The following is a 135,338-nucleotide window of genomic DNA, read 5'->3' as shown; positions in this document are numbered from 1 at the left end:
GATGTTAATTGAAACGGATGTGTCGAATTTCGATCTGAAAACCAAACAACAGTTCCACAATCGGATAGTGAATGGGATGAATGTCTTAGTCTTGTGAACAGAACGCTGATGTTTTCAGTCTTAGAATATATACTGAGTCAAAAAAGAAACTTCACATTCTTTCTTCAGGGCACTGTAAAAGAACAAGAGATGGTAAGATGGTTAAATTGTTATTATTTCATTGCTGAGATCTGTGTGATATACTCGATACACTGACAGTGCCATAATCAGTTCCATTAGGCTACACCGCCGTTCCAAAACATGGGTATACAGAATGTCAAGTCACAAGAATAAAAATGCGAAATTTCTCAGTTCAATATCGTGTATGGCCGCCCCGTCTCCTCATCAAACACCGTCTCCTCATCGACTGCCTGATGCTTGTGAACACGTGGTTGGGGATTCTGCGCCATTGCTCTTGCAAGGCAGCGCCAAGTTCCTGCAAATTCTGAGGTTGGTTCCTAAGACCACGAAGCTTTCTCCCAAGTGCATCCCAAACGTGCTCTATTGGATTAAGGTCAGGGGACCTCGATGGCCAGTCCATGACGTTGATTCCAGCGTTTTGAAAGAAATTTCGTGTCAACATCGCGGTATGCGGCCGAGCATTATCATGCTGGAACTGTAGACCTGGGCCATGAGCCGCCATGAAAGGAACGAGTTCAGGGGTGAGCACCTGGTCGCGGTAAGCAGCAGCTGTGAGGTTTCCACGGATGACCAGAAGTCGGGAACAGTTGATCCCACAGAAAGCAGCCCTCACCATGCAACTTCCGCCCCCGAATCTGTCGACTTCCTGTACACAACATTTGGGAATACCGTTCACGACGTCGTCTCCAGACTCTATGCCTGCCGTCCGCGAATCTGAGGGTAAACCTGGATTCATCGCTAAAGACGACTCTATTCCAGTCTCTCTGGGTCCATCGGAGGTGACGTTGGGCCCACAGCAGACGTTGACGTTGATGAAACGGCGTCAATATTGGCCCACGATATGGACGTCGAGAATTGAGATTGGCAGCCCGCAACCGATTTCGAATGGTCTGTGAGGACAGTCGACCTCTAAACATCTCAGCCCTGGTTCGTGTAGCCGGCAGAAAACTGTCACGTAGGTGACGCAGGACGATTTGACGGTCTTCTGCTCGTGACGTCACATGTGGACGACCCGACCTTGGGCGATCAGAAGTGGTGCCAGTTTGTTGTAGACGACCTCGCAAGTCATACACAGTACGACGGCTGCATACCATTGCTCTTGCGACGTCAATAACTGATCTTCCCGCTTGCAGCATGCCAACGGCACGTTCACGTTGCACATTTGACAATCGTGGCATTTCAAGTACCGTTAGAACTGTGGTTTGAAAGTGTTTTTTTCAATTCTTGAGGCCAATGCAAACACGTGCATATGAAGAAAACTTCGATGCGAAGATCACGTGATCGACTGCACGTGCAAAACCTGATAGATGTATCATCAGAAAAAAATTATTCATTATTTTTCAAATTACATTTTGTGAAGTTTCTTTTTGACTCAGTATATGTGTATATTTTACAACAACGTCTTCTGGTAGTTATCTGTCAGATATAATATATAATATATAATGATGATAAGAATTCTTCCCAAACATTTTCGTGTTATTATGAGTGAGTGAGGTTAGTTTTTACGCCGCACTCAGCAATATTCCAGCCATAAACCATGGAGTCTGGACCAGACAATGCAGTGATCAACAGCATGAGCATTGATCTTCGCAACTGGAATACAATGACATGTGTCAACCAGGTCAGCGATCCCGTTAGTCGCCTTTTACGACAAGCATTGGTTACTGAAGACCAATTCTAACCCGGATCATGACAGGTCAAGTCATGATTGTATACATGAGCGTTTGAGTTTTAGAAACCCTATTATTTCTCATTCTGTTCTCATTTCTCTCGCCAGTAACGTGCGTTCAATACATACTGAATAATCAGGTTAATAAAGAATAATCGGGAAGTGTTTTTTAAAACATATATTTTGGAGCGAGTATCTTCACGGGTTTGCACTATTATGAATGCTTATGAATGACTCTTTCCAGCATACATGTACAGTAATGCCGCGTTATGAGATGTGAGGTCGCACTTAAGGACCTAAAACGGTTTACATTGTGTCGCGATTGTCACTACAGTACACAGATCACCATGATCACCTCGTGTTAGTTCGTTGAACATTGTTGTCCAGGTCTCTGCACATGGTGTTGTCTGCCGTGCATGCTGTGTCGCCTTGCCGAGAGAATGGATGAATGCTGCATGATGCCTTTCTGTGTTCTCGGATCTCTTGTTGCCATGAGAACCAAAGTCAGAACCATGGGTGGGATTTCGGTAAGTAGCAACGCCTTAGGTTAATCCCAATGGTACACTGGCAACTTATGTCCCTTGGTCGTGCTAGGATTTGCTGAACTTGTGGGCTTGGCACGATTGTGAATATTTGCGCGTAAATTTCTTCAGTGCGGTCAAATGGTGACCTGGGAATCGAACCCCAGTCCTTCTGCTCTGGGGTCTTCTACATCTCGGAGGCGACTGGCGGATCCCTTCATCAGACGACCGACATGTTAACACTTTGAGGTCTCACTTTGAGACTTAAGATTCATATGCACTCCAGTATTCCAAAACCAGCGACATGCCGTTGGGGTTATGAATGAATGAATGAATGAATGACCTAAGTCTCATTTCACCTGTTCCTTTTCCAGGGTACAATCTGTAAAGATTCTCTTGCCGTCTGTTTCTGTGGAGCATGCGTAGTGTGCCAGATGTCTCGTGAGATGGACAACATGGGCTTGTAGAGTTACCTCCCTTGAACAAGAAGTCGGATCTGTAACCCAGTTGCCTTAAACACGTTGCTGTTGTAGAAAACGGAACCGTAGTCACTCAATGTTAACGCTTCATGAGATGATCTGATTTTGTTAAAGAGAGAATAATCAATTTTAACAGTCAAGCTGTAAAATATTTTTTATTATTAGTTTAAATTTTGTTTATTGTAATGAAATAGTGCTAACATAAAACGTGTCAACGTAATAAAGCAAACAATGCTATTTATTCAGCATTCGAAAAGGGTAAAAATATGTTCGACTAAACAGCTGTAAACATTCATCCATGTTAGCAATTGAATTTGTTTTACCCATATTTTTCAAAACATTTTTCAAAATATGTTTTGACATACTAGATTTTTCAAAACACAAATGTTTACGACGACAACGTTTTTTGATATTTTCCACATCACAGACCACGAATTCTCTATATATTGCTACAATGTTTAGTGCTTGGCATAATATGTTTTTCTTCAAACAACAATCGGTAGACCATTTGTTCGATAATTTACAGGCACTTTACAAACAATTCACAAACCATATACTGATGCAAGACCCACCTTCGTATACGTTCCATTGTTACTATCAGTACAACGTATTACATTCACGTATGATCATAAAATTAAGATTTCTTCCCAGTGTGAGAAATAGCTACTGGCCCTCTAGTCCGTGGCTAGTAAAAATCAAGTCGGGACAGTAAATCTCCAAGTCACTAGCCCGGCTGGCTAGTGAGTTTTCAGGGGGTCATTTTTTTTAATGTATCACTCTCTCCCAATTGTGAAGTTATAATGTACTTTTAAATCATGCACGATTATGGTCTGATAAATGATGGTATTTTAACTTTTTGTAATCTGTTGCTTAGTTTCTACATTCAAATTTTGGACAAGTGAATTATTGTGTGGGCTAGTAACTTTCAGGCAAAGCTAGCCCGACTGACAAGCAAAATTTAGAAACTATTTCGCACACTGTTACACAAACTTTGTTTCAAACGAGAACGTAGCCTTATAGAAACCCCATTTGCTAAGACAGCGTGGGTTTTCCAATTATTAATATATATACTAGTAGGTATCCCGCCTTTCACCTTGCTCTTCTGAAATCAGAAACCTCACTAGATCACGCGTATAAGTTGTGCTTATCACCATTTTATCCGTGTACTTAGAGATCTGAGAATTATGTTTTAATGGCGTCTTACAATTAACAAGATGGTTTCGACATTAAAATATGTAAAATACTTTTGCCACTGTTTCACTGTGCTCTTTAGTATTGTTCCATTAAGGTGTGTTTTAACCTACTGTGTCATGCTGAAGCCTATCAACGCCAAAGTTGCCATGCTCATGACAGGGTATATGTACACAGTACACTAAGTAATTGTATTACTGGGATTTTAAACGTATTTCTCTTTTATCAAAATAAAAAAATGACAGTAACCCGTCCATGTGTTATTTCTTCGACCTGTGTATCTTAATTGTCAGCGTAGATGGGTCGTCCATTCACTATTGCCTTGCACTCCTGACAAGGATCAGTAGATAATAGGGGTTACCATTCATAAAATATTTATGTTGGAAAGAATCCACAGAGAGATGGGAGATTCCTGAACCTAAGGAAAATCTGGACTTGCTTCATTTAGAACTTCTGCAGAACAGGTAGGGCTGGACTGATATGGATCAGGGTCTGTGAGCCTGAATGAAGCTGATTCTAAACGAGTAGGAGTGGCTGTGGTAACCGGAGCTCGGTATGGTTGGTTGTTTAACGCCGCCACTTATATCGCGTCTGTGTGTAAATAATCGAGTCTGGACAAGACAATTCACTGATCAACAGCATCAGCATCGATCTACAATTGGGATACAATGACATTTGTCAACCAAGTCTGACCACCGATCCCGTTAGTCACCTTTCACGCACGGGTTACTGAAGACCAATTCTAATCCGGATCTTCGCGGGTTAAAGCTGGGTGTGACCCACAAATGCCATAATTTTGACATTATTTCCCGGCTGCATAAAATCATAGAGTAAACTTCAGTTATAACGGAGTCAAAGTGGTCACTATTGTCAGTTCCTCACAAGACTGAGCGGTGGGGTAGCCTTGTGGTTAAAGCGGCCACAGGTCCCGCTGAAGACCCGGGTTCGATTCCCCACATGGGTACATTGTGTGAAGCCGAAATCTGGCGTTACCCGCCGTGATATTGGTGGAAATGCGGCGTAAAACCATGCTCACTCACTCACTCTTTACAACCGTAGTTCTTTACGCGCAGTTCGGGGTCAGAATAATAAGTGGAATATCTATCTATGTTAATCCGCGACATGGTATCTCGGTGGCTGGCCCTAAAAGTGATTGAGTAAGGCTTTGCGCCATTTAAGCAATATTCCAACAGGAACACCAAGAGAAACCACAAATGGGCTTCACACATTGGGAAGCCGCCTCCGTGGTGTAGTGGTTAGAACGTCCGCCGGAGAGTGGAAGGTCGCTGGTTCGATCCCCGGCCGCGTCATACCATAAGACGTTAACATATGGTACTTGTTGGTCCCTGCCTGGCGCTCGACATTAATGGGTACAACAAGGACTGGTCGGCTCGGAGTCAGTATGATGTGTCTAAGTGGGGTATTCATGCTTCACTGCGGCATGGTATCTCAGTGGGCTAGCACTATAAAACCAGCTTAAGTCTGGGCTAGTACAAGCAGCCGCACATGCACATACACACGCATGCACGTTGTCATAGGAGCGAAATATTCTCCAGCACGACGTTAAACCCAATTCCACCTCACCTCACCTCACTTACCTGCGGCATGGTATCTCAGTGAGCTGGCACTATGAAACCAGCTGAAGTCTGGGCTAGTACAAGCAGGCACGCATACACACGCATGCACGTCGTCATGTAGGAGAAATATGCTCATGTACGACGTTAAACCCCATTTCACCTCACCTAACACACTGGGAATCAAACTGACTTTTCAGTGTGACGAGCGAACACTTTACCACTTGGTTGTAGCACTATAAACGCCCATTCAACAAACAGCTACACATGCGCGTGCATGCACGTCGCCATATAAGAGCAATACCACCTACTTTATAACTTGCTATATGAATTATACAGTATGAATTACACATAAACGTGTGAGATTTATGTTCGTTCATGTTTGTTTCATTTTCTTTACACGATTGATGACATTCCGTTGCATAATTCACAAACACTTCACAAACCATATTTTGATGAAAAGTCCACCTTTGTACAATTAATCGTTGCTATCAATTAAAATTATCAGATGTATATTCAGATCATACTGTTTTGACATCCATTGTTTTCCCACACTGAAAGAATAAACTATGCACACAAGTGTCTATGCATGTTAGCTAATGGTAATCCCAAGCATTAGAACATGTATGTCTGTAAAAGTGAACACCAACACACATCCTGTAGTTTGCACGTGCCGCATGTATACACACGTGCATGGGGTGTCGTTCCTGATTTTGACTTTTACAAGGAAGGTCGATCAATATCTGTGGATCGACGGACGCTCAGGAACCCGTATCACAAAGCGATCGTAGCGCTACGATTGTCGTAAGTCTGTGTTAAGGTATGGGAGTTACGATCACCTTAACACTACGACTGTCGTAAGTCTATGTGAAGGTATGGGAGTTACGATCACCTTAACACTACGACTGTCGTAAGTCTATGTGAAGGTATGGGAGTTACGATCACATTAGCGCTACGACAGTCGTAGGACTATGTTACGGTATGGAAATTACGATCACCTTAGCGCAACGACAGTTGTAAGTCTATGTTAAGATATGGGAGTTACGATCACCTTAGCGCTACGATCGCTCTGTGAAATGGGCCCCAGAAAGGTCATTGACAACAGTACAGGTTCGTTGATCCAAAACCAGACGTACGAGGCCTACTTCAAACGACGAATCAAATTGCTTCACGAGCTACGGGTAAGACGATGTCAATCGAATATCACCTTATACATCAGCTTGGGCGGTGGGTCGGGTACTGGCTTGGTGGTGTGGATCGTCTGATCCAGATCTGCTTATCTGCAGATCGCTGTGGTATATACCTGGAATATTACTTACAGCAGCTTAAAACAGCGTCGTGTGACATATCACCTTCTTTCAAACAACACTGCAGAATTGACATAATTTGATAGGGGTATACTTATTTACCATGCCGACGTGTGTACGAGGCCTAAATGTATTGTGTTGTGGACTGGTAGACTACTATAATAGATGTCGTGCGTTAAACATCACATACACACATGCATGCACACATACAAATGAAATCAAATTAATACAGAACAAAAATCAAGCATTAAATTGGCAATTTATGTTTTGACAAATTCCATCAGTGAAAGGTGGTTTTGCACATAATTGTGCAATTGATAATGCAGTGGTGATCTCACTTACACAGTGTATTATGTACTGTGATGTTAAACTGATCATGGTTCGAAATCCCGTTCAAATAGCAGTCGTTGGGTCAGGTTTCTTTACAAATACTGCAAATGGGATTTAGAAGCATTGAACATGATCAACTCCTCAAATCTGGTTTGTGATGTCACCCAGGGTGTTGTTGAAGAGTTGGGGAAAGGCAGGGTCAATAACATCCTGCAGAGACACCAGAACACAACAGACCACCCCAAGGAAAACAACTGTCGAACTAGAGAGACAACACGAGAAGGACCTCCATGAGAACGGACTGATCAACGACGCCGTGTTCAACTAACTGGGCCCTATCAGCTGACTAGACCCACAGGTACGGTCAAAATCTGCAAGAATCCACCCGAAGCCAGAATCCTAGTCTGCTCCAACGGGTCATTCTTCTGCAGCAACGCCAGCATCTCTAACCTCTGCTAGCTCCACAAGGCAAGGAGGTCTCATTTAATCGATTCCACCTACTTCGTAAGCCAACTGAGAGAATCCAACTTGACAAGCACCATGGTCAGCCCAAGATTCAAGGCCAAGCAGTTTCCAAGTAAAGTACAGATTCTAGTACTTTTTGTGTTCAGTCCCACCCGAGCTTCGATACTACACCTTAACAGCATCATCTACAGACAGATTCATGGTCACCCGTTCACCCCACCACTGAAATTGTAATGACTATTTCGAAAAACAAACCCTGTCTACAGCACTGTTCCAATACACTCTGCCGGTATCGCAAAGTTGATGACACCTCCACCACCATCCGTCTAGACCAAGACTCAGCTCAACTCTTCTACTGTCCGAACTCCCAGGATGAACGAATGGCTGTCACCACAGAGACTGAAACCAACCAGCAACTGATCTTCCTTGATGTATCCCACCACTAACCCTTTTATCTTCTCTGCATCTCGGTCTACAGAAACATTACCCACACCATTCATTAACTCCTGCCATCATTCCCCGATGAAACAAGCCCTCACTGACACCTGACAGTGAATTATTTTGAGGGCTAGTAATTTGCCCGTACAGCTGGCCCTAGTTGCTAGCAAAATTTGGAAACTATTTCGTACACTGCAGGCTGTATCGGAATGACTCTTAGACTGTCAAGCATCAGACTTAAATGACATCATACTTCCAAACAAATGCATCATCTTCGAACACATAATTGTGGCAGACAGAACTTTGTGCATAGGGATTTATGCCTCTATATATTTATATTATTGCATTTATATGTTGCAGTACATTACACCTGTTAGGAAAACTAAGTGTTTGATAATATCTAAATTGCATCCATTATCTATTTACATAAATGTGTTAAACTAGGCTTATAAATCGTAAGCTTTTGTAATTGCTACCAAACAGCTTTTCTACATCTTTACTCTTGTGTGCATGAGATAAGAGTGTGAATGTTAGGTATATGTATACAATAAACGACATTAACATTTCAAGTAGTATGTAAATTGTACAGGTGTGTTACTCTTTGTTATGAGAGTATATATTTTATTCAGATATATTCTGGCATGGTTGCTGTACTGGTCGACACACCAGTCTCATCCACAGGGTAGGCTCAATGCTTTAGATTTGTATAATTATCAAATGTGTCATACTGTTTTGAACAATTAACTATTTTCAGTTCTTAAAAGTGTAATATAGACCATCTAACTTCCTACCCATTTCCTCTACGAGTACAATTTGTAACAAGTTCCCAATCTTATTGCAATTACAATACTTATATCGTGCTATGTATACTATCCAAAAAGAATCGCATAAGCATTTTGCATTTTCAAAAATCTATTAATTACCCATTGTGTTCACACAATCGTCAAAATATGTAACAAAAGTGTTGACAACATGATTTTACAGAATTGTACAAGTCAAAAATCGACTTTACCTGAAATTGTTGATTTTGATGAGATTTCTTACAAGGGTTAAAAAGGCATCGTCACAACGCAACAGAAATCACCTTCTAGTTGAAATTGTGCAGCAAAGAGCATGCACTGTCTGGCTATAACAATACAGATTACCTTCGGAAACTGACATTCGTTTTGAAGAAGTTTCAAGGTCAAATCACTACGCCACGTCTTGACGCAGCGACACGGAACATCGCCGTTGAAAGAACAGACGCCCGATTGTGTAAGGTTGGGCACCAAGAACATTTCAGTAGTACGGTATAGCACGGTTTTTTGTTCAAGTACCACGGTATTTACCATGGTATACCGTGGTGCAGTAACTACCAAGTAATGAATCCGATTGTCTTGTTTAATGATTTTGAATAGTTTAGACCATGAAGCAATGTCATAACTATAATAAACAAGTATTAAACATACAAAGTGTTTTAGACAGGAAACTTCCACAGAAGACGAAATCTGAAAATTTCAGCAACTCAAACATTATGAAGAAAATAAACAATCTTGTTAATTCCAATAAGGCAACAACATTAAGCTAACATCACTTGACAATATCACAAAATGACCTCACAAAAATCACAAAGGCTAGAAATATTACAAGATTCACAGCTGTGCAATGAGATTCTTGAATTCAGCATTATTCAGGTATTAAATTACTAGGAGTGCAAGTTTTAGTTTGCAAAAAAGCACTCATCACTAGTCATCACTCATCAGTCATCACAAAAAGGAATAGTAAACTGAGATGATATCCTTCACAAACTTCCATATGAAATTTCAAATTTCAAAACTGAACAAGTTAACAACAAATCTATTAATCATCAATGCTATTGCCAGTACTTTTCGTCTTTTCTTCATTTAATCTACATTGGATAGCGGCATTTTAAAGAAACCCTGTAAAGGAAAACTAGTGAGATCACAAATTTTACTAACAAATATCTTTGTGAAGAGAAAATAGTGTTTTATTTGAACGAAAAAAAACCCGGTTTTCTGCGACCTTCCGCGGTACGTACCGGCTCATGGACAAAACACGGTTTACCAGTTAACCGGTAAAACCGCCCATCTCTACGCCCGAACTAACTGAACTTTTGATAAGCTATACATGTTAACATATATTTGAATTTTTATGCTGTGAAATGTTGTTGCAACTAATTCAGAATTTCATGTGTTATCTCACTTAAAGTTAGCAGATTAAATTAGTAAAAATACACCTATGCGTTTCTTTTTTGGGGACAATATACATGTATAAGATTTCAATGTTTCCGTTCATGTAGTTCTGGAATGTATATAAAATGGGAGGGTATACGTGCCACAGTCTGCATATTTCAACATACTCATAGATAATACCATCTACGTAGAAGATACTTTGATCTGCGTAGAAGATAATTTTATCTACGTAAATGATATTATTTACTTAATGTTTGGCAGCATGTTGATGGTTTATTGTCATTTGTCCTTTTCTTTATTTTCACAACTGAAATCTTTTAAAACTTTTTTACAGGTCGCTGCACATGGTATTCTCTAGCATGCAAGCTGTGCCGCCTAGCCGAGAAATTGGGTGAATGCTACTTGGTAACCCTACTGTGTTCCCGGAACCCTTGTTGCCATGAGAACCAAACTCAGAACCATGGGTGGGATTTCGGTAAGAGCAACGCCTTACGCTAACCCGAGTGGTACACTGGTGACTTGTGTCCCTTAGCCGTACCAGGATTCGCTGAACGTGTGGGCTTGGTACGATTATGAATATTTGCGTGTAAAGTATTCAGTGCGGCCAAATGGTGATCTGGGGGTCGAACCTCAGTCCTTCCGCTCTTGGGCAAGCGCTCTATCATCTTTTATACACCTCTGGGGCGACTGGCGGCGGATCCTTTTATCAGGAGGCCGACATGTCAACAGAGCCCTCTGTCAAGTCATTTCGAGACTTGAGTCATCTGCACTCTACGTTTTAAAATCACGGGTCTGACGCTTTGCTTAAGCAAAAATAAGTGAGTGAGTGAGTTAGGGAGTGAAAATCTTATCTCCGCTTCACCTGTTCCTGTTTTAGGGTACAATCTGTAAAGATTGTGTTGCCGTAAGTTGCTGTGGAGCATGTGCTGTATGCCAAATGGTTCAGGAGATGCAAAGCATGGGCTTGCAGTCACCATTGCTTTGACTGCTGGTTGAGACAACGATGCTGTAGTCATTACAGGCTAATGCATTATGAGATGATCACATTTTGTTAAAACTAAACATGATAAATAAAAAGTGAAAGTAACGTGTCCTTGTGTTATTTCGTCCTTGTGTATATCTTGATTGTTAGCGTAGATGGACAGGACTTTCATTATTGCCTATACACTCCTAATAAAGAACAGTAGGTATATGCCATGTATGTTTCTGTTTAAATTGGAAAAAAACCCAGGCGAGATGGGAGATTCCTGAACCTGAAGAAACTTTAGACTTGCTTCATTTAGACCTTTGGGGCTGGGGCTGGGGGAAGGGAATTGATATGGTTCAGGTTCTGTCAGAGAGACTATTGTAGAACGTGGCACGCCAACTGGCACCTGATTTTAGGGGGTCCCCTTGTCGCCCCTGGATGTAACACAGCGAAAAACCGATTTGTAAATTGAGAGGAGACGGTGGTACCGGGTATCCAGATGACAAACTATACCATATTTTTACATGATCCTTTTATAACAACATACAGCACTTTGTTGTAACGTAGTCAAAGGTGAGTGAGTGAGTGAGTGAGTGAGTGAGTGAGTGAGTGAGTGAGTGAGTGAGTGAGTGAGTGAGTGAGTGGTGAGTGAGTGAGGTGAGTGAGTGAGTGGTGAGTGAGTGAGTGAGTGAGTGAGTGAGTGAGTGAGTGAGTGAGTGAGTGAGTGAGTGAGTGAGTGAGTGAGTGAGTGAGTGAGTGAGTGAGTGAGTGAGTGAGTGAGTGAGTGAGTGAGTGAGTGAGTGAGTGAGTGAGTGAGTGAGTGAGTGAGTGAGTGAGTGAGGTGAGTGAGTGAGTGAGTGAGTGAGAGTGAGTGAGTGAGTGAGTGAGTGAGTGAGTGAGTGAGTGAGTGAGTGAGTGAGTGAGTGAGTGAGTGAGTGAGTGGGTGAGGTTTTAGCAATATTTCAACACCAGAAATCGAACCTGGGTCTTCGGCGTGACGAACGAACGCTCTAACCACTGGGCGGTAGCGTTATAAAAGCGGCGTTAGCCCGGACTATATAAACAGACGCACATGCACATCGTTGTATAAGGCAAAAATGTTTAAGAAAGTTGAACCTATCGAAAGTATCGATTATTTTTTGTCATAGTTTCAGAATGCCAACAGATGGAATCAAAATATACAGCGGTATTATGACACGTGTACATTCACAACTGTGACACTGCTTCTGTGTTTGTTTGTTGTTTGTTTGTTGTTTAACGCCACTCTCGGCAATATTCAGGACTAGACAGTTCAGTGATCGAGATCATGAACATTCATCTACACAGCTGGGATACGATGACATGCTTCAACCAAGTCAACGATCCTGAACACCCGATCCCCTTAGTCGCCTCCTACGACTTAGGTAAACATGGGTCGCTGTAGACAGGTACTTTCTAAATTGTATATATACTGTTCAAAGCCCGTCGCAATATAGCTGGGATATTGCTGAATGTGGCGTAAAACTAAACTCACTCACTGTTCAAAGCCCCAACACGCCTTTAAAGTACAATATAAACACCTTATGTAAATACTTATTTACCCAGCCACTCGAGCTTTGATTGATACAATTTGTAAAGTGCTAAATTACTTAAAGTTGTCCAACATAATATAACGGTTAAAGTTTAGATACTAACTGCTCGAAAGTATATGATACGACGTGTGTCCACTGCAAAATAAACGAAGAGGACAAAACCTTCTGTAACACAGGTGAACATAAAATCATTTAGTCGTATTGTACTAGTTTTAGTCCTGAACTAATGCCTTTTTTTTCATTTTTCCGTTCAACCGGTTAGTCTATAATAAACCAGAAATGACAAAGAGCTTTAATTTCATGTCATCGATCACTTGCTAGATTCTGTGTGGTTATAGAATAGTTCATGTTTCCTGTAAGGATGGGGAACGAAAATACGGAACGATGTATTAATTTAATGTTTTTTCTTAAACACTTTCAACCGAAAAAAAAGATTACTTTCAATGTGCAAACAATTCAGTTCATTCATTAAAAACAAAACATCTGACGGTATATGTTCCGAGTCACCAGTGCCTATTGATAGATCCCTAATTAGTTTGAATTATTTTCAAAACTTAAATTATGAGCTCTTTAATCGTGTAATTTGGAGACAAAAAGTAAGAACAAACTCATATTTTCAAATTCACGCACTGCATTTAAAAAGGTTCAAAATGTGTTTACAATCATCAAGAAATGTACAGGTAAGAAAATGTACCCACTTTTCACTCAGACACGTGACTGGCTCATTCTGGAGTTATTATTGTACACAAATATTTTGGAAGACTGGAACATAAAAATCCATAACAGGAAACTAACCTCTTTTAGAATTATTTAAAAAAAGAAAAGAAAACGCAGCCTATTCTTTAAATCATAAATAGGTAAGCAATAAAACGAATAGTACAAGCGATGGCGTGGCCAAAGGGAGACAACTCTCAATGACGTCACAAATACATTATGGGATGGCGGCTATCTTGTGACAAAAATACAAGTCCCGGGTCGCTTCCAAAATCTGTTCAAACTTACCATATCTGAAAGGTATGCCATTTTTTATCTTTTCGTGCGTTCACTAGATTAGCTTATGCCTAGATTATTTTCATTGAGTAGTTTTGATATTTGTTACATTCCCAATTTTGCCCGGACCGCACCTGATGTTCGGGCAAATCTGATTTGCATACATTCACTTGTCAAAAATTTCGAATTAACTGATGTTGTTGCGTGACAAGGATATGAAAATCATATGGATAAATATGTAACGTCTCCCTTTTGTCGATTATTATTTTTGCTCAGCATTTAGTATCGAATTTTAGAAGCGATATAAATAACAATTCCGAAACAAATATGAAACAGAGCCCGCCATGTTTGTTTGGTTGCCATCCAGCAAAGCAGGCCCGCGCTCTGAAAAATTCTGTGCAGTTATAGTATAGATTGGACATGTCCTCAGCACTTCCGTTAAACTTTGGTTCAGTGTGAAATAAATCGTTATCTGATGTTTTTGTACGTCAGTTGTCTTTTTTTGCAGTTTCGCAAATAGACTGGCTTGTAATGTAAAGATAACCAAAGACGCATATGATATACGTCCTTGAGATAATGAATGAGGTGTTCGAAATTTATTTTGGTATTTTGTGCATGGACTCGACTCAGCACGTCTCTTTTTTTTGTCTGCAGAGAATTTTCATATTGCAATATATTGCGATAACAAAACAACTATGCTTGACTAAGTTTTAATAAAAACTTTTAATCATGACAATAAAAATGTAATAATATTTGGCACAAATGAAACAAGGAAAAGAACAATTAAACATCAACACAGTGGTTACTAGTATTAGAATAGTTTCTCCACTCTCAAAAAAAGCCCTGAGATTTTAGAGAGCAATTTCACCTGGTCAGGACATATCAGAGATCACTGGTCATTAATGAGTAAATATTTAAATTTAGAAACATTCAGATCCAAAACATTGCAAAACACTTGAGCAAAAATTAAGAACACAACTTCAAACCGAACTTAACAATCCAGTTAAGTGTAATTTTCACCACGGCCGTTCCCATCACCATAACCACATTTGCCACAATCATGAAGGTTTCCAAGTGTTACGAAGTTTTCTGAATGCCTGTCAAAATAACCGGTTTTCGATCAGCGAATCGCAATACGTATCGTTTTCATGTCTGAACTGGTAAACTGGTTATATTGTGCAGCCCTAGTACCAGATACCACACAATTATGTATTTGACTTTGTTGAGTGATACATGTCTGAATACAGTAATGCTTATGGGGTACATATCTGTAGTACATGTGATATGTACAACAATCCCTTCAGCAGTGATTATGGATAATCATAACATTTTTTAACATGGGCAGATATATGGTTTTGCGCCACTTTCTGCAATATTTCTACAAAACCATGTGGGAAATCAAATCTGGATGTTTTAGCTTGACAAGTGAATCACAACCACAAGAATACCCCACTGCCACTACAGGGGTGGAAATAACCCATTGCCCGACGTCCGAGTCCAGTGTTTTTCCCAGTCGGGCAAGCAAATTTGTATATCACGCTGTACCAATGTCCAGTTGACTTTCCAATGTTAATTATGTTGTTTATTTAAGAAATCAACAAGAAAATTGGCTGGTATAGAGGAAAAAATATCAGGGCAAGTGATTTTACATGTGCCACTGTACCGGTGTACTCTAGCAATATTAAAGTTATTTCTACCCCTGCACTATTAGCATGAACATTGTGGCAGCGTCAGTTGCCAACACAAACAGGTGCTGTGCCCAGATCCAACAGAGTATACTCTCCCAGCTTAGAAATAAAGGGCTTCAACTTCAGATCTTACCAGAGAGTATGTAATCAAAGACATCCTTACAATATCCCGGTATTCCTCAAAGCAGAAAGTTCCAAATCTGAACATCTTCCAGATTACAATTAAAACATAAACATAAAAAATGTCACGACTCAAGAGTCTTACAGGGGACATTGGTATGAAGTTAAGCCACGTTTTATAATGAGCAACTGCTTCACATGAAAATTCCATAGATTTTGTGAGAGTTGCATAAATCTATGAATACACATGGCCTTGTGAACTGTGCCAGTTTTACTCTTGTCAGATGGGCATGTAAAGAATGTGATCTTGTCTCCCACCTTTCAGATTTCCAATTAAGTGGAAGCTAGCAGTGGGTTAGATCACTGACTTTGTATGAGAGTGTGGGTTCGAATCCCAGATGGGACTCGTCCTCAAAAACTTTTAGAATCTTTTCCAATAAAAGTGTTATCCCAAATGTAATACTTGTTACGTTTAAAATTGCTGAGTTCATATCGAAGGGATTTCTCTGTTCTATGTCTTTGTATGGATTCATTCATTTTGTGTATACGTATTAAAGTTGTGTGAGTTACACCCAACAGTTTCTAGCATTTTAGATTCTTTACAATGTGCATCTATGTAATCAATAAAGTAAAGTAATTTAATTCCATATGTATACAGCCTTCATGTTTAATTGAGGCTGAGTAGTTTTACCACCAAATGAAAGAGATAGTAATATTACTTTCAGAGCTCCAGATAAGATTTAGCTCATGTGGGTACTGTACCCACTGTATTTTTTTGGAGTGGGTATTATGAATGTTGAGTGGGTATTTCATTTTCCGTTACCAACTGCTTTCAAATATGTGCGTATTTCAGTCACTTTACTCACCTAAGTATTATGTCATTGAGCAAGTTTACTAAGCAGGTATGTTCTGCCTTATGTCATACCTAATCAAAACCAACTTTAAATATAATGGAAATGATTTCATAAAAAATCAGTCATCCTATACTGACAGTACAACACTTGTCCTATACTAACAGTACAACTTGATAGCAATCAATGTCTTTTTCATTACGCAAGCGAATTTTATAAATATATTCCGTACGCATTTGTTTTAAACTTTTTTCGTATCTACCTTTTTAAATGCGTAATTGGTACGCAACAATTATTTTTCAATGCGTAATTCTAGTGCGTATTTTACCCGGATACGCAGCTTATCTGGGCCTCTGATTACTTTATTGCCATCTTTAGGCATGTGACCGTAGATGATGTAGTCTCAGGAAGCTTTGTCATGTCAGACTGATTGTTGTCTCTAATAATGACAGATTCTGTATCCATTAGTCTGTAATTGGTCAGTCTTGTTGATAGATAATTGTTTCACCACTGGTACTTAAGTACCAGTCGTTATTTATCAGTTTCTTGCCACCAGGATGACAGCAGCTGGAATGTTAACTGGTGCATGAAATAATTGGCTCATTAACAATTGATGGTGTGTGTTTTCATCTTGTCAGCTAACCCATGCTTGTTGTAAGAGGCCTAAACTGACTAGCGGGATCGGGTGGTCAGGCTCGCTGACTTGGTTGACACATGTCATCGGTTCCCAATTGCACAGATCGATGCTCATGCTGTTGATCATTGGATTGTCTGGTCCAGACTCAATTATTTACAGAGCGCCGCCATATAGCTGTAATACTGCTGAGTGCGGCGTAAAACTAAACTCGCTCACTCACCCATATGTAAATAATCAAGTCTGGACCAGACAAACCAGTGATCAACATTATAAGCATCGATCTATGCAATTGGGATGCAGTGACAACCAAGTCAGCGAGCCTGACCACTTGCTCCCATTTTTCGCCTCTTATGACAATCAGGGGTTGCTGAAGACCAACTCTAAAACAGGATCTTCACGGGTAGATGGTAGGGCCTGCACAACTAAGGGACCGTTCATAATTTATATATTTTTTGTTATATATATTTTTTTATTTTTTTATTTATTTTTTTTGGGGAGACAGAGGAAAGAGGGGAGGAGAGGAGGATGGATGATGATTTAAGGGGTGCCCATTTTGTTCTGGGTAGGTAGGGGGTCATCAGTTTTGTACACGCATTACTGGGAAGTCAATTTTGTACATAAATATATTAAAAAATATGCTTAAAAATTATTGGGTCATTGATTTTGTACATGATATGCATAGGGGGTCACTTACTTTGTGTGTAAATTTGAGGGGGGTGGGGTGGTCATTCAATTGTACATGCTTCTGCATAAAAATCATCATCATCCCCCCTTGCCATAAATTATGAACCGTCCCTAAACTGATACCATGGTAACAGCATTACCCTACCTGGTCTCAGATACCCAGGGTACATTCCCGGCCATTGTGTGTATGTCTTATTTGAAAATAGTATTGTGGTTTGTTCTTACCAGTCACACCAACTCGACCATAGGACAGAACAAAAGTAGCCTTTACATTCTGCCCATGTGCACCCAAACCAGTCTTCAGTGACACTAGAAAACACTTCCACCGCTACTCTACTACACCTTCACCCTAAACGTATGATACTTCACCCTAAAAGTATGATTATGTTGAATCAGATTGACGTTTGTACAAGCTGACCATCTGTGTCTCTAATTACTCCTAATATCTTCTGGGGAGGTGAGGTAGCCTAGTGGTTAAAGCGTTCGCTTGTCACGCCGAAGACTCAGGTTCGATTCCCCACAGCGGTACAATGTGTGAAGCCCATTTCTGGTGTGACCCGCCATGATATTGCTGGAATATTGCTAAAACTGGCATAAAACCCAACTCACTCGCCTAATATCTTCTGGTACACTTTCTGCTTCATATGAAATGACTCAAATCTGGAATAATCTTACGATTCCCCAAAAATATTCTTGTAGGTTTCAGGCACAAGTAAATAATCAAGCTTGGCTTTTTCTGTACTTAGTTGTTGAGCAAGTGGGGCCTCAATCAGCCAGGTGCAACAATGGCAGTTTTATGCCTCACTCAGCAATATTCCGGCGGCGGTCCGTAAATAATCGTGTCTGGACAGACAATCCGGTGATCAGCATCATGAGCATTGATCTACACAACTGGGATACAATGATGTCAACCAAGTCAGTGAGCCTGACCATCCACCTCTTATGCAGTGTTTGCAATACCATAATTTGCCATTTGGCCATCACGGCTTGCTGCCGCCTGCAGGCTTTAAAATCTGCAGGCCCTGAATGAAATCTGCTGGCCCATTTTGTTAAAGTCAAACCAATAAAAACAAAATAGACTACCCTGTACACAGTTTCACACAGTTTCTACAAAATCAATTAACGAAGCCTATGGCGCAGAGAGACGTTTTTATTTGTTGAAGACTGGTGTTGACATTCCTATGCGCAAAGTGCTAAAACACCAGGATATGAAACTCTAAGTTATCGTAGCAAGATGGATCATGGATGATTCCCGAACGTGAATAAAGAGAGAAAAAAAGGGACTGATTCAAGTTGAAAAAAAACAACCAATAATTTACTGAATGCCTGCAGATATTTGAAACTGCTGGCCCGATACAATAACAACCGGCGCTGGGCCTCTGGGCCGGCAATTATTTCGAACGCTACTCTTATGACAAGCATGGGTTGCTGATCTTCTTGCTGATCATATTAGTGAGGATTTGATGACTGCAATGTGTGATGTGGTAGGTCTAGTGTGTGACTGTACACAAACTTGAGCATACAGATTTTTGTTTCCGTATTTAAATTGATGAAATTATAAAATAAATCTTTTTGACTTCACAAAATGTGAAAGTCCCAATTTTCTTGTGTACATATCACACTTGAGTATAGTTTCAAAGTAAAGAGGGAGTTATGTGACAGTAGAACAGACACAGTCTTATTGCTGAAAGGGTCACTATGTTGTGGGAACAGGATGATACGGAACTGAGATCAGAGTACAACCTGCTTTTGTTACCAAGGTATATTTCGATGGTAAACCAATGGAGGGTGACTGTATCAGCTGTGTTCTGAATTTGTGTGGTTGCTTCAAAATTGGTTGCTACATTGTGATGTTTGTTTTCAGCACTTAGTGCAGAATGGATGCAGAGTCCAAAGAATCATCTGATGACCTCAGGGTCAAAGAAGAAGAGGAAGATAAAGTGGTAGAGGCAGATGAGGGCAGCAATGTGACAGAGGTCAATAGTGACGAAAATCCACATGAGGATGGTGGTGATGAGGGTAAACATGCTGTTGCTGATGCTGCAGAGGATGCTACGATTCACACGGCAGTGGAGGAAGTTGCGACAGTTGATTCTGGCGGTGATGATGCGATGACAGTTGATACAGGCGGTGATGATGGGATGACAGTTGATACTGTAGGTGAGGACAGTTTGATGATTGACACAGCACAGGAAGAAGACCCACAGGACATTGAAGTGAAGATGGAGGAAGATAAGTCAGAAGAAGCTGTTGAGAGCTCCGTGGGTGATGATGTAAATAATGTCCCTACAGCTGATGCAGCTGTAGATATGGAAGCTGTGAACCCATCCCATGATGCAGAGATACTGGAGGAAGAAGACAACCTAGTTCCTGCAGATGAAGCAGGGGCAATAACTCTCAATCAGGATAGTAGTGAGGGGCAATCAGGGGCAATAACTCTCAATCAGGAATGTGGGGAGGGAGAACCAGGGGCAATAACTCTACATCAAGGCGATGGTGAGGAACAAGCAGAGGCTATCACTCTTCCACAGGAGGGAGCTTCTCTGAGTGAGCAAACTGAGCCTGAGACAATTACCATCAGTTTGGAGGAGGCCACACAAATCTTCCTTCAGCAGCAAGGCATAGAAGGAGCAGTGCAGATAGCCCCTGGGACATATATACAGGTTGGTTGCTTTGGTTGGTTTGGTGTATAACACTGCACTTAGCAATAATCCAGCTATATGGTGGCAGTCTGTAAATAATCAAGTCAGGACCAGACAATACAGTGATCAACAGCATGAGCTTCAATCTACGCAATTGGGATACAATGAGATGTGTAAACCAAGTCAGAGAGCCTGACCACTCAATCAGGTTGGGTGCCTGTTTCGACAAGCATGGGTTACTGATGAATAATTCTAACCGGATCTTCTCAGGTCATGCTCTACTCTGGAAGGAATACATGTAGCATTCTAGAAATCGAACTATCATGTTGATCCTTATTGTTGTTTTACCTCATTTTGGTAAATTAGTTATGAGTGCTAATAATATATTACTTAAACATGGTAAAATAATGCTCAACAGTCAAAGAAACAATTTCATGTATTTTGATGAAAAATCGAGAAAGAAAGAGAAAGTCTCGTGTACATGTAGCATGCTTTATTAGTTACTTTTTAACTTGACTCACAGGTGACAGGGGATGGTACACTTGGTCCGGCTATTGGCGGTACTGGGGACCCTCTACAGGTGATAGCTACTGGGAATGGCGACCTTGTTGGGTACAGCCTGCACCCTGGGAATGGAGAGGAAGACCATGGAATGGTTACAGAGGTAGGAGGTCAGTTTATTCGGATTGAGAAGGCCAGTATTGACAATGCGGACATTGCCAATGATGCAGATGGTGCTATGACAGTTGTGAAGGAAGAACCTGATGTACGAGATGAGGCATCAGTTGTGGACAATCATGTGGAAGGACATCTCGGGCAGGTGTCTTCTCAGATAGTCACAACCCCTGAGGGTCAGTTCACCCTGTCCCAGGGTCACTATGTGAGAGATTCTGATAGAACTGTGACTGCTGCCACTACAGACGGGCTGAGCAGTACCCCCCAGTTGGTCCAAGTTGCAGGGGGACAGCTGATGGCCGTGTCCCACAGTCACACTGGACAGTTGACCAACGTGTCAGACGCACAGCTCACTTCACAGTCTGCAATTCCATTCAGTACTCATTCAGGAACAGTATTCACAACTTCAGGAAACCAGATTATTGTGTCGTCAGGAGGGCATATACCAGTGTCGTCTGTTGGTCAGATATCCGTCTCAGATGGACACCTGTCCAGTGGGAACACTGTCCAGTACTCATTACTTAACACTGGAACTCCAGTCTCTGAGGGAAACCTTCCATCAGGGCAGGTGTCAGTGAAGATGACTAAGACTGAGGTGAAGTCTCCTCCTCGACAGCCAGACTTGAACAGCCCTATCCTGGTTGGAGACAAGACTGAGGTGGTCATTGGAGGAAAGAAATGTGTGCTGATGATGAATCCAGAAACCAAACAGATTTGTGCCTATCCATTGCTTCCTCCACCAGGTGGGTCTATTGGGCAGGTCAGGGGGGTCTTAGGTTGAGATGCTGGTTCCTGTTCCACAAAAAGCGATCTTAACTCCTATACTATAACATTGGGTAACGATAGTCGTGGCACTAAGATCACTTTGTGGAACGAAACCCCTGTGCCAATGCTGTGGCAATTAGGCCACTGCCTGTTTAGGCTGAGCGACCTTGGAGTCAGCAGGAGGTGGGCTAACAGAGGTGGGATGTGATTGTTAGGGAAAGGACCTTTGTGTTGAGGGACTTAGTATCTAGGGTGTAGCAAGGAGGACAGGGTGACTAGGGTGAGGGACATTGGATTCAGAAGAGCTGGGCTAACAGAGGTGGGACGTGATTGTTAGGGAAAGGACCTTTGTGTCGAGGGACTTAGTATCTAGGGTGTAGCAAGGAGGGCAATAGGTGACTAGGGTGAGGGACATTGGAGTCAGCAGAGTCACTAACAGGAGCTGGGCTAACAGAGGTGGGATGTGATTGTTAGGGAAAGGGCCTTTGTGTTGAGGGACTTAGTATCTAGGGTGTAGCAAGGAGGGCAATAGGTGCCTAGGGTGAGGGACATTGGAGTCCGCAGGAGCTGGGCTGACAGGTGGTGCGTGATTGTTAGGGAAAGGACCTTTGTGTTGAGGGACTTAGTATCTAGGGTGTAGCAAGGAGGGCAATAGGTGACTAGGGTGAGGGACATTGGAGTCAGCTGGAGCTGGGCTAACAGAGGTGGGATGTGATTGTTAGGGAAAGGACCTTTGTGTCGGGGGACCTTGGTGCCTAGGGTGTGGCAAGGAGGACAGGGCGACTAGGGTGAGGGACAGGAGAAGGACCTTTGGGCTAACTAGGGGACCTTGTGGCAAGGAGGACAGGGCGACTAGGGTTAGGGACCTTGAAGACAGGAGCAGGAGCTGGGCTAACAGGGCTAACAGAGGTGTGTGGGGTGATGGGCCTGGAGGATGTCTGTGGCAGGGAACTAAGTGTATGGAGGAATAGGTGAGGCAAAGCAGACACAAATTGACAATGGTCAGAAGTGAGACCTTGAAGTGGGAGTAACAGATGTCCTTGGTTTATGTATACAGGGATTATACAGTAGTATTCACTCAAATACAACATAATATGACTGATATACATAGCATCAAATATAAGCATTAACTTTTCATCTGAGGGACAGTTTTAGCATATAATTTCTGCAAAATGATATTTGTTTAAAACTGTAAAGACTTACGACATCAAAGAGCATCAGTCATCATGTCAATTTTGATAGCAGGTAAGAAGAAGCGTGGGCGACCACGGAAACCCAAGCCAGGTGAGGAAGGATATCAGCCACCAAGTCTTGATGGATCTGCAGGCTTTGACCCAGGGAATGACTCCCAGAGAGACCAGACATCCAGCGCAGCAGAGGGACTGTTGGAGCTGTCTAACGCAGGTGATGACTTGTAGGATTGTTGCCATTTTATAGATATTTAATGAATCATTGTGTTCTTAGGTATGTTGTTCAGATGCTGTTATCATGTAGACTTGTTTACAGACAGGCTTGTGTTGTAGGTTATGGTCCTATGATGTAGACCTGTTATCATGTAGACTTGTTTACAGACAGGCTTGTGTTGTAGGTTATGGTCCTATGATGTAGACCTGTTATCATGTAGACTTGTTTACAGACAGGCTTGTGTTGTAGGTTATGGTCCTATGATGTAGACCTGTTATCATGTAGACCAGACAGGCTTGTTATCATGTAGACTTGTTTACAGACAGGCTTGTGTTGTAGGTTATGGTCCTATGATGTAGACCTGTTATCATGTAGACTTGTTTACAGACAGGCTTGTGTTGTAGGTTATGGTCCTATGATGTAGACCTGTTATCATGTAGACTTGTTTACAGACAGGCATGATGTCCTTCAGTTTACAGTCCTGTGTTGTAGGTTATGGGTCCTATTGTAGACCTGTTATCAGTTATCATGTAGACTGTTTAGACTTGTTTAGACCTGTTATCAGGCTTGTTTACAGACAGGCTTGTGTGTTGTAGGTTATGGTCCTATGATGTGACCTGTTATCATGGTTTAGAGACAGGCTTGTGTTGTAGGTTATGGTCCTATGATGTAGACCCATATGATGTAGACCTGTTATCAAATTTGGTCCTTCAGGTCCTTTATGGGGTTGAGGATGAGGAAGACTCGGGTTCTAGATGGTTTGTCCTGATACGTTTTATGTTGGCATAAATTGTGGTTAGCCTTTGAAGGACTGGCTTTTGGTACAGTATAGTATTATTATTGTTGTTTCAATGCAGTTACACATCAGTTTTATTAGCATTATAGAGGGGCACATATTCCAGATTGTGAATCAGAAAGATTGTAACAAATCTGAAATTGTGCAGCTGAAGCCCATTAGGGAGGATGTGATTGTTGCAGACTATGATGTCCTCGAGGTGTCTGGCAGTGAAGAGGATTCACCACAAGATGACTATGAGGCCGACCCTGAAATCACCATTACTGGGATGAAAAAGAGAAAGATAGCACCCCAAACTCCAATCATGCCTGTCGCCATCTCAGGTAACATCCTTCACATCTGACACCATAAATGGTCACACATGTCATTATCATTGGTAACGCCTGTCAACATCACTGGTCACACCTATCATGATTATAGGTAACACCTGGCACACCTGTCAACATCACTGGCCACACCTGTCATTATCATTGGTAACACCTGACACACCTGGTCACACCTGTCATTATCATAGGTAACCCCTGACACCATTGCAGATCACACCTGTCATTATCATAGGTAACCCCTGACACCATTGCAGATCACACCTGTCATTATCTTAGGTAACATCTTACACACCTGACGTCATCACAGGTCACACCTATCATTGGTCACACCTGACACACCTGACGTCATCACATCTCACACCTGTTATTATCATTAGTAACACCTGACACACTTGATGTCATCACTGGTCACACCTGTCATTATCATAGGTAACCCCTGACACCATTGCAATTCACACCTGTCATTATCTTAGGTAACATCTTACACACCTGATGTCATCACAGGTCACACCTATCATTGGTCACATCTGACATCATCACATCTCACTCCTGTCATTATCATTGGTAACACCTGACACACTTGATGTCATCACAGGTCACACCTGTCTTTATCATTTTGACACACCTGACATCATCACAGGTCACACCTGTCTTTATCATTGGTAACACCTGACGTTATCACGGGTAACACCTGACACCACTGCAGGTCACACCTGTTATTATCACAGGTAACACCCAAGTAACACCAGACATACCTGCTGTGTCTCACATAACTTCTCACGTATCTGCAGGTATGAAGAGAGGGAGAGGTCGCCCTCGCCGCTACCCCCCACCGGGTCAGACATCCACCGCTAACAGCATCCCTGCCGTCATCATCCCCACTGCCAATGGGCAGACTCTCATGATGGCCCCCATACAGGTGGGCCTGCCTACACCCTACTCTCTCTGTAAATCCAGTATTACTGGAGTGCACATACTGCAGTTATGAAATTTATACCCCAATGTGCTTGGCGCCATCGCTGCTCGTAAACATGCGACCTATTAATTTTGAGTTGTTGTGTGAAGCACATGTTTTGCATGTGCATTCCAGTATGCTAGGGCATGATCACCTGTTTCGACAAAAATGTAAACATTGACTTTGTAGTCAGGTGGTGCTTAATTGAATCTCATGTGTATGTGCATGACAATGTCTTGTTGCTAGGGTATCAGAGCCATTGTATCGGGAGTAATTTAACATATAGTCGTCAATGTCTTCATGCAGGGTATTGGGAATATCCAAGCTCTCCAGAACCAAGCAAAGACTCTCCAGAAGATTGAACCAAAGCCTGCCGAGTCGACAGAGGCAGCACTCGCCATCAGCGACGGCAGCCTCATCACAACTCCAGCAAAACTCAGCTCTTCCGTCACACCCATTGCGCTTGACTCCTCCAACAACTCAAGTGAGTTCTATCACCAGCGTCTTTCTTTCAATACCGTTATATGTACACCAGAATCTGTTAACTTTACATATATATTAATTGTGTAGGCGGACAAGATTATCACAATATGTGTTTAACGGAACAGTGCAGTTAAAATACTTACAGTTTAATAGTATATAGATATTCTCTGATTACACAGACAAATGCAGTTCTAGGACTCTATTCGCAGTGTTCATAGCACTTTGTCATTCGTAAGCCAATGCTATATTATAGCGTTACAGTAGGTTGTAACAATATGAAGACTTTGTGGATCAGGGCCCCATTGCTCAAAGCGATCGTAGCGCTACGACAGTCGTAACTCCCATACTTTAACATAGACTTACGACTGTCGTAGCCCTACGATCGCTTTGAGGAACGGGGCCCAGGACCCTGATGGGATTCCTTCAATCACATCAGTTTCCAAAGACCCGGGTTCGATTCCCCACATGGGTACAATGTGTTAAGCCCATTTCTGGTGTGCCCCGCCGTGATATTGCTGGAATATTGCTAAAAGCGGCGTAAACCCATGCTCACTCACTCACTCACTCACTCACTTATCTTCTTCAAGCAACTTGACAAGCATATTTACAGTTCTAGATTCATTCTTTCTATTGTTTGTTTTTGTTGGATTTTGTTTAATGCTGCACCACAATATCCCTGTAATATGATTATAACCCATAAATAATGGAGTCCGCATTGGACAAACCAGATTCCTTGCGTTGCCTCTAAAGATCAGTATTGGCACTATGAACTTCTGTTACTAAAAATTCCAAAGTAGTCTTCCATTAAAATAATCAAACAAAGATTTGAGAAGTGACTCAACTTTCCACACTTATTATGGATTCTCCATTTTGAGATTCCCTTGTGTGTGTAGTGTAAAGCTTACTGCAGAATGACTACTGATTCAGCTCATGTTAACACTTCATGCTCAGAGATGAGCTTCAGATCAGTGAATTTTCAGGGATATTAATTTTTTGTTATGATGAATGTCCTAAACATAGAGGAAATAAGACATGGTAAAACCATGAAAATGTTCTGATGCCATTTGACTGAGGCAAGATCAGTCAGCCAGTGTACTCTGGGGAATTAATGTAGCAACTTCCTCTTGACAGTCCTTGACAGCAACAACATCCTCATCAACCCCCTGCATGACGATGGAGGGGACTCCGACAACGAGGACATTGACACAATAGGTGAGTCAGCTGGAACTTATATATTAAGTCAACTGAATTCAGATGAACAATATCTCAAATACCTGAGTTTCAAGGTTGGACTTGTATGTGCTTCTCAGCTATTCTGTATTTTTTGTATGAATCCTTTCTGGCCTGCATACTCAATGAAGATCTTACTTGTAACACCATCCTATTGAAGGATAAGTGTGACTGTTGTTAAAATGTGATGTGTAAGAGTTGTCTCCCTTTGACCATTTTCTCTGACTGCTGTCCACGTTGTGGTGTCTGTATGAGAGTCTTATGTGTCTTAAAGAATAAGTTCCTTGCATTCTTAACATATTTTTATTTTTGTGCCATTTCCACTATACCAGTATTTAAAATTTTATTAGCTAAGTTAAAATTTATCATATAATATAATAATAAGTCATCGTCTATAGCACATAGTCTCCAAACACCAAGTGATTGCTCGCGGCGCTTAATCAGAATCTGACTCTTATTACCCAAGATAACCCAAGCTGCCTGTTAGGCGCTAGAAGGTTATAGTCACATGACTTTATCCAACCGGGTACCCATTTTCTGCTGGGTGAACAGAGGCAATTTGGAACAAACTCACTTGCCTAAGGTGAGACCACATGTATCACATGTGCTTCGTTGTGGGACAGGACTGAAGTCCTAGAAACTCTCAGGAGTCAAGCTGCCAAATATGGTCACCCATCCAAGGATTGTCCGAGCTCGACGTTGCTTAACTTCAACTGATTTGTGACCTGAGCTCTGTGCACAGGACCACGCGCACTAAAGTCCTAAAGTATTAGCTCTAAAATTAAGATAGATTAATGAGTCAGTGTTTGGTGGGCTTGTACTCTTGTTTGTAGCATCCCCTGTGATATGGCTGGAGCGTTGTTTGAATGAAAGTTCATGGTGACAGTGCGCTGTGTTGTAGAGAAGCCAGTGTCGGTGGATGAGGATGGGAATGAGGGCAGCAGCCAGGCCACCATCATCCAGATACCTGAAAATGTACTCAACATGTTTGTGCAGAAGAAAGATCCCATCAAGATTGGTGAGTACAACCATGTCCCACATGCTACAGGCAATCTAGAGTTACTTCCCTTAGTTGAAGCAGAAACCTTTGATCTTGGTTTTAAATCCATAGACACTCTAATTGTACTTTTTGATGTGCCAGCACCGTGCCCCTGTTCATGAATCACAAGTTGTAAATGTCTAACATGCAGATGACAAAAAAATATTAAAAACGTTTTGCAAATTGGTTTCGAGTCAGCTCTTTCACTTCCAACAGTGGTGGTGCTTGATAAAGAACAAAAATGGTTCGGACTTCCGGTAGAATAATAGAACAGAAATGGAGAAACTCTGCATATTAAGTTTATTCCTTATCATAGCTGTCCAAACAGAAATGCTGTTTTATCACAGTCATGGAGTATATTGATCTGACTGAAGCATGTTGACACCTGGAAAGAAAATGATGTACCCTCCTGAAATAGGGTGAGCCTGAGAAATAACACAGTCGTATTTTCTGAAATCAGGACATCCCTGATCACTGATCACATCAACATTAACTCCAGGTGACAGATCAGATATTCACTAACCAGTAGTGAAAACACTTTATGATTATGTGTGCATTTTAACAAGACTTGAGAAGTTAGATATGGTTACGGTTACCTTGTATGGCATGTTGGTAGTTTTATTATTCTTGTCAAAAGCTGACAAAGAATTTGAATCATGTATCAAATCATGCATTGATCTGTGTCTCTCACTGACTTTCTAAACATCACAACAGGGTAAGGTGAGGATGTTTGTTGAAAGATGAAGGTAGCCTATTGGTTAAAGCGTTTACTCGTTACGCCGAAGACTTGGGTTTGATTTCCAACTTGGGTAAAATGTGGTCGCTGATTTCTGGTGATAGTGTTCAGATATTGCTGACAGCGGCATAAAGCCATACTGACTCTCTGACGAAGGACAAGGTCCCTGCAGACAATTGGTTCTGACAATTGAGAATGTTGAGGAAGCTAACTAGCTTCATTGACACATAGAGTGGTAATATGAATCATACAAATATGTATACTCAAGCTGAAATAACGGTTTTGACAAATAATAAACCAGTGGACACCATGGATAACAACTATTATTGTCTATCAGCTTTTGTTATTGATCGTGAAGATCCAGGTTAGAATTGATCTTCAGTAACCCATGCTTGTTGCAAGAGGCACCTAACAAGATCAGAAGGTCAGTCTCGCTGACTTGGTTGACACATGTATGTCATCGTATCCCGATTGCGTAGGTCGAATGCTCATGATGTTGATCACTGGATTGTCTGGTCCAGACTCTATTATTTACAGACCACCGCCATATAGCTGGATCATTGCTGAGTGCGACATAAAATTAAACTCACTCACTCACTCACATGGGGGCCTATTGGTTAATGTGTTCGCTCTTCATGCCAAAGACCCAGGTTCAATTCCCCACTTGGGTACAATATGTGAAGCCCATTTCTTGTGTTCCCCGCCATGATATTGTTAGACTATTGCTAAAAGCGACGTATAACCCATACTCACACACTCACATTTGTTATGCTAAAGGACATATTGAGAGAAGCACCCTGAAAATGACTATATATTCTTTCATGATAAGTGCTTCTGACAAACACTGCTTACTTCTGGGAGCAAAGAACCTTATTGTGTCAGAACTGTTTTGTCAGTATTCTTCAGAACACTTACATGAATTATATTGTGTCGCTTGTGTACATTTAGCTCCTCATTTCTGCATTTCCTACACTGACATGGAGCTCCGTGCTACACCCAAAATAAGCTGCTCTCTGACTTCGCTGATATGTAAATTCCGGTTCTTTGTGAAATATGGCCTATTTTTCAGATAATGTTTGTACCATTTTAGCTGCTACCTGTGCTGGGAGTGCCCTTTCTTTCTTTCAATGCCCCTGCGCAATACAAAGTGACATGACTTGAATATCGTATAGCATAGAAACAAGCAGAGGTATAGCCTCATTATATTGTGTCATCATTTACATGTCTCGGAAATACTGACTTGACACTTGTGTGGGTTTTACCAACTTGCGCTGCCTGTTAAGACCTATGAGTATGACTGACAGCTCCAACTATGTTCTGGTACGGACAGGTACTGGCTTTGACAGGAAGTAGCCTCTAGGCGACAATATATCCTGGGTGCCATATTTAGATATTGGTTGTAATGGTGACCTCAATAAATGCCTAAAATAGCTGAGGTAAAGAATAGAAACCCAGTGATACAGTGTTTAATACCATTCTGATTGCCATGTACTGGTGTATTGTTCAATTATATTACCATGATCAAATGTGGGGAAATATGTCATTTGATAATAGATGCTTATTTTTGAATTACCATAATCAATTTTTTAATTATTTATGTAATTACACTCATGTTATATGCATGGAAGTAAAGAGGGTCCATGGGGTTTTAGAAGTGTTAAAACTTCACACCTAAATATTCAGCTTTGAACATTCGGATTATGACAAGGACCATTAACTTTCATGCTGAATTGTAATTATCGATCAATTATAGTTATGCAAAAATGATCATCGATATATAATGATCATTTTAACTATGTGGTTGTGATCAATCATTAATCAGTTACAGCTATGCAATTGTGATGAATTATTGATCAGTTGCAGCTATGTGATTGTGATCAATTATCTATCAGTTGTAACTTTGTGTTTATGATCAAAGTTGGTTATAGCTATTAGACTATGACCAACGATTCGTAATTGAATTCCAGCGACTCCCAGCACAAGGAGTGATAGAGATAATCTTTTAACAATATGAGAGCATTCCAAGATAATATTCCCAACACTCACCCTGCTGCTACCATCATCACACCTTTTTTCTTGAAATGGGAAAAAAGAATGAGAGAAGAAAAGCAGATTAAAAAAGTGTTCTGAACTCTTTCTTAGAAAGCACAAATCCAGAGAACTGAAACATATGTTTGCTTTTATAGTCAAGATCACCATTCAGAGAGAGCAGGTGTAGACAGTGTTGCAGAAATGGCTTTCTTTGCCTTTTTCTCAAAGACATAGCTGGTAATCCTCAATGATATGTTAAGGCACCAGAAGGGGAACTTTAAGATAATTTTAGCTGTAGGAATTAAGTGGATCCTAGATGCGGGTAGCAAGCCTGTTTAAAGGTAGATTTGGGTTTATTTTCCTCAATTTGACATCTTCGGTAATAAATAGAATCTTTTATTCATGCACATATTTTACTAGTTTACGACACTTGTGCCTAAATATAGGTATGTCCCCTGTTCCCGCTCGGGAAATACCAACATTTAAGCACTCGTGTCGTAAACATAGTATTTAATAGTCATATAATATCCTATGTATAAACAGTGAAAAAACACATTATTTGAGAAACAATTAGTAGACAGTTGGTAAATTTGTGAATTTGGTGAATATTTGTAGTGATATTATAATCAATTCTTGCAGCCATTATATGTAGGCAGTTATGTATATGCTAGTTATTTTATTCTACATTCAGATACATACTTTTACATAGGCATGTTACTTTCATAAACCATGCAAGTGGTTATTCCTCAGCTGTGCAGTGACTTGAAGATTTAAGATGGCGGAGAGTGATGTAGCCTAGAGGTTTAGGTGCTGACTTGTCTTGCCAAAGACCAGGGTTTGATTCTCAACAGTATTGAGTCCATTTGTGGTGATCCTTGTTATAACTTCGGTGGAGCAATGCTATAAAAGGCAGTGAAAACTGGATAAAAATTACCTCTACTTTATCAGCCCAAGTTTGCTTAGCATTAAAATTTTCTGTAGTAAAATATTGAATATTTGGGGATGTTAAAAGGAATTAACTAGTGGTGTTCCGATTAATTGAAATAATCGAAGATTGGTCGCAGTGGCCAAACAACCAAGCAATCGATCACATTTTCTCATAATCGAACACAAACGATTTTGGAACCGCTGTAATAGAGTTTGAAATACTTGATGATGGAACATATCTAGGAAGTTGTCAGGGCCGGAAAATGTGTTTAATTCTTAGAAAACTCACTTCACTTTCTGAAAAGTCATGACTAAATATTTCTTGAAGAATCTGGGAAGTTTATGTTACACTGGAACGGAATCATTTTACACTTGATGTGAAATTTGCAAATGTAATTTGTGCAGTTTCTAAATAAAACAAAAACAACAACAGAGAACCAAATGTTTTTTCTTTATACTTATCTGCAACTACAACCTGAATAGGAAAATCTAAAAAATAACGCTAACCAATTTTTTTCGATGATTGGTCGTTGGTATTGAACCAATCATCAATTGTGAGATTTCAACCAATTCCCAACACTAGAATTAACCAGTTCTTTCTCTTTATTAGTCTGTCAGTTAATGATTGGGTTTCCCAGGCTGACAACTGTACAGACAACCGATGAAATAACAGGAATGTGTCAGGACTTGCTTGATTTAAAAAAGTTTCAAGTACCACATTTTTTGTCTTTAGCAATGTCAATGTCTATGATGATAATAGTTACATGTGCCCAGATGTAGTGAACCATTGCTCATGTTATCAACCACTGGTTTGCTTTGTTCATGACTTAGCATATATGTATGACGGGTGCTACCGTTGGGGCAGGACACACTCACCTTTCCGCGAACACCTGGTATCATGACTATTTCATAGTGATTCATAAACACATGCTCTGTCATCGTATCGCATGGTGACAATCACTGGATTGTCTGGTTTAGACCCAATTTGTCTACAAACAACATCATACAGCTGTAATGCTGCTGAAACAACAGGGGTGGAAATAACTTTTAAATTGCTAGTGTACTCCGGTACAGTGGCACATGTAAAATCACTTGCCCTGATAATTTTTCCACTATACCAGCCGTTTTCTTGTTGATTTTTTAAATAAACAACATAATTAACATTGGAAAGTCAACTGGACACCGGTACAGTAGGATATACAAATTTGCTTGCCCGACAGAAAAACCACTGGACTCGGGCGTCGGGCAATGGGTTATTTCCACCCCTGAACAAATATATACTCATATTGTAGTCACAATTGTACAATCTACTCTGCTTTTAGCAAGGATTACTTATGACTGTGGGAAGGGTTTTGTCACTTCTATTTCATAACTAATAAGCCAATCTCACCTATTCCCCGACTATTTATTAGGTCTCCCTGTTGACATGAACTACGTATAGTCTCATGATTTGTGTCTTGCATGTTCTGCTCACCTGAATTCAAAACAAAGTTTGCAAACAGGAGCGGAAGCAATGATGTACAAGTTTATCTTATACTTAAATGGGGCGGTGGGGTAGCCTAGTGGTTAAAGCGTTGGCTCGTCACGCCGAAGACCCGGGTTCGATTCCCCATGGGTACAATGTGTGAAGCTCATTTCTGGTGTCCCCCGCCGTGATATTGCTGGAATATTGCTAAAAGCGGTGTAAAACAATACTCACTCACTCACTTATACTTAAATAAATACTTCAATACTTGCATAAGCTTGAGATCTTTTAGTGTATCCTTATACAGTAGATGTGGGCAGTTCGGACAGGGATTAAACATATAGGCCTGCATTTCATTGCGGTGTTTGCATTGTCCCAGTAGTGTTCATGACAGTAGGCCTCAGACCTGGCCATGTGAGAAGACACTCCAGTAGGCTCTTGAAACATTTATTTTAAAAACTCCAGAATAATCAGCTCTCCAAATAAGCTAATGAATCTAATTTTCGGATAATGTTTTCGTTTTTGATGTAATCAAATATCAAACTGCGAGTTCACGTCACCTCTGGCCTATTTTCACCATACTGAAAATTTGCTTTGACAAAAATCAAAACCAGATTGGCCTGGATCCTTCAAAGTGTGTTTTAAATGGGTTTAAGTAAGTGATCGGTCGGTTGAGTAAGGTTTGTGTTATCACTGGCCTGTGTAATGTACGGCCCAGGAGTCGCTCAGTGGAGGGAAAGGTTTGGTCACATGGTGTGGAGTTGGAGTGATAAAATGGAGGGTTGGTGGAATACTGAGTTGGTATAAATGCCTCTTTGAGTTCAGTTCTATCACTGAAAATCAGAAATGTCAAAGTGAGGCAGGTTATTAAAGTTAACCATGAAATGTAACTGGAGTAAGTGAGTATTGTTTTACGCCGCTTTCAGCAATGTTTCAGCAATATCATTGGGGGCAACAGGAATGGGCTTCAAACATTGTACCCATGTGGGGAATCGAACCTGGGTCTTCAGTATGATGAGCGGACACTTTAACCATTAGGCTACCCCACCGCCCCCAAATGTAAATGGAGAAAATCAGGGGTACAATCCCATCTTGATATTGCCTCATCTGCTAGACATTCATGTCTTGTCAACAAATTTGATTTAAATCTATTTGGTTGGGAAATTGTATATTGTGATGTTTACAAATAACTTGTAATATATTTCTATCTCAGAAAAATGTTTTTTCATTGTGTTGATTACATTCAGCATACCTAAATGGCATTTTTGGTTTGGTTTTCTTCTGATAAGGTGATTACATACTGACTGTATATCCGGCAGGTTTGGATTGATGAAGCAGACAAATTCTGTCCTAACTTAAGGTTACAGAAGCATGTATAGAATTGCTGGTTGGGCTTTTCCTTGACACCTTCTCAAATATGTGAAATGATTATTGAGAAGGATAATGTCCTTCATTCTTTCAGAATTTTATCAGCATTTTATCAACATTATACAGAGGCAAATTGGTTTCTATGACTATCATCTAGTCGACAAGATTCAGTAGTATCCCATGCTGTCACTCCACTTAAGTCCATATCCTGGCTGCCACTGGAATGAAGGGCCAACAGCAGCAAGTGTCTCCCAGTACAATGAAGCCCATGCTGCAGGCAGGCAGAGCTGCCCGTGAATCAGCTCTGAATGAAGTGGACCAGTGATCGGTGTTCCTGTGACATTCAATCTCAAGCCAGAAGGTGTAGGCCACACCAACTGCGGCTTCAGCCCCTGCTGCTGGTGAGATGGCTGTCACTTAATACCCTCTGATGGCAGCAGCGAGCAGGAAGGAATTGCTTCTGCTTCTGCAGAACCGTAGAGTTCCTAATAGAGTTGCCATGTTCCACCTGTATCATGGAGCCTGTGGTTGATCATGTGGGCGGGTAAACTAGTGGTTGATAGCATGAACAGTTATCCATGTTGTTTGGGTACTTTCATGCAGGGTCTTGTCACTATTTTGTTACCACTCATTCCTCATTTGTGTAGTCTCTTGAACAAACCGTGGCCAAGAACAGGGTTGTACAGTAAACAACGTTTATTGTACAACCCTGTTCTTGGCCATGGTTTGTTCGGTTTGTTCGTGGAGACAAACATTTGATACTGGAATCTGGAATCCCCTCGTGTCAGTGAGGAAGGGTTACTGGAGATGTTTTCTGCTGTTAGAAAAAACACACACAAAATATGCATGGTATACTTGAACCTGCCTTGAACTAGAGTTCACTCACAAAGACAAGAAGTGGGTACAAGATTGCTGTTCTACGTCAGAATCCCCACATGGAGACAAGCATGGGGTACTTGAGACATGTTCTGCTTCAAAACTCCGGTATTAGGGACTGATACACGACACACCATAGGGAACCTGAAAGAGGCAGCAGTGGCCATGATCCCCTGCCTTTATAAACCGCCTCCGTGGTGTAGTGGTTAGAGCGTCCGCCCGGAGAGGGGAAGGTCGCGGGTTCGATCCCCGACCGCGTCATACCAAAAGACATTAAAATATGGTACTTGTTGGTCCCCGCCTGGCGCTTGGCATTAATGGGTACAACAAGGACTGGTCGGCTCGGAGCCAGTATAATGTGTCTGAGTGGGGTATTCATGCTTCACTGCAGCATGGTATCTCAGTGGGCTAGCACTATAAAACCAGCTTCAGTCTGGGCTAGTACAAGCAGCCGCACATACACATACACACGCATGCACGTCATCATATTAGCGAAATATTCTCAAGCACGACGTTAAACCCAATTTTACCTTACCTCACCCCTACCTTTATGTGTTTCTTCATCTGTTAGTGGGTGATTGGGTAGCCCCCTGGTTCAGGTGATTGCTCATGACACATCACCTAGTTCTATTTCCCACACTGGCACTATGTGAAGCCCATCCCAAAGTTTCCCAAAGTGATACAGGTTGAATATCACAAGGAGCAATGTATAACCTCACTCAGTCAGTCCAACAAATTTTGTATATGATTGCAGTGTTCAGAAAACCGCCATCTAAAAAGTTAAAATCTTAGTTGCCCTGAGATTCAAATTACATAAATACTATGTTCAGACTTAAGGGGAACATTTCATAATCCTAACATTAAAGTTAAAATTTAGTGTACTCTGAGATTCAAATTACATAAATACTATGTTCAGACTTAAGGGGACCTTGTTTAACCCTAATGTTAAAAGTTAAAATCTGGGGGGACCCTACTTTCAAATATTATAAGAATAAATTAATTTTTAAGCACTGCATCACTGCTTAATTTCAAGCACTGCATTAGTCAGTCAGTCAATATTCTGAACAACACATTTCAGATGTTTTGCTTAAAGATTATTATTTATGTAAACAATTTAGATATAATCATGTTCACAGTTAGTTAATGGATGAATGATTTCTGTGTTTGTTTGTCTTTCCGGAATGAGGAAATGTGGAGCATACCCTGTGCTTACTGAGAGCTGTAAAACAGTCATACCAGTAGGGTGTTGGCTGCAACATTCTCAGAGGAACTATGGTAGGCATTAGGCTGTCACAGATGTTGTGTTTTGTACTCAGCCCGCCCCCTTCCAGTCATCCATTCATTTGTAGCCCCTCGACTTATCATAAAATCTCCACCACTTGTCAAAAAAATGAGCAAAAAAGTGGTTCCCAGTGCCTGTTGAACTCTGAAGATCCCTGCCGAGTGTGTTGGTGTGGGGGTGACCCTCCTGCTTCACCACTTGGGACTACACTGGTTGTAATGAGGCCCTGCAGATAGAAGGGGGTTTACTGACCTACGATGGAATGCAATCATAAGTGTTTCACAGATTATCATTTGCTGCTGAGTTGTGAACATTTGGGAGTCTTTGTCAGCTCGGATTTCATGTATGATGACTTGCTTGCTTGCCGGAGTGTGGGTGGTGGCGGAGATGTGTAGCGCTTTGTAGTTGGGGTTGTAGCTGTTGTCGCAGTGGTTGTAAGTGTTGGTGTTGGTGTAGCCTTTGGTGCTGGTTGTAGTCGTGGTGAAGGTGGTAGTAGTAGTAGTAGTAGTAGTACTAGTAGTAGTAGTAGCAGCAACAATTGGAGGATGAATGGTAATAGTAGTAGTAGTGGGATGAATGGCTGCAGCAGTAGAAGTAAGTTGAATTACAGTAGTAGTAGTAGTAGTAGTAGTAGTAGTTGTAGTAGTTATAGTAGTAGTAGTAGTGGGATGAATGGCTGCAGCAGTAGAAGTAAGTTGGATTACAGTAGTAGTAGTAGTAGTAGTAGTAGTTGTAGTAGTTATAGTAGTAGTAGTAGTGGGATGAATGGCTGCAGCAGTAGAAGTAAGTTGAATTACAGTAGTAGTAGTAGTAGTAGTAGTAGTAGTAGTTGTAGTAGTTATAGTAGTAGTAGTAGTGGGATGAATGGCTGCAGCAGTAGAAGTAAGTTGAATTACAGTAGTAGTAGTAGTAGTAGTTGTAGTAGTTATAGTAGTAGTAGTAGGGGATGAATGGCTGCAGCAGTAGAAGTAAGTTGGATTACAGTAGTAGTAGTAGTAGTAGTAGTAGTAGTAGTAGTAGTAATGGTGGGATGAATGGCAACAGTAGAAGTAGTTGGATTACAGTACAGTAGTAGTAGTAAGTTGAATTACAGTAGTAGTAGTAGTAGTAGTAGTAGTAGTAGTTGTAGTAGTTATAGTAGTAGTAGTAGTGGGATGAATGGCTGCAGCAGTAGAAGTAAGTTGAATTACAGTAGTAGTAGTAGTAGTAGTTGTAGTAGTTATAGTAGTAGTAGTAGTGGGATGAATGGCTGCAGCAGTAGAAGTAAGTTGAATTACAGTAGTAGTAGTAGTAGTTGTAGTAGTTATAGTAGTAGTAGTAGTGGGATGAATGGCTGCAGCAGTAGAAGTAAGTTGAATTACAGTAGTAGTAGTAGTAGTAGTAGTAGTAGTAGTAGTAATGGCCTGCAGTAGTGTAGTAGTTATAGTAGTAGTAGTAGTGGGATGAATGGCTGCAGCAGTAGAAGTAAGTTGAATTACAAGTAGAAGTAGTAGTAGTAGTAGTAGTAGTTGTAGTAGTAGTGGGATGAATGGCTGCAGCAGTAGAAGTAAGTTGAATTACAGTAGTAGTGTAGTAGTAGTGGTAGTAGTAGCAGTAGCAGTAGTAGCAGCAGCAGCAGCAGTAGCAGCAGTAGTAGTAGCAGCAGCAGTAGTTGTAGTAGTAGCGGCAGTGGTAGCAGTAGTAGTAGTAGCAGCAGCAGCAGTAGCAGCAGTAGTTGTAGTAGTAGCGGCAGTGGTAGTAGTAGTAGTAGCAGCAGCAGCAGCAGCAGTAGTTGTAGTAGTAGCAGCAACAATTGGAGGATGAATGGTAGTAGTAGTAGTAGTAGTGGGATGAATGGCTGCAGCAGTAGAAGTAAGTTGAATTACAGTAGTAGTGGTAGTAGTAGTGGTGGTTGTAGTTGTAGTAGTAGCAGTAGTAGTAGTAGTAGTAGTGGTAGTAGTAGTAGTAGTTAATTAAAGTAATAGTTACAGTAGAATGATCAGTAGTAGCAGCAGCAGCAGTAGCTGTAGTAGCAGTAGTGGTTGAAGTAGTAGAAGTAGTAAATAATGAACTCTGTATCAGTTGGTCCAGTGTTTGATATCATCAATGGTTCACACTTTATAACATGAACCAAGTCTCTGTGCCTGACGCCATGGGTTGTAGTGATAGGAGTTCAAAATAACACAGGTTACAATGAAAAAACATAGAAATTGTCATGCATCTAGTTTCATAAAATTCAAAGGCTCTGTAATTTTAAACTGAAAACAACAGATGTTGAGTTTAAACTTCACTCCTTAATAAATAAATAAGATTCTTGAAATGTTCAAGAAATATCTGGAACATCCTTGACAACAGGAGCTGGATTCCACACAGATGTGTTACTGTAGCAGATTGTGTCCACCTAATCGTCACTGCAACCATGTCCTCCACTGATGTAGACCTGTTCTATCCCAGCACACTGAGGATGTACCATGTTAATTTTTGCTAACTAGTTAGTGAATATTGACACAACTGCTTGTACTACTAGTCTGTCTTCTTGAAGTCTCTGAAACATTAACTCTGAATGTGGATTCCTCATTGTAAGCTGCATCTGACGCCTGGTTAGATCTGCTGCCTCTAGGAATGTATCTGTGAAGCGCCACCAGTCTAGGCCAGAATAGAAGTTTGTGTTTCACTTGCCCTTATATACCGTATATGACCGTCTATAAGCCAAATTTTGAGGACCAAAAAAAGCAGTCTGTAGAAGGGGGTCGTCTTATCCATGGGTTACGCTTTCATCAAACTTTTTTCCAGGGGTAAAAAAACAACATCGTATCACTTCACGTGAACAAACAACAGAATACGACTTTGTCAGTAGAGACGTCAAATTTGCAATTAAACATCACTAGACAAGATTATTTACCTTTTAAGTTCTAAGTTGTTTTTGCTGGGCATTGTATTATTTGCGGGGATTAAGATTACCGTGTGTATCTGAGCCGGAAATAGCAATCAGCTGTGCCCATGTTTCCCGGCGATCAAGCTCAAACATGCACAATAATATAACGGGACGAATTCTGAAGCAGTCATCAGTAAACTATAATACAGAATACTATAATTTAACCCAAAGAAATATATCCTAGCATTGTGTAATTTTAGTTACAGTTTTGCTCTATAAATTAATTGAGATTAACATTACCCAACTCAACTCAATTCCACTGCGATGAGGTTTGTTTGAATCCCTTATCAACCATAATGGTCTTTGGATTTTCAACACCTTAACTTTTCCACACTGTTTCACAATAGTGCTAAACATATAAACCTGGTTTACTCTAAGAAATCCATTTGTTAACTTGAAGTGAGGTGATGTTTTGTTTAATGTTTTGTTCAATGTTTTGTTTTGTTATATTCCAAGTTGACCAGTTCCTGTTTTATGCCCTTAATGTGGAGCACCAGGCAGAGTAACAATAAGTACCATCATTATCATCTTTTGGTGGGGTGAGGTGAAATTGGGTTTTACGTCGTGCTTGAGAATATTTCGCTAATATGATGACGTGCATGTGTGTGTATGTGTATGTGCGGCTGCTTGTACTAGCCCAGACTTAAGCTGTTTTTATAGTGCTAGCCCACTGAGATACCATGCCGCAGTGAAGCATGAATACCCCACTCAGACACATTATACTGACTCCGAGCCGACCAGTCCTTGTTGTACCCATTAATGCCGAGCGCCAGGCAGGGACCAACAAGTACCATATTTTAACGTCTTTTGGTTTGACGCGGTCCGGGAACGAACCCGCAACCATTCGCTCTCCGGGCGGACGCTCTAACCACTACACCACGGAGGCGGTCACATCTTTTGGTATGACATAGACAGGGATTGAACCAATTTGACCATCCACTTATGGGGCAGACTGTTTAGCCACCAGAGTGAGGATAAAATGAGACCTTGAGTGAACACCTTCATAAACTAAGATGTTTGTCAAATTAGTTGTTTCCTTTTTTTATGTCAATATGTTACAGGTATTATAGTTTGTTTTGTTTGTTTGTCGCACTCAGCAATATTCCAGCTACTAGTATATGGTGACGGTCTCTAAATAATCGAGTCTGGACCAGACAGTCCTGTGATCAACAGCATGAGCATCGTCCTATGCAATTGGGATATGATGACATGTGTTAGCCAAGTCAGTGACCCTGCCGATCCTTAGTCTCTCGTACAGACCCTGAAGCAAATATATCCAAGAAAGCCCACGCAAGTCTAGAAAATGTGGCAAGTCTAGATTTCCACAGCTTCAGGAATGAAGAAAGTCTCAGGGCTCCTTTTCATTATATTTTTTTTTTTTACTATGAACTTTTTTTCCAGTAAAATATGTTCATTTCAGAGACTAGTTGTTAGTCTAGCCGATCCTGTAAGTCGCCTTTTACGACAAGCATGGGTTGCTGAAGACCAATTCTAAACCCGATCTTCAAGGGTTTACAGGTATCATAGCCTGAATGTTGTAGTAAGACTCCTGATGACTTGGTGTGGTTACCGGAAACACAAGTACATCATCGAGGCCTCATCTCCACAGCTATGTCAACCATTTGTAAACCTCCGCGAGTCTCCTGTGTGTTTCTTGCCAAGCTACATTGCATGAGCATTGTTGCTCCGCATCCATTACAAGTTTGATAGATGTATGGCATGTCAAGATAAGACCTTGATGAAGTCTCCAAAACTGGCAAAATCTTTGTCTTTGGTGACAGAATGTTGAAAAAGAGGGGGTATAGTCTGACAAGCCAGCTGTGCTTTGGAGGCACCAGTCTTGCGTAACAATTGCAAATATACGAGACACGCGTGGGGATGATTACCCGCTCCTTGTGGCTGTTATGCATGTGGCCACCCATGTACTGGGACAAAAATCGTCTTGTCATATGTCATATTTGCTAAAACTGGAAGAATGAAGAGCCTAGACTTGCTTACGGTTTGAAGGAACTCAATATTTTATTTTAAATTACAGTTACGTCATTTAAAATCTATTTCTTTTGTTCTTTAGGCCAGATCAATTTTATTTCTTGTTTTACGGATCCACAATTTTTTTTTTTCAAAAAATAAGAAAAAAATTTACTTCTCCCCGCTCAAAAAACTAATTTCCTAATGTTAATGTGATATAAGTGAAATACTCTTGACATCAGTGTGAAACCTAAACTCACTCAGCTTATTTTTAGTTGACATAAACAAACGAAAAAAGTTAACAGGGAAACTCATATGTAGGTTTTTGCTTTGACTGGTGATTTTTTAAATTTTTGTTTATTCCCTCCTGCCTTGAGGTTTTCGGAGCACAAAAGTCCATAAAACAAGAAATATAATTTGTCTGGCCTAATTGTCTGCCTATATAGATTTTCTTATTTCTGAGATTTAATAGCCATGGTTACCAGAATGACAAGGGTTTTATCTCCATAGCAGTCTTTAAGCAAGGTTAGCTTCTCAGATCAAGTTTTAGGTTTTATTTGTGTCTTGGCTGTATGGAAGCATAAGTTCACCATTTTCTTCCTGAAACATAGAATCCCTATTCAAGTGATGAAAGAACCTTCACCCAATCCTCTATGGAGCCTGGATGTAAGATGTCGCAAGCCTGATGGTCCGAGTCAGTATAATGGCAAATGTGTCCTGGGTGCTATGAAAATTTCGGGCTTTTGATGTGTTGGGGACGGTATTATACTTTATCACTGCTCAGGTTGGTCAGTATTTTTTATGTATCATGTTTCAGTTGCATCTTTGATAAGCACGAAGATGAATTGCTTTCATCGGTGGCAACTATTTGTTGTTAAGGCCAGACTAATTTTATTTCTTGTTTTACGGATCCACCCGTCGTTATTTTATCAAGATTAAGAAAAAAAAGAAAAAATTAATTTTAATATTAATACTTTTATGAGCCCAAACTGTAAATGTGCAAAAAAAGTTTTTAGATTGTTTTTTGCCCCATATACACTTCATAAATTGTCAAAAGTAAAATACTTTAGTATTTAAAAGGAATGTTACTTTGACTGGTCATTTTTATTTTTTATTTTTTTCCTCCTGCCTTTAGATTTTCTGAGGACAAAAATTCGTAAAACAAGAAATAAAATTGGTCTGGCCTTAATGGTTTTCTCCAGCAGTATGATGGTAGCTTGTAATTAATAGACAGGACCAGACAATTCAGTGATTGATATTACGAGTAACAATCAGGATACACTGACATGCTATTGTCCTGTCCACCATGTAGCTGCCTTTAATGACCGGAAATAAGTTGTTGCAAACTTATTCTGGAATCCTGGTTCTTTGTAAAGCCTGTTCTTGTAGATTATAACCCCTCTACTCTACTGTTCCACTCAACAGTTCGACCAGAGTTGTGTGATGGTCCAGTGGTAGAATCATCAGCTCATCCCACCCATGCTCCAGGTTTGAATCCACACATGGATACAATTTGTCAAGCCTGAAGGATTTTTGGAAGCTCTCTGGAGTCATAATGTGTCAGTATTTCGTAAATGTATTTCCTTACTTGGTCAGCACTACTTGGTAGCAATGTTGATTGGTTGGTTGGTTGCTTGTTTGTTAACACCACACTCAGCAATATTCCAGCTATGTGGCGGCGGTCTGTAAATAATTGAGCCTGGACCAGACAATCCAGTGATCAACAGCATGAGCATTGATCTATGCAATTATAGCATACAATGACATGTGTCAACCAAATCAGTGAACCTGACCACCTGATCCCATTAGTCGCTCCTTAGGACAAGCATGGGTTGCTGAAGACAAATTCTAATCCAGGCCTTCACGGATGGGTAGCAATGTCAGATTGACAGATGAAGTGAATGGTTGTCAAGCGTGATACAACCCATGTTTTTCTAGGGCTATCAGACTGGTGTAGAAAGGCTATAGCCAGTGCCTTAAGTGGTTGTCAAGCGAGATATAACACACTTGTTCTAGGGCTATCAGACTGGTGTAGAACAGACTATAGCCAGTGCCTTCAGTGGTTGTCAAGTGAGATATAACACCAGGGATAGAAATACTTTTTTTTCTAAGTGTGCCTTAAGGCACCAGACAAATATTTTAGATGTGCCTTTCTGAAATCGAGTATACCCACAAGTTCTTAGAATAAATGACAATGATGATGATCATTTGAAATTTATTGTTAAATAAAGAAATGGGTTTATGAACATTCACATATGTATTGTATTATTCAATTTGGAAAAAAATAATTGTTTTGGGGATTAAATAACTAAATGTGAGTTATGTCTCTTAAAAAATTAGGCGTGTCAAAAGGGCACCGAGAACATTTTTTAGCCGTGCCATTTCTGTACTTACCATGCCATGGCACACTAATATATGGGGTATTTCGAACCCTGAACACACTTGTTCTAGGGCTATCAGACAGGTATAGAGAGGCTATAGCCAGTGTGCCTTCAGTGGTTGTGAAGTGAGATAGAACCCATTTGTTCTAGGGCTATCAGACTAGAGTAGAAAGGCTATAGCCAGTGCCATCAGTGGTTGTCAAGTGAAATACAACCCATTTGTTCTAGGGCTGTGAGACTGGTGTAGAACAGACTATAGCCAGTGTGCCTTCAGTGGTTATGAAGTGTTATACAACTGCTGTAGTTTCAGGCACGTGGGAATGTGTGGGAGGGAGGAAGGCATCTTCAGCATTGGGTGACCTGGGGGGCAGGAGTAGCAGAGGTCACAACAAAAAATAGAAACCAGATTTGTGTTTCTATGGAAGCACAGCTGGGAGGTGGGGTGTGTGTTAAATGTAAAATAGAAACTAGACCTGTGTTACCAAGATCCTTGGCCTGATCTGATCACAGACAGAAAACTAACAATTTTCAGTCATCACCTTTTTACTTTGGTTTCCAATATGTCACTGGTGTGGGTCCAGATAGCTGTGGTCAAACTGTCTTTGAGTGTGATATTTATGATTTGTAGGATTTGAAAAATGTATTTTATTATGTACTGTGGACAGTATGATTAATGCCACAGTTATCATGCTGTAGACAATTTTGTAGACAACTGAAAACAGAAGAAATTCAAAAATGTTTTCAAATCACCGTTTTGTAAATATACTGCCTATTTGTTCTTACCTATTGCCACAGCAGATATGGAGGTGAGGTGAGGTGAAATTGGGTTTAACGTCGTGCTGGAGAATATTTCGCTCATATGACAACGTGCATGCGTGTGTATGTATATGTGCGGCTGCTTGTACTAGCCCAGACTGAAGCTGGTTTTATAGTGCTAGCCCACTGAGATACCATGCCGCAGTGAAGCATGAATACCCCACTCAGACACATTATACTGACTCCGAGCCGACCAGTCCTTGTTGTACCCATTAATGCCGAACGCCAGGCAGGGACCAACAAGTACCATATTTTAACGTCGTTTGGTATGACGCGGTTAGGGATCGAACCCGCGACCTTCACCTCTCCGGGCGGACGCTCTAACCACTACACCACGGAGGCGGTCAGATATGGAGATTAGTTTATATGTTGTTTAAAGTAAGTACCGTACCCATTCACCTTAAGGGGAAGTGAGTTTGTGTAGCTGGTCAGTGCTTCAGGTCATCCATGTAGAGGTCATGCAGGGTAGCACAAGGGTTAAAGACTCATGAACTGGTTCTATATGCCCCTCATGGGTACATGTGTCAAGCTAGTTTCAGTTTTATCAGTGCTGTGTAATATTATAATTTTGATTCAATTTTTGAAAAAACAATTCACTTTGAGGAAGTATTGTCCCTAGGTTATCTTAAAAGAGCTGTTGAGAATACAATGTACGTGCTTAGTTATATCTGCACCCATAGGTTCACCCATTTTGTTCTGGGGAGGTAGGGGGGTTCAGCAATTTTGTACACATGTACAAGGTGGGTGAGCAATTTTGTACATAAAAATATTAAAAAGTTATGCTTAAAAAATATGGGAAGGGGAGGGGGTAATTGATTTTGTACATGACATGCAAGGTGGGTCACATATTTTGTACATAAATTTTAGGAGGAGGGGTCACTCAGATTGTACATGCTTCTCCGTAAAAATCATTATCATTCCCCCCTAGCCATAAATTATGAACGGTCCCTAAGAAATATCTAAAACTTTCCTTAATTAATCAACATCATGTCAGGAAGATTGTCAGAAAGAAATTGCAGTATGATACATGTTCCACAGTTAAATATAACAATGACCCTCACTATCACCCTGCATCCCTACTGAAAGATGTAACTGAGAAGATATGCAAATCCATCATGAATAAAAAAGCATGCAAAGCTGTTGGGATGTGTTGAGAGGATGCTGTGGCCTCATGATAGATTCGGAAGTTGGAATGTATCGCCTTCGTTCCTGCATAGCAGCTAAACCTTGCACCCATTATGAAATAAACATATAAGACACGACATGGAAATGTACATTAGAGATTCACATAAACAGTGATACAATGACAAGAAGTCAGCCTGTAGGACACTGCAAGAAATCCACAGTTTATTACAGTGCTTCCCATGTTAAAATCTTGATAAAACATTAACTGCTTTTGAATTCCCATTATCAAAGATTTATTGGTTATCCATTTCAAGATGTGTGAAAAATTGTGTGAGTTGGACCCAGTCCTGGCCCTGTCTTATCGGAGCCCTGGAGACAGCAGGCCTGATTTCAACCTAGTTTCAGTGTTCAAGTCCTAGTTTTCAAATGACGACAACTGTGTCGTAAATATTCCATCTAAGGTGGTGAGATGGGGGGGAATGTTTGAAGATATTAACTCCACTGACTTCCGCTCTCCCAGAATGTGAGACACTAGCCCAAGAGGAGGCTCTCGATGGCAGGTGCCTTGCTTGTCCCACAAAGTTAACTTGGGATGTTGTGTAGGAGAGATGCTAAAATAGCATTTGTTGGAATAGTGTCAAAAACCTATGATATAACAATTGCGATTTTCTAGTATTAATGAATCAGTTGAAAATATAGCTGCTTTTTATCATTAAGGTTACTGATTATGTAGTATTATGATGTTGGTGGTAGCTGATGTTCAGCATTATGATGTTGGTGGTAGCTGATGTTCAGCATTATGATGTTGGTGATAGCTGATGTTCAGCATTATGATGTTGGTGGTAGCTGATGTTCAGCATTATGATGTTGGCGATAACTGATGTTCAGCATTAAGATGTTGGCGATAGCTGATGTTCAGCATTAAGATGTTGCCAATAGCTGATGTTCAGCATTATGATGTTGCCAATAGCTGATGTTCAGCATTATGATGTTGCCAATAGCTGATGTTCAGCATTATGATGTTGCCAATAGCTGATGTTCAGCATTATGATGTTGCCAATAGCTGATGTTCAGCATTATGATGTTGCCAATAGCTGATGTTCAGCATTAAGATGTTGCCAATAGCTGATGTTCAGCATTATGATGTTGCCAATAACTGATGTTCAGCATTAAGATGTTGGCAATAGCTGATGTTCAGCATTATGATGTTGCCAATAGCTGATGTTCAGCATTATGATGTTGCCAATAGCTGATGTTCAGCATTATGATGTTGCAAATAGCTGATGTTCAGCATTAAGATGTTGCCAATAGCTGATGTTCAGCATTATGATGTTGCCAATAGCTGATGTTCAGCATTATGATGTTTGCGATAACTGATGTTCAGCATTAAGATGTTGGCAATAACTGATGTTCAACATTAAGATGTTGGTGGTAGCTGATGTTCAGCATTATGATGTTGGTGATAGCTGATGTTCAGCATTATGATGTTGGTGGTAGCTGATGTTCAGCATTATGATGTTGGTGATAACTGATGTTCAGCATTAAGATGTTGCCAATAGCTGATGTTCAGCATTATGATGTTGGAGGTAGCTGATGTTCAGCATTATGATGTTGGAGATAGCTGATGTTCAACATTATGATGTTGGAGATAGCTGATGTTCAGCATTATGATGTTGGAGCTGATAGCTGATGTTGGAGGTAGCATTATGATGTTGGAGATAGCTGATGTTCAGCATTAAGATGTTGGAGAAGCTGATGTTCAGCATTATGATGTTGGAGATAGCTGATGTTCAATGTTCAGCATTATGATGTTGGAGGTAGCTGATGTTCAGCATTATGATGTTGGAGGTAGCTGATGTTCAGCATTATGATGGGGTAGCTGATGTTCAACATTAAGATGTTGGGGTAGCTGATGTTCAGCATTAAGATGTTGGAGATAGCTGATGTTCAGCATTATGATGTTGGGGAGTAGCTGATGTTCAGCATTATGATGTTGGCGATAGCTGATGTTCAGCATTATGATGTTGGAGATAGCTGATGTTCAACATTATGATGTTGGAGATAGCTGATGTTCAGCATTATGATGTTGGAGATAGCTGATGTTCAGCATTATGATGTTGGAGGTAGATGTTCAGCATTATTATGATGTTGGAGATAGCTGATGTTCAGCATTATGATGTTGGAGGTAGCTGATGTTCAGCATTATGATGTTGGAGGCGATGCTGATGTTCAGCATGATGTTGGAGATAGCTGATGTTCAACATTATGATGTTGGAGATAGCTGATGTTCAGCATTATGATGTTGGAGGTAGCTGATGTTCAGCATTATGATGTTGGAGGTAGCTGATGTTCAGCATTATGATGTTGGAGATAGCTGATGTTCAACATTATGATGTTGGAGATAGCTGATGTTCAGCATTAAGATGTTGGAGGTAGCTGATGTTCAGCATTATGATGTTGGAGGTAGCTGATGTTCAGCATTATGATGTTGGAGATAGCTGATGTTCAACATTATGATGTTGGAGATAGCTGATGTTCAGCATTATGATGTTGGAGGTAGCTGATGTTCAGCATTATGATGTTGGAGGTAGCTGATGTTCAGCATTATGATGTTGGAGATAGCTGATGTTCAGCATTAAGATGTTGGAGGAAGTTGATGTTCAGCATTAAGATGTTGGGGGTAGCTGATGTTCAACATTAAGATGTTGGAGGTAGCCAATGTTCAGCATTAAGATGTTGGAGGTAGCTGATGTTCAGCATTATGATGCTGGAGATAGCTGATGTTCAGCATTATGATGTTGGAGGTAGCTGATGTTCAGCATTATGATGTTGGGGGTAGCTGATGTTCAACATTAAGATGTTGGGGGTAGCCAATGTTCAGCATTAAGATGTTGGTGGTAGCTGATGTTCAGCATTATGATGTTGGAGGTAGCTGATGTTCAGCATTATGATGTTGGAGATAGCTGATGTTCAGCATTAAGATGTTGGAGGTAGCTGATGTTCAGCATTAAGATGTTGGAGGTAGCTGATGTTCAGCATTATGATGTTGGAGATAGCTGATGTTCAGCATTAGGATGTTGGAGGATAGCATTAAGATGTTGGCGCATGATGTTCAACATTATGATGTTGGAGGTAGCTGATGTTCAGCATTAGGATGTTGGAGGTAGCTGATGTTCAGCATTAAGATGTTGGAGGTAGCTGATTTTCAGCATTATGATGTTGGAGATAGCTGATTTTCAGCATTAAGATGTTGGAGGTAGTTGATGTTCAGCATTATGATTTTGGCGATAGCTGATGTTCAGCATTAGGATGCTTGGAGGTAGCTGATGTTCAGCATTAAGATGTTGGGGGTAGCCAGTGTTCAGCATTAGGATTTTGACGATAATTGATGTTCAGCATTATGATGTTGGAGATAGCTGATGTTCAGCATTATGATGTTGGAGATAGCTGATGTTCAGCATTATGATGTTGGAGGTAGCTGATGTTCAGCATTATGATGTTGGCGATAGCTGATGTTCAGCATTATGATGTTGGAGGAGTTCAGCATTGATGTTCAGCATTATGATTTTGGCGATAGTGATATTCAACATTATGATGTTGGAGGTAGCTGATGTTCAGCATTAAGATGTTGGAGGGTAGCCAATGTTCAGCATTATGATTTTGACGATAATTGATGTTCAGCATTATGATGTCAGTGGTAGCTTATGTTCAGCATTATGATGTCAGTGGTAGCTAATGTTCAGCATTATGATGTCTGTGGTAGCTAATGTTCAGCATTATGATGTTGGAGGTAGCTGATGTTGAGTATTATGATGTTGGAGGTAACTTCTTTGAGTGGCATTTTAGAAGTTGGGAAGTACAATATAGAACAAACTTTATGAATAACAACTTCTTTTTATTCGAGTGCGAGTCGCGACGTTCTTGTACCAAGAAATGTCGATACAGATTCTTGTACCGCTGTCAAGCATCATTATGCTTGACAACGGTACAAGAATCTGTATCGAAACGTCGCACTCACGAATAAAAAGAAGTTGTTATCCATAAAGTTTGTTCTATAATGTTGGAGGTAGCTGATTTTCATCGTTAAAGACGTTGCCAATAGCTGATGTTCAGCATTAAGATGTTGGCGTTAGCTGATGTTCAGCATTAAGATGTTGGCGATAGCTGATGTTCAGCATTAAGATGTTGGCAATAGCTGATGTTCAGCATTAAGATGTTGCCAATAGCTGATGTTCAGCATTAAGATGTTGGCAATAGCTGATGTTCAGCATTAAGATGTTGCCAATAGCTGATGTTCAGCATTAAGATGTTGCCAATAGCTGATGTTCAGCATTAAGATGTTGGCGATAGCTGATGTTCAGCATTAAGATGTTGGCGATAGCAGATGTGCAACATGAAAATGATGGCCATAGTTTATGTTCAGGTTTAATATTGATAGCCCTGGTAGTTTGAAGAAAATGTTCTGATTATTTAAGACTCAAACCAAACATTTATGGATGAGTGATACCAAGTCATGTCATGTATAACTGACCTTTACCACTGGAAGTCAAATCAGTTGTCTATAGGGTTTAAATTACCATTTGCAATTGAGTCAAATATACTTACTGCAAAAGGAAGCAAAGAGAGCAAATGACAATACCAGAAACTTGAGAGAGGCATTGTCCCAGTGATCTGTGGAGCTACAACTGGCTGTACAGAGTGCTTTCCCCTGGCTGACAGGATCTGCTTGCTTGCATGGTGACTCAGTGGTTTGTGAACCTTCAACTGGTTTAAACAAATATAACTATGTAGAGGGAAGTGCTGAAGTAAAGCAAGTTAATCCTGCTATTATTACTGGTCATTAAAAGTGCTCACTGTAGATGTAGACTGGTATTTGTTATGTGTTTTAATAATTTAATAAAAAGTTCTTTCAGAATTTGTAATTAGGATGCATCTGTCAAAAATGTCATTTTTCTCAATCTCGGCATATGCTGCAAAGCCTAGCATAAAGGAAAATGCAGTTCAATCACAGTGTCTAGTAATGTTTTATCACAAATTTAACATTTTCACTGACCAAGTTTTCATGCTGTGTTCTTCACCTATAGAGATATGATGTTTGTTTTGGACATAACACAGGACAAGGAATTACAAGTTTTCTCCAAGTGTTATTGGATGCACATTATACTCAAGTACTCATTCTATGAATTGTGTTTCCCAAGGCTTCCCTTTATGGATTCTATTTCCCGATTTCAGAACATTGATCTGTCTTCCTCTTGTCATTTTTTCAGTAGATTTTAGTGACTGTACCTTCACAATCACAATCCCCATCAAGTCGTTTTCAGGTTGTGTCATATGACAGTAATTCTTTTGGGTGGTGTTTTAATTACAGATCACACAGATATAATTGTCACGAGGTCTTTCAGTTCGAGACACTGTATAATAGGGGTGTGTGGTATTAAGTGTATATCAGTGTATTGAGGTTCATTCTTTCCACAATTCATAACGCGATATTGTTTTTGAATGGTTGGTATATTTGGTGATTTTGAATTGTGTGTTTAATGCAGTACATTGTGAACATCCAATACCCGTGCCAAATAGTAAATGATAGAATGGCCGAGAACTCAGTTGTATCATCATAGTTTGTCAATTTATGTGGGTCAAAGATGTGTGTTTTCATTAAATCAACAAGCACAAGTATACTTTAAAAAATACAAAGATCATCGTTGTGGGGCAAACCTACCAAAACATGATTGCACCAGAGGGACATTGCTCAGCACAGTGAATTGAAGCATATCATGTCATTGTTCATGACATCACATCACCATGACAAAGTGATATTTTGCCCTAGGGCATCGTATGAAAACTATGAACCCCGATATGTTCGCCCTCGTAGGTAATGATAAGAAGTGTGCAAGGGTTTCGGTTGCACCTACTTCATTCCGGCAGCCAAGATGTACAACGGATTGTTCTGCCACCAATATCCCCTTATCGCAGCTGGACTTATAAACTTATCTTTGTACGAAATAGTAACAAAAGGTACCCCAGTACATTTACAATATCTACACTGGGCTGATCAAACATGCCCCCTCATGGAGAGCCCCTGACAAAATGTGCAATTCTAGAGTTAGGTGATTAGTTTTACTCAAGTCACAGCGGAGTTTTTACCCCAAGCTTGCAATATTGGGACATGTTTTGAAGACAGGAGCTGATCATATATGTAAAAGTTTTTGTGTTGAACTAAGCACTGAGCACACCATTGAGACCAGAAGCCCGCTGGCAAAGGCTTATACCATCTGCCGAAACAGCAGACAAAGACCCTGTATGCACTGAGATGTTTAGGGACAAATAAGTAAAACACTTTCTTTTTCATAGCACTTTGTATCTTTGTGGTTGGCAGAGCTAGCGTACAGATGATCACTGATCTGAAATTTGGCTTAAAAGTAAATGAGTCAGATCCCTTTATGTTAAAGATTTAAGTGGAACCTGAATTTGAAAAATATTTCAGAATACCTGATTCCGGTTCCATTTAGTTTGAAACAAGCAATGCAAAAGTGATAAACATTTAGCTGATGGGTTGTAATCTCAAGTTTCTCTGACCATCAAATTGTGGTCATTAGTGGGTGTTGAACGTTGATGAGATCAAGCAGGGTTTCATTATGCACAAGTTAAAGGGAGACTGTGCTCTATGGTCTGGTGATGGTGTAACATGTGCTCTGTGTCAGTCTGAGACATGGTAACATGTGCCCTGTGTCAGTCTTAGACATTGTAACGTCTGCCCTGTGTCAGTCTGAGACATTGTAACATGTGCCCTGTGTCAGTCTGAGACATGGTAATGTGTGCCCTGTGTCAGTCTGAGACATTGTAACATGTGCCCTGTGTCAGTCTGAGACATTGTAACTTGTGCTCTGTAACTTGTGCCATGTATCAAACTGAGACAATGTAACATGTGCCCTGTGTCAGTTTGAGACATTGTAAGTTAGGTAGGTATCAGAACAGCAAGATTTATGGATGTCAACTTCCTTATTGCGAGTATCCAGTTTGAGACATTGTAACGTGTGCCCTGTGTCAGTCTGAGACATTGTAACTTGTGCCCTGTGTCAGTTTGAGACATTTTGACATGTGCCCTGTGTCAGTCTGAAACATTGTAACGTGTGCCCTGTGTCAGTCTGAGACATTGTAACGTGCGCCCTGTGTCAGTCTGAGACATTGTTACATGTGCCCTGTGTCAGTGTGAGACATTGTAACGTGTGCCCTGTGTCAGTCTGATACATTGTAACATGTGCCCTGTGTCAGTCTGAGACATTGTAACGTGTGCCCTGTGTCAGTCTGAGACATTGTAACATGCGCCCTGTGTCAGTCTGAGACATTGTAACATGTGCCCTGTGTCAGTCTGAGACATTGTAACATGTGCCCTGTGTCAGTCTGAGACATGGTAACGTGTGCCCTGTGTCAGTTTGAGACATTGTAACATGTGCCCTCTGTCAGTCAGAGACATTGTAATTTAGGTAGGTATTAGAACAGCCAGATTTATGGATGTCAACTTCCTTATTGGGAGTATCCACTGCTAGACCTTTGATTCCTCTAACAATATTCATGTTTTTGATCAAAGCAATGATCGAATGTCTGACCCCAACTTGCTTGAGTAACCACACAGCCCTGGCCATCCCTTTATCTGTGGCCAACTTCCCCAGACATAGTCTGTCACCAACATCATTGTTATGCAACTGGCATACCCCAACTCCTTCCTCAACCACAAAGAAGACTCAGCTGTGAAAGTAGGAAACGGACAACTTGTCCCAGTACAGAAAACAGGCCTCTGTCTGAACCCGTCTGCAGATGAACATATGTATTCAATGTTAAGTGTACGTCTGTGTTTATGTTTCATTTGTCTTATATGTACATAGATAACTTTTGGGACGTTTTTATCCAAAAATATATTCTAAGGGAACCTGTATGTAAAAATATATATTGGAAACATAGAAACACTATGGTGACTGCAAACAGAAGCAAGACGTGTCAGCACTGGGGGAATCCCCTCACATCTATGCACATGGCTGCTTTTTCACATAAGATGCAGTGTAATCACCTATTGCCAATCGTAATCACTCACCAATACCAGTTTCCAATTTTTTTGCGGCTTTTCTGTCTGAAAAGTTAATCCTTGTTATGGTGACTTTACGGGAGAAATAAGAATTTGTAGCTTCTTTGAGTTTTAAGTTTCTCAATGGTAGCAATATGTTGTTGACGCCTGGACAAAGTTCATGTGCTGTCCATGACGTATTCATTTGTTGTCATGACATGTTGTCCATTGCTGTCCATGACGTGTTGTTCATTGCTGTCCATGACGTGTTGTTCATTGCTGTCCATGACATGTCGTTCATTGCTGTCCATGACATGTCGTTCATTGCTGTCCATGACATGTCGTTCATTGCTGTCCATGACATATTCATTGCGGTCCATGACGTGTTGTTCGCTGGTGTCCATGACATATTCATTGGTGTCCATAACATGTTTTTGTTGCTGTCCATGACATATTCATTTGTTGTCACGACATGTTGTTCATTGCTGTTCAGGTATCAAGGCGTCTGAGACGGACCTCGAACGGCTGAAGTGTCCCAAGTGTGACTTCCAGGGCTGCTACCCCCAGCAGTACCAGGACCACATCGCCCAGCATGGGGACGACATCCACAAGTGTAAATGCTGCAACTATCTCACCTTTGACAAAGATGACCTCTTCACACACTTCAGGGTAAGGAAACACATTCACATTCCACCAGGTTTAGTGTCATATTTGGGCACAATACTCTTAATGTATACATGTCCATTGAACCAATCAGATTTCACGGTAGTCACATAAAGCTACAGGTAAAATCTACCTCTTCAGAATTTATGGTTCAAATTTTGGGCTGAAAAAAACCCCTAGTCAAGCAGTTGAAGATAAATTAAGAAAGAAATTTTTGTAGCATACAAACAAAACTGACTGTTTACTTCTTTACTTGAGAAATATGTTCTGCCTGTTGTATATAACATCATCGATACACTTTAACAAATAAGACTGTGTATATTGTGGTATATCTGATAAAGATGATGGATCAGGCATGAGGCTAGTGGTATTCAAACTTGGCTAGTAGATTCTTGTATTTACTGGACATATTGGGTGGCATCTAATTTAAATAAATGTCAATTTATTTTGAGGGAAAGGAAGCAAATAATGAGGAAACAAAACCAAGAAATGAAAATCAGAGACATTTATAACCTTAACTGGCCATCCCGTTGGCCGTGTTTGACATCACATCAATACGTCAAAGGCACGTCTTTATGTCTTCAACTATATATATGTTACAGTCAGATTGTGAAATCAGTCATTTCGTGAAATAACTAAGAGGGTCAGACATTCAACTATCCCTACTGCTCGTTCTCTTTCTTTCTGTGTTAACCTTTGCATTCTCTCTGTGTGACTTCATGTGCAGTGATATTGCAGTGTTGGACAGGCCATTTATACTGATTTTTCGCATGATCTTTCCCATGTATCCGACTAAGAAATGTGTTTTGTGTTTCTGAGAGTCGGGCCGCAAAATGTGTTTTGGCGATTTGTTTCGAGAATCACGAACATTGACAATCATTATTAAGCACATTTACATCAAATTTGATGGAAACGTCCAAACCTATTTATATAGCCAATAGCCAAATGGCTAATCCTCTTAGTCATTTCATGAAATGACTGATTTCACAATCTGACTGTAACATATATATGTTTACATCTTTACACATATGTGACAACAGATGATTAGCTCAGAATTAAGACGAAGAATATGTTTAGTCCAAACTTGTTTAGTTTTTCTTTACGATACATCATAAACAAATACACGAAGACAGCAATGAGTGAATGTTTCGGCTCAAACATAAATGAGGTGATTTTAATTCCAGCTAAGTCTCAGGGTGTTTCCTTGGTTGGCACATCCTGCTCATGGTCACCCTTACATAAACAGTCGGAATACCAGATTGACTGATAGTGATGATGATGATTTGGAGATTTGACGTGCATAATGCATATGTTGCACCAGGCCATTTAGTGTTTGATCGAAAGAGCAGCGATTTGACTGAAAGATATGGCAACCTAAAGGGGGCATTAGTGTTGCATAATTTAATTTCTCTGAATTTTGAATTTGAGTGAGTATGGTTTTACACCGCTTTTAGCAATATTCCAGCAATATCATGGCGGGGAACACCAGAAATGGGCTTCACACATTGTACCCATGTGGGGATTCGAACTCAAGTCTTCAGCGTGAGGAGGAGGCGCTTGAACCATTAAGCAACCCACTGCCCCAATTTTGAATTTGGAAATTTGCCAAAAGTTGTCGGGAGATATGTATGGCTGACAGTATGGATGTAAACATATATATAGTTAGAGACAACAATGGACAAAGAGACAACAATGGACAAAGAGACAACAATGGACACTAAAGAGACAACAATGGACAGACAAAGAGACAACAATGGACAATATAGAGACACTGGCACTGCCTTCGACTTAGTGATGTGAAGGTAAACACGGCCAAGGGGATGGCCAATTAAGGGTATAAATTTCACGCACAGTCATTAATGAAAGGGACAGAGTGGCACGGTTTGGCTGACAAGTCAATGTACAATGTGGTGGCGATGAAGATTAAGAATGGAGATTAGCGTGATATAAATATTTTCAATTTAGTCATGCATGTCATGGCCACAAAGTTTTTGGCCTTTGGAATTATTTAGACAATGGCTGTTCTGAATCAGTCGCTATGACGATGAATTGATGGCTTAAATATCATGATCAGTTGACACTGACTGTGGACAGTTTAATCATGATCATATTTTTTAGACTACTTGTTTATTTATGAAATAGATTGATTCAAAACAACAGTATACTTTGTGGAGAATTTCCTTCAAACAACAGAATGGATCTCGGTGGCCAACACAACTGTCTGGTTAATGATTTTCACATTCACATTCCATTTCACAATTTGTCATTTATATTTACATTTAATGACCCAAAATCTAACACCAGGCTAATGGCAAGTATACTTTGATTTTCGTCCATTATTTCAAAGACAGACCTGGTAGTTCTTCATTCATTCAGGGTCTTACCTTGACTCACAAACATAGGGGTCCTGGTAGACTAACAACCAGTCTCTGAAATGAACATATTTTACAGAAAAAAAGCTCACAGTGAAAAAAGTAAAATATAATGAAAGGGAGCCCTGAGACTTTCTTCATTTTCAGAAGCTGTGGAAATCTAGACTTGCCACATTTTCTAGACTTGTGTGGGATTTCTTGGCTATATTTGCTTCAGCGTCTGTATGACAGACTACGGTCCCGGGGGACCCCTAATTATTAGTTTTAAGGGTCCTTGCAGGTAGTACGTCATGGTCCTGTGAAGGAACGGTGTAGGGGACTGTATGTTTTGATAATTTCTTACAACCTGGAATGAATCATTGATCATGTGAACTGATGGGTGAAATGATGCATGTAATTGCTCTGAAAGAAACAACCAAACATTTAAAGTCATATAAGTGTTGTGGGAACAGTGAATAATAATGTGCGTACCGAGGGACGCAGTGAATATTTTTTCTGTAATCCTTCCTGTAATTTTGCGTACTGACGCACATTTGCGTGTCACATAAAACCCTGTTCATTCCTCCTTTTTGATCTGCCCAGTCTGCCTATCCCAGGAGTATTTTGAGAGTGTTCTAACAGGTAGGTGGCGCTATCACAGGAAGCGACGAGAGTCAGTGGCCCATGCTGCCAGCAGGGCCTGATTACCTGCCTCCAAGGTCTCCGACTCTCAACTGCTAGGCTGAGAATAGGTGCAGGGTTATCTCCCTTGTGTTAGAGGATCGTTCATTGAGATACAGACCATCACCACCTGTCATGGGTCGGCAGAGGGTCGTCTATTTCGGTGAGGGCGGGGGTGGTTCTAGGTTGAAAGAAGTGTTCCAATGCACGTATCGCACTGGTAGATTGCAACTTTAGTGCTCTTCCTTTGATTGAGGTTAAATATGAGTCTGGGGATTTGCCTTTCCTTGACACCTTCTTCCCTGACGGATAATAAATTGTACCTACCTCCTTCTCCAGTTGGTTCTGTGTACCTATAATTGGAAAGAACACTGACGTAGAATGCAAAAAAGGTTCAGACACTTCACAGCAATGCAAATCTGATTTATTTTTTTTCAGTTTCAAAAATATTTTTAGCGTATTTTCTTAAGCATTGTTCAAACCTCATCAGAGTGAAACAAAACTATATACAAATCAAAATAAGTTAAATAGTAATATATACCGTGACAGATTAACTGTATTAATAGCAAATCAGGTGTTCTGTAACTTCTGTTAGGATATGAATTATTGTTGAACTCAAGTGAACGTATTGGTTTTCAAACTTTCATATTCTTGCTTTGAGGGAGATATTGATAATTATTTGGCATTTATACTGAATGTTTTATTTCAAAATCATAAGTACATTGTAATTATTTCATTATGTTCCAACTGTCATGTAATCCAACTGATTAAAACAATACTTGTGACTTGTTCCTACAGCTACTATTAACCTAAAGGCTTGTTCTGCTTTAGAAGCGATACTGTTGGTGTGAGAACTATCTCTGAGTGTACCACAGATTGGCCTATCAGTAGCAGCTGATACAGTTGTACACTGCAGACCAGAGAGTTATTAACTTGTCATATTATTGTGAAGGATGTGTGCGATAATCTGTAATTATCTGTTTCTGACTCACCGGCGATGCACTCGTACATCCCCTCCACATCCACGGCTTGCCCACCACAAATATCTACCGCTGTGGCAAAGTTTAAATACTTTATACTCATCCACAATGCTTTGTTTCCTGACCAGAACAAATAACCACCATGAGTACCATAACTGATTTAATGTCATCGACGCAGACAAAGGTCAAGGTCAAAGTTGGGGATGGAACATGGTGCGATGACATGTTACATCCAAGAAATGTTCTTCTCTTAATGATAAGAATCGTCCTTTCAACCCTATGTACTTTGTAATCTTGTTTGGAATTTTATGCCATATATCTGATCTAGAGTAATTAAATAGTATCATGCTACAAAAATAAACTTTCTCAGAGTATCTATCGCTTATAGTTTAGCACAGTCTCAAATATGAAGCACTTTGGGTTTTTTATTTTGTTCCAACAAATATCTTTCCCCATGGCACATTTGTGTATCACCTGTAAAAACAGGAAATAAGATGACGTTAGTTAAACAAAAAATGTTTTTTTTTATTTTTCATGTTGGAAAATATAATTTATATAAAGTTGATCTAGGTGGTAGATGCCCTTTTGTCTTCGAATCTCTTCATTTCAATACAGAGAAAGAAGCACATCACTATTAATTACATGATCACAGTTAGGATAGTTTTGTGCTGACACTGTCAGTCTGGCGTCAAGTGAACACCGAGGAAGTATGGGAGGGTGGGGGTATAGCCTAGTGGTTAAAGCGTTTGCTCGTCACGCCGAAGACCCGGGTTCGATTCCCCACATGGATACAATGTGTGAAGCCCATTTCTGGTGTCCCCCGTTGTGATATTGCTAGAATGTTGCTAAAAGCGGCATAAAATTAAACTCACTCAGTGACTGAGAAAGTGTAGCAAAATGTGTCAGTAAATCCTGCTTCATGTAACAGCTTGAAATGTAATGTCACCGATCTGATGAGAGCAGTATGTACTCTTTTACATGCCTTTGCTAACTGCCGACTCTCTTCAATCTGTTTGTGACTTGTGTGATACCGGATAGTGTGTGCAAAGTTGAAGCATTTGTAAATAATTAAACAAAACAGATCTCTTGCAGACAGGCCTGACATGTTGATACATTGGATGTATTGGATAAAGCTGAGGTTCTCATTGACTTACGACATTTAGTCTTAGGTTCTGTTTAAAATTATGATTTCCTGGTCAGTTTGGAAAAAAATCTCTTGTTGAAAATGCTTCAACTGCTTTGAAACGGCTAAAATGGCAGAACGGATTCCTGTGTTTAATACCAGAGTTGAAGTTCCTGGCTGTTCATTCACAAAGCTCCTAGCCTTCAGTGGTGGTATTTTCATAACTGGTGTCACTGGTGGAATTTTCTCGCATTGTGTGAAGTGGGCTACTACTGGGTCGTTCAACTGAAGAAGACATTCGTTGTTACGGTGTAGAGCAGTGAGTTGCTGGTGGGACCCCCACACTTCCATCTGCACATTCCTGCGCATGCATCTGCTGTGTGTCATCTTCCTCCCACACTGCAGCTCACATGGTGCACTGTGATGCACAGCAGCTGGTGTGCTGATACTGTGGGATATAGCAAGCTTCTAGTGTATGGAACAGTTAGATACACAACATCAACACAGCTCATGTCACACTGTCATACTTAGCATGCATACAGCTCACGTAACACTTATACTTAGCATGCATACAGCTCATGTAACACTTATACTTAGCATGCATACAGCTCATGTAACACTTATACTTAGCATCCATACAGCTCATGTAACACTTATACTTAGCATCCATACAGCTCATGTAACACTTTATACTTAGCATCCATACAGCTCATGTAACACTTATACTTAGCATCCATACAGCTCATGTAACATTTATACTTAGCATCCATACAGCTCATGTCACACTGCCATACTTAGCATGCATACAGCTCATGTGGTACATTTTATACTTAGCATCCATACAGCTCATGTGGTACTTATACTTAGCATCCATACAGCTCATGTGGTACTTATACTTAGCATCCATACAGCTCATGTAACACTTATACTTAGCATCCATACAGCTCATGTGGTACTTATAATTAGCATCCATACAGCTCATGTGGTACTTATACTTAGCATCCATACAGCTCATGTGGTACTTATAATTCAGCATCCATACAGCTCATGTAACACTTATACTTAGCATCCATACAGCTCATTAGCATCCATACAGCTCATGTGGTACTTATACTTAGCATCCATACAGCTCATGTGGTACTTATACTTAGCATCCATACAGCTCATGTGGTACTTATAATTAGCATCCATACAGCTCATGTGGTACTTATACTTAGCATCCATACAGCTCATGTGGTACTTATACTTAGCATCATACATACATACTTAGCATCCATACAGCTGTGTACTTATAATTAGCATCCATACAGCTCATGTGCTCATGTGCTTTATACTTAGCATCCATACAGCTCATGTGTAACACTTATACTTAGCATCCATACAGCTTGTAACACTATACTTAGCATCCATACAGCTCATGTGGCTTACATCTTATACTTAGCATCCATACAGCTCATGTGGTACTTATACTTAGCATCCATACAGCTCATGTAACACTTATACTTAGCATCCATACTTATGTAACACTTATCCATACATACTCATGTAACACTTATACTTAGCATCCATACAGCTCATGTGGTACTTATAATTAGCATCCATACTGCTCATGTGGTACTTATACTTAGCATCCATACAGCTCATGTAACACTTATACTTAGCATCCATACAGCTCATGTAACACTTATACTTAGCATCCATACAGCTCATGTAACACTTATACTTAGCATCCATACAGCTCATGTAACACTATACTTAGCTTCCATACAGCTCATGTAACACTTATACTTAGCATCCATACAGCTCATGTGGCACTTATACGTAGCATAGATACAGCTCTTGTGACACAGTCATATCATGTCACCAAGCTTACTTGCACCTGCTGGCTGGATATGGCAGCTGTTACAGGCAACTTGGTGTAGTACAGCACAAAACAAGACTCATGCAGTATTGAGACATGATTCTAACATAACACCAGGTCTCACATGGCTGGTAGCTAACCTTTCCTGGAATATCAGGTTTAAATGGTCACATCCACTGACACGTGACTGACCTTGCCAAGGTCACAGTTGACTGCCAAGTCCTGTCAGAAGTGGAATGGTATTACCTACACTCTTTATCAATGCCCCTTTACCAGTACCTCTCTGTATTTTCTACAAATGGTAAAGATGTAATGAAACAGAACTGGATATCATATATTTAACCTGTCGTATGAACATTTTCTCCCTAAAAATTTCATATTCAAACACTAAATTCTTTTCAGACTCTTTACTAAGTTGATCAATTTGTTAAGAGTTCAACCAGTAGAAATAAAGTGTTTTTGCACCATGAAACAATCCATAAGCAGTTGTATGACTTAAAAAGAGAAATAAGATGGTAGAAATAAATGAGTTCATTCTCCATGGCTGTGGTGTGTTGGGGAGGAATCGTTACTAAACAGATGCAGATGTTGGAAACACATCTTTTTCTGCATCTTTCGGAAATGTTATGTTTTCATTCACATATTATAGGTACAAATACAGATTATTAAATTGTTTCTAATTCTAATAATTTCCATCAACAAGATTTAAAAATACAATATGAAAGTGGTATGTACAAGTGTTTCTAAAACAGCCTTCTCATTTATATTCATTTTCAGGTTATCAATCCATTGAAAAACAATCTATCATTTGTTTTTGAGTAGATAAATCAATGAATTCATGTGGGAAGATGAATGCAGTTGTTTCCTTGGTTTAAAAAGTTTCCACATCAATCATACAATCCGCCAGCAGGCTTCAATCCGTGTCAATCCGTGTCAATCGGCCCAGTTGATAGTCTGTAATTAACCCATTTCTGTTATGTGTGAATGTGATTCATAAAATTGTTTGCACATGTACATTCAATCATATGAACATTTCCATGGCAGCAAGCCCCTCCCCTCCAGTGATTTCTTTGAAGCCGTATATCCATCAACATATATATGTTCCTAATTCCTCGGCACTTCGTTTCCCTGCAGATTGATGCAGTCATAAAACTGAAATTGACACACGAGAAATGTTTTGCATAGTCTTTATGCTCACATGAGCTTTGATACATGATTTCCTGTCAGTAATTCGCTTTCATACATAGATGTTTGTTTTTGTAGATAGTTTGTCAAATAATTTGTCAAATCATACTTCATTTTCAATTGACGCAGCAGTGTTTTTGTACCCGAGGGTGTCATTATCAGGAAATGGTCCAAAGTACTGGGATTTCTGTGTGTTGAGGAGTGTAACCTAAGTAAGGATTTGGTGGCTAAAATGGCTGTAGTATTTTCATGTACTTGGAACCGACAAAGTAGTGAATGTTTGTAATAAATGGAATAACTCCAACCTGCATCTGACAGTCAGATCATAAGCTGACCCACGAAGATCCAGGTTAGAATTGGTCTTCAGTAACCCATGCTTGTCGTTAGAGGCGACTAATGGCTTCAGGTGGTCAGACTCGCTGACTTGGTTAACACATGCTTTGGTATCCCAATTGCGTAGATCGATGCTCATGCTGTTGATCACTGGATTGTCTGGTCCAGACTCGATTATTCACAGACCGCCGCCATGTAGCTATAATAATGCCGAGTGCGGCGTTAAACAACAACCTACCAACCCCATGGCAATTCCAGATTAGGACTGGTTCCCAATCCACCAATGTTGGCGGTGTTCAGCACCTTGTTGGTCACACCTGTAATTTGCTTAAAGCATATCGTCCCCACGTTATATCACTGGCTTCCTTGTTCAGGTCATTTCTGGTGTCCCCCGCCGCGATGTTGCTGGAATATTGCTAAAAGCGGCGTAAAACCAAACTCAGTCAGTCAGTCCTTGTTCAGGATTTATAAGCCACTGTCACATAGAATATTTTGCTGAGTTAAGTAATAATTGATTTCTTAAACCCTAGTATCTGTCAACAGGTGCTCACTGACGCTATGACAAAGTTAAAACCAAATCCATGCACATATATACACATAATCCTGAAAGTCTAGTGGAATGCTGAGCGGAAGACGTGAATTTTAAGGAGAAACTTGCAAAGGTCTTTGGATTTAGCGTGTTTAGTGTAATATAGAAAAATAGAAAATAGAAAAGGAAAAAAAATATTTGCAGATTCTTACCTCAGTACAAAAGAAAATATATTCGGGTTTCATGAAAATTCGGAATGGTATTGTTTGTGGTGAAAGGACTGAACACACATTTTCATGAAATACCTCCAAGCTGTTTATGATCTTTATTTTATTCAGTATAGATAGGCTATTATTATTGCTTTCATTATGCTGAAATGGCTGAAGTGTGGGCCCTCCATCAGATGTACTGATCTGATATTCAATAACACACTAATGACATAGCACCAAATTGTTTAAATTGGATAACTTTCTAAAAATACGGACAGCAGGGAAATACGTTTTTTCCTCTTAGTGTTTGTGGAATGATTGCAGCACTCGGTGCCTTATAAAGAGGAGGCTGTGGTATGTGATGGGAAATTGACAAGGCAGTTAGACTATGAGTAAGGCTTTTGGAATGACACTTAATTGTCACATATTCATTGAAAGTGACATCTTGTACCAGCTCATATCCTGTGGGTGTTTTTCCTAATGCTGTAGCATTACTGGGCTTGGTGCTGACATACTTGATGATAAGCGTGGGCAATGATCTGTGTCAAGTTTATGATTTAATGCTGCACATTCCTCATTGTTTTATAGAGTTTTTTTATAGTGAGTGCACTCTGTAAAGCCCCATCACAAAGACACCGTTTTGCTATTCTTAAAACACAGATTGCTTTTTATTGTGTTTCTGGTCTGAATGGATAATTTTTATATGAAGTGACATGATTGGCTGAAAGGGTCTTTTATTCATAAGCATTGGATGCTTAAAAAATCAATAGTTTCTGTTTATGGTAGGAGTGAAGCATTCAACTGAAATGTTGGCTAATATTTATATGACAGTGACCCTTTATATGCATTTTGTACATCACAAAGAGTGAGTGAGTGAGTTTGATTTTACGCCGCTTTTAGCAATATTCCAGCAATATCACGGCCGGGGACACCAGAAATGGGCTTCACACATTTTACCCATGTGGGGAATCGAACCCGGGCCTTCGGTGTGACGAGCCAACGCTTTACCCACTAGGCTACCCCACCGCCCCACATCACAAAGAGGGGTGATAGGGTAGCCTGATGGTCCAAGCATTTGCTTGTCATGCCTAGGGACGGGTTTCAATTATCCACATGGGTGCAATGTGTGAAACCCATTTATAGTGTCATCCTCCGTGATATTCCTGGAATATGATAAATGAAGTTTCTTCATTGTAACAGTTTTGGTATCTTCCACTTTATTTTTTTCAAGAGAATCTAGGATATTTGGGACGTGCCTCGAAACATCATCAGTTCAGACACAGTTCAAAAACGACTGTTACACCCATGATGATGATTGTTATTATCATAAAGTATTTGTTATTGTTATCATGTTGACAAAACACAATGATAAATTAAAGAATATATGTTATTGTTGATGTGCACAGTGAAATCTCATGAACCAAATTGTGCTACACCTGGTTAACTCCAAAAGAAGACAGGGAAGGATAGTGGTTTTGTCACACTAGATCTGCTTTTTTAAAGACATATGCATGCAGCATTATGAATGTAATCAGGTGTTATCGAAAGAGAATCAGACTTGTGATAACAATCATGGTAAAACATTTGTCTTGAGTTGCACAAAATCAGAATATGTGTTGGGAGTTTGCACAAAATCAGAATATGTGTTGGGAGTTTGCACAAAATCGGAATATGTGTTGGGAGTTTGCACAAAATCAGAATATGTGTTGGGAGTTTGAACAAAATCAGAATATGTGTTGGGAGTTTGAACAAAATCAGAATATGTGTTGGGAGTTTGAACAAAATCAGAATATGTGTTGGGAGTTTGAACAAATGCATTATCAGAATATGTGTTGGGAGTTTGAACAAAATCAGAATATGTGTTGGGAGTTTGAACAAAATCAGAATATGTGTTGGGAGTTTGAACAAAATCAGAATATGTGTTGGGAGTTTGAACAAAATCCAGTTGCACTACTCTTAGCAATCTTTTTTTTTTCTTATTCTGCCCAAAGTCAACAAGTTGCATGTTTCCGAAAATAAGGTTACCGGTACACATCAACCATCTGAATTCTGACTTTCTAAAATGGCATTGTGTATTTATATGAGCAGTTTCATACCAATATTTCAATGATATTTTTTAATGAAATCTTCTTCAGCAAATAGGGCCCCTATAAGAGTATATATGACTTAGAATAATGTTATGTTATGTCTTGTTCCTTACAATGATTCTCCATGTTTTCAGATTATGAAGGTTCCATGTTCCGGTAGTGGTTGTGATCATTCCTTGGTTCTGACATTTTGTACCTTCTACCAACAGGACACACATCCACGGTGTATCTGCAGTATCTGCGACTTCATGGCCGAGCACGCCTACATCATCAAGCGACATATGATGCGACACAATGCTCAAGGCTGCACCTGTGATCTCTGTGGCAAGGTCTACAAGGTGAGATAACTCTCATTACTCGATATATGTAAAGGGGAAATAACCATCATAAGAAAGAAAGGGGTGACAACTCTCTTTATCCATAAAGGGGACATAACTCTCCTAATACATAAAGGGGACATAACTCTCCTAATATATATATAGGGGACATAACTCTCCTAATAAATGAGGGAGACATAACTCTCCTAATACATAAAGGGGACATAACTCTCCTAATATATAAAGGGGGACATAACTCTCCTAATAAATGAGGGAGACATAACTCTCCTAATACATAAAGGGGACATAACTCTCCTAATATATAAAGGGGACATAACTCTCCTAATACATAAAGGGGACATAACTCTCCTAATACATAAAGGGGACATAACTCTCCTAATACATAAAGGGGACATAACTCTCCTAATACATAAAGGGGACATAACTCTCCTAATACATAAAGGGGACATAACTCTCCTAATATATATAGGGGACATAACTCTCCTAATATATATAGGGGACATAACTCTCCTAATATATATAGGGCCATAACTCTCCTAATATATATAGGGGACATAACTCTCCTAATGCGTGAAAGGGACATAACTCTCACAGTAGTTATGAATGTGGAATTATTAAATACTATATTATTATTTTCGGTCATTCCCATGCACCAGCTGGTACCATAACATCTTCACTTGGAGAACAAGTTTCATGATCCAAAGCTTTGATCAAGGAACATGTCACAAGTTCAAAATCTATTTTCCTCCGAAGTGATTATGATAAAGTATGAACACTGACTACTTATGACATGGCCCCCTAGGTGATTGACAGAGATTGATGACTGAGACAGGTTCAAGTATGATACTGTCAGCTGTGCCTGTCAATATGGTCATTACTGTCACAGGTATTTCATTATCTGGGCATCAGTCCAGGAGCTAAAACAAACTTTGAATGTCACATGGTAGCCAGAAAATAACAAAGATTCCTGACACAGTGTCCTGAAATAGATCTGGGTCATATAATTCAGATGGCAGTGTTGATAAATTGTTGTATTCTCCAGTGTCAGTGTTCACTATTTTGTACTTGGAATGTAGTGTCGGAATATGTGCCTGTTTGTCATAAGAGGACTCTGTGGTTATTGTGTCTGATCTTGGCATGAGATGTTGTTCCTGCTATTAACCACAGGTTTTCCTGGCCCAGGACAAGCTGATTTTGATGGCACATTGCTTATTGCTTAAAATAACATTGCCTTGCATCTCAATGAAAAAAGCCAATTGTAAGATTTAAATGAATTTGACCTGCAATTTTGGTAATTTTATTTTTAGAGAATATGCAGATGTTTATTATCATTGGAGGAAGAGATTAAACAAGAATTTGTTATATTTTTCTCAAAAAGTATCTTTGTTGATAGACTTAATTTTTAGGATGAATTTTTAATAGTCTTGAAGTCATGTACTGTACAAAATAATCCAGTTATTTTCATCTTCAAGGTCATTATTATCATAGCTGCTAGGTGTGAAACTCACTCACTCACTCACTCACTCACTCACTCACTCACTCACTCACTCACTCACTCACTCACTCACTCACTCACTCACTCACTCACTCACTCACTCACTTTCTCGGACATTCTTCACTTGTATCCTTCCCATGTTTCAGGATCAGTACATCCTGAAGATGCATATCAAGATGGTCCATATGCCAGCAGAGGTGTTGTTTGAATGCACAGTATGCTCGAAGAAGTTTACACGGAAAGCTCACCTCAAACGCCATTTACGAATACACGACCCTGAAAAGCCTTTCAAGTGTCCCCATTGTGAATATAGGTCAGTAACTTCCATGCTGACTCAGCATTTAATGACAGACAACCATCATATGATTATCCATTAATTGATTGAGGGTGGGATTCCTGTCTGTGCTCTGTCACCTGTCTGGACAGAGGACATCAGAACCCCAGATTGTGTCATATGTGAACTGCAGGTCATTATCGGGCCTCAGTACCAAGACTTGTGTCACATGTAAATTGGTAAGAGGCATGTGAATTGCAGGTCATTATCGGTCCTCAATACCCCATACTTGTGTTCCATGTGAATTCCAGGACAATAAAGATCCCAAATATCCCATACCTGTGCCCCTATGTTGAGCACCCTATACTTGTATCCGTTTGTGAATTCTAGAACAATATAGGTTCCCTGAGTATCCCATACTTGTGTTCCCTTTGCGAGCTCCTCGTAAATGTGTCCCTATTTCGATTCCAGGACGACATAAATCCCCAATAATCCTATACCTCTGTGTCCGTTGAGAGCATCCCATATCTGTGTCTGTTTGCGGATTCCAGGACAAAAAAGGTCCCCAACATCCAATAGTTGTGTGTTGGGCTGCAGCCATTCACCCAGACCTCGATTCGATTTTCGATATTTGACACTCAATTCGATCATTTTTGATTCGATTCTTCATATAAGTAAAAGCATGAGATTTCATTTAATTCTCAGAGTGTTTTTTTAGCATGAAATCCATCGTAAACCTGATGATGTCTTCTATTAACAATTCTCATTGGACAATTTGGCGTCAACTAATTTTTAAGTTTTGTCTTATTTCAGTGCTCAAAACTGCTCGATTTGGAGTCAAAATCACGTTTTCACTGTGTGGAAAAAAATTAAATAGATATTCAAATATCAAATCGAAATAGTGATAATGGTTATCGAAAATCAAACTAAGGTGTCAGATTCGATTGTCGATGAATCGAAACCGAATCATTGCAGCCCTAGTTGTGTCCCCACGGAGGGACCCCTATATTTGTGTCAGTTTGTGGATTCCAGGACAATATAGGTCCCCAATATCCCATACTTATCTTCTAATGGAGACCTCCCTGTACTTGTATCCCTATTTGGAGCCCATGACATGATAGATCCCCAACATTCCGTACTTTTTGGTTTGAAGTTTTAATATATTCCATGAGTAGTTAATACTTATAAGCATCAACAGGTTGATCAACTTATCCGAAATTCATGTAGATGCTCTCCATTGTTTGAGCTGGACAGGAGATCAACAAAGGAGCCATGACGTTGATGAGACATATATTAAGTATGTGTTGTAATGCCAGGGAAGGTTTCACATACCAAGGTCATTATGATTGCTGAGTTTGCCATTTGTGATTAGAGAGGGTACAATTAATTGAGAATGTATAGACACAAAAAGTACCTCTTTGACAGCTGAAACTGCCTGAGTCATACTTGATTGATGGCTGGCCTTAGGTTAGAATTCTTTTCATTACACCATTATTAATGAAGGCAACCCAAAGCACATATATAATTGTCACTCATATTGACATTCAATTTGCAATTGTCGTTTGGGGTTTGTTGCACTCATTCAGATCTTACTGAGAGTATCTGTGTTAGGTCATTTTAGGTTTTCTGCTATATCTACAGACACTTAAAATTGTGAGTAAGTTTAGTTTTACGCCACCTTTAGCAATATTCCAGCACTATCACAGCAGGGGACACCAGAAATGGTCTTTACACATTGTACCAATATGGGGATTTGAACCCAGGTCTTCGGCATGACAAGCGAACGCTCTAACCACGAGGCTACCCCACAGCCCCCTTTATATTGTGAAGTTATCACTACATGGTCATGGAAAGGAGGCTCTCATTGTTTTGCACAATTTGTGAAGTTTTCGCTATGTGGTCATGAAAAGAATCCATTTTTTCTTGCATTATTGTGAAGTTTTCATTATAAGGTCATGGAAAAGGATCCCTTTGTTTTCTTGCAGAATTTTCAAGTTTTTCGATGTAGGGCCACAAAAGGTTCCCTTTTTATCCTGCATAATTGAGAAATTTTCTCTATATGGTCATGAAACAGACACAGGTCATGCATGATAAATGCTAGCTGATTGTGAATGGGGCCAGTAATATATTGTTAAAGCTATCCTGACTGGCCAGCTGAAAATCTCAGATAGAAAGAATTTTTGGTGTTTGTTTGATTGATATTGTTTCTTCGGTGCAACAGTAACTTACCATCTTCAATTACCAAACATCACACTAATTCTGACTGATGTGCATTTTGATATTGATATTTTGCAGGGCCAGTGAAGAAGTATGATGTAGGGTAGCAACATTTTTACTTAACTAACCATCCTGGCCAGAGACTTTTTAAAATCAATTCATACCTTGCTATTGGTTGAAGAGTTTACTCATCACGCTGAAGACCCTGGTTCGATTTCCCTGATCGAAGCCTATTTCTGGTATCTGCCACCATGATATTGCTGGACTCTTATTGATAAAAGCAGCAACAATCCACAGTCATTCAGGCTGTCGTTTGGTTTAATTTATGTCTGTCAACGCCTCTCTTTTGTCTCCTTGACTCTCTTTTTATCCTCCGCCGCGTGTTTAGTATTAGGCTCCGTCCGTCCGTCCGTACGTATGTACGAATTGGAATATCTTAAGAACCGTTCACTAGATTCTTTTCATAATTGGTACCTAGGTTTATCACAGTATAAGAAAGGCCTAAGTAAGGTTTGGTGACCTTGACCTTAATTTCAAGGTCACAAGGGGACTTCAATGTTTTACCTGCATGTTAAGCTATCTCAAGAACCGTTCACTGTATTTTCTTCATATTCAATACAACGCTTTATCTAGGGAAGGCGCAGAGCCCAGTCGATTTTGGTGACCTTCACTTAATTTTCAAGGTCACAGAGACACTTTGAAGATTTGAGCATGTAAACCTGAATTGTCAGCAAGATATTTCAAAAACAGTTCACTGGATCTTCTTCAAAGACTTTCAAGACTTCCCTTAAATGTTTTTTCAAAAGCAATTTCTTTAGTACTATTTTTGCATATTTCATACACTATGACATTCATGTCAGAGTCAGTCTTGAAAATATGTGTGTGTTTGAACACCTAAAGAGCAAGACATCAAGAGAGGTTGACTGGTCATGTTTTTGTTGACATTTAACTTAAACTTTCATTACTTTATAAGTTTGATTTGATAATTTGCGGCGGGGGATTATGTCACCTTAGTGACAATGCTTGTTTACTTTTAATCTGTTATGCTGTACTTTCTTTTCTGTCTTTGAGTCTTTCTATTCTTCCCTGCTGCTCTTGACACTTGGGTTCATTCCATGACAAATAGGGCATGTATAATGTCAATTCATTCATGAAACACGAAAGTCATTAATATTCATGTTTTAACTCTCAAGGTAGCTGAAGCCTTACACAATATTTCAAAAGAAATTGTGCCTACCTGTGACATATAGGAGTGCATAGGCGGATATACTTCTCACTGTCATTTCTGAGATGAAAGGAAAGAATTTTTATTTAGCTCAAAATTGCTGTAAAATGGACACGCTTTATATATTTTAATATCACTTTAAGCTTTTGGATGACAAATGTATTCATTTGCATTTGTTCATTCACAATATGTATATTTTGCACATGTCGCAAATAGCGTCTGAAATACATTCAAATAAAAGTTCATGTGAAGGTCATAATATATTCTTTTATGTATGGAGGTTATATTAATTTCAGTCCAACTTTCTGGTTGAAATGTCTCTTTTTCATTGTAATTTTTAACCCAGCTACGACATGAAGGTGAAACATTCAGGTTGTTTTGTATTGTTACTTTTCATCTTGACAACTTTGTTTAATATTCAATTAAAACTCACAGAGCCTTGTAAATATTTCCCTGAGCAGGATATGTATGTCTGTAAAACTCAGATGAGGTACAGAGCCTTCAGTTAAAACTGAAATGTAAATGTAGGATTGTACTGTCTGTTCTGTTTATGTCTGTAGGATTGTACTGTCTAGTTTATGTCTGAGCAGGGTATGTGTATGCCTGTAGGGATTGTACTGTCTGTTTGTCCTGTCTAGGGATGTGTATGTCTGTAGGATTGTACTGTCTGTTTGTCCTGTCTGTTTGTCCTAGGGATGTTTATCTGTAGGATGTGTCTGTTGTCCTAGGGATGTTTATGTCTGTAGGATTGTACTGTCTGTTTGTCCTAGGGATGTTTATGTCTGTAGGATTGTACTGTCTGTTTGTCCTAGGGATGTTTATGTCTGTAGGATTGTACTGTCTGTCTGTTTGTCCTAGGGATGTTTATGTCTGTAGGATTGTACTGTCTGTTTGTCCTAGGGATGTTTATGTCTGTAGGATTGTACTGTCTGTTTGTCCTAGGGGGATGTGTTATGTCTGTAGGATTGTACTGTCTGTTTGTCCTAGGGATGTGTATGTCTGTAGGATTGTACTGTCTGTTTGTCCTAGGGATGTGTATGTCTGTCTTGTACTGTCTGTTTGTCCTAGGGATGTGTATGTCTGTAGGATTGTACTGTCTGTTTGTCCTAGGGATGTGTTTATGTCTGTAGGATTGTACTGTCTGTTTGTCCTAGGGATGTGTATGTCTGTAGGATTGTACTGTCTGTTTGTCCTAGGGATGTGTTATGTCTGTAGGATTGTACTGTCTGTTTGTCCTAGGGATGTGTATGTCTGTAGGATTGTACTGTGTTTGTCCTAGGATTGTACTGTCTGTTTGTCCTAGGGTCCTGTGTATGTCTGTAGGATTGTACTGTCTGTTTGTCCTTCTAGGGATGTGTATGTCTGTAGGATTGTACTGTCTGTTTGTCCTAGGGATGTGTTATGTCTGTAGGATTGTACTGTCTGTTTGTCCTAGGGATGTTTATGTCTGTAGGATTGTACTGTCTGTTTGTCCTAGGGATGTGTATGTCTGTAGGATTGTACTGTCTGTTTGTCCTAGGGATGTGTATGTCTGTAGGATTGTACTGTCTGTTTGTCCTAGGGATGTGTATGTCTGTAGGATTGTACTGTCTGTTTGTCCTAGGGATGTGTATGTCTGTAGGATTGTACTGTCTGTTTGTCCTAGGGATGTGTGTCTGTAGTACTGTCTGTTTGTGTGTTTATGTCTGTAGGATTGTACTGTCTGTTTGTCCTAGGTGATGTGTGTAGGATGTACTGTAGGGATGTGTATGTCTGTAGGATTGTGTCTGTTTGTCCTAGGGATGTCTGTATGTCTGTAGGATTGTACTGTCTGTTTGTCCTAGGGATGTGTATGTCTGTAGGATTGTACTGTCTGTTTGTCCTAGGGATGTGTATGTCTGTAGGATTGTACTGTCTGTTTGTCCTTCTAGGGATGTTTATGTCTGTAGGATTGTGCTGTCTGTTTGTCCTAGGGATGTGTATGTCTGTAGGATTATACGGCCTGTTTGTCATTCTTGAGATGTGTATGCTAGTACTATTGTCCTGTCTGTTTGTGGTTCTAGGGGCTGTGAACGGTCTGACATCTCCAAGCATCTGCTGATACACCAGGACCCCAAGCATGTCTGTGAAGTCTGTGGCAAGGCCTTCCGCCATGTGAAGAACAAGGAGCTCCACGTGAAGAGGTACACCTGTCAGCAGGGCTAGTTCCTGTCACTTTCCCTACACTAGCATGTCACTTACAACACTCCAGTTCCGTGTTTGGAGCAGCACCTTACTCCATGTGCATGCTGTAAAATTGAGCAGATCTCCTCATGCATTTCACTGGTACATTAATCACACGTTATTAGAGTGGTGATGACAATCATCTGCTGCACCTACAGTAAGGATTGGATTGGATTTACGGAGAATCCAACTTTAGATTTTAGTGAATGAGAATTCCTAGCTCAGTGGAAAAATAAGTGTGCTTATGGCAATCTAAACCAGGAGTGGAAATAACCCATTGCCCGACGTCCGAGTCCAGTGTTTTTTTCTCTCGGGCAAGCAAATTTGTATATCACGTACCGGTGTCCAGTTGCCTTTCCAATGTTAATTATGTTGTTTATTTAAAAAATCAGCAAGAATACAGTTGGTATAGTGGAAAAATTATCAGGGCAAGTGACTTTACATGTGCCACTGTACCGGAGTACACTATCAATTTTAAAGTTATTTCCACCCCTGTAAACATTGTTTAATCTTCTTCTCTGGCCTGCCCTAAGGGATACATCGGAAGGGTGATGTGAGTGAGTGAGTTGGGTTTAATGCTGCATTGAACAGTATTCCACTTATATCACAGCGCGTCAGAAGCGATGTATTTTTTAGGGTTTGTTTTTTCTTCAAAGAAACCAAAATGTCTTGAGATCTAATTTTTTGTATGATATGAGGCAACACAACAGGACTTATATTTGTTCACTGTAGTGAAAAATATATTTAAAAAACAATTTAGAACCCAAACAAAATGGCATGAACATGGAAGTGCTTGTGGCTTAGTTTTAGACGTAGCTTATGGCATGCAACTTTGTGTCATACTTGTTCCACACTGGCCCTATATTTTCCCGAACTGGAAGTGTTGTCATTAAACCAGGAGGGACTATATGTTTTGTATTCTAACTGTCAGTGGTACAGAACTTTTGTCTTGCATGATATCACTGGGCCAGACTTTCTTTACTAAGGTAGATAGCGGAATGAAACTTTCTTTACTAATGTAGATAGTTAGACTGCTACATGAGACTTTCTCTACTAAGATAGATAGCGACATGAGAATTCTTTGCTAAGGTAGATAGCTGCATTGGTCTTTCTTTACCATGGTAGATAGCTACATGGGACTTTCTTTATTAATGTAGATAGGTCCATGGTAGATATCTACATGGGACTTTCTTTATTAATGTAGATAGCTACATGGGACTTTCTTTATTAATGCAGATAGCTACATGGGACTTTCTTTATTAATGCAGATAGGTCCATGGGACTTTCTTTATTAATGTAGATAGGTCCATGGGATTTTCTTTATTAATGTAGATAGCTACATGTGACTTTCTTTATTAATGTAGATAGGTCCATGGGACTTTCTTTATTAAGGTAGATAGGTCCATGGGACTTTCTTTATTATGGTAGATAGCTACATGGGACTTTCTTTATTAATGTAGATAGGTCCATGGGACTTTCTTTATTAAGGTAGATAGCTACATGGGACTTTCTTTATTAATGTAGATAGGTCCATGGGGCTTTTTTTACTAAGGTAGATAGCAACATGGGACTTTCTTTACTAAGGTACATAGCTACATGGGACTTTCCTTACTAAGGTAGATTGTTACATTGACTTTCTTCACTAATGTACGAGATTAGGACCTTTAAAGTAATACTATCGGGGTAGCTCAAACAGCCACTTCAACAATTATTGCAATTATTGGTGCAAAGAAAGGGATTTTTGGGTGGGTGGTTTTTTTCCCCACATAAATTTTCAAGATTAAAGTGCCAAATATATGATTTATGATCTATCGTATTGGTTTATTCAGCTTTCAGCAATTTTTGGAAACCGCATAACAATATCACGTGGCCTGTGAGATCTCAGGGTTATTTTTCTCATTTGAAAAGAAACGTTACTGGGCTATAATTATCACAAATGTATTTTAAATTGCTTTCATGATAGTTTACACTCCCCCAGAACGCACCGAGGAAAAGTTGAAATATTTCATAAAGACTTCATGTTTTGACCTCCTACATGTGTCGCCATGTGTCATAATGTTTTCACAGGTAATGGTCAGGCCTTTTTCAAGTTTGTAAAAAGAACTACATGGATATATATAAAACAAATGGATTTTAAATTACTTACATAATATTTGAAGTAAAGGATTGAGAAGTGGGCGAGAACTGTTAAACAAATCAAAAGCATTGTGATGTGAAATGGCATTTTTCGTGAACTTTTGAATTACTTTTAAAAGGTTTGCTATTTCGGGGCTTAGTGTGGATGTGAGGGTGTGGTTTTGAAATGTGTATTTCTCCGTTGTTGGTTGACAGTAAGTACACATTGGTCTCTATAGCCAGATCAACACGATACAGCTAATCACACGTAATGCCAAATGTAAATATTTTGAGAAATTTTCATCCACATTTGGGAAATATTTTGATATTTGTATTTCACGTCCTGAGGGGTAGTTCGCCAGTTCACTCACATGGCGTAAATTGACAACACATTTTGACCCCCTCTTATGAAAGTTCTATTCCAAGATACAGGAGCATGTGAAAAAAGCTCCGCCATCAGGAAACAATCTTCATTACTTCCCCTTTCTTCTGAATATTGAGAAGTCAGCAAAAAATATATTTGGGGTAAATGAGAAATATCACTATATATAATGACATTCAGTCCCATTTTATGGATCAAGAGAATATTTAAAAAATATTAAACTTATTTTTAATCAAATGAATTTGAATGAAAGATTATAAATTTAAATGAGGAGAAACGGAATGTTAGTGAATGTCAGGGGAACATCCCAGACAGGAAATATCAACTTTCGTCTTTTCCTCTTCAGATGTCAAAGTTAACAGTATTTTTTAAATAGACAAATTACCCTTTTTTTATGTCATTGACTTGACACTTCAAAAAACACCTTCACTTTTGTAAACAATTCTTTAAAGAAAATTTATTAAATCATTCAAATTATTTAAATGGATTTTCTAGGATTCCAGCCCCCTGACCAACAAAACTGGGGAAAATTGAAATTCTTAAAATATGTTGCATTCTTATATTCAGGATATGTTATATATATATTTTATATATATTTTTTTATTTGTTTCATTCAGTTCAAAAATATAAAATTATACATTATACATTGCCTCGTCTTGTTAACTGTCCCTGTTATCCATGAAATGGAAGTCATCTCTCTAGAGAATTTATAAAATATAACTTAATTCCAGTTAGGGAACTTTTCACTGTTTTACTGACGTTTGTATAAAACTTGGGGTTTAATATTGGCCTCTGAGCAAGGCCAGATATGTCTCTCAGTGTATATGTAGTACACTAATTATCATTGCAAGACTAAGGCTTATTGTAGTCATACAAGGTTGGTCATTACCGGTGCATATTGTACATCCTGACACCTGATACTGCTCATACTGGCCGAGTGACCATTTCCTGCTTACTTACTGGCCATTACCTGACCTTTGATGTAACCTTTGACCAATATGTCACTTCCTGTTGGCGGAGATGGACACAATATGACCTAGTGCTTCACATTTCAAGTGCCTATTTTCTGCCTACCAAGCCCAGTAGGAATGCTTACAGGTGTGAGAGGAGACTATGGGTGAATGTGTGTGGACGGTTAAACTCCGCGACTCGGGGCTATCAACCACCGGCTTCTTCCACACACGCTGGTCTTGTCTGGTGTTAATACCGGACGTTAGCATCGTTTCCACATTAAATGGCACTATAGTTGGGTCGGGGTAAAAGCTGCACATGAGGATGGTGTTAGTTTCTTTGTTACAGTTCTATGTAAACAGTGCAGGGTTAGTTGAAGATTGTAGGCATGAGATAGGCACAGAAGGCCTGAGATAGGCACAGAGGAGGTTACAGTCAGTTTAAACATTTCTTTTTAAGGCCACAGGGAGGTTATTCAGTATTCTAAACTAAGTATCCCTAACAGGCAAATTCATAAAAAATGTTCTTCTTTTAAAAATAAATTTGAATATAAACATTAAGTTCTTATTTCTTTCGTTTGGGAAACATTTTAACATATTTTTAGATTAAATTAATGGTAATTTTCTAAAATTGAGCATTTAAAGCTTATTATTTATATGTATACATATTCTTAATTTTCTCTGATACTCAAACTCCTGGGAATAACATAGAAATATTTAAAGCAAGTGCATTTAGATTTCTCACATAACATTTGAATTTAACAAAATAGAGAACTGGATGAGATCAGCTCTACAAAGTTGCTTTTAGCAGTTTGATGGGGAATAGGACCTGATCCTATGTTTAAATAGTTTCAAGACATGAGTGAGTGAGTGAGTTTAGTTTTACGCCGCACTCAGCAATATTCCAGCCATATGGCAGTGGTCTGTAAATAATCGAGTCTGGACCAGACAATCCAGTGATCAACAGCATGAGCATCGATCTGCGCAATTGGGAACCAATGACACGGGTCAACCAAGTCAGCTAGCCTGACCACCCGTGCGTTAGACTGTTTCTTGAATAAGAAATATATGTTCTATTTTGAAGTAGAGGTCTCACCTGCTGAATTATTCTCATACTGACTTTATCACAGTCTATAATATCTGAATTTCTGTGAAGTTATATAAAAAGACTAGATTAGATCACACAACTTTCACTGCTAATGTTTTTAGTCATTGTATATGTCATCAGATGTGGTTTTTTGAAGCATGGATTATAACTGATTTCATTTATTTCTGACCTGAATATGTCTGTGTATTTAATGTTTGTTATTTGTGAAGAAATGTTGACATGAAATTCTAATGGATTTTTTTTTTTTTTGTTTGCTTCCAGACACAACGGTCAGAGAGACTACAAGTGTGGCGTGTGTGACTTCTATGGGTACACCTTCACCGATATCCGTAAACACATTGAAAGGAAACATGCTGATATAAAGACCTTGGTCTGCGACAAATGTGGTTCCGCGTTCAAGTCCGAGGCTCTGCTGAGGGTAGGTGGCGCTCTGAGGAAGTCATGCACATGTGTCGCTACTTGGGGCGTAACATTGAACGTGTGATGGGGCAAAGGTGCAGAAACTATTTGCCAGGGTCCTAATCGGCATTGTTACGAGATCGCTATTGTTTTGGTTACGTATTGCTTGAGGATTAAGAATGTTAGATTTGCTCTTTTTGTTTTGAATTATTCACTGATATTTGATAGAGACATAACAGGTGGTAAATATAGGTGGTTATTTGTGAAAACAGTCGGTCCCCATCACAATGCTGAATGTTGTGTTCATGTTGTGTCTAGTGGACACAGATTTCCTGGCCTGCCCACTGATATCGTGTAATACTGCAACTCACTCCCCTTCTCACCCAGGAGTCATGACAACCCTTCTCACCCAGGGGAGTCATGACAACCCTTCTCACCCAGGGGAGTCATAACAACTGTTTTCTCCCAGGGGAGTCATGACAACCCTTCTTACCCAGGGGACGTTGTTACAACCCTTCTTACCTGAAGAGCACCTAATGGGCTGGTGTTTCCCCTCTTTGGACCTGAGGATAGTTGACTTCGAATATTAAAAGACAATCAATATTTCCCTACCCAACTGTGTCTAAGGTTGAACCAAGCATTAATATCTTACTAATATATAAGACAATTATCAGTTTGATAAGAAAAGTTCTTGAAGATCATGATTTCAGTTTCACATACAAATACCACACTCTACGTCCAGAGCATACAGTTTCTGAAGCTGTTATTGAGGGATTACAGAGATGTCCCGATAAAAGCACGATCTGTATTTTTGTCAAGATGAAAGGAAAAGTGATGAATGGACAGTTTTTACGAGACCATACATGTTTGAGGATACATATTAGAAGAAGAAAATCCATGTATAATTTCCCAGAACTGTTTCAGATTACAAGAAAAGTTATGATTTTCCTCTTTTTTCTTGAAATATGTTGAAACATAAGATACAAGCTGCGGAGATTTGATGATGATCTGCTATGGCTGTGTAGTTAGGGTAATGGGTTTGAAAGGCTTATATTGAAGGAAAGTGATGAGTCGTCACATTCTATCACAGCTGGTATAATCTCTGGTAAATATGTCCTGGTCGGGGTTGGATGACAATTCCAGCTGCCAGTCCTTTACAGACTCAAGTGGATTCTTTGTGCATGTGGACATTTTGTGAATTTCATTGACAATTTTTGTGTTGAACAAATTCTGCAGAGGAGTATGCCACGTGCTGAGAGGCCCAGACAGCCAATCGGCTGCTTAAGACATGGCACCGAGATAGGTTTTAAACCTAATGAATTAAGAGTCTGTAGGTTAAGTTACATTTCAAAGAAAATGTGCATATTTGGTGTTTTCGTGCTTCCGTAAACTGGAGATTATTACATTGCAATAGAAGCCAGTGGTGCATGGCAGGTCTGGTGGAGATATATAGAGGGTGTAGGAGGAACACAGCAGGGTTGTGTGACAGAGATTTACAGGGTGGACCAGGGGACAGGCAGGTCTGGTGGAGATATATTGAGGGTGTAGGAGGAACACAGCAGAGTTGTGTGACAGAGATTTACAGGGAGGACCAGGGGACAGGCAGGCCTGGTGGAGATATATTGAGGGTGTAGGAGGAACACAGCAGGGTTGTGTGACAGAGATTTACAGGGAGGACCAGGGGACAGGCAGGTCTGGTGGAGATATATAGAGGGTGTAGGAGGAACACAGCAGGGTTGTGTGACAGAGATTTACAGGGAGGACCAGGGGACAGGCAGGTCTGGTGGAGATATATTGAGGGTGTAGGAGGAACACAGCAGAGTTGTGTGACAGAGATTTACAGGGAGGACCAGGGGACAGGCAGGTCTGGTGGAGATATATTGAGGGTGTAGGAGGAACACAGCAGGGTTGTGTGACAGAGATTTACTGGGAGGACCAGGGGACAGGCAGGTCTGGTGGAGATATATAGAGGGTGTAGGAGGAACACAGCAGGGTTGTGTGACAGAGATTTACAGGGAGGACCAGGGGACAGGCAGGTCTGGTGGAGATATATTGAGGGTGTAGGAGGAACAAAGCAGGGTTGTGTGACAGAGATTTACAGGGAGGTTTAGGGAGCTGGTAGATCTGGCAGGTGTACAGGGAGGGTGGGGGAATTGGGAGCTGATCTGCAAGAGGCATAGAAGGAGGGTAGAGGAGCAGGTAGATCTGGCAGATACTTTCAGGGAAGGTATAGAATAGGGAGCAAGCAGATCTGACAGACATACAAGGATGGTTGCGGACTAGCGAGCATATCTTACAGACATACTAGGATGGTTGGGTACTAGGGAGCAGATCTGGCAGAGACATATACAGAAGGTAGGGAATAGGAAGCAGTAGTGACAGAGATATACAGGGATAGTAGGGGATAGTGATTACATCTGGCAGAGACCGAGAGGGACACCAATTGGGGAACTCATCACCAGACAGAGCTGCTTTCTGAGAAGCTGCACTTGAAATAATATACTTAGGCTGTGAATTGGAATTTTAAGAGAAACATGAAATCATTATTTTTTTAGTCTTAAAAACATAAGCCTGTTATAATCCTAGCTTGTTCCACAGATTTTGGAAAAGAAAACTGTGAAATAATCTGGATGTTCGGCTGAATTTTTTCAGCTATGCAAAATTCTTTTAAGAAAATACATCAGTCCCTGCTGAGCTGAAGAAGTAACAGTTGATAGAAATGAGATGACCTCAACATCAGCTTGTCAGGTTTCAAAGGGTTTAAACTGATCATATTAAAGCACTTAAACACAAGTGTATGAATTCCATGCACTGGTTCTACCATTGTAAAACATGGACATACATGTAGTTCCACACGTACCCTTCTAAAATACAGACATTCCATGCAGTTCTTGTAAAATATGGACATTCATGCAGTTCTTGTAAAATACAGACATTCCATGTAGTTCTTGTAAAATACAGACATTCCAAGCAGTTCCACACATACCCTTGTAAGATATGGACATTCCATGTAGTTCTTGTAAAATACAGACATTCCATGTAGTTCTTGTAAAATACAGACATTCCAAGCAGTTCCACACATACCCTTGTAAGATATGGACATTCCAAGCAGTTCCACACATACCCTTGTAAGATATGGACATTCCAAGCAGTTCCACTCATGCCCTTGTAAAATACAGACATTCCATGTAGTTCTTCTAAAATGCAGACGGTCCTTGAAGTTCTTGTAAAATACAGACATTCCAAGCAGTTCCACACATACCCTTGTAAGATATGGACATTCCAAGCAGTTCCACACATGCCCTTGTAAAATACAGACATTCCATGTAGTTCTTCTAAAATGCCGACGGTCCTTGAAGTTCTTGTAAAATACAGACATTCCAAGCAGTTCCACACATACCCTTGTTAAATACAGACATTCCATGTAGTTCCAGACATACCCTTATAAGATACGGACATTCCAAGCAGTTTCACTCATGCCCTTGTTTAATACAGACATTCCAAGCAGTTCCACTCATGCCCTTGTTAAATACAGACATTCCAAGCAGTTCCACACATACCCTTGTAAGATATGGACATTCCATGTAGTTCTTGTAAAATACAGACATTCCATGTAGTTCTTGTAAAATACAGACATTCCAAGCAGTTCCACACATACCCTTGTAAGATATGGACATTCCAAGCAGTTCCACACATGCCCTTGTAAAATACGGACATTCCATGTAGTTCTTCTAAAATGCAGACGGTCCTTGAAGTTCTTGTAAAATACAGACATTCCAAGCAGTTGCACACATGCCCTTGTAAGATATGGACATTCCATGTAGTTCTTGTAAAATACAGACATTCCATGTAGTTCTTGTAAAATACAGACATTCAAAGCAGTTTCACTCATGCCCTTGTTAAATACAGACATTCCATGTAGTTCCACACATACCCTTGTAAGATACGGACATTCCAAGCAGTTCCACTCATGCCCTTGTTTAATACGGACATTCCAAGCAGTTCCACTCATGCCCTTGTTAAATACGGACATTCCAAGCTGTTCCACCCTTGCACTCGTAAAATACGGACATTCCATGTAGTTCTTCTAAAGTGCAGACATTCCAAGCAGTTTCACACATGCCCTTGTTAATTACGGACATTCCATGTAGTTCTTGTAAAATGCAGACGGTCCTTGAAGTTCCTGTAAAATACAGACATTCCAAGCAGTTCCACACATGCTCTTGTTAAATACAGACATTCCATGTAGTTCCACACATACCCTTGTAAAATGCGGACATTCCATGTAGTTATTCTAAAGTGCAGATGTTCTTTGAAGTTCTTGTAAACACGGACATTCCAAGCAGTTCCACACATGCCCTTGTTAAATACGGACATTCCAAGCAGTTCCACACATGCCCTTGTAAAATACAGACATTCCAAGCCGTTCCACACATACCCTTGTAAAATACAGACATTCCATAGTTCCACACATGCTTTGTAAAATAAAGACATTCCAAGCAACTCCACACATGCCATTGTAAAATACAGACATTCCATAGTTCCACACATAACCTTGGAAAGTTCAGGCCTGAACATTTATGCTCCATTTGTGAAACCCAGGCCTACATGTTTTTCAATCAGGAGTTATGATTAATTTTCAAGAAATTAATCAGACATTTAATGAAGAAATTGCATTAGATAGTGAAAATGTGATGCCTCACGAACTGTGTTTTTGTTCACTTAAGCATGTTAATCAATATAGAATGTTGTACATTGTATGTTACTATGAATAACCAAACCCAGTGACTGACCTTTTTTCATTTCAAGTGAAAGTGGTCAGCCAGATGTTGTAATGAACAAATAAACATTACTATGTTGATGACTGACTTCATGTCTTCCCTACAGGACCACCAGAAGGACACCTGTGAGGTGCTGATGATAGAGCAGGCTCTTGCTATTGCCACGTCCTCGGGAGGCACCAGTCAGGCCACCATCCAGATCCCTTCCACCTTGTCAGTGGATGGCAAGCACATCACTATCGATGGACAACAGATAGCAGTGGATGATGGGCAACACATCACCATTGATGGGCAGCAGATTGCCGTGGATGGCAGCCAGGTTAACATCACTGTGGAACAAGTTATGACAGGTAGGAGTTTGAACAGAGAACTAGTTTCAAATCTCTCCTGATCTGGTTCTCAAAGTCTAGAATGTTTTCATGATGGTCATCTACAGATCTTTCTCTTTGAGTATATGCTACCATTAGGACGATTATGGAGAAATATGTAAATACATGGAATTTTGGGGCATCTGTATATTGTGTCATGGAACTGTTTGTATGAGAATGTTCTATACTGGCATGAACATGATGTTCTTGTCATCCCTAAGGAGTTTCATCATGTCTTTGGTTTGTTTCCATGATCTTATGCCCTGGAACGTTTTCCATCGAATGTTTTCTCCTTGGGCTGATTCTGTGAGTATGTTATCTCCATGAACTGATTCTGTATGTTATCCCCAGGAACGTATTCAGTGAGTATGTTATCCCCTGGAACTGATTCTGTATGTTATCCCCTGGAACTTATTCAGTGAGTATGGTATCCCCTGGAACTGATTCTGTATGTTATCCCCTGGAACTGATTCTGTATGTTATCCCCAGGAACTTATTCAGTGAGTATGTTATCCCCTGGTACTGATTCTGTATGTTATCCCCTGGAACTGATTCTGTATGTTATCCCCTGGAACTGATTCTGTATGTTATCCCCAGGAACTTATTCAGTGTATGTTATCCCCTGGAACTGATTCTGTATGTTATCCCCAGGAACTTATTCAGTGAGTATGTTATCCCCTGGAACTGATTCTGTATGTTATCCCCTGGAACTGATTCTGAGTATATTATCCCCAGGAACTTATTCAGTGAGTATGTTATCCCCTGGTACTGATTCTGTATGTTATCCCCAGGAACTTATTCAGTGAGTATGTTATCCCCTGGAACTGATTCTGTATGTTATCCCCAGGAACTTATTCAGTGAGTATGTTATCCCCTGGAACTGATTCTGTATGTTATCCCCAGGAACGTTATTCAGTGAGTATGTTATCCCCTGGAACTGATTCTGTATGTTATCCCCTGGTTCTGTTTCTCTGTTTTTCCCCCATGAGTATCCATGGGCCTGAGTATGATATTCTCATACAACTGGTTATTATCTTCTAGCTGAGGTTTATCATGGCATGTAAATATTCCACATGGTACAAGCCAGCGTGGATAATGAAGGATTTGTGCAGATTTCTAATTCTGCCGTTACTGAGTCTCCAGAGATCCATCTGTTGTCTTGTAAGTGGATAGAACATCTGCTTGAAGAGAGGAAGGATCCCTGGTTCGATCCCCAGACACACATCAAAGGACATTAAACAATGGTACTCCTTGTTTCCCTGCCTGGCAGGTTGTATTTATAGGTAAAACAGTTCAACTCAAGGGTAGGGTATTCTTGTTAAGATGACTAGCACAATAAAACAAGCACAGGTATAAGCACATGCATGCACATTGCACACATGTAAACTCATCATCATGTTAGCAGCGTTCGAAATACCTGCCTGTCCGACCGCCCGGGATGGGTTAATTATAACACGGACTGCCAGATTCTCAAATTCACCTGCCCGACGGTCAGGGTAAAATTTAGACATGTATATGCAGATATTTTGTCGGCAGGTAAGTTTTGGTCAGGGATGGCAAGTTTTACATATAACCATCCCTGTGGTCTGTCTGAAAGTTTTGGGAGTTTCACACCCTGAAATAATAATCATGACCGCAAAGTAAAACACCATTTCGTCCAGCACACCTTACCTCACCTCACCTCACCTCACCTCACCTCACCTCACCTGCACAAAACAGCATAAATATTCCACTTGTTGACCTTTTGTTCATAGCACAAGGGTTACTTCCTTTGACTGTTGCACCACCCACAAGCTGGAGTGACTTCCTGGTAGTATGGCATATACTTGTGAGCTGTCAGGGGTGAAAAACGCTTACTCAGCTAATAATGCTGAAGCTGGTCTGTGAAAGGAATTAAGGAAATACAATTTACAGTGTTATTGATTTAATGCTTCATTTTGCTATCTGTTTTCCTCTGGATGAAGATATGTATAAAACATCTTTAAAAACTTCTTTAAAAACTTCTTCTGAGCCTTGCAGATAAGTGTATTATTTGAATACAATTTTAGTAAAAAGACTTTCAGTTGCGATGTTTTACTGCAGGCACACAATACCACTGATTCAACTATTTGTTGACAGGATATGACGAAAGTGTTTTCTGCCGAATGATAGATCTAACCTTTATATGATGTTCTGCATTTTAATAACAAAAAGTTCTTTGCCATTAAATCTTTCATGTAGAACTGATGTGTGTTTATGTCAGATGATTCTGGTGCATGGATATACACGAAAATACTTCTGATGTAGATGTTGTCAGCTTTACAGCCTGGTATTGTGTAAACGTGCACTTTGGTGTAACTGACAGGCATTGGTGACAGGGGATGTGGATGGGAGGCAGACCTCACAACCCAGCGCTAGCCATGTTACACCAACAGCTGAACAGCTGCTTCATGTGTCTGAGATGGTCGGTGACACATACTGGAGGCAGACCTCACAACCCAGCACTGGCCATGTCACACCAACAGCTGAACAGCTGCTTCATATGTCTGAGATGGTCAGGGACACATGTTGGCGGCAGACGTCACAACCCAGCACTGGCCATGTCACACCAACAGCTGAACAGCTGCTTCATATGTCTGAGATGGTCAGTGACACATACTGGAGGCAGACGTCACAACCCAGCACTAGCCATGTCACACCAAGAGCTGAACAGCTGCTTCATGTGACTGAGATGGTCAGGGACACATATTGGAGGCAGACCTCTCAACCCCGCACTATCCATGTCACACCAAGAGCTGAACAGCTGCTTCATGTGTGTGAGATGGTCAGGGACACATATTGGAGGCAGCTGCAAAGGTCCTGCATTAGCCATGTCACACCAAGAGCTGAACAGTTGCTTCATGTGTCTGAGATGTTCAGGGACACATATTGGAGGCAGACGTCACAACCCAGCACTAGCCATGTCACACCAAGAGCTGAACAGCTGCTTCATGTGTGTGAGATGGTCAGGGACACATATTGGAGGCAGGTGACACATGTGCAGGCAGGCTGTAAAGGTCCTGCATTAGCCATGTCACACCAAGAGCTGAACAGTTGCTTCATGTGTCTGAGATGTTCAGGGACACATATTGGAGGCAGACGTCACAACCCAGCACTAGCCATGTCACACCAAGAGCTGAACAGCTGCTTCATGTGTGTGAGATGGTCAGGGACACATATTGGAGGCAGCTGCGAAGGTCCTGCATTAGCCATGTCACACCAAGAGCTGAACAGCTGCTTCATGTGTCTGAGATGGTCTGTGACACATATTTGAGGCAGACTTCAAGGCCCAGCACTATGACTGTCACACCTAAAGCTGAACAGCTGCTTCATGTGTCTGAGATGGTCTGTGACACATATTGGAGGCAGACGTCAAGGACCAACACAGGCCATGTCACACCAACAGCTGAACAGCTGCTTCATGTGTGTGAGATGGTCTGTGACACATATTGGAGGCAGACGTCAAGGACCAACACAGGCCATGTCACACCAACAGCTGAACAGCTGCTTCATGTGTCTGAGATGGTCTGTGACACATATTGGAGGCAGACGTCAAAAGGACCAACACAGGCCATGTCACACCAACAGCTGAACAGCTGCTTCATGTGTGTGAGATGGTCTGTGACACATATTGGAGGCAGACATCAAGGACCAACACAGGCCATGTCACACCAACAGCTGAACAGCTGCTTCATGTGTCCAAGATGATTAGTGACACATATTGGAGGCAGACATCAAGGACCAGCACTAGGAATGTCACAAGCTGCTTCATATGTTTGAAATGGTCAGTGACACATATTGGAGGCACCCATCACAAACCAGCAGGAGCCATGTTACACCAACAGCTGAACAGCTGCTTCATGTGTTTAAGAAAGTCAGGGACACAGTCTGGAGGCAAACTTCATATTCAATGCTCAGCAATAGCCATGCCACACCAAGAAGCTGACAAATGTTTAATAAGACCATGACGTTCAATCTGTGACTTAGGTGGGAGGCAGACATCACAACCCAGCACCGGCCATATCATAACAGGCTAACAAATGTTTAATATGTCGGGGCTGGTCAAGATTGTCAGGTAGATGAAAGCCTCAACACCTGTATGCTGCTATCTCGGGGTGTAATGATTCAACGGATGTTTCTTTCATTGCTATTCTTTCACAAAACTACACAAATATATGTAAAGGTGATTTTGTAATATTATGTGAAAGTTTTTCTGCCAATATTTACGAGAGGTCTCAATCCACAGTTGCATTTATAAATTCTGTAAAATGTGTGTCAATATGTGTATCATAAGAAAAGAGATTGTTGCAGCACTACCATTATCTAGAGTAGGGTTCACTCCTGCAGGGTTACAGACTTGTTAGATCCTGGGTGTAGTTTAAACTTCACGAAGGTACTGGGGCCCCAATGTTTGTTCCTGCAGTATGTAAATCTATTGTCCCCTAGATATTGAACTTTAAACAATTTTGCTGTGACAGAGACCCAGTGACATTCATGCTTGATTTGAAAAAGTATCGAATACCACGTTTTGTCTTTAGCAATGTCAATATCTGTGATGATAATAGTTACATGTGCCCAGATGTAGTGAACCATTGCTCATGTTATCAACCTCTGGTTTGCTTTGTTTATTTCATAGTGATTCATAAACACATGCTCTGTCATCGTATCGCATGGTGATAATCACTGGATTTTCTGGTCCAGATGTGATTTGTTTATAAACAACATCATTCAGCTGTAATGCTGGTTATACAAATATATGCTCATGATATAGTCACAACTGTACAATCGACTCTGGTTTTAGCAGATATTTCTTATGGATGTGGAAAGGGTTTTGTCACTTCTATTTGCTTGAACCAATATGAATGATTATTGCTATGCCATGCTCAGCAATATTCGCTGAGTATGGCATAGCAATATTCATTCATTATAGATCATTTATTATGATTAGATAAACATACTCTTTTCCATGATATTTTACCCATGTAAAACTTCAAAGGTTCGAATACTACTGAAGCCCATCTATTTGATGACTGTTGACTCTTAACATGGAATAAATTAAGATAAATATCTTTGAATATTTGACACAGAATAGAACCCTATTGGTGTGAAATACATCATAAATCAATTCTGAAAAAAACATGTTCTCTTTATATCCATGATGGGCATACCTCCTGTGTCATGAATGTACAAGTGATATATGACTTTGTTGCCATGGAGACCCAGCGATGAGCAATTTGTCCCATGTATCAGGATACACACATGCAGGGAGGTGGGTATCCTGTGTCACAAGTCCTGGGACTTCAAAGCATCCCTCCCTTTGATGTAGTGTGCTGCTATCCCCCTCATTGTGTAGGTGGTGTTAGTTGTGGGGGCCAGGGTTCTGCTACATATTTACCAATGTTCCAATGTCCACCTGTCCTGAGAGGAGGGATGTGTGCAGGAAGGGACAGCCACTTGTGTTGACACTGACCGTGTCCTTGAAGCTGGGGTTGGTTTAACAGGAAATGGTCACAATAAGTCCAGACAACAGTAGACTGGGTGAGACAATGAGAGGAGATTATCTGGGGAACATCCTGAATATGACCTTGCTATATCAGTTGCTAGTATAGGTCTCTTAATGCTCTTGGGTGGTGGGGTAGACTAATGGTTAAAGCGTTTGCTGGCCATGCCCAAGACCCAGGTTCAATTCCCCACATGGGTTCAATATGTCCAGCCTGGTGTCCTCCGCTGTGATATTGCTGGAATATTGCTAAAAGTGGTGTACCCCGAGTAATACAAAACTCGCTCGCTCACTCACTCACTCACTCTAACTCACTCTTAATGCTCTTATGGGTAGACACCATGAAATGTCCTAAATTCATTTCAAGCTTGGTCTTTATGTGAAGTATCTACATTTCAGGAGGAAAATATTTATCCCTACAGTTTTTTACTAGTTACTAGATGATTGATATTAAAATGGAAGTCAAAATGAAACGTGTTGATGTGTGAGTGAGTAAACGTTTATCATGTTGAACATTTGATGAAATACCAAGTGATGATGATGGTGTGTATTTGGTTGTCTTATCTTGTGATGGGATGGAGGTCTCCTGGTGATGATGGTGTGTATCTGGTTGTGTTATCTTGTGATGGGATGGAGGTCTCCTGGTGATGATGGTGTGTATTTGGTTGTGTTATCTTGTGATGGGATGGAGGTATCCTGGTGATGATGGTGTGTAACTGGTTGTGTTATCTAGTGATGGGATGGAGGTCTCCTTGTGAAGATGTTGTGTATTTGGTTGTGTTATCTTGTGATGGGATGGGGGTGTCCTGGTGACGATGCTGTGTATTTGGTTGTGTTATCTTGTGATGGGATGGAGGTCTCCTGGTGATGATGGTGTGTATTTGGTTGTGTTATCTTGTGATGGGATGGAGGTCTCCTGGTGGTGATGGTGTGTATTTGGTTGTGTTATCTTGTGATGGGATGGAGGTCTCCTGGTGATGATGGTGTGTATTTGGTTGTGTTATCTTGTGATGGGATGGAGGTCTGCCTGGTGATGATGGTGTGTATTTGGTTGTGTTATCTTGTGATGGGATGGAGGTCTCCTTGTGATGATGGTGTGTATTTGGTTGTGTTATCTTGTGATGGGATGGGGGTCTCCTGGTGATGATGGTGTGTATTTGGTTGTGTTATCTTGTGATGGGATGGAGGTCTCCTTGTGATGATGGTGTGTATCTGGTTGTGTTATCTTGTGATGGGATGGAGGTCTCCTTGTGATGATGGTGTGTATTTGGTTGTGTTATCTTGTGATGGGATGGAGGTATCCTGGTGATGATGGTGTGTATCTGGTTGTGTTATCTTGTGATGGGATGGAGGTCTCCTGGTGATGATGGTGTGTATTTGGTTGTGTTATCTTGTGATGGGATGGAGGTCTCCTGGTGATGATGGGATGGTGGTCTGCTGATGGTGTGTATTTGGTTATTTGTGATGGAATGGAGTCTCCTGGTGTGGTGGTGTCTTGGATGGGATGGAATGGAGGTATCCTGGTGATGATGGTGTGTATCAGGCTGTGTTATCTTGTGATGGGATGGGGGTCTCCTGTAGATGATGGTGTGTATTTGGTTGTGTTATCTTGTGATGGGATGGGGGTCTCCTGGTGATGATGGTGTGTATCTGGTTGTGTTATCTTGTGATGGGATGGAGGTCTCCTGGTGATGATGGTGTGTATCTGGTTGTGTTATCTTGTGATGGGATGGTGGTCTCCTTGTGATGATGGTGTGTATCTGGTTGTGTTATCTTGTGATGGGATGGTGGTCTCCTGGTGATGATGGTGTGTATTTGGTTGTGTTATCTTGTGATGGGATGGAGGTCTCCTGGTGATGATGGTGTGTATCTGGTTGTGTTGTCTTGTGATGGGATGGAGGTCTCCTGGTGATGATGGTGTGTATCTGGTTGTGTTATCTTGTGATGGGATGGAGGTCTCCTGGTGATGATGGTGTGTATTTGGTTGTGTTATCTTGTGATGGAATGGAGGTCTCCTGGTGATGATGGTGTGTATTTGGTTGTGTTATCTTGTGATGGAATGGAGGTCTCCTGGTGATGATGGTGTGTATTTGGTTGTGTTATCTTGTAATGGGATGGAGGTATCCTGGTGATGATGGTGTGTATTTGGTTGTGTTATCTTGTGATGGGATGGTGGTCTCCTGGTGATGATGGTGTGTATCTGGTTGTGTTATCTTGTGATGGGATGGTGGTCTCCTGATGATGATGGTGTGTATTTGGTTGTGTTATCTTGTGATGGGATGGTGGTCTCCTTGTGATGATGGTGTGTATTTGGTTGTGTTATCTTGTGATGGGACGGTGGTCTCCTGGTGATGATGGTGTGTATTTGGTTGTGTTATCTTGTGATGGGATGGAGGTCTCCTGGTGATGATGGTGTGTATCTGGTTGTGTTATCTTGTGATGGAATGGAGGTCTCCTGGTGATGATGGTGTGTATTTGGTTGTGTTATCTTGTGATGGGATGGAGGTCTCCTGGTGATGATGGTGTGTATTTGGTTGTGTTATCTTGTGATGGGATGGAGGTATCCTGGTGATGATGGTGTGTATTTGGTTGTGTTATCTTGTGATGGGATGGTGGTCTCCTGGTGATGATGGTGTGTATCTGGTTGTGTTATCTTGTGATGGGATGGTGGTCTGCTGATGATGATGGTACACTTGATTCACATCGAAATTCAGGACATTGACTGATTGTTTCATGAACTGCCTTGCTCTGATGGTCTGCCCATGATGGTCTACCAATGGTGGTCTGACTGATGGTATCCCCATGGTGGTCTGACTCTGATGGTCTGCCCTTATTGGTCTGACTGATGGTCTGCCCATGGTGGTCTGACTCTGATGGTCTGCTAATGATGGTCTGGCTGATGGTCTTCCCATGGTGGTCTGACACTGATGGTTCGCCGATGGTGGTCTGACTCTGATGGTCTCCCCTTGGTGGTCTGACACTTATGGTCTGCTTATGGTGGTCTGACTGATGGTTTTCCCATGGTGGTCTGACTCTGATGGTCTGCTAATGGTGGTCTGACACTGATGGTCTTCCCATGGTGGTCTGACACTGATGGTCTGCCCATTGTGGTCTCACTCTGATGGTCTGCCCATTGTGGTATTACTGATGGTCTGCCTTTGGTCACATGTGATGGTGTGCATGTGGTGGTGTTACAGTGGCTGTCTGACAGTGCTCTTCGGTAGGGAGGTCTAGCTGTGATGATTTGACCAGAGGTCTGACCATGTGAAAGTCTACCTTTTGTGGTCTTAGTAGATGTCTTCCTGTTGTGGTCTGCCTGTGAGAGATGAGGTGGTGTGCTGGTGGCCAGGAAGCAGGAAGAACGTGTCAAGTGTGCCCCTCTCTGTGCCAGGTGTAGACCAGGCCATGGACCCACCTCCGACCTTGTTCAAGTACTACACACATACCAGGCCAAGTACTTATCTACATGAGGAGGCCAGTTTCCTCACTGAACATTGTTATATATTAGAACTTTATGTCCCTTTGGTTTTGGTTTTCCTATTCTGATTAAATAATAAAAAAGTTATACACACAACAATATGTTTCATGAAGTTGTCAGTACTGAACAGCCACCATAACTCCATTTCATGGCGATGTCACTGCTCTTTGTGGGTATAAACCCGTGAAGATCCGGGTTAGAATTGGTCTTCAGTAACCCATGCTTGTTGTAAGAGGCGACTAACGGGATCGTTTGGTCAGGCTCACTGACTTGGTTGACACATGTTATCGTATCCCAATTGCGTAGATCGCTGCTCATGCTGGTAATCACTGAATTGCCTGGTCCAGACTCAATTATTTACAGACCTCCGCCATATAGCTGGAATATTGCTGAGTGTGACGTAAAACTAAACTCACTCACTCACTTTGTGGGTATTTGGTGTGTGCACTAATACATCATTCACTGCCAGCAGTCAATATAGAGACATGCAGTGATGCAGACCGCCTCCGTGGTGTAGTGGTTAGAGCGTCTGCCCGGAGAGCGGAAGGTCGCGGGTTCGATCCCCGACCGCGTCATACCAAAAGACGTTAAAATATGGTACTTGTTGGTCCCTGCCTGGCGCTCGGCATTAATGGGTACAACAAGGACTGGTTGGCTCGGTGTCAGTATAATGTGTCTGAGTGGGGTATTCATGCTTCACTGTGGCATGGTATCTCAGTGAGCTAGCACTATAAAACCAGCTTCAGTCTGGGCTAGTACAAGCAGCCGCATATGCACATACACACGCATGCACGTCGTCATATGAGAGAAATATTCTTAAAGTATGACGTTAAACCCAATTTCACCTCACCTCACCTCACCTCACCTCACATGCAGTGATGCCTTTGTTAGCTTACACAGGTCCTCTCTTGTGCTTGCATTGTCAACTTTGTGCAGGATTCTTTAGATCAAAGCTCAGCCCATTATTTTAAACATAGACTATCAGAAATGTATTTGTATGTATCCTGTACATCAGGAAATAAGGAGTCTGTCAGCTGTACAGTCATGGCTTTGTGGCCAACACCTCTCTTGAACATAAGCTTCTGAAATATTTTCACTAGAGAAGATTGCTGACCATGGCATAAAAGATCATCCTTTCAATCATTCTTTCCTTGATTCAGGGGTGGTGAGGTAGCCTATTGGTTAAACCGTTCACTCATCACGCCGAACACCGGGGTTCGATTCCCCACATGGGTACAATGTGAGAAGCTCATTTCTGGTGTCCCCCGCCGTGATATTGATGGAATATTGCTAAAAGCTGCGTAAAACTAAACTCGCTCGCTCGCTCGCTCGCTCACTCACTCACTCACTCACTCACTTTTATTGATTCATGATAAATCTATTATTTCCATTTTATAATTGAGCGTCACTCAAGAAGATTGCTGACTGGATGTAAAAGAACATTCATTCATTCATTCATTCATTCATTCATTCATTCATTCATTCATTCATTCATTCATTCATTCATTGTTAATTTATTATTTCTGTTTTATTTTTAAATGGTAGCCCCATTCATATGGGTCTCTCAGCTATAGCCTCCCTGATATGTTTATTGTAGATCTACTTGTTGAAATTTGACAATCTGAGTGGTCATCTGAGCTCAGTCCATGCACTGACTGAGTGGCCACATGCATACATCCAACAATAGTTAGCAGTTGTTGTTCAATGGTGACAAGTGCTTGTGATACCCAGCAATGTAACAATACACTGATCTTGTTTAGTGAAGTATCAAGCGTTTTGTCTAAGTAGGCTGTGTTGGTACAGGCTGATAGTGACGTTGTTGAACCAGGATGGTCTTTGTAGACACTGGGTCAAAACCAGACTGGAAGGACAGAGTCCTGGGATCACTTGAACAAAGAGATGTTAGTAAGACAAACATAAAGACCTTCTTTTAAACAAGGTTTATGGCAGTTGTAGTATTCAGATTTCTTACAGAGGCATTTTAGAAGTTGTAACGAAGGAAAACCAGCTTCTATGGACAGTCAACTTGTTTATTGCAATGAGTGCTATGATGAAGTTGACTAGCCATAGAACCTGGTTTTCCTTCAGTATTCAAATTGCTGTGAGGAATCGGTTAATTGAGTGGTCCCCATGTTGAAACCATCTACTGAATAGTTCGTAGCTTGTGATGAGGAAGTAGCAGAGTCTCTGGTAGATGCCAGGTCTTGAAGTTGAGTTGGGCTTTACGTCACATCGGCATTATTCCAGCCATATCGTGACGAGAACAAGTTTGCATTAGTAAACATTGTAAGTACATACTCGGAATGAGTTTTATTTCAAGGACATATATTGATTACATTGTCATTTAAAAGCAGAGAAAGTCATAGCATCAAATTTAAAGGCAGGCAATTTGTTAGTCATGTTTCATAGTTACAATTTATGGTTGTTACATTTCGCAGTTACAATTTATGATACAGATCGACTTCCCTCAGGTAGTTCACTATGAGATGAGCGCGCTCACGCGGGAGAACAGATCTTTTAGGTTTGTTGCATCATAATGTGAGTCCCTTGCAGACCATAAGTCCACGCATTCAAGCAGAATATGCTTGATGGTGAAAACCTAATCGCAAGAGACACACATGGGAGGTCCATCCCCATCCGTCTTCAGCAGATAGTCATGTGTAAATCGACTGTGGTCAATACGACATCGTCGTAAAATTACCTCATCTCGTCTTGACTGACAACCCAAGTAGGTATAACCGATTGTTGGCTTAAATTCATGGAGTTTGTCATGGTGCTTGTTTTGGAGGATCTGCACTTCTGTCTGGTGTTGATGAGCAGTGATGCCGTGGAGGAAGTAGTTGAACTGCATCTGGTTGCAGTACCAGTGTCTATGTAGTGGGAAGTGAAGTATGTAGGATTCTCAAATGTCTGAATGAAGGTCATTGGCCGATCTGTGGTCAGATCATCTAATTTAGGTAATGTCAGTGAGTGAGTGAGTGTCAAACACTGCAGCATGTTCCTGCTAGATTATTGCAGCATGAAAATAATTTGGGAAACAGTCAAGTTCTTAACATAATCTGAACAATGGTCAAGGTCATAGCATGAACAATGATCAAAGCTGTAGTATGATATGTGATCAAGCCCATAGCATGAACAATGATCAAAGCTGTATTATGATATGTGATCAAGCCCATGGCATGAACAATGATCAAAGCTGTAGCATGATATGTGATCAAGCCCATAGCATGAACAATGATCAAAGCTGTAGTATGATATGTGATCAAGCCCATAGCATGAACAATGATCAAGGCAATAACTTTAACAGTGATGAAAGCATAGAATGTTAGATTATAAAGACACATCATGAACAATGATCAAAAAGAAGTAGCAAACAGTAGCGGCAACAGTGGTCCCTGTCACAGCATAAACAATTATCGAAGCATAAACAATTATCGAAGCATAAACAATTATCGAAGCATAAACAATTATCGAAGCATGAACAATTATCGAAGCATGAACAATTATCGAAGCATGAACAATTATCGAAGCATGAACAATTATCGAAGCATGAACAATTATCGAAGCATGAACAATTATCGAAGCATGAACAATTATCGAAGCATGAACAATTATCGAAGCATAAACAATTATCGAAGCATGAACAATTATCGAAGCATGAACAATTATCGAAGCATGAACAATTATCGAAGCATAAACAATTATCGAAGCATGAACAATTATCGAAGCATGAACAATTATCGAAGCATGAACAATTATCGAAGCATGAACAGGTATCGAAGCCTAAACATGAACAGTGAAGAAGGTCACAGCATGAACAATATAGCAATATTAGCATGTATAGTCCGTTTGGCTCAAAAGCGGACCGATGAATTGCAATCTAACTCGAAAACTAATAAACATGTGTGCGAGAAAGGATGGAGACGGCACAGCACAGGTTAATGAATCAATAACTTGGTGGGCACTTATGCACGTGCTTCTCTAACACTGGCTGTCCCTTTCTCTGCACTCCTCCTTCATAACAAATAGTGAACTGTGTCAAACTTTTAATGATAGTTTGTTAAACAACTTTTTTAATTTTAGGACATAAATTCTGCAAACAAATCACAGAGTTGGTATGATGTTTTGATTATGATCAGTGTTTCATTGAGTATTATATGTTGATTAGTTTTCGAGTTACATTGCAATTCATCGGTCCACTTTTGATCCAAACGGATTATACAATGGTCAGTGTTGTATCATGGATAGCGCTGAGTGGCATCGGCACCAGTGATAAAGGTCTTTGATTCCCTCATATTTACAACGAGTGAGGCAAATTCTCTGCATCAAGATTGCATCAATGCTTGAAGTAAAAGTGATGTTACACTTTACACACTCCCTCTAACTGGGCTCTCACCCAAGCTATATACTTTCTGATGTGATACTTGTGATAGCTGGTCTGTATGCCTGCAACTGGAATGGTCATGTTGACACCTGGATATGAAATGTAGATTATAATCCCGGGAGTTAGAGACTGCCAATCACATTGTGATCTGAAACTGGAAATGTTGTACAAATTCATAGTTTTCCACCCAAATCAAATGACAATTTATTTACTCTTGTCACAACTGATTTTAGGACTGGTGGCAGTTTAATGAGTTTACACACAGGGACTACGCCTGATTCCTTCATGTGAGAGTAAGTTGAGATGGGACATATATCGTATCACTGTCAGAAGTCGTGTAGTTTGGTATAAGTAATCTCCCAACATGCATCACTTCCTCGACAGTAAACACAAGCATTCCAGCCAGGAATCTAACAGGACATAATTTGCTTAAGCCATATTCCCCTAGCAGAAAGACTCCAGGTAAACCCTGCACCCACAAAGCTGGGTATGATTACCTGATAAGGGTGGGATGTAGGTGAGGTGAATGTGATCCCAGGGGACCAAGGGGGACTGCAGCAGCCCCTCACTGCCTCATTTCCCACCTCAGTACACCCCCACAAAGACCTCTGTTGTGGCGAGTGCTTGTCCTGGTGGCCACCCTGTCATTACCCCACTTTGGGGCCCTCTTGGGTACAGCGGGTCGGCAGAGAACCCTTCTCAACACTCTCTGTTAAGAATACTTATTATAGGGTTCATTTGTGTGGGTAAGAAAATGATGCCTCTTTCAGAATGTAGGTAAATATCTTTCTTAAGCCAAATGCTTGTCCATTGCATTCCTCAGGTCATCACTTATGAAAGTTGTTTGTTTGGAAATCACATGATTGTTATGGATTTGAATCCTTTAATAACTGGTCATTTGTTTTGGCCTTGTTATAAAGGTCTCTGTGACAGCCCTCCTATTGAATGTTCGTGTTTTACAATGACCTCTGTAGGGTCACTTTACCCATCTGTTTATAGATGAAAGACATGTTATTGTTAAGAGGTCTGAGAGAGTGAGTGAAGAAAAATGTGGGATGTGTTTTCAGACAGATAGTCCCAGAGACAATTATGCTTAGTTTCACTTTCTCTCTCTCTCACTCACTCACTCACTTGCAGTCACACACATACACCCACCAACTCACTCACTCACCAACACACTCACTAGCTCACTCACCAACTCACTCATTCTCTCGCACACTCACTCACCAACTAACTCAAATCTCTCATTGACTCACTTGCAATCACACACATACACACACTCAACTCAAACTCACTCACCTCATTCTCTCACTCACTCACCCACCAACCACTACCTCACTCACTCACTGCCTCATTCACTCACTCATTCACCCACCAACTCACTCATTCTCTCACTCACTCACTCACTCACTCATTCACCCACCAACTCACTCATCCTCTCACTCACTCACTCATTCATTCACCCACCAACTCAGTCATTCTCTTACCCACTCACTCATTCACCAACCAACTCATTCATTCTCTCACTCACTCACTCATTCACCCACCAACTCACTCATCCTCTCACCCACTCATTCACCCACCACCGCACTCATTCTGTCACTCACTCACTCACTCACTCATTTATCCACCAACTCACTCATCCTCTCACTCACTCATTCACCCACCAACTCACTCACTCACTCATTCACCCATCAACTCACTCATCCTCTCACTCACTCATTCACCCACCAACTCATTCATTCTCTCACTCACTCACTCATTCACCCACCAACTCACTCATTCACCCACCAACTCACTCATCCTCTCACTTGCAGTCACACACATACACACCAACTCACACCCCCACACGCAGATCGATGGTCATGCTGTTGATCACTGGATTGTCTGGTCCAGATTATTTACAAACTGCTGCCATATAGCTGCTATTTTGCTGAGTGCGGCATAAAACTAAACCCACTCACTCGCTCACTTACACCCACGCACAGAGTCATAAGGTTTGCTGACATGATAGATTGTGCCCCAATGGCAAGAAACAGTGCTCATAACATCAATCACTGGATTGTTATAACCTACTCAGACACTAATCCAAACTCTGTGTCTAATAAAGTGTATCTCTGTAAATAAATGTACTGAAAACGATACCAGCTATCACACTTCAAAGCCTTTGTCACTGACTGTTCACACATTCTCACCACTCCTGCTGAGCAAGATAATGAATGAACGACAGAAAATTACAACCATGTTAATAGTCTCTCTACCCTACAAGAACAAGTATCAGTAACCACCACAATTGCCATCACGCTGCCCACGTCTGTCCAGTCAACCACCAATTTCACACGTCAAAATGAGGAACCTTATCCGATACCCAGAAATCAATAAGCAAATTGAAAATGATAACCAACACATCAGTTCCATGCAATGACTGTCTACAAATTGAACCAGCTTTCTCTGTGTTATTACCCAGTCAGTGTGAGGGGCAGACAATAGACTGTGGGACCTTCCACTGACACTGTAATCACACAGTAACTCTATGATATTTGTCATAGTATTCACACATTATTTTCATATGTGTCACCCTAGCTATTGCAGGATAATCACTCCCCTAAAGGTCATGGTATCGGCCTTGGGGTGATGTCATGTATGGACAAGTTTAATAAACTGAGAGAATCCCACCACGTTGGTCAGCTGATGTGATGAATGTTTGGATGTTGGGCCGGTGAGAGTTTTATTGCAGAACTGTTGGCTGCATATATCTCACATGTTTAGTAATTGGGACAAGCCTTGTTTTAACAAAGCAGGATTGCTTCTTGCCATCATAAGGGGTGGTCGGGTAGCCTTGTAGTTGAAGCATTTGCTCATCATGCTGAAGACCCAGGTTTGATTCCCCACTTGGGTACAATGTGTGAAGCAGGTTCCTTGTGTTTCCTGACATGATTTTGATGGAATATTGCAACATAGAAACTCACTCACTCACTCACTCACTCACTCACTCACTCACTCACTCACTCACTCACTCACTCACTCACTCACTCACTCACTCACTCACTCACTCACACACTCACTCACTCACTCACTCACTCACTCACCACTGTAGAAATATTGATAGAGAAAAACTGATCAGTCTGAAAAGTGTTGCTGGATTAGAATTTAGAATTTTTGAAAAGTTCCGTGTTATACCATGTCACACCAGACAGTTTAAGATAAGGAAGTTATTAGACCAGAAAGGACACCAATTGTTATTTTCCCTAAGGCTGAGGATAACAATGGTGCAGGTAGTATTAGTCAAACTAATGAAGGAACTTGTTATCACATCTAAAACTGACAGTTAAACATAGGGAATATGCATGTCAGTGATCAAGAAAACACCTACCAAATGATTTTCGAAAGTATTGAGTTTCTCTTGACAATATGTCACCAGTGTTTCAGAATTACTATATATCTGTAGGGATTTGAAGAAGCACTAGGCCAGTAGGTGATATAAATATTTGTATGAACCATTCCGATTTGCTTTCAATAATTGTCTGTTATCTTTTGTACTGAACTGACATCAAATTGACATTGGTTATGATTCAAACAAGTCTGTCAATCAGAGTCTGAAACAGAAATATTGACACAAATTTGATGGAAATCTATAACAGATGAAAGTCAAAGTTTCTTCAGTATCAGGACACGTTTCTTGGCTCCTTGTTGTTTCATGTCATCCTTTTCTTTTCATAATTAATTTTAATTCAGCAACAAGCTCTATGTAAGAATATAACAGTTATTGTCCAAGAAAACAAATAAGTTTCCCAAACTCTTGTTCAACTGAGAACAACACATTATCATCATGTTATTGTCACACAACAAAGTGAACGAAAATTCATGCAAAAAAGTTCTGTTGACATGGGGCTGTTTGACTAAGGTGGGTGAATAATTGCCCATAATCAATAGAATCTTTATATTTTATGAAAGTCCAGTCATAAGTTGAAGGAGTGTCATCTGAAGATCTGAGCGACCTTGAGCTGATGAGTCATCTGTTGGTTACCTCCCTTTGACCATAGCAAGGCCATGAGCTTGTGCCAGCTGCACCTCTTCCCAGTGACCACTCTAAGGTGTCACATAGCACCGTCAAGTTCCCCATGTACTGTCTTCGAAATAGCAGGTTCATGCCAAGTTTGTTCCCTGTATTTGTGGTGGTAGTTTCATGTTTTGATGGTTCTCACTGGAACAAATCCTTGCTTTTCAAGTGACTGAGTGAGTTTAGTTTTACGCCGCTTTTAGCAATATTCCTGCAATATCATGACACGTGAAGTGGGCTTCACACATTGTAACCATGTGGGGAATCGAACCCAGGTCTTCAGCGTGACAAGCGAACACTTTAACCACTAGGCTACACCACCGCCCCATTGCAGGGGTGGAAATAACCCATTGCCCGACGTCCAAGTCCATTGTTCTTTTCTGTCGGGCAAGCAAATTTGTATATCACACTGTACCGGTGTACACTTGACTTTCCAATGTAAATTATGTTGTTTATTTAAAAAATCAGCAAGAAAACGGTCGGTATAGTGGAAAAATTATCAGGGCAAGTGACTTTACATGTGCCACTATCCCGGAGTACACAATCAATTTTAAAGTTATTTCCACCCCTGCATTGCTTTTAAATAGTAATGATATAAGAAAATCAAACATAAGTATATATTGAGCATCAGTTTTGATCACACATAAGGACAAGATTGAATGGTAACTGAAATTCCTGTCAAGGTATCATTTGATCTCTGATATGGAAAGGTTCCATGTGTTTCAAAAAATACTTTACATTTGTCATTGAATTCTTTTTGTGTATGATATCTATAAAGATTCCTTATTTAGTTTAAGTTATATTGTATGTGGCAAGGGTTACATTATGACATTGAAAAATTTGTTATAGATTCTAGGATTCCTGATACATCAGAGGATTCTTTATCTATTTCCTTTTGATGTTAGATGATTCCCTTCTTGGTTTGAAACATTATATTTACCAGCTGATCGTATTGATTGGGAAATTTTTATGTACACATAGACTATACATCATGAAGATCATAGAGGAAGATTATATGTCAGAAGATCATAGGGATAGATCATTGTGTCAAAAGTTTGTGCATGTCCGAACACCATTGTACATTACCTAAATAGCAGAAAGTCCCTATATATCAGAAAGTCCTCAGTGTGTTCCTAAAGAGGTTTGAACATTGTGGGAGATGTACGGTGGATTGATGAGGCTGTAGGGCACAGGGTTTTGGTGTTGGAATGTCCAGATGACAGGTGATGGACGTCTGACTGTGATTGTCCAGTATAGACTATAACTGCTGACTGGCTCAGCGAATGGCTGTACTATGATATGTAAAAGATTCATTTTCTAGTTAATTTCCTCTACTTATTCCTCATATTTTAACGTTTGACAAACTTCTGCTTGACCAAATAGTCAAGGTGTTATCTGTGATAACAAAATATGATTTATACTGGAGTAAAGCGGTCTAGATGATGATCTATTGAGCCTGATAAAATACGTTTGATTTATGGGTGTTTGATAAAATCACCCGAGGTGGAGGGTGTTTTGTCTGGGAGAGCCCATGTTGTTACTGGACAATAGCAGTGGGCAGTCAGCTGACCACTGTGGGGAGCCACCTGGGGGGTTACCCGACCCTGTGAGATTGAATGAGGTCAAGATTTTCCCAACTGGCCACCCGTCAAGGTCAGGTGTCCACATACTCTGTGTATAACAAAATGTTCCCGTCAAGGTCAGGTGTCCACATACTCTGTCAAGAGTTTCATCCAGGTGTCCACAGTACTCTGTGTATAACAAAATGTTCCTGCAGAACCACCCTGGCAGATTTTCATCCCGAAAAATGGCTTTTCATGCTAATTGATTGTTAGGACAGTACTATCAGAACTGATCCTCTCCTCTGATAAATGTCATAGTCTCCAGACCAATTTAACATATGTTATATTTGGGATTACATTTTCTCAGTAAAGTACAGATTCTTCTACTTTTGTTGGGTTGAGCCCCATCCGGGATTCAGACCATACCCTCAGAGTCATGCACCTAAATGCCAGCACACAAAGTCAGCCGCCTGACCTGCTTAGCCACCACAACTTCCTTGGGTACTTTACTGAGAATGTGTAATCCCAAATGTAACAAATGTTACATTTGACCACTTTCTAAATGGTATTGTGTATCCACCCCAATACCTTTGACATATTTTCACTTTTGTCTGCAATAGCTGATACATGTGACATAAGACGCCATCTTGTCAAGACTGGTTCCCTTCTGTGCTTGCACAGCATCATCTTCAACATGTTAATTGACGATGAACATGTTCATCTCAGTCTCATTCTATTTCACACCCAGTGCCCTAAAAAATGTATCAATTAGGCTGAAGGGGTCGTTGTCGGCACAGGTACTACACATGTGTACCCCAGGTACGTTTTTGTATACAGAAATATATATCAATTATATATTTGTTCTGACAATTCACTCACTAAATCCTCATCATGGACGTGTTTGTTTGTATTCTCAGACATGCAACGTTAAAGATTGCAGGGTTCTTTAATGTCACAGTTGCTGGTTAATGGGTCGCCATCTGCCAAGGGGGCTCCAGTTGTGACTGTGAGAGTTGCCTGTAGGGTGGATCTTAAATCGGGGGACAGTTTTTAATGTGTTCTTTTGAAATATGTTGCCATACATTTTAGATAAAAGTCATGATCTAATAATTATGAGGTATGAATGATTTAGTAGCTTACGTTATTTCCACATGGAATACTGTAAGACTTTCTTGAAAATGAACTTGGCGACCTTGAAACTATGCTCATAGTATAAATCGCTCTGTTATGAATACAGGTCTATAGTTGTTAATCTTCAAACATGATGAGCAAGGAGATTAACTAATGGTTATTATTGATGGCATCTGACAAAAACTGGCAGACATTTTTTGAATCTGTGTGACAGAGACACAAAGAGATATGTGCAACACTCATTTTGAAGGGAATAGTGGTGCTGAAGGGGTACAGATGATACTACAGATGTGTGGCCCAGATATGTTTCTGTTTACAGAAATGTACCCTAGCCAAAATCAGAATACAGAAACATACTCCACGATGAGTCCATTCAGCATTTTGCCATTTTTTTTTATCGGAACTGTTGTATTAGATGCATTTGATTGCATTATACAAGAAACGTGCATACGCAGTAACGAATGCAGAATGGTCTCATCCTGAGGGATATTTCTATATTTTGACTTTGTTTAGGGTACATTTCTATATACAGAAACATACCTTGGGTGCATATCCGTAGTACCCGTGCCGACAACATGACCCCTTCAGTAATAGTAGTACCTGAAGGAGCTGTGTAGTAGTCCAGTAGTCACAGCGTTTCCTTCTCATGGGGTTCTACACCCCATATAGGTACAATGTGTGAAGCCAAGTCTGGTATTCCGTTTACCGCTAGCTGTCATATGGCTGAACAAGCTAAACATTGTAAACCCTGCTAACCAGCATCACTGTAAAATCATAAATGAAAAAATAGTGAGTGAGTGAGTGAGTATAGTTTTACACCTCTTTTAGCAATATTCCAGCAATATCACGCGGGGGACACCCGAAATGGGCTTCACACATTGTACCCATGTGGGGAATCGAACCCAGGTCTTCAGCATGACGGGCTGACACTTTAACCATTAGCCTACCTCCCCTTGTAATTCTATTGAGTGAGTGAGTTTAGTTTTACGCCACACTCAACAATATTCCAGCTATATGGCGGAGGTCTGTAAATAATCGAGTCTGGACCAGACAATCCAGTGATCAACAGCATGAGCATCGATCTGCGCAAATGGGAACCGATGACATGTGTCCACCAAGTCAGCGAGCCTGACCACCCGATCCCGTTAGTTGCCTCTTACGACAATCATGGGTTACAGAAGATCAATATTCTAACCCGGTAATTCTAACAAGCATGTGTTTCATGTATTGTGGCCATATGCAAGGACATAAGACTGATTATGGGTACAATATTTCGCCAAACAGATACTCTTCCAGGTCAACTGAAATGATCATTTAACAGTTTTCATTGAGATGGGAAGACTTTTTCAAATAGCTGACTCAGCTATTTACCCACTAACATGTTCTTGATAGGACTGACAATTGGCCAGAATGATGACATTCTCCCCTGTGAGGTTCCACAGCGAAGATCTTGTCTGGGACTAACCGGGACAGAATAGACTCATTCACGTCCAAAACAAGCCTCCAGATGTACACTTCCACACTGAATGTCATTCAATTACCTATCCTACAGAAGCATTCTGAGTGAAGTGGCTGCATATCAAGGTAGATATATACACACTTTGTACGGACACAGACGTAGTGTGAATGGTCTCTGCCCACACAGTTACCAAGATTTGTGTTAATGTTTTGTCTGTCAACCGTTTCGGCCTACCCTTCACTGCTGCCCTCTCGTACACCAACTCCCTCCTCGAACCCTGCCCCTCCAGGCATGTCCGCAGCCGTTCAGGTGTCATTCATGTAGAAGTCCTATTTATTGAAGAGCACTTGTATTGATTGATATCTTTGATTTGTAATCTTTTTGAATCATTGATGTTAATGAAGTATGATTGTGGAAGGATAGAACTTCAGTTTGGGTTTTGTGTTGGTGTTTTTCAGTGTAATCAACCTGGAAGCTGTTTGGTCATTTCTTGCATATCTGGACATATTTGGTGTCTAACTTCAGGACAGTAAGCCCCTTTAGGGATTCTGGTGCTGATGAGGTGCCCTATTTCCCAGACCGGGGTGGACCGAGATTAATCTGGGGTCAGGAAGTTGTCGCTGTTGTGTTTAAGCAAAAGTTGTTGTGTGCGGACTGATGTATTCAATGGAACCTTGTAAATACAGATGTTGCTATATCCAGTGAAATCGTCTGTGTAACAAATCTGGGGATGAAAGGATTAGTGATACAGAATCATATTTCTTTGATATTATCAGTTTTCCCTTGTGTTTTGGTTGGATTTCTGAACTAACTGGGTCACTTGAGATCGGCTGTTGCTTTGTTTGAGTGGGTGATGATCACTTTGAAAAGATGTTCCCCAGACACGTAATGGCTTGTCTTGTACACCATCAATTCCCCAGGATTCGGTCACTATAGTAGGAACTATGTTCATAGGTCTACCCACAAGAAACAAGTCTTTTCCTGACAGTGTGAAACCGCTCATTCTATCAATCATTGTTGCCTAGTTAACTCTCTCTCTCTCTCTCTCACTCTCACTCACTCACTCACTCACTCACTCACTCACTCACTCACTCACCCAGTCACCCACTCACTCACTCACTCACCCAGTCACCCACTCGTTTACCGTAATTGTTATATCCTTTATTCTGTGTTGATGTGCATTGCAGTCTGTGATTATTGCTGATCCTCTGAAGCCCAAGAAGGTGGTGGGGTAGCGTCCACTTATCACGCTGAAGACCTGGGTTCAATTCCCCATTTGGGTACAATGTATGAAGCCCATTTCTGGTGTCCCCCACTGTGATATTGCTGGAATATTGCTAAAAGCCCAAGTCAAGTTAAAATCTGTTAATTCTAGGAAGCTCAGCTAATGAAATACCACGAAAATCTATTGAAAATGATGTTAAGAGCTATTGTCGGCTACTAAGAGCTATTGTCGGCTACTGAACTATTGTTTTGGGCACAGGCTGGGTTATGTTCAGGATAACCCAGTTTGAGATCTACAACAACACCTGGACTACTTTCAGCCCTGGGTAACCATTAATGCTTTGGTTGTTCTTATTTTTCACAAAACTGATCACATCACAAACAAATATCAGCAAACAACAATGGTGCCTGATAATTACGTTAACAGATTGTGGTAAAAATAAACCAACAGTTGATGTTGAAATAACAGATAGCTTATTCATATTATTGTTGCCATGGACACGCTGTGTTGTTTACACACTGACGATTCAGACTGAATAGATCTTCAACTGGTTGTTGTAAGTCGGAAACAGTCATAGGTGTTGTTCACACGTTGAGCCTAGTCAGATCTGTGGTCGTCACTTGAGATATTGATCAACACTTGACTAGAATAAACATCAGTTACAAATATCAACTCCTATGCTGCATCCCATTCACCGTTGCATCCCTGTCCCAATGAGTTACATCAAGACCAGGATTCCCCTAGGCATTATACCAAGACTAGGATTCCCCTTATAGCATTTTATATGTAAATTGAGGCGAGACTTTAATAAACTATCTGTCGGTTTAACTGTCTGCGGTACACCATGACTAGTAATCTTAACAAGTCTCTCCAATTTTTATGCCCAAGTTGTAAACACTGATAACATAAACTATTTTATTGGTCAAGAGATGTAATCCCCATTTGAAAAAAACAGAATTCTCTTTTTGGCATTAGTACACTCAATTGATGAGTAATGATATTGTGACTCCACTTAACTCATGAAACGAAAAGCTCTCATCCTCACATGTTGACATCTGAATTTGTTCAAGAGGTTCAAATCCAATTTTCAGTATGGCTGCCAATTGTTTTGTTTTTAACATTGAAGCAGTTGTTTGCCATTTAAAATGCTATTACTTCTTACAGTAAAGTAAATCTAACTGTGGTGCATCACATCAACATTCTGAGTGAGTGAGTGAGTTTTATGCCGCTTTTAGCAATATTCCAGCAATATCACGGTGTGGGACACCAGAAATGGGCTTCACGCATTGTACCCATGTGGGGAATCGAACCTGGGCCTTCAGCGTGACGAGCAGACACTTTAACCGTTAGCTACCCCATTGCCCCTCAACATTCTGAAATACATGTAGTACACTAGTACACATACAATCTTTGTAAATACTTTTGGCCTCAGTATTTATGAAGAAAATAATTGAACATCACAACTGACATCAATATTTAAGTGGCTGTCTTTGTTTACATTATAAACTGTTGAATTCATATACAGGTGAGCTACAGACCCTAGCACTATTTGTATGAATTTTCCTTAGAGATCCCAAATCTAATTTAGACCTAAAAAAGTTTAACAGTAATATGATAGCCACAGCATTTCTGAACGACTATACATGGATCACACTCCTTGTAACACACAATTTTAAGATCCCATCAGAAACCTTATCACAGTTGTCAAATATGTATCTTCACAAAAAAGACAACATGACACATATTCAGTAGTTGAGAGTATGAATGTTTCTTTACCACTGATGGAGGGCTGCTCTTTGTGCAGACTACCAGCAGTGCACCCACCAACCTCCAGGGAGAGGGTCCTTTGTTCAACATTACACTGTTTATGTTTCACAGATTTAAGGCAAATATGCTGACAGTTTAAATTCCTGTTCAGCCGACTGTGAATACAGCCTTGCAAGCTCTTCTCCTTCTTGGGTGATTCGCCCACTGAGCTCCCACACATTCTCAGCTGATGCTGGGTACTTGAGCCGAGGATGAGGAGCTAATCTACCCAATTCTCTACTCTAGACTCCGCAGTATTCAGCCACTGACCACCGGCTAATATAAATACCGTTTCCCTGACACATTATAGACATGTTGTCATGTAATTGAAATTCCAGGATAGCAGGTAGCTTTGCTGGACAGCGGATCAATGTTTGTTTACATTTGGTCTCAGCTCTGTCATGGGGATGTATGATTATACGTCCCTATCGCTGTTGGCTGTTATTATTATTACATTTAGTCACAAAACCTTCATTTTAGACCTTCACTGGTCACTCCCAGTAAATACATCCTTGGATAATGTTTCGTATAAGTGGCTTATTTTTTCATTAAAGTATTAAGAAAGTCTCACTTTTACCCTTCACCGTTATTGACCTCTTGACTAAAACGCGAACCCTGTAAAGTTTTATTGAAAGGCAAGGAATAACGGGGTAATTTTCTCCGTCAAATGTCTACCATCAACATGCATATGTATAACAACTAGTTATAGTGTATGTTTTCTGCTTGTTGTATATGATTTCATAAACCACAGTGTTAATAGCAAAGGGAACTGTTTGAAAATATGGAGATTGGTGATCTGTTGGCCTTAGACAGCCTTTGACTGGGATTCGGTGGGATTTAGAGGCCGAACTATCAATAAGAACACAAAGACATGTCATTTGCTGGTTTTCATGGTTATATTATAGACTGAAGGTACATGAAGTGGTTGTTGTGAGAATCTAATTGAATCTCTTTATGTGGACAGTCTTACGGCTAAGTCAAGGGCTCTCTGTTTACATGTGGGAAGTATGAATGGGCCTCATTGTCGGGTGTATGTGAAAAACTTTTATCAATGGGGAAGCATGTATTTATTACCTACTGAGATGGGACAATTATATATAGGATTATGTTTGATGTTTGTGATCTCATTTATGCCTACAGTGAGATTTGTTTAGCTTGTGAAGTGGTATTACTGATGGAGATGTTAATATGACATCATCTTTTAACAGCATCACAAGATGTTATGTGACAAAATTAGAATATAAGCTCAGCTTAGGCTATGTCATTTTATTGACAATTTTTATATTTTAACAGAGATGTACTGTGGGTATGGGGTATATGGACGTACCGACCCTTAACCCAGATTTGGGATTATCTGTGAATATTGTGAATCAATGCTGAAAATTAATGTTCAATACTCTGATAAATCATGCACTTGAAATGGATAATTTGTTGTTTCTCAGAGATAGCAAGTTATTCTCCAGTTTAGCTAGAAAGTTCAGAGGTCCTTGTAATAACCCTGATGTTAACAGCTAATAATAAGGTTTAGGGGCTCCCTATGTTGAATGAGTGAGTTGAGTATGGTTTTACCCCGCTTTTAGCAACATTCCAGCAACATCACAGCTGGGGACACCAGAAATTGGCTTCACACATTGTACCCATGTGGGGAATAGAACCCAGGCCTTCGGCGTGATGAATGAACGCTTTAACCACTAGGCTACCCCACCGCACCTGCTATGGCACCACAGGTGTTCCCTTAGACTAATGCTTAGTCTCTGAAGAAATATAATTTTGATTGTAACAAACAAACCCATCTAAATTGAAAAGGAGCCCCAGTGAGACCAGAGATTCGGAACCTGAAGAAATCTGGTCTTGCTTCATTTAGGGCTTTCACGTTGTAGGGAAGGCTATTCTGTAGGGAAAATAAAATGGTTGAGGGACTGTGAGACAGACTAGAATTCCCTTAATGTTATTGTCTATGTCATGGAAGGGGCACAAACTGGGTTACTGTACAGACCACGAGAGACTACAAGTTGGTCTCCAAATGATCATCGTTCTGTTACAGAGGAATCCCTCTCTCTGGGTTACCCCACTGTATTCTGTCCGCAGTATTCTCTATATAGTTACACAACACTGGAGGGTCTGTACAGCTGAGTCCTAGTTCCTCCAGTACTATACAAGCTCTAGATTGTTTATCAAGATAGAAGTGTCACGCTGGCTGTTACCAAAAATCTCCAGTGGTTTGTAATTCCCCTCACAACACTAATACCTGTGGGAAAGTTGAAAACATATTGTAAGGTGGACTGTACCAGGAAGACTAATCACCTCCCTACAGCACAAATACCCTGCTGCATTCACCCTTGATTGCCCTTATTCCTGGTGAGGTCTGCTGGCTGGTCAATTTGTGTCAGAGGATAGGAGGGTTATGGGGTTAGCTGACCATCCCCATTCACCACATCCTGACCCTTTGTCTTCAGCATTTCAGCCTCACCCCCAACCCCCCACCCCCAGACTGACTGACATATATCAGGCCCTCTCCCCACAGACTGAGTGAGATATCAGGCTCCCCCACACACACACACACACTAACTGACATATCAGGCCTTTACCCCACAGACTGAGTGAGATATCAGGCCCTTGCCCCCTCACTGACATATCAGTCCCTTACCCCCACAGGCAGATTGAGATATCAGGCCCCCACCCCATAGACTAACTTCCGTGATCAGACCCCCACCCCCACAGACTGATTGAGATATCAGGTCCACACCCCCACAGACTGAGTGAGATATCAGGCCCTCACCTCCCAAAACTGAATAAATTATCAGGCCTCCACCCCAATAGACTAACTGTTATATCACCCCTCACCCAACAGACTGACTGTTATATCAGCCCGTCACCCCCTAATACAGATTGAATTATCAGACCCCCATCCCCACAGACTGTTATATCAGCCCCTCACCCCACAGACTGATTGACTTGTCAGACCCTCCCACAAAAGAATGCTTGGCTTACAAGACCCTTAAGAAATGCCTACGTTTCCGGTAACCTGAAACATTAATCACTTAACTGGTGTCCCCTGAATTATTTAACTATCAAACTAACTATTAATAAATATGAATGTTGTCATAGGGCATGTTACCTGAAACAAGTGTTGGAGTGGGGGAAGGGGGAGGTTAGCCCCTCTTCCTCACTTCCTATATCCACCAAGGACACTGGTGGACTTTCCCAGGATAGCAGTGTTGATGGGGATGGGGATGACTAAGCCATGTTTCACACACCCTATACTTACTTATATCTGGGACATTATCTTGCATGCTTTAGTAAACTCCTGTAGGCCTCCAGTGGATTCTGGGGAGATTCTATGCCCTCTGTAGCCTGAAAAGACCTGTACATGTTTTCTTTAGATTTCAGAATATTCCGCTTTGTTGGATTTGTACTGGATGAAATATTTTCTGAATAATGTTTATCAGTGGGATTCTTGATTAAACATACAGAATGTCTCACACTGCTTTCAGCATTGTAGTGAAAGATGAGACTGGGTATGTAAAATATACATGTCAGTGATGCATTGTGATCCTTGTATCACAGTGTGTGTTGCATCACAACATGTGTGTCTGTCAGTGATACATCATGATCCTGGTATCACACTGTGTGTTGCATTACAACATGTGTGTCTGTCAGTGATGCATCATGATCCTTGTATCACAGTGTGTGTTGCATTACAACATGTGTGTCTGTCAGTGATGCATCATGATCCTTGTATCACAGTGTGTGTTGCATTACAAGATGTGCATCTGTCAGTGATGCATCATGATCCTTGTATCACAGTGTGTGTTGCATTACAACATGTGTGTCTGTCAGTGATGCATCATGATCCTTGTATCACAATGTGTTTTGCATTACAACATGTGTGTCTGTCAGTGATGCATCATGATCCTTGTATCACAGTGTGTTTTGCATTACAACATGTGTGTCATGATCTGTCAGTGATGCATCATGATCCTTGTATCACAGTGTGTGTTGCATTACAAGATGTGTGTCTGTCAGTGATGCATCTGTCAGTGATGCATCATGATCCTTGTATCACAGTGTGTGTTGCATTACAACATGTGTGTCTGTCAGTGATGCATCATGATCCTTGTATCACAATGTGTTTTGCATTACAACATGTGTGTCTGTCAGTGATGCATCATGATCCTTGTATCACAGTGTGTTTTGCATTACAACATGTGTGTCTGTCAGTGATGCATCATGATCCTTGTATCACAGTGTGTTTTGCATTACAACATGTGTGTCTGTCAGTGATGCATCATGATCCTTGTATCACAGTGTGTGTTGCATTACAACATGTGCATCTGTCAGTGATGCGTCATGATCCTTGTATCACAGTGTGTGTTGCATTACAACATGTGTGTCTGTCAGTGATGCATCATGATCCTTGTATCACAGTGTGTGTTGCATTACAACATGTGTGTCTGTCAGTGATGCATCATGATCCTTGTATCACAATGTGTGTTGCATTACAACAGATCCTGATACTGTATCGGTACATCATGGACTCTATATCCCAGACACACACATAGCAGTACAACTATAGAATAAGAAGATAATGTCGTTGGTGATGAAGTTAATGAAGTCCATGAGGACATAGATGAGATCTGGTTGATGATGTTGACAGTGATAGTAATGCTGTAGTTTGTGATTCAGCCGATGACACAGATTATGTTATTGATGATGATCATGACAAAGCAGATGATGATGCTGATGATATTGATGACATGGGAGACAATCATATAGAATAATAACAGAGCCTACCAAATATGTTTTTGATGATTAAGCAATTTTCATTTTTCAGACTCCATTCATCTGATACCTACATAAAACATTTTTCCAGTCTCTGAGACAAAACGTCTAAATCCCGTGCACCAGATCACTTAGCACAGGCCATGACACGACTATATCTCTCATAATACTGTATAGCTTTATGCTTCTCTTCTTAGAGAAAGACTACTTTAATACTTTACTGGACTGAATGGAGATAAACTTTCCCACGCCTTTGTATAGGTAATTCGAAGAAAGAGATTCACTGTGTACATTACAAAGACGACTTGCTTCATCGACAGTGCCTCATCTGTCAACTCCAAGTTTGTATATCGTGTGCACTCTAAACAGAGGTCTTTAAGAATTTCCACCATTTCGATTAGACAGTTATATGATCATGAGAAGACACGAGTAATAGTAAGGGCTATTAAGGGTGTCCCTGAGACGTAAATCCTCAATTAATATTGGACTTGATGGTGTCTCTGTATCATTGAGGAGTTTAGTGTTTGATAATGTATGGTGACAATGTGTGTTAATAGCATACCTGGACCGGGGGTCCTCCGTGTTCTTTGTATAGTGTCCTGCTTCATCAAACAATGTTGGAGTTGAATGTTTTATTTCTTCCAACACCACAGGATCTTAAATGTCTCAATGATCACAAATACAGTTCCAATGGCGTAGTTTTGTTTATGTCAGATTTTTCAAATAGCTAACAGTTATGAGGCTTCAACTTGTGTGAAGTAAGGAGCAGATTGATTAGCTGGGATGCTTCACCTCTAGGGATACAGGGAAGGAAGGGGTCGTTAGATGCTATAAAGGGACAAAACCCAGCATGGATAGCTGTTATGGTTTGGAATGGATCACAATGTAGGACAACAGTTTTGAGGCCTCATATTCGAGGTGTATATAGGGGAAGAACAGGGCCTTGGTATATTTTGTTTTATAAGGTCAGTTAGATAGGATTTGGTGGTCACAAAGCCTGTTTCAGTCAGATTTGGTGGTCAAGGGGCGTTTCAGAACTGAAATGGAGATTGCTTGGTCTTGATACAATGTATATTGCCTGTTATCTTTGTTGACAGCAAAACATGTTGCGGAGAAACCCAACTGCTAGATGTTTGTTTGCTGTTTTTAACGTTGCACTCAGCAATATTCCAGCTATATGGCAGCGGTCTGTAAATAATCGAGTCTGGGCCAGACAATCCAGTGATCAACAGCATGAGCATCGATGTATGCAATTTGGATACGATGACATCTGTCTACCAAGTCAGCGGTCTGACCAACCGATCCCGTTAGTCACATCTTACGACAAGCATGGGTTACTGAAGATCAATATTCTAACCCGGATCTTCATGGGTCCCAACTGTTGGATAGCCAAACCCTATCCTGAATAGTCCGAATCAGTATTCACTCGTGTACAATGGCTGTTTTTAGGATGGGTACCCATCCATCAACATCTGCCACTACCAGTTAAATTGTCTGTCATGATGGTACTTCAGTAAAGAAAATCCTATGAACACATCCGCAAGTGTGGATCTACATCATCATTAATCAGCAAGTGCTTATAAAAATGTCAGGGTTTGACCTATGAAATGTTTGTCATCTCCAAGATGATGAATATGATATACAAGATGGGTATGGTATCATATTGCTTCCTACACTGTACAACCAACCATCTTCACTCAGTTAGTCATAAGCTTCACAGTTTAAAGGTTTTCGGATCATTGGTGTTCTTGGACGTTGACTTACTATAATCCAAACTGTATAAACATGTTGGTTCCAAGTTAAGCAATGGTACAGAAGTTGATAATGTAATCAAAATATTTGTTTAGTCTTCAGCAATATTGTACTCGGGGTCCTTGGATAAAAGCATTGTTTCTGTCAGCATGCCAAGAAATATTAATGACGAATCTTTAAGCAGTGTATGACTCTCAGAGTCTCCAGTTTGTGTCTTGGACCCCATACAGGACTTTTTTACTTGTTGATGGTAATGTGCCATCATTTCTGTGCCCAAAATTGTAAAACAGTTTAACTTGATGAAAAATGGTTCAATATCTGTTGGTTCAGTGTTGTCAGTGAATGTCCTTCTCTGTTGCAGATGATGAGGAGGATCTGACCTTGACGGAAGATCAGGTTGTGGATGGTCGGATAGCAGTGAGCGAGGCACAGGTCATAGACTCCGGGCAGGTCATGTCAGAGGTCATACACATTCAGCGCCAGGAAGAGGAGATGGAGGAGTCTGAGATGGAATCAGAGGGGATCATGACGATGGCCGAATGATTCACTGAATCTTGGAGGAACTGAGTCTTCAGAATGTAACCATGCCTGTAGCAGAATGAGCTATTAGCATCAGAACAGACTGCCGATGGTCATGGCAGAGTAACATCTTTATGAGGCTGTGAGGGAAGCATGAATCTGATGCAACAGTTAGTAAATGAACCATTTATAACATTGTTGGACATCTCCATGTTCTTCAGAGTTCAACTCCACTCATGGAGTGTCACACCGTGCAAGATGGAGTCTATGGTGCTATGACATTTACGACAATGAGATCTGCTGATCTACTTGGAATACTCATGGACAAATGTGCTTTCAAGGAAAGATAACTTCTCGTTGATGCGATCACAGATGACACCACTGGAGCTTATGACTCTGCTGGTGCTTCTGGGGAGTTCAGGAGCATATGATTTTAGTGGTGTTACAGGATTCTGGGAGCTTATGACTCTGGTGGTGTCTCAGGACTCAAGGAGCCTATGATTCTGGTGGCATTACAGGGTTCCAGGAGCTTATGATTCTGGTGGTGTCTCAGGACTCCAGGAGCCTATGATTCTGGTGGCATTACAGGGCTCAAGGAGCTTATGACTCTGGTGGTGTCTCAGGACTCCAGGAACCTATGATTCTGGTGGCATTACAGGGTTCCAGGAGCTTATGACTCTGGTGGTGTCTCAGGATTCCAAGAGCCTATGATTCTGGTGGCATTACAGGGTTCCAGGAGCTTATGATTCTGGTGGCATTACAGGACTCAAGGAGCTTATGATTCTGGTGGTGTCTCAGGATTCCAGAAGCCTATGATTCTGGTGGCATTACAGGGTTCCAGGAGCTTATGATTCTGGTGGCATTACAGGACTCAAGGAGCCTATGATTCTGGTGGCATTACAGGATTCCAGGAGCCTATGATTCTGGTGGCATTGCAGGATTCCAGGAGCCTATGATTCTGGTGGCATTACAGGGCTCAAGGAGCTTATGATTCTCGTGGTGTCTCAGGATTCCAGGAGCTTATTATTCTGGTGGTGCTACTCTGGAGTACAGGAGCTTATGATCCTATTGCTGTGAGGAGAAAATTCAGTATTCTACGATTCTCATAATTGATCGGAAGGACCTTAGTATTATATTTTCTGGAGAATGTGCAAGGACCGGAAGAACCCAGACAAGTGATTTGGGATTCTCACACACTAGATCCATGGATTGTGGGGCTAATCTTCACATGCTTTCTTTCACTCAAAGAAATCACCCAGCAGTGATTGTCAGAACCACAGGAGAGTTAGAAACATTGTTTTGTCAGAGATTTTTTTTTCATATGAATTTGCAGAAAAACATTCAATACAAAGGAGGAATGACTATATCCCCATATTCCATGAATACATGGTATCTGGTATCAGATTATCTATCCATACCCTGTGTCAAAAGGTGATCATAGTGGTAAGGCTATTGTAAGTCTATATTAAAATACTGGTGTTACGATGGTCGTAGCGCTATGACCACTTTGTGGATCTGGCTCCGTATCAACCTTTTTTCCATGTATTATATACCACAATGAGTTATGAGTTATGACACCCTGGCATGACAGATTACTGGTAACTATGGCAATATGAAAGAATCATCCTATGCTAATTTTGTTAATATTATTCATCCATGCCATGTCCATTGCTTGAGTTGATATTAATCATTATTGTTTGATTTTTCACACTGCTTGATAGTCGCCTGCATCTACCTATACACTCCAGCAATCTCTAACAACAGACCGAAACCTTTTACTGTCTTAAAATATATATGTTGGTTTAACCCTGACAAGGCCCCTGTGATGAAGAAATAGTGGTCCTTATTATAATGTGTCAAGTTTTAGTGTATCATATCACAATTACTATCAAGATACACATACGCATCAAAGTATATCATTACAGCTATGTTTTCATACATTCTCATGATACAAGTATACCAAAGAATTCAGTCCACAGAATGAAGTCAACCATTCACCTAAAGTGTACCAATAAAATGGATTATAAGAAGTCGGTCTTGACATCAACAACATCAGAACAAATGGTTCAGAAAGTCTGGAGAATGAGGCATCCATTGACCAGTAGGATGCTGCCGCGAGCATGGATGTTTTCAATGGGTGTATTATCATCTGTTTAGGAAACATGTATTCCTATTGAAGTCCGGTGATCTTGTGTTACCTATTTCCTGGAATCATGGAAGAGCATCATGTTCTCCACAATAGAACCTCATTGTCTGTCAGGATTATGGACGTACTGCTCATGCTATGACTGAAGTCTCTACACGCCTGTCATCACAAAGCACGACTTTGTAAAGGGATGTTATCGTTCATACACTCCCACATCGGGGACAGAGACTTCAGGTCGTTATCGACGGCTGTGGATGTGCCCCGAGAATTATGGGAAGAATGTACATGGTGGTTACACCACCCTAGGGCAGATAGGGCGGGAGACAGGTTCTTCCGTATGACAGACTTTCAATGACATCAGCATGCCTCTTTCATTACCGGACACATCTGTGGACAGGAGTTCTACATGTCAAACATGGTGTATGTCGGTGTGAATTTTGATGGGATTAGCATTGACCCCATTTAAATAAATGTTGACATGGTTTAAGGATGGTACTTTCACATAGGACAGTCATGATATTAAAATGTATAAATATGTGGAATGGCGAATTTATTGATACATGTCTCGAAGAGACATATTGGGCTTTTTGTATTATTTTGAGGCAGTAATATCAGTAAGTAAGAATGTCAATGGAGATTTTAGTATTGATTTATGGAATAAACAAAATTAGTGATATACTAATCAATAGATTTATGTTAATGGTGCATCTTATACAGACATTTCATTGTTTTATATGAAGTTTTTGTTTAGGAATGAATTTTGACCAATGTTAGTGTCAGTTATATCACTTAGGGACCAAACATTTGATATTTTGAGGTTGAGATTGTAAAGGGTACCAGCGAAAATATGTTATTCTAAGAGACGCTTGATAAAGATAATCATGATTGAGATTGTTGGAAACCTTTTGTCAACCATGAAAACTACATTATTGCAGATTGGGTTTTGTTAGATGTAACAAGACTCATGGCTTCAATTTTGTTTAAATCTATCACTGCAGCAGTATCTGAGAAAAGGGTTTCATCACCGTACACAATCCACCTCCTCAAGTTTATCTTACTATCATCGATGACAGTGTTCTTATGGAATCGTTCCTGAAAGAACGGGAAATTCAGTCAGTCTTAGCAGTGTATGAAATAAGGCCCATCCGACAGCCCGAGATGTTCTAGATTTCTGACGAATGGTCTAAATTTACATCTAGCCAGCCCAATGGTCTGGTAAAATTTGTAGATGTTCCATACATCTGAGTAAATTCGCCATATTTGGTCTGGTTAAATCCATTTTGGACTGGTAACATTTTGAAGTTACCAGCCCTGATGTCTGGCTGGCTTTTTGGCTTATTTCATACACTTGTCTTAGTCCTTCTTACCACCACCGGATCCTACCACTGTACCTGACATATGTGTACCCTGGTACATATTATAGGTGGTCACATTTGGCTGATGAGTGACATGACTGTATGTGTGCCCTCATTGTAGGATGAACTGTCAGCGAGGTGATCTGATCCTGTGACAGTGTAACCCTAATCTACAGCTGATCACTGGTTTGTATGGTCCAGACTTTCCTTCTTTTAGACCACTGTGATATAGTTGTGACATTTCTAAGCATGGCATGACATATTATTTACTTACCACAGTAAATGAAGTACCATAGTACTACAAAGTACTGAAGCAGAATGTACTTTCATATCATCAGCCATATCTGTAAATACTTCTCATTGTACATGCATTATTTATAACATTCTCAACTCAAGACTATCAGTGCTGAGACTATGACAAGGAGTGTTTACAGATCATGAAGGAAGTGTTTCAGGGTCGATCTGTAAGCTTGAGCGTGACCTGTAAAAACAGCAGGTGTCCTTTGTCTCTGGCATCCAGGTTGTTTGAGACACTGGGATGTGCTGTGGACATTATCTTTGACCAGGATTCTTGGTGTGTCCGCACCATCCCTGGTAAATGCCTATGGTTTTAAATTCATGATCTCATCCCACATTTAGAAGGCTATGTTGACACTAAAATATTGTTCAAAGTGTCAGTAAACTCAACTATTTCACTCAAATCAGAGCCCATTGGCACTGTATCTCACTGTACAGACTTGAAGAGCTGCAAGCCAGGAGGTGAAATCCCAGTCATGATCAGCACCAATCACTGGGAGGATTTGTCCTGCTGTTTAACCTGTATGGCAGGCATCATAACAACAAAAGGAGTTACCGGTACTGAGATACTTCCTCCAACTCACCCAGTCCTTTTCATTGGTTACAGCAATGGTAGTCTTGTTTATGTTGACTGTAAATATGATTGTTCAAACTGACTGTTATTTTTTGTTATACAGTTTAAATTATGAATAAACTTGAAGAATATATATCAGGATTTTGTTTTGAATCCTAAAATGTGTAAGGTGTACACAGAGCTTCGAAAACTCTACGCCCAGATTAACATAGTCTGAGGTCCCCAACTGTGGCCCTTGATTTCACACCAACAAACTCATTCTTGTTGTTAATCCAAGTTACCAGCCCCCAAAAAGGCTTTCTTCCCATATAAAACTGTCACGCTTGATATGAGTGAAATGCTGTTTAAACAGTCGTTGAATCCAGCCCACACACTCTACCCTCCATATTCACCTTTCCATGGAGAATCACGACTTACAGAAAGTAAACTATTGATAACAAAACTAATAACTATGATCCTTCTTTTGACCTCAAAGTGTCAACACGCTGCACACTATAGTGCTGGGAACACATGCAGTTTGTCAAACATGCCACTCAACGTTTGTTAGGGTTGCTATGCAGGGAGGGAAACGTCAACAGAAGCAGGGGGAGTATATTTTCTCTCAAGGTGGTAGCACGTCTTTATCTGTGACCCAGACCAATGTCAAACTCAAACTACCAAAAACGGCTATTTGCAATTATATCTGCATAAATCAGCTGGATATTTCAAGGTTGTCTGTATTGAAGTGTCAACTTCAAGAAGGGCAGTGACTGTGACTGGCAGTGAATTATCTACATATCCCCTGTCCTGGTCAGCAGGATTTTAGCCACACAGACCTTGTGCTTACTTAGCCGTGTAATGTAAGCACTGTTTGCAGTAGTGGAAATGTGCATTTAGCCATCACATCTAGGGCTACCACAAGGGTGTATGCTTTGCCCCATTCTATTGTAGTTAACCACTGACTATTTTACACTTGGTATCCTTAACGACCCCGGATAAGTCTTTCATCTCATTTTAACAATAGAGACACATCTTTCAATCCAGATCCGACTGTCCAGTATGCATTGTTCATTGTAACACGCGTGTCAAAACTCTTGTATATATTTTACACATAATTTAATCAGAAATACTGATTTGCTGACTTGGTCAAATGCATGCTGGCATGGAGGGAGGTTTAACAGCAGATGACCACCGACCACATAGTTTTATCTAGTGATAAAGTTTACGCATACAACTCTTTAACCCCTTCCCATTGTTACCCCCTGTGACAAGAATCTAAATCCACCTCTATGTCCAACATTACATGCATGGGGTGAGGGGTGAATAGCGTGGAAGAGGAGTCGTAAGCCAGACAGTGCGTTCCGTTTCTACTTCGACCATCTAGAAGAGAGGCGACATGTTGTGAAAGAATTTGGACTAAACGCATGATATGGAAGAGTCGCTCTCAAAGCTTTTTAATGTGTAATTTTGGTTATTGTTTGAATCAGGAGACACAGTTACCATTGTTCTGATCCTAACTCAACATTTTATATAATTCACAGGTACATTTTTTTATGCTTTAAGATTACTTTCTTACGCATGGTGTTTTAAGGTTGGTTTAAAGTGTCATTATCTGTAGAAGGATATTTGTAGATAACTTTCGTATACTGTCATAAAATACATCAATATGAACACACAGGGTGTAATTTTCATGTTCAGCTGGATTTGAACCACAGGTGAACATGTTGTTACATAAATTGTATTGGTTCATTAACTTTATGCATCACAGTTCCTAATTGCAAATCCGTTCTCTGTGCTACTGTGTTATCTGAGTTATTTAGCCGAATACGTTTGGCACAGTATTTGCGACCATCTCGAGAAACGTTTACATGTCTTGTACTATTCTTGTAGCACTGGTATCGCAATCATTTATCAAAGTACGACCAGTGTATTATATTGATATGTATAAAATATACATGGACTTTCAAGATATACATACACAAAGATGAGGTGATGCTAAACCCATTCTCTAGGTTCATAGGTGCACAATTAGCTTTGACGACCTCTGAAAGTCATGTTCATGCAAAACCCAGAAGGTTCTTCACTCTTTGATTTATAAATTGTGTTCCATCGGCAAATTTTAATAGAAATCCAAACACTGGTAACCTGTTGCTTATCTTGTTTGCTATCTCACTGGAGAACCGGGTTCGATTCCCACGAAGGGACTATTTGGAAGCCCATCGCTGTTACTCTAAACCATGGACCCGTGAAGGTCCAGGTTAGAATTAGTCTTCATGATTGTCGTAAGAGGCAACTAACCGGACCTGGGCCTAGATTTTCGAAGCTCTCTTAGCGCTAAGATAGTCGTAAGTGCCATACATTAACATTAACTTACGACTATCTTAGCGCTAAGAGAGCTTCGAAAATCTAGGCCCTGGTTGTCAGGCTCTATGACTTGGTTAACATATGTCATCGTATCCCAATTGCGTAGATCGATGCTCATGATGTTGATCACTGGATTGTCTGGTCCAGACACGATTATTTACAGACCGCTGCCATATAGTTGGAATACTGCTGAGTGCGGCGCAAAACTAAACTCCTTCATTCACTTACTGGATATGCTACATTTAAAGTATCGCCAGTTTCAACCAACTTTAATCCCACCATTAACGCATGAAATATTACGAATTTATTGATGCCATAGGATTTAAAGAACTAATCAATTAATGATGACAAGCTGATCCAGGTGTCTAAGTCAACATAGTATTGAACACGTATACACGCTGTTGACGCATGATTATTAATAATCATAACAAAAACAAAACAAACAAAATAATTCGTTTAATGACTGTCAGGTACGAAACGATATTCTCATTGTTTTATCAAGTCCCATGTGTGTATGTTTGTGGAATAATTATTGAATTTAGTCATGATATGTCACCATTTCCCCACTGACAGGTGACGTTAATGCACTACGTGTATGTTGACAGGCCCAGGTGAGAAAGTACTGATAACTGCCGATAGGAAGGTAGCGTCACGCTCCATCTACCTGGCGAGGTATGTGAGATATGTCGCCCCCAGTCGGTGGAGGTAAATGAAGCGGCTTTATGCATACACTTATCCATGCATCGCAGGATTTGAAGGTCACTCATACATCATATTATTTGTTGACTGTGAAACTTAATAACAAGTGATAATATTTGTTTTGGTGAGATGTTTATTGCTGGCTCTGACGTATGTTTTGTCACTGCGTCAAACATGTTGCAATAGCGTAAACATAATTTTCAATTAAGTTGTTTGTTATTGGTTGGTTGGTTTGCTGTTTAACGCCGCACTCAGCAGTATTCCAGCTATATGGCAGCAGTCTGTAAATAATCGAGTCTGGACCAGACAACCCAGTGATCAATAACATGAGCAACGATCTACGCAATTGAGATACGATGACATGTGTCAACCAAGCCAGTGAGCCTGACCACCCGATCCCCTTTGTCGCCTCTTACCACAAGCATAGGAAGCTGAAAACCAGTTCTAACTCGGACCTTCACGGGTCTGTTATTACATTACAGACACTGTCGCAAACCTCTTTACAAATTTACAAAACCGTCACATTTAGGTCGATTTGTCCGTACTTCGAGACAAGCGAGAGTCAAAGTTTAGCCGCAGTACCTATGATAAGGAGTTTGCTGGTGTAATATCACGGGAACGATATACAGGAGAACGGGAGCTCGAGGTTTACAAATATATCAGAATTGGTTGTAATGAATTCGTATATATCGAATAGTGAGTTTGTAGTATGATGTTCACGTTCATTTGAAAAATGAGTCAGTAATTAGGAGATTACAATCTCGATATTGACCGTCACATAACGTTGATGACAGACGTCGATCTGGTCGATCAAGGGCGACAACTTGCGCATAAGACCGTTTCATCAGAACGACTGTGTTCATAGTCATAGGTATCACTTAAATTTGAAATGAACTTCACTGAGCTACAGGTGTAAGAGCAGGTGGAAAGACAATTCGTAACGCATGTCCGACGTCCACGTGTTATTCCACGATTGACGGACATTACCATAAAAGGTCGTTAACGTTAAGCTATGACGTTAACGTTAGACTGGACGATCATTTTTCATTGGGTTTTTAATGTTGTCTTTTCTTATTTTTTGTCATTTGTTTGGGGGTGGGGGTGGGCGGGTATTTCTTTTTTAGGCATACTTCCAACATGGACGTCGTTTTGTGTTTCCGAGGGCTCGTATTGATATCGAGTACCTTCAACAGAAGAACATAACCACCTTACCATGGTCTGGTCACCACTTAGTCCAGTTGACCTTTATCATAAATTGTAACTATGTAATATGAATAACGAATTGCTTGCTTTTGAATTTGGTGCTATGGCATTTTCTGTGTATAAATAATAATAATATAATATATAGGATTGAATACTAGTATACTAGTATAGTATATACTAGTATATATATGTACAACAGAAAACAAAAACAAAACAAAACAAAAAAAACTAACAAATAATGAGAAAAGACAACATCAAAAAAAAAAAAAATGATCGTTCTGTCTATCGTTAACGGCATACTTTAATTCATCCCCAAAAATAACGTATAACGTTGCATTGGTCGTTGAACGTCATATGAAATATGCTAGATGATTGTCCAAAGCGCCCAGTCAGGTCATTTACCATGAAAAGACATGGCTGCCCTGCATGAAGTATGGGACAGGATGAACCAAGTTCACGTTGGACGAGGAGTTACCTCGTTGAATCCGGGATTGTTTTGAGAATAGAGGCGGATACACGCGATATTAATGAGTTTGTCTTTTCGTAGTAACTGACCTGGGCCTAGATTTTCGAAGCTCTCTTAGCGCTAAGATAGTCGTAAGTTAATATCAATGTATGGCACTTACGACTATCTTAGCGCTAAGAGAGCTTCGAAAATCTAGGCCCTGATTGGGCGCTTTAGACAATCATCTAACATATTTCACATGACGTTCAACGATCAAGTGTGAGTCAGATGGCCCTCTTACATTGTTAAGCTATTTATCTCATTAAAGATATGAAATATCACATTCGTCGTGACATCTTTTAAACTGAATATCTCCTACCTTTTAGTGGTATATATCCAAATTCGACATTACACCGGTTGTTAATTTGTTTATTGGGTTACATGTCTGGTGTCAGTTTTAATAATTTTGGGCCTTTTTTATTTCAAAGGTTTGGTTATGGCCCAGATACTGGTACAAAGTGGCGTGAATCAGCATATTGTGTATAGGTCGAGTGAGTGGGCGAACTTATGGACCGCTTTGTGATTGAGGTAGTGAGTGAGCGGCGTGCGGCAGTACTACAGGTATATTACCGTGTAAGGTTTATGTTGAAAAAAAGTCCGAAAAGATGCTTTTACCCCTTTGGAGACATCGTCGACCACGGGTATGATCAGTTGTGGATCGACGTCCATGATGAAAGCGCATGGGATTAATACATTTAGGCGACTAACGGGATCGGGTGGTCAGGCTCGCTGACTTGGTTGACACATGTCATCGTATCCCAATTGCGTAGATCGATGCTCATGCTGTTGATCACTGGGTTTACAGACCGCCACCATGTAACTACAACATTGCTGAGTGAGGCTTTAAACACCAACCAACTGACTACATATAAACGCTATCAAACCACACACCGTTCATCTGCAGACCCACGAGAGACGTTCAGTACTTTTGGGGACACGAACGAGCGCTTGTAAAGTACAAAGGCTTATAATCAGGTCGATATATGGCGCCCAGACCGCTAAGCCTACCGTCTCCCTCTAACTTCAAGCACGAAGTCATTTATTGTTAAGTCCCCAATGTTTCTGTTGTTTAGAAACCGAGCGGTTGTACTGGAGATGGGTAGGACGCTGAAGGGTCTTCTGTCTGGGGTGTAACCTTCTCAATTTGCCATCACCTACGACAAGATCATATGTGTTATGGCCCCTTACAGAAGGTCATTGAACGACGGTCACCGACGTTGAAGATTAAACAGACATTACACTCAGACGCTTTTCACATAAAACGGAACATTTCACATCTACAAGCCCAGCTCTGTATATCTTGTCCAATACAGTCGCATTGAGCGTGTGTTTACGTTGAATTTATTTGCGATAAGTAATTCACACGTGAATAAAACCCAACCAAAGTACGCTGTGGTATAGTCCGACCTCCGTCGTTATTGCAACGTTATACTGTGTAGATTAAACAAGGTGTTCTCAGTGGACAGGTAGAGTTACCATGTACAGTGTCTATATCCCGGGTAGATTATGTTTATCTTTGGGCAGATGGTTCATAGTTTATATCAAGGCACAAGGGCATTTCCACAACGTTAAATGGCTAGACGTTACACGTTGTTTAACATGAATTCAGACGACTGAAAGGGTACCCGACAGTTTATGATGACATAGACTTTTGTCAGTGAGTAATGGCGATGAAATGTACCATTGTGTATCTGTCAACTGTGAGAGCTGTCTACCAAGGCTTTACGTCCATCAGATCCTGACTTTAATTCAATTGGAAAAAGAAAGTATTATTATTAATATTTATATAGCGCACATATCCAGGCAACTAGTGCTTGCTGAAGGCGCTGGTATTTTTTCCCCTCGATCACTGGATGCCCATCTCAACAGCACATCGTATTATCAATCTCAACTCCCTGGGGAGTATACAACTCTTGCAGCCACAAGGCGCACCGAGTTATTGTGGCTTTCTCATCCTAACGAGGTACCCATTCACACCTGGGTTGACTGGGACACATAGTCACAGTACTTTGTCCAAGTTCACTGCACGTTGCTGTACCCGCAACTAGGTGTTTGCACGTATTCATGTGGCCACCATCTGGTCATATGCCAACGGATTCGTGGGTTCTTTTAAGTGCACAGGATTGTCACAGGTGGGCTCGATCCCGACACCTCAACCTCGCTGGATCACTAGCCTGGCGCCTTAGCCAGCCGCCCACCGCGCCCCTAAAAATAGTATACAGACATATTTGATGGTGGCTGAAACAAAGCAAGCAAGAACTGGTTATGAGATTTGGTACGGGTATCACAGCTGTGTTTCCGTCCTTTAGTTTGTCATTTCGGCGTCTGTTTCAAGCCTAGAAAGTTCTGATATCGTATAGTCGTGTTGTCAAATCCAACGTTAAGGGGTATACGCTATTTCGCCCATGAATCTATGTAAACAGTTTGAGTATATATCTTGAATGAGACGTTTCCGTTTTGTGGTGATCATGTGTGTATCACTGGGTACCCGACAGCTGCTGTCAAAACGCTGCTCATATACGCATAGAATTGATCTTTCAACCACTGGTTTCTGTCAGAATGTTGCAAAAGGTCATTTTCTGTCACTGTTTAAAATCATTCTATATTTCAATGTAATTAATTCCAGATTTGAAACAAAGTTTGGATGTCAGTATCTTCATAGCTTCAAAACATCTACCCGGAGATGAAGACATATTCCAGCGATTCGAACACTTTCCGTACATCATCCGTATTGTACTGATTGTGGACCCATGTACCCTATATGAAGCCCATTTCCAGTGTTCCCCGCCGTAGCATTGCTGAAATATTTATAGAAGCGGCGTAAAACATCACTCAGTCACTCAATCCATGTATACACTGGCGTGAGTTCATCACTACTGCATTGAAGACATGTCCTTTTCACACTCCTGTCCTAGGATCTCATAAAACAATACATTCCAGTTTTGTCCACACACCCACCCACCCACCCACCCACCCACCCACCCACCAAAACCCGCTCTCTAGCTCGCTCGCTCGCTCGCTCACTCACTCACTCACTCACTCACTCACTCACTCACTCACTCACTCACCACTCACTCACTCACTCACTCACTCACTCACTCCACCGTGCTATCCCTCTCTCCACCTCTGTCTGTTTCATTTCGGACATGCCCCACCCACCCACAAACAACATTAACTTTAATCTACCGCTCTGCTTCATCTGAGGAAGAGCAAGATATACATTCCCTCGTTTCCGTCAGATAAATAAGCGTAGATAAACAGTGTGAACATCCCCTCTGTTAAGCAGATACAGGTGAGGGCACGCAGGGGTCTACCCCGGGGCCCTATCCGGAAACCAGGTCAGAGGTAAGTGCCTTTGTCTTGACCAAGGTGTGACCGTGAGTGACCGATCGTTATGTCTGACTAATGATTGTCACCTCTCTTCACACCAACACCAACACCTGTTTCATCGACGCACTCGTACATGACATGAAGCTTTAAATAATTAATAAACTATCTCTGTCTGTCTTAAAGGGAGAGTACACCCTGCGGTTTGGGCCCCTATTTTCTCAATTCTTTTAGACATCATATTTTAATTTAATGTGTGAAACGTATGTGTGTATAATTTGGATCATTAAGAACTCATCTGGTATAGATCAAGATCAAGAAACCGTTATTTCGGGTCGCGAAAATATTTTGCTGGGACGGCCAGTTAACTGAATCTCCACTCCCTTTAAACAATTATTGGCAGTGTCCCTTTATATATTTGTGTCTACGTCACGTGATAAGTTACACAGTAAGTAGCCTGAGTCTTTGTACTACTGGGAAGATATATAGTCCAAGTCGGATTCGGTCTCGGACTATATATGTACCGAGTGAATGCACGTTGCACTTTGATATAAATAGCAAGTAATCCTTTTTTCACTAGGAAGGTATTCAGTAAACTGGGATTCAAACTCGGACTATATATGTACCGAGTGAATGCACGTTGCACTTTGGTATAAATAGCAAGTAATCCTTTTATTCATTGGGACGGTATTTAGTCCAACTGGGATTCGAACAGGGACTACATAAGTACCGAGTGAATGCACGTCGCACTTTGCTATTATGATAAGAGCATACCTTTAACCCAAGTGTACTACTGTAACTTGAGAGTACACTTGCTACCGTTTCATACTCATACCGACGTCCTCTCACACAAACCCGTCCACAGACCCCCTCTCCGCCTCATTCATTCATACAATACCCGTACCAATACACATTCCTATAACAGTCAGGTGTCGCTGCAACTACGACACGCAACAACCTCTCCTGTCGTTACCTACAACGCCGCTCATCCTCGTGATCCTCAACATCCTTAACCTCCGATTCATAAGACTTGCTCTGACTGATGACCCTCTCCAACCATCTCACCCCCCTATCCCATTCATGAGAAGGGTCACACTGTCATCACCCGGGGTATTACATGAGACGGAGGCCTATACCCCTGTATCAAGTAGATAACGATATATCTATCTAAGATACAAAGAAACGAAATGAGATCGCTGATAACTTAATGAAAAAGGATTACCTGATAATCTAGATATATTAGCTGAAAATATTTTGTGAGATAATATTCCCGAATTTGACAAGAAAATGTATCTAAACCGATATGTCCCAGTATTACTTGGATGAGATATTTGATGAGGCTGTAGATGAAGATCTGTAGTTATGGTAAAAACTTAAGACACGGAACGGATTGTCTTGACTGTCCTATTGTGGGTAGTGGACAATATGAAGATATCTAATCGGAGGGTGGTTTATTGGGAAATAAGGAGGAAATACTTCGAAGGAGGGTTTCAGGTACACTGACATTTCGTGGACATTGGACGATATGAAGATATCTAATCGAGCTGTACTTTATTGAGAAATCAGAGGAAAATACTGGGTCGGGTTTTCAGGTACATTGACATTTTGTACGTCCAGGATGAACTAGCAGTGGTCGTCATCTTCTTGCTGATACATCCTTATCATAATGAGTGAGTGAGTTTAAGTTTACGCCGCAATCTGCAATATTCCAGCTCTATGGCGGCGGTCTGTAAAAAGTCTTATTATAAAGTAGACGAGCAGACGAAAAGAAATCAAATGGTTACCAACGTAATTATAAAGATACTTACAAAGGGTTCGAGCCAAGCTCGAGCTAGCCAGTAAATTAATTAAAATAATATCCTGTATTGTACTTCATACTTGTATTTACAGGCACTCCCTTTACTACGTCAAAGGGTACAATGTGTGAAGCCCATTTCTGGTGTCCCTCGCCGTGATATTGCTGGAATATTGCTAAAAGCGGCGAAAAACCAAACTCACTTACTCACTCACTACGTCAAAACAACCAACATCATACGCCATGCATATAATTGCGGATACACCTAGATACATTTACGCCAACCACATGAAATCAGTAAGACTCCGTATCATACGTCACGCATACGTGTATCCAAATGGTGCATCATAAACATGTGATAAACATGCGTAGAAGTGAACGTCCTAAAGAAGATTCCACATTATACATGTACATACTATGATGTCACACACAATACAATATGTATGCTTCAAAATAGCCAGAAATTGTGATCCTGTATTCATGACGTTGACCTGTGATACCCTGAACGGGGTCGACCTTTATTGGGATTGTTGGTGCCTGTTCTATAGTCTCTTACAGACTATGACACAATGAAGTGAGTGAGTGAGTGAGAAGCGTTTTACGCCGCTTTTAGCAATATTACAGCAATATCAAGGTGGGGGAGACAAGAAATAGGATTCACGCATTGCACCCATGTGGGGAATCGAACCCGAGTTTTTAGCGTGACGAGCGGACATTTTAACCATTAAGCTACCCCACCGCCCCGAAACATTAAAGGGATTGGCCATAGCTCCCTGACTTCAGGCAGTTGTCATCATGCCAGGAGACGCTAGTAAGTACACACAAAATGAATGAAATCAAGTATATAACAACTGTATGATAATCAGAATCAGTTAGATTGACAGAAATAATGGTCCACAGAGATTAAACGACCTTCTCTGAAAGAATCAAAACCAGGAATGTTTGTTTTGTTTTATTTGTTGTTTAACGCCGCACTCAGCAATAATGTAAATAATCGAATCTGGACCAGACAATCCAGTGATCAACAGCATGAGCATCGATCTACGCAATTAGGAACCGAAAGTCAGCTGGCCTGATCACCCGATCCCGTTAGTCACCTCTTACGACAAGCATGGGTTGCTGAAGACCAATGCTAATCCGGAACTTCATTGGTAAAGTCAGGAATGACATTCTACGCACACGTGTGGCGCTACTACGTACAAACGGTACGTTGTGTTTTCCACACATGAACGTTCAAGCATGGGACGTTGAACGTCAACACTTTTCTATATTCTACTTCTTGGTATCAAGATGTATATTTCATGAGTCCCTACCTTTTTGCAAGAGTATACGTATGACCAGGAATATACACTTCATCGTTTTGGAATCTGAAAAATGCTAGTCTGGGAAATGCCGGACATTTGAAGGGGGTCTACAATTATAGCATGCAGGGGTATTTATCCACAGAGTGTTTCCATATTTATTTTCAACTACCGGCAATCCGCCGACCAGGATAACAAGCAGTAGGTAACTGATCACACACAGAAATCCCCGTGCGAAAAGTCGTTAAAACGGTCAATATTTGTCCCATACATGAGAGATATGTAGCAGGCAGAGAGAGCATGAAGCGAGGGTCGGGGTAGGTCGCCTACAGGCAGTAGGTATAGGGATACCTGGGTAATCCAGCTAATCTGCTTCAATCCATGCTTAGTGGAGCCGACTTCCCCTGGACCTGCTGCCTACATCCTGCCATCACTCAGTACCCCACTTCCTGGTGTTAATCCCCAGCCCTGTCGATGTGTGTCGCTACCCCGCGGATGTCTCTTCTTACCCGTCCTGTCCCTCCTTAACCAACTAATGTATATTTCTAATGCTCATATTGTCTCTCCGTAACCCTGTGTCTAACTAGCCCCGTGTCTCTCACGGCCCTTACGAATGTTTCTCCCTACCCACCCTACCTCCCTTCACTGATGTCTCTCCCTACCCACTATAGGTAACTGTTGTCTCTCCCTATCGCTGATGTCTCTCCTTACCCACTGGATGTCTCTCCTACCCACCCTACCCTCACTGATGTCTCTCCCCCTATTGTCTATGTCTCTTCCTACCCACTGATGTCTCTCCCTCCCCACCAGGTACCCTCCCTACCCACCCTCCCTCTGATGTCTCTCCCTACCCACCCTACCCTCACTGATGTCTCCCTACCCACCCTACCCATGTCTCTACCCCTCACTGATGTTCTCTCTCCCAATTCCTCTGTGTCACCTACCTCACTGATGTCTCTCCCTACCCACCCTCACCTCACTGATGTCTCTCCCTACCCACCCTACCCTCACTGATGTCTCTCCCTACCCTCACTGATGTCTCTCCCCACCCTCCCATGTCTCCCTACCCACCCTGATGTCTCCCTCCCTCACTCACTGTCTCCCTACCCACCCCCCTCACTGATGTCTCTCCCCACCCACCCTACCCTCACTGATGTCTCTCCCTACCCACCCTACCCTCACTGATGTCTCTCCCTACCCACCCTACCCTCACTGATGTTCTCCCTACCCACCCTAACTCACTTGATGTCCTCCCTACCCACCCTCTGATGTCTCTCCTACCCTGATGTCTCTCCCCACCCACCCTACCCCTCACTGTTCTCTCCCTACCCCACCCTCACTGATGTCTCTCCCCACCCACCCTACCCTCACTGGATGTTCTCTCCTAATGTTCTCCCACCCTACCCCTCACTAATGTCTCTCCCTCCCACCCTAACCCTCACTCCCTACCCACTCTGCCCTTCCCTACCCACCCTACCCCACTGATGTCTCCTTACCCACCCTTACCTTCACTGATGTCTCTCCCTTCCCACCCTACCCTCACTGATGTCTCTCCCTACCCCACCCTACCCTCACTGATGTCTCTCCCTACTGGTAACTGTTGTCTCTCCCTACCCACACTGATGTCCTCCCTACCCTCACTGATGTCTCTCCCTACCCACCCTACCCTCACTGATGTCTCTCCCTCCCACTCCCACCCCTCACCGGATGTCCTCCCCACCCCACCCTACCCCTCACTGATGTCTCTCCCTCACCCACCCTACCCCTCACTGATGTCTCTCCTCCCTATAGGTCCCACCTACCCACTATAGGTAACCAATGTCTCTCCCTACCCACCCTACCCTCACTGATGTCCTCTCTACCCACCCACCCTTGCCTCTCCCTACTGATGTCTCTCCCCTGGACCCACCACTACCCTCAGCCTGATGTCTCTCCTACCCACTGATGTTTTCTACCACTGATGTCTCTCTCCACTGATCTACCCTCACCCTCCCTCCCACCCTATGTCACTGTCTCCTCCCTTACCCACCCTACCCTCACTGATGTCTCCTCCCTTCCCACTCCTACCCTCACTGATGTCTCTCCCTACCCACCCTACCTCACTGATGTCTCTCCCTACCCACTGATACCCTCCTTTACCCTGGTGGCTCCTCCTTCCCACTGATAATCTCACTGATGTTGTCCTCCCTACCCACCCTACCCTCACTCCTGTCTCTCCCTGATGTCTCTCCCTACCTCACTGATGTCTCCCTACCCACCCTACCCCCTCACTGATGTCTCTCCCTACCCACCCTTCACTGATGTCTCTCCCTACCCACCCTACCCTCACTGATGTCTCCCTCCCCACTACCCCTCACTGATGTCTCTCCTTCCCACTATAGGTCACTGTTGTCTCTCCCCACCCTACCACTGATGTCTCTCCCTACCAACCCTACTCCTCACTGATGTCTCTCCCTACCCACCCTACCTCCTCACTGCTGATGTCCCTCCCCTGCCAATCCTACCCTCACTGATGTCTCTCCTTCCCTACCCCTCACTATGTCTCTTCCCCCACCCTACCCTAACTCCCTTGCTCTCCCCCCACCCTACACCCTGATGTCTCTCCCTACCCACCCTACCCTCACTGATGTCTCTCCCCACTCTACCCTTCTCTGACCTCTCCCACCCAATGTCTCTCCCTACCCACCCTACCCCACTAATGTCACTGATGTCTCTCCCCACCACTGATGTCTCCCCCACCCACCCTACCTCACTGATGTCTCTCCCTACCCACCCTACCCCTCACTGATGTCTCTCCCTACCCACCCTAACCTCACTAATGTCTCTCCCTACCCACCCTACTAACCCTCACTGATGTCTCTCCCTACCCACCCTACCCTCACTGATGTCTCTCCCCTACCCACCCTACCCTCACTGATGTCTCTCCCTACCCACCCTACCCTCACTGATGTCTCTCCCTACCCACCCTAACCTCACTAATGTCTCCCTTCCCAATGTCTCCCCTACCTTCACTGATGTCTCTCCCTTCCCACTGTAGGTAACTGTTGTCTCTCCCTATCGCTGATGTCTCTCCTTACCCACTGATGTCTCTCCCTTCCCACTGATGTCTCTCCCTTCCCACCCTACCCTCACTGATGACTCTCCCTACCCACCCTACCCTCACTGATGTCTCTCCCTACCCACTGATGTCTCTCCCTACCCACCCTACCTTCACTGATGTCTCTCCCTACCCGCTATAGGTAACTGTTGTCTCTCCCTATCGCTGATGTCTCTCCTTACCCACTGATGTCTCTCCCTTCCCAATGTTGTCTCTCAGTACCAACTGATGTCTCTCCCTACTCTATGATGTCTCTAACTGTCACCACTGATGTCTCTCCCTATCTGTATTAACGTCTCTTCCGATCAGTACTAATGTCTCTCCCTATCAATACAGTAACACCTTTCCCAACCAGTACAATTGTCTCTCCCTATCCCCATTAATTTCTCTCTACCCTTGCTGATGTTTCCCACCACCTACCATACCCCTCCGCACCACATCAACCTGTGAAAATCCGGGTTAGAATTGATCTTCATCAACCCATGTTTATCTTAAGAGGCGAGTAACGGGATCGGGTGGTCAGGTTCGCTGACTTGGTTGACACATGTCATCTTAGTTGCGTAGATTGATGCTCATGCAGTTGATCACTGGATTGTCTGGTCCAAACTCGATTATTTACAGATCGCCACCTCTCCCCTCTTTACGTACCCCGTCAAGTCCATGTTGCTATTCGAGTGGTGTGTCCGGATATTGACCCGCTTAAGATGCCCTACCCTGGCCCCACCCGACCCCTTCCAGCGGGATTTTGTTAAAACCTTGTCGTCCTACCAATGTGTTAATTACTGTTATTCTGTGTACTTTGTACTCAAGTACAAATAGGTTTAGGTAGATTCCACCATAACCTCTAGTCCTCTGGGTCTAGCGACTGACCTAACATCCACCTGACTTGTCCATGGACATCTTTGTTGTGGTTTTCTGAACTTCCAAGTTATCGGACATAGTAATACGTTTATAAAACCTCCATGGAAAAAGAGTGTATTTGCCCATATTTGATGATGGCTAAGACTGGCCAAAAATACCTGAAACAACAAGAAACAAATCAAGAAA

General features: G+C 40.9%; 1 protein-coding gene across 1 annotated transcript; it reads left to right on the top strand.

Moving 5' to 3' along the window:
- Positions 1-13,809: 13,809 nt before the first annotated feature.
- Positions 13,810-120,154, top strand: LOC124276391. Its single transcript, XM_046712033.1, has 17 exons — positions 13,810-13,898; positions 19,719-20,517; positions 21,020-21,914; positions 23,182-23,350; positions 24,055-24,098; positions 24,319-24,459; positions 25,254-25,381; positions 25,724-25,901; positions 27,032-27,112; positions 28,032-28,148; positions 54,611-54,786; positions 66,329-66,457; positions 68,099-68,265; positions 73,711-73,830; positions 78,687-78,843; positions 83,712-83,955; positions 115,492-120,154. Exons 2-17 carry the CDS (start codon positions 19,732-19,734, stop codon positions 115,671-115,673), a joined length of 3,714 nt encoding a protein of 1,237 aa, XP_046567989.1. The 5' UTR covers positions 13,810-13,898; positions 19,719-19,731; the 3' UTR covers positions 115,674-120,154.
- The last annotated feature ends 15,184 nt before the right edge of the window (positions 120,155-135,338 follow it).

This window comes from Haliotis rubra, unplaced genomic scaffold (assembly GCF_003918875.1).
Source record: "Haliotis rubra isolate DU_JTF1 unplaced genomic scaffold, ASM391887v1 Scf209, whole genome shotgun sequence".
Taxonomy (NCBI): Eukaryota; Metazoa; Mollusca; class Gastropoda; order Lepetellida; family Haliotidae; genus Haliotis; species Haliotis rubra.
Note: the sequence above shows the minus strand (reverse complement) of the source record. Positions and strands in the feature narration are given on the sequence as shown.

Bases quoted from the DNA above. Each gene is read 5' to 3' on its own strand.
- LOC124276391 (XM_046712033.1), top strand. From the start codon at position 19,732: ATGGATGCAGAGTCCAAAGAATCATCTGATGACCTCAGGGTCAAAGAA. The intron at 20,518-21,019 runs GTTGGTTGCTTT...CTTGACTCACAG, and splicing joins CCCCTGGGACATATATACAG to GTGACAGGGGATGGTACACT. The intron at 24,099-24,318 runs GTTTGTCCTGAT...TGATTGTTGCAG, and splicing joins GAAGACTCGGGTTCTAGATG to ACTATGATGTCCTCGAGGTG.